At 46.0% G+C, this 144,179-nt stretch overlaps 2 protein-coding genes and 1 long non-coding RNA gene across 3 annotated transcripts; all 3 read left to right on the forward strand.

The window, feature by feature from the left end:
• The first annotated feature begins 26,241 nt into the window (after window positions 1-26,241).
• On the forward strand, window positions 26,242-41,046 carry SERPINE1 (serpin family E member 1). Its single transcript, XM_040346709.1, has 9 exons — window positions 26,242-26,369; window positions 30,899-31,143; window positions 32,110-32,355; window positions 33,294-33,488; window positions 33,589-33,787; window positions 35,871-35,971; window positions 36,094-36,180; window positions 38,733-38,816; window positions 40,727-41,046. The coding sequence occupies exons 1-9, from the start codon at window positions 26,353-26,355 to the stop codon at window positions 40,762-40,764; spliced, it is 1,212 nt and encodes a 403-aa protein (XP_040202643.1). The 5' UTR covers window positions 26,242-26,352; the 3' UTR covers window positions 40,765-41,046.
• An 11,531-nt stretch (window positions 41,047-52,577) lies between these two features.
• On the forward strand, window positions 52,578-113,243 carry AP1S1 (adaptor related protein complex 1 subunit sigma 1). Its single transcript, XM_040346710.1, has 5 exons — window positions 52,578-52,734; window positions 67,390-67,568; window positions 76,290-76,398; window positions 101,407-101,544; window positions 112,653-113,243. The coding sequence occupies exons 1-5, from the start codon at window positions 52,732-52,734 to the stop codon at window positions 112,698-112,700; spliced, it is 477 nt and encodes a 158-aa protein (XP_040202644.1). The 5' UTR covers window positions 52,578-52,731; the 3' UTR covers window positions 112,701-113,243.
• Window positions 113,244-113,260: 17 nt separating this feature from the next.
• LOC120933481 lies at window positions 113,261-114,349 on the forward strand. The gene is made up of 2 exons (XR_005748099.1): window positions 113,261-113,566; window positions 113,705-114,349. It is a non-coding gene; the product is annotated as an uncharacterized LOC120933481 (long non-coding RNA).
• Window positions 114,350-144,179: the final 29,830 nt, after the last annotated feature.

Consider the following 144,179-nt stretch of genomic DNA (forward strand, 5'->3'; position numbering starts at 1 on the left):
AAAAGCGTTGCTTTACCATCGTTTTAGGTGCGCTATTTGGCCGCTAGCGGGGCGCTTTTAACCCCCGCTAGTGTTTGAAGAAAGGGTTAAATGCGACTGTGTATCGCCGCTGCCAAAGCGCCCCCCCCCTGAAAAGATTTGAGCGGACGCCCATGAATCTAATATATAAATGTAGCGCCTGGTCACTTCAAAGTACCGGTGCTAGGGAGATCAGAGTGTTAATTGAACTCTGATCCAGTTAATGTGTTTAAATTTGGGTCTCTGTGTCAGCTTGGCTGTGCTGTGGGCTTACTCTGTTGTTGCTGGGGTGCTCTTCCCACCCCAGGACAGTAGGTGGCGGCAGTTGAGTCAAGGTTTGAATGCTCTTCCCTAGCAGCCAATCAGGAGGGAGTTGCCCTCGCTGTGCATGCTGGGGGAGGGTATTTATAGGACAGGGTCTGGGTCTTCTTCTTCGAGTGCGGCACCCACCTTTAGGGTGACTGCACCACGGCGTTATGGCCTACCCGGCTGGGGCGTGCGTGCCACGAGGTGTTCCTGGTTCCGAGACCATGTTGGTCCGGAACATTTGAGCTGTGGCAGGGTTCCCAATCCTGAAGATCCCAAGCGAGATAACTGTTCGGTGAGGAGTCCATCTGAGGAGAGCCAATAAGAGGCTGGCAATCCAATAGGGTCTCAAGAAACCACCGGGGATCGAGGTATCCGGACACCTGAGAGGCTGGTCACCTGTCAGTCGGTACCTGAAAGCAACTTGAAGGAGACCCAGGCTTAATTCTACCAAGGAGGTTCATCTCCGCAATCAGAATCAGGAGGGTCTGTGGCAGAGGTTTCTCTCTGAGTCCATTCCAGGAGAGTCTTTGCCAGAGACTTTTCCTTAAAAGTTTGAGCGATACTCTGGCTACCAGGTCAGTGAGAGAGGCCTGTCCGGGTACACCATACCCACTCAAGCAGAAGTGGCACAAGAAGTGTTACACGTGGGAGCAGGATTGTTTCCCTATTGCTACGCCTGAATCTGCTGTTCTCCCTTCTTCAACTCTACCTTCTTCACCACAAGTTTTATTGTTTTTACCTGGCTGTGTAATAAAGAGCACAGAAAAGACACCTGTCATGGACATTCCATTACTGCCATACACCCCACGAGGTAACATGCCACCCAAAACAAACCAGCAGCTCCTCCGGGGGTAATGCTACATATATATATATATATATATATATATATATATATATATATATATATACACACACACTATATCACCAAAAGTATTGGGACGCCTGCCTTTACATGCACATGAATTTTAATGGCCTCCCAGTCTTAGTCCGTTGTCATGGTCTTACCTCTCTCCTGTCTCCTTCGTTTGACATGTGCTGGCGGCCATCTTGGTTTCTAGGTCTCTTGTAGCCTCCCACCCTGCGGCTCCTCCTTCCCACTGGGAGGAGCTGGATACCTGGCTCACATATATAGGAGGTCTGTGACTTCAGTTCCTTGCTTGGTCCTCCTGTGTGCACATGCTTCAAGACTGCTGCTGCTTCTGGTTCTGATCCTGGCTTCGTCTGACTTCTCTGCTGGTTCCTGATCCTGGCCTCGTCTGACTTCCCTGCTGGTTCCTGATCCTGGCTTCGTCTGACTACCCTTCGGGTTCCTGACCTCTGGTTTCACCATCCGTTGGACTTTTGCTTTACAGCTTGATTTTCAATAAAGCCTTCTTATTTTCACTTATCTCTTGTTGTACGTCTGGTTCATGGTTCCGTAACATTAGGACCAAGCCATGAATTTTGACGGTACAGAGCCATCCTCGCTACCCACGCTGGTTGCCAGACTTGATCAGCTGGAGTCCCTGTTGGGTCAGTTCGCCGTGGCGTTGCAAACCCTGCTTGAACGCACGGCTCATTTCGCTCCCGTTGCCGATGGGTCGGTCGTCGCTCCTGGGCCCGCTCCTACGGCCGATCCGACTGTTGCGCCAGAGTCTACCTCGACACCTGTTGTTGCGCCTGCGGTGTTTCGGGGTATGTCCGGTTCTGCCCCCCTTCCACAGCGATTTGGGGGAGAGCCAACTCAGTGCCGAGGTTTCCTTAACCAAGTGGGCATTTATTTCGAGTTGCTGCCACATGCCTTTCCCACTGAGAGATCAAAGGTGGGGTTCTTGATCTCGCTGCTCTCGGACAAGGCCTTGGCCTGGGCCAGTCCTTTATGGGAGAACAACAATCCGGTGGTTGCCGAGTTTTCCCGGTTTTGTTGCTTCTCTTCGGAAGGTATTCGATGTGCCGGCTCGCGCCGCCTCTGCTGCGAAGCTCCTTATGTCCGTCAGACAGGGTTCACGATCCGTAGCCGAATACGCCATTGAGTTTCGTACCCTGGCAGCAGAGGTAGGTTGGAATAATGAGGCCCTGGTCGCTGCTTTCTCTCATGGTCTCTCGGATGCCTTGAAGGATGAGGTTGCAGCTAAGGACCTACCAGTGGAGCTCGAGGCTCTTATTTCTTTCCTGATTTTGATTGACACCAGACTCAGGGAGAGACCTTCCTTTAAGGTGAGCCTGCGGAGGCCTCCTAACAGTTTGGCGCCTACGTTTGCTGTCCCACCCGTGCCTCCCTCTCCTCCCACGCCTCCTGGTGTTGACTTGTCTGGGGGTGAACCCTCGCAGCTGGGGTTTGCTCGCTTGTCCGAGGGGGAGAGGGTACTCCGGAGACGCGAGGGCCGATGCATGTACTGTGGTCTCGATGGGCATTTTCGGTTGGCATGTCCGAACCGTCCGGGAAACGCTCGCACCTGAGATCCTGTCGGGGGCAGATCTTGGGTGGAGTCTCCTCGTCCCCGGTTTCCCGTGTTGATAAACCACTGATCACTGTTGTCCTCTCCTGGGTCGGGGGCTCGGTGACGACCCAGGCGTTGGTGGACTCTGGTGCTGGTGGTTTTTTCATTGATAGTGAGTTCGCTGCCGCCAATTCCATTCCTCTACAGGCTCGAGGTTCCCCGCTGGCTCTAGAGGCGATAGACGGCAGACCTCTCCAACCGTCACACGTGACTCATGAGACCCTTCCAGTGGGGGTAGCCATTGGTGCCGCTCACAGAGAGTCGGTCTGCTTCCAAGTTATTTCGTCTCCACACTACTCGGTGGTCTTGGGGTACCCCTGGCTCCAGAAGCATAATCCGACTTTTGACTGGAGATCGGCCGAGATCCTCTCATGGTCACCACAGTGTGGGGCTAAGTGCATCCATGGGCCTGTCAAGTTGCTGTGTACTTCCTCGGACTCTCTGTTGCCTCCTGAATACGAGGAGTACCGGGATGTATTCGATAAGGTACGCGCAGTTGCCCTACCTCCGCACCGCCCATATGATTGTGCCATTGTGTTACAACCTGGTGCCGTTCCTCCTCGCGGCAAGGTCTATCCACTGTCGGTTGCGGAGAATGAGGCCATGGAGGAGTACGTGATGGAGGCGCTGTCCCGTGGTCACATTCGCAAATCCTCGTCCCCGGCAGGGGCTGGATTTTTCTTTGTGAAAAAGAAGGGCGGTGAGTTGAGGCCTTGCATCGATTACAGGGGTCTCAATCGCATCACGATCAAGAACGCTTACCCGATACCCTTGATTTCCGAGCTGTTCGATCGCCTTAAAGGGGCCACGGTCTTTACCAAACTCGACCTGAGGGCGGCATATAACCTGGTAAGGATCAAGGCGGGCGATGAGTGGAAGACCGCCTTTAACACCAGGACCGGTCATTATGAATCCTTGGTTATGCCCTTTGGGTTGTGCAATGCGCCCGCAGTCTTTCAGGAATTCATCAACGATGTTTTCCGTGACCTGTTGCAGCAGTGTGTGGTGGTCTATTTGGATGACATCTTGGTATATTCTGAATCCAGGGAGGCCCACATTCTGGATGTCAAACGTGTGTTGCAACGGTTACGAGAGAACAAGCTGTTCGGTAAGCTTGAGAAATGCGAATTTCACCGATCCCAGGTAACCTTCCTAGGTTACATCATTTCCGCTGAGGGGTTCTCCATGGATCCTGAGAAGGTTTCGGCTGTCTTACAGTGGCCTCAGCCCAGTGGTCTTCGTTCCTTGCAGCGTTTTTTGGGCTTCGCCAATTATTATCGGAAGTTCATCAGGGACTTCTCCATGCTGGCCAAGCCTCTCACGGATCTGACCAGGAAGGGCAGTAATTCCCAGGTCTGGCCGCTCGAGGCCATCCGGGCTTTTGAGGCCCTAAAATCCGCCTTTGTGTCAGCTCCGATTCTGTCTCATCCCAACCCTGGGTTGCCCTTTGTCCTCGAGGTGGACGCGTCCGAGACGGGAGTAGGCGCCCTTCTGTCTCAGCGTAGGACACCAGAGGGTCCGCTGCTTCCTTGTGGGTTTTACTCCCGGAAACTGTCACCCGCGGAGTGCAACTATCAGATTGGTGACAGGGAGTTATTGGCCATAGTGCAGGCTCTCAAAGAGTGGAGGCACTTGCTCGAGGGCTCGGTGGTTCCGGTTCTCATCCTGACGGACCACAAGAATCTGACCTACCTTTCTGAGGCCAAGAGATTGACACCACGTCAGGCCAGATGGGCTCTGTTCTTGTCACGTTTTAATTACGTGGTCTCCTACCTACCTGGTTCCAAGAACATCAGGGCGGATGCCTTATCACGGCAGTACTCCGAGCTGTCCAGGGAGGAATCTATACCGACTTCGGTCATACCTCCGAATCAGATCCTGGCCGCCATTCGCACCAGCCTGACCTCTCCCCTTGGTGAGCAGATTTTGGCGGCTCAGTCTGGTGCTCCCTCTGGGACACCCAACGGCAGATGTTTTGTGCCTGAGGAGTTGCGCACTCGGTTGTTGCGAACCTACCATAACTCCAAGACCGCGGGGCATCCTGGTAAGAATCAGCTGTCCTGGGCTGTTTCACGTCTGTTCTGGTGGCCTTCCCTACGTTCCGACATCGCCGCATATGTAGCGGCATGCTCCGTTTGTGCCCAAAGTAAGTCCCCTCGGCACCTTCCGTTGGCCTGCTGCAACCCATAGCCACCGGGGAGCGCCCATGGTCACACCTGGGGATGGATTTCATTGTGGACCTCCCTGCATCCCGAGGCCATACGGTCATTCTCATGATTGTGGATCGGTTTTCCAAAATGTGCCACTGTGTTCCTCTCAAGAAGTTACCCTCTGCACAAGAGTTGGCCACGATTTTTGCCCGGGAGGTCTTCCGGTTGCACGGTTTGCCCAAAGAGATAGTGTCGGATCGGGGGAGTCAGTTTGTGTCCAGGTTCTGGCGCGCCTTTTGCTCCCAGTTGGGGATTCATCTCTCCTTCTCCTCGGCCTACCACCCTCAGTCCAATGGGGCCGCAGAACGATCCAATCAGGCCTTGGAGCAATTCCTTCGTTGCTATGTCTCCGATCACCAGGACAATTGGGTTGACCTCCTGCCTTGGGCTGAGTTTGCCAGGAACACGGCTGTGAACTCTTCCTCTGGGACGTCTCCCTTCATGGCCAATTATGGGTTCCAACCTGCCGTGTTACCGGAGGCATTCTCTCCCCAGGATATTCCGGCTGTGGAGGATCACCTTTCTGCTCTACGTGCTTCTTGGGTACAGATCCAGAGGTCCCTTGAGGTCTCTGCGCAGCGCCAGAAACTCCAGGCTGATCGCAGACGAGCGCCTGCTCCTTCCTACCAGGTCGGAGACCGCGTATGGTTGTCCACCCGCAACCTCAACCTTCGAGTGCCCACTCCCAAGCTGGCTCCTCGCTTTGTTGGTCCCTTCCGAGTGCTTCGCAGGGTAAACCCGGTAGCCTATGCCCTTGCGCTTCCACCTGGCATGCGGATCTCCAACGTGTTTCATGTCTCCCTGTTGAAGCCACTGGTGTGCAATCGCTTCACTTCCTCGGTTCCTCGGCCTCGTCCGGTCCAAGTGGGCAATCACGAGGAGTATGAGGTGAGCAATATCCTGGACTCACGCCTGGTCCGCGGTCGGGTGCAGTTTTTGGTCCACTGGCGTGGTTATGGTCCTGAGGAGCGTTCCTGGGTTCCCTCCGCAGATGTCCATGCTCCTGCCTTGCTCCGAGCCTTCCACGCACGCTTCCCTCAGAAACCGTTTTTTGCACCGCGGAGGAGGGGCCCTTGAGGGGGAGGTACTGTCATGGTCTTACCTCTCTCCTGTCTCCTTCGTTTGACATGTGCTGGCGGCCATCTTGGTTTCTAGGTCTCTTGTAGCCTCCCACCCTGCGGCTCCTCCTTCCCACTGGGAGGAGCTGGATACCTGGCTCACATATATAGGAGGTCTGTGACTTCAGTTCCTTGCTTGGTCCTCCTGTGTGCACATGCTTCAAGACTGCTGCTGCTTCTGGTTCTGATCCTGGCTTCGTCTGACTTCTCTGCTGGTTCCTGATCCTGGCCTCGTCTGACTTCCCGGCTGGTTCCTGATCCTGGCTTCGTCTGACTACCCTTCGGGTTCCTGACCTCTGGTTTCACCATCCGTTGGACTTTTGCTTTACAGCTTGATTTTCAATAAAGCCTTCTTATTTTCACTTATCTCTTGTTGTACGTCTGGTTCATGGTTCCGTAACATCCGTAGGGTTCAAAATTGAGTTGGCCCACCCTTTGCAGCTATAACAGCTTCAACTCTTCTGGGAAGGCTGTCCACAAGGTTTAGGAGTGTTTATGAGAAGATTTGACCATTCTTCCAGAAGCGCATATGTGCTTCCAGGCACTGATGTTGGACGAGAAGGCCTGGCTCACCGGCTCCCCTCTAATTCATCCCAAAGGTCAACTATAAAAGGGATTGTAAAGGTAATTTTTTTTCCTAAATAGCTTCCTTTACCTTAGTGCAGTCCTCCTTCACTTACCTCATCCTTTGATTTTGCTTTTAAATGTCCTTATTTCTTCTGAGAAATCCTCACTTCCTGTTCTTCTGTCTGTAACTCCACACAGTAATGCGAGGCTTTCTCCCTGGTGTGGAGTGTCGTGCTCACCCCCTCCCTTTTTTTATTTTTTTTATAAATGTTTATTTTTTTATTTTTGTTTATATATATATATATATATATATTATTAAAAGGCCCAGAGGTCCCCAGGGCCCCAGATGGAAATCCCCCTTTTTTTATGCATTTTTTTATAAATGTTTATTTTTTTATATATATATTTTTTTATTTTTTTATTAAAGGGCCCAGAGGTTTCTTTTTTTCATTTTTATTAAAGGGCCCAGAGGTCCCCAGGGCCCTGGATGGCTACCCCCCTTTTCCCTTTTCTTATAATTTATTTTATATATATTTTTTTCTTTATTTCTTCTTTATTTTTGTAAAGGCCCCCCCGCTCCGCTTCTCAATTTCAGGCGACAGCACCCCCCCGGTTCTCTGCTCCAGGGGGCCCATGCCTGAAGCTGTGTAAGGAGCCCCAAAATTCCTGATGGTGGTCCTGCTCGGCATCTACATATTTGAATCTTTTGGAATGGTTAAGTAGGTCAGAAGATAGTGAGTCATTTTATACCATCTAATTAATTCACAGAGGCGTGTTATGTAACAGATAGGTGACACGAAGCTTGTTTGATGTATCTAAGGAATCGTGTATTGTGTAACGGGACGAGCGATCAGATTTTCCGCTGGCTGCACGTATCTGGCGTGTTAGCGGCTCCTTCCAGTTGGCATCTTTCCTGATTTATACAATACATTATGCTGAGCAAGCAAACACTTGACAACGGCTTTCAATTGGTACGTAGGGTTGAAGGAGGTGATACCAAGACAAGGGGGTTATTTATAAAAGTCAAAATTGATAATGTAAGACTTTTTTTTTTTCCAGGGGAAACATCTTCTCTAACAATTGCGACTACTTATAAATCTGTTCTAGGCAATTTCTCTGCTCACTTTATGTCAACCAAGTGCTTGATCACACCAGAAAGCATGCATTAACATGCGTTGACGTGGAATGACGCACTTTGCGACTTTGAAAGGCTGACCTGAAGATAAGCTATAGGTCAATGCACCCAAAATGACGCAAACAGGATTCGTTCTTTCCCATTGGTGGAAATGGACTGTAATAAACTAAACAATGGATTTCGATCTACACTTTGCAAAATACCGAGCAAGCACGTCTCAACTCAACAACATCTTCTTCATGTTCCAGGCTTGGTGGTGAGCCATCTGGGAGGAGCTCATAAAGGGTGTTGTAGACACCTAGCCAGATTCAGTAAGACCTGCCTAATGTTAGGCAGGCATAGCGTATCTCATATACGCTACGCCGCCGTAAGTTAGAGAGGCAAGTGCTGTATTCACAAAGCACTTGCGTCCTAAGTTACGGCGGCGTATCGTAAATGGGCCGGCGTAAGCCCGCCTAATTCAAATTGTGTTGAGGTGGGCGTGTTTTATGTAAATAAACCATGACCCCACGTAAATGACGTTTTGAACGAACGGCGCATGCACCGTCCGTGGACGTATCCCAGTGCGGCCTGCTCCAAATTACGCCGCAAGGAATTATTGGTTTTCGACGTGAACGTAAATTAAGTCCAGCCCCATTCATGGACGACTTACACAAACGACGTAAAAATTTCAAAATTCGACGCGGGGAACGGACGTCCATACTTAACATTGTCTAGGCCAGCTTTTTGTCGGACTAACTTTACGCCTGAAAACACCTTACGTAAACGGCGTATCTTTACTGCGACGGATTCTAGGCGTAAATCAGCGTACACGCCCCTAACGGCCGGCGTAAATAGTCAGCTAAGATACGACGGCGCCCGCTGTCGTATCTTAGCTACATTTAAGTGTATCTCAATTTGAGAATACACTTAAATGTACGACGGCGCAGATTCAGAGTTACGATGGCGTATCTACTGATACGCCGGCGTAAAGCTCTCTGAATCTGGCCAACCATTAAGAATTTCCATTGACTGGTGCTTGTGGGTGATTCATGTATCTGTCACAGTGCTGCCAACCGTCCGTATTTTTACGGACAGTTCGTAAAAACGGGCACCTTTTTCCCCCGTTCGTAAATGTCCGTGGTTGCTGGAATACGCCAGGAAAAATAGCCGAGATTGGTTTGGCTCGGAACTGCGCATGGAGATTGGAGGCAGGGGGAGATTGGAGGCAGGGGGGTGTTAGTGGCTGCGGTGGCACAGCAGAGGGGGATGTAGGCAGGGAAGGATTGGAGGCAGGGGGTGTTAGTGGCTGGGGGTGATTGGAGGCAGGGGGTGTTGGTGGCACCGCAGAGGGTGGGGGATGGAGACAGGGGTTGTTGGTGGCACCGCAGTGGGGATGGAGGCAGGGGACGATGGAGGCAGGGGGGTGATTGGAGGCAGGGGGGCCTGGGGGAGATTGGAGGCAGGGAGCCTGGGGGTGATTGGAGGCAGAGGGTGATTGGAGGCAGAGGGAGATTGGAGGCAGAGGGAGATTGGAGGCAGGGGGAGATTGTGGCACCACAGAGGGGGGTGAAGGCAGGGGGTGTTGGTTGCAGAGGGGGATGGAGGCAGGGGGTGATGTGACTAAATAATTTGCCATTATTATATCGAAAATAACAAAAATATGTTTTTTTACCTTAACCACTTAACGAATGGCACGTACAGGCAGATGGGCGTATATATACGTCCCTGCCTTCTAGCGGGTCGGGGGTCCAATCGGGACCCCCTCCGCTGCGTGCGGCTTACCTCCAGGAGCGATCCGACTCGAGGGGACGGCTGTTCGTTTCTGTCCGCCCCCTCGTGATCACTTCCAGCCAATCCTGTGAGCCGCCGCTGTGTCACTTCCTCTGCCTGTAAAATGTAAACATAGGCAGAGGAAGTGATGCAGCTCTCATCTCGGCGGTATTTTCAAACCGCCGAGATGAGAGAAGAGTCACAGTAAGTCGCACCTAACACTACACCTAACACTACACCTAACACTACACTGACACCAGTACACATAGGCACATTTAACCCCTTCCGATCACCCCCCTGTCACACTGTCACTGAATGCAGTGATCATATATGTACTGATCACTGCATTTAGTGTCAGTGTGACAGTTAGTGTGACAGCCAGTTAGTTTTAGGTCCAGGGTAGCCCCGTACCCCCCCTAATAAAGTTTTAACCCCTTGATCACCGCCCTAGTTAACCCTTTCACTCCCTTTTGCCAGTGTCACTAAGCGATCATTTTTCTGATCGCTGTATTAGTGTCACTGTTGCCGCTAGGAAGCTAATTTTTTTTTTTCATTGCGATTTTTTTTTACTAAAGACATGTGGCTGAATACATTTTGGCCTAAATTTTTGACTAAAATTTAGTTTATTCAATTTTTCTTATAACAAAAATTAAAAAAGCCTGAATGGCAACTGAGAGGCTAGTTTCCCATCAGGCACACTGACTGTTGACTGACAGCATGTAGGCAGGTCCAGTTTATTTTCTCCACTGCAGGTGGCGCTTGTCCACAGGGGCAATGCAGATGGATGAAGAACTCAAGAGGAACCTAGAGCCTTGGCCAAAAGTTTTGAGAAAGTCTGCTGCCTCCGTTTTTATGATGGCATTTTGCATATACTCCAGATGTTATGAAGAGTGGTCAGATGAATTTCAATTAAACACATCAATTATAGTGATAAACTCAATAAAGTCCACAACGTGATGAATGTAGAAAATACAAAAAAACGCAAAGTCCACAGAGGAAGACTGGGGTATTTGTATTAATCCATGTGAGTGGATGACCTTCTTGGGACATCAATAGGAGGACAAGTGAGAAGAGCAGGTATGGGAGATCCACCACCAACATTGAGAAGGCTTACCAGAACTATCAGGCCCCGTACACACGTCCGTGGAACTCGACGTGCCAAACACATCAAGTTCCTCGTCGAGTTCTAGTGTGGAAGCCGCCGAGATCTCGGCGGGGCCGACTTTCCTCATTGAACAACGAGGAAATGGAGAACATGTTCTCTATTCGGCCCGACGAGTTCCTCGTCGGCTTCCTCGCTGAAAAGTGTACACACGACCGAGTTTCTCGGCAGAATCCAGCTCCGATCGAAGTTTCTGGCTGAATTCTGCCGAGAAACTCGGTCGTGTGTACGGGGCCTCAGACTAAAAGGACATGATGAGTCGTCAAGGCTTGTGGCGAAAACACACCAGCTGCAGGCATCACTCTTAGTACAAACCACTGGAAGTCAAATGACGTACAGGTACGTCATTTGGTTGCAAGTGTTTAAGTCCCTGGCTCCTGTGGGTTGGTATTTTGTGAGTTGCTAGAGTAGGGACAGGTCACCCGCCTGTCAGGGGACATATCTTAGCATCAGGGAAAGGTTCCAGAGGAATAGGGGAAATGCAGGGACACGCAAACCTTTCCGGAAACCTCCCTATTTGGGTACAGAACAGTCAGACCACATATCGCTCACTTGAGGACACATGTTGTCCGCACCTCTGAGTTTTCGCTCCACTGTCTCATCACTGCTGCAACTTGTGAGTGTTTCCGGTTGGGTTACCTTCCGTTTTGTATTACTGGACTTCTGTTGCAATATATTCTTGTCACTGCAATTCAAATGCAGGTATTTTCTGCCCGCCGCTCTCTGCTGCATCTATCCACAAGCACACCAAGCCCCGACAATTTCAGTGCCTCCCCAGAATTCTAAAGTCAGTTTATGACACCGTTTATGAATTCTTCCCAGATGGCTCACCAGAAAGAGGTGCCGGTACTCTATTAGGCGCCGGTGCTCCCCCCCCCCCCCCCAATACTGAACATGAAAATACCCTTGGCTGCGTGTGATGGGCACAGTTGCTGCATTTGATGGGCACAGTGGCTGCATTAGATGGGCACAGTGGCGACAATTGATGGTGGCACAGTGGCTGCGTGTGATGGCACAGTGGCTGCGTGTGATGGCACAGTGGCTGCGTGTGATGGCACAGTGGCTGCGTTTGATGGGCACAGTGGCGACAATTGATGGCACAGTGGCAGTGTGAGTTGGCACAGTGGCTGCATGTGATGGCACAGTGGCGACAATTGATGGCACTGTGGCTGCGTGTGTTCACACAGTGGCTGCATGTAATGGCACAGTGGCTGCGTTTGGTGGCACAGTGGCTGCGTGTGATGGGCAGAGTGGCGACAATTGATGGCACAGTGGCTGCGTTTGATGGGCACAGTGGCTGCGTTTGATGGGCACAGTGGCTGTGTTTGATGGCACAGTGAGGCTGCAATTAATGGGGGTTTTTTTAGTTAGAGAAGGCAAGCTCAAAATAACTCAAAAATATTTTTTTCTGCCATTTTTTTATTAAAAAACTGATGGTCACCTCAGTCCAATACAGTCAATTCTTTTCTTACTTTCTTCTGTTGCAGTCCTGAGTCCAGGATCCAGACAGTAGCAGCACTAGGAACTGTAGACGCAGGCTGAGCTGAGGCTCCTCGTGACTTGGGCTTCTTTCCTTGCCGCCGACACAGCTCCCTGCGCGAGTCCTCCTCTCACCTCTCACCTCGCCTCCGGCATGACGTCACGCGGCGTACGCCGGGGAATGAACCAACTCTCCTCCATGGGGGGGGGTCGAGGAAACGCACAGGACAGGAGTGACAGGACAGAGGAAAGGGAGCCAGGAGCGCACTCGGCAGCAGTGAGTCGGCTCCGGCGGGGCGGCATACAGTTTCTATTGTGACTGCGCTGCCTGTCTGACACACATTACCGGCCCGCAACTCGACAAGCCCACCGGCTGCTTTCCGGTACTGTAAACCCACATACTGGGCGCACGGAGAGGTGCTGGTACTCTCCAGGGCCATTTTTGGAAGTGGCGGTACTGAGTACCGCCGCGTTCCGGCCCAGTTAAAGCACCGGTGACAGGTTCACTTTAAAACAAGATTATGATGAGAGTGTTACAGGGGCTGCCATTGCTTACCTCCTTTGGAACTTCCTAGCTGTTATAATGACTCTATGGGCTCAATAGTCTTTAAGTTCCTGAGTCGGAACAGGAATAAACAATCTGGGAAAGTCATAGAAATATTTTTTTCGTTATTCTTATTCAGGATTTTTATAGGGCCAACAGTTTGCCCAGTAACAATACAATTCAATACAGAAGGGTTCAGAGGGCTGTCAGAGCTTACAATCTAAAGCAGGGTTTCATGGAGTCCTAGGGTTCCTCCAGGGGTTGTTAGGGGTTCCTTGAGCAATAAGCAATTTCTACCCTTCCGATAAGTTCCCACTGAAATCACTGATCATATTAGCTACAATATCTGTAAGGAGATAAATTCATCCCACTGACCACAAAAGTAAGGAGCATTCTTTCCACTGATCATCACAATAATGTATTATGAGTTGTAGATATAATTATTTTTAGCATGGGTTCCCCGAGACCAGAAAGTTATTTCAAGGGTTCCTCTGTGTTGAAAAGGTTGAGAAAGGCTGAGTTAAAGGGAGCAGCAAGTGGTATAAATGGTAATAACTGTGGGAGAATGAGTTGACCGAGAAAGTGAAAGTTGTTAGTTAGAGGTGAGATAAGCTTTCCTAAAAAGATGAGTTTTCAAGGAGCACCTAAAGGTGGACTGAGTAGGAGATAACTGTACAGCTTGGGGTAGGGAGTTCAGGGAGAAGGGAGAGGCTTTAAAGAAGTCTTGGAGGCAAGCATGGGAGGACGTGATGAGGGACCAAGAGGGCAGAAGGTTTAAGAGGATGGTTTGGGTGATGATTTGAGATGAGGCTAGTAACTTAACTGGAGGCAGAGTTGTTAGGGGCTTTGTATGTTGAATTTTATGTGTTAGGCAAGTGGAAGCCAGAAGAGGGATTGGCAGAAAGGGAAGGTAAATAATGAGCGGTTGGTTTGGTGGATGAGCCATGATATTCATGTACTAGATCAGTGTTTCTCAACCACATTTCCGAGGAACCCTAGGGTACATCCAGAGGTTGTGTGGGGTTCCTTGAGCAATGAACAATGCCTCTCAGATAGGTTCCCACTGACACCACTCATATTTTAGATATCTGTAAGGGGATAATTCATCCCAATGACCACAAGTGTAAGGACTATTCTTCCCACTGATCAAAACAATAAAGCATTATGAGTTCTAGATATAGATTTTTTTTTGCCCAGGGTCCAATCAATATTAAAGACAGCCCTGATGGGGGGGGGTCCTCTACGTGGTCCTCTACATGTTTCATGACAGATGTCGCTTCTTCAGGAGGCGTCGACCATACATATCTATAGAGAATACAATCTCATAATTACAAGGTCAAAAATATTGGAGCAGAATAATATAAAAGTACATACATTATTTTTGGAGTATTAGAATCCGGCATAACTCACCAATGGGATCAAACGGTGGAAATAGAGGCAACCTAAAAAGGGTAGTCCTCTGTTCCTCTGTGTTGAAAAGGTTGAGAAAGGCTGAAGGGAGCAGCAAATGGTACAAAAGGTAATAACTGTGGGGAGATGAGTTAATGGAGAAAGTAAAAGTTGTTAGTTGGCTGTGAGATAGGCTTCCCTGAAGAGATGAGTTCAGATTGGGGTAGGAAGTTCAGTGAGAAGGGAGAGGCTCTGGGGAAGTCTTGGAGGCAAACATGGTAGAATGTGACGAGGGAGCTAGTGAGTAGAAGGTTTTGAGAGGCGCTAAGAAGACGATTTGGATAATATATTGAGATGAGGTTGGTAACGTAGCTAGGGGTAGAGTTGGTGGCTTTTTATGTTAAATTTTAAGCATTGGATGAGTGGAGGGATTGGCAGGCAGGGAAGGTGGACACTGAACAATTTGTCTGGTGGATGAGTCATGACATTCATGTACTAGATCAACAACTTAAAGTATTGAATTAGAAGGGTGAACATGGCAAACAAGGCACTATGGCCCAGATTCTCAAAGGGCTTACGACGGCGCAACGCCATTTGCGCCGTCGTAAGTCCTAATCTGGCCCGGCGTATCTATGCGACTGATTCTTAGAATCAGTTACGCATAGATATCCATTAGATCTGACAGGCGTAAGGCTCTTACGCTGTCAGATCTTAAATGCAATTTTTTTTCCCGCCGCTAGGTGTCGCCTCGTCGTTTTCCCCGTCGTCTATGCAAATTAGCTATTTACGCGAGATTCCGGAACGTACGCGCGGACGACGCAGTGAATTTACGACGTTTCCGTAAGCGTAAACTTGCCCCTGCTATATGAGGGGCAAGTTTACGAAGGTCTGTCATATGCCATGTTAAGTATGGCGTCGGGTCAGCGTCGGGTCAGCGTCGTCTTTTTCCGTCGTTTACGTCATTTTCCTAAGTCGTTCGTGAATAGGACTTTACGTCAATGACGCTCACGTCGGCGTCATTGACGTTTTCCGCCGTGAGCTGGAGCATGCGCATGCACAGTTCGATCAGCGTGGGGGCGCGCTTAATTTAAATACAAGCCGCCCCCCTTTGAATTACGCGGCCTTACGCCAGGCCATTTACACTACGCTGCCGCAAATTACGGAGCAAGTGCTTGGAGAATACGGCACTTGCTTCAGTAATTTGCGGCGGCGTAGTGTAAATGGCTTACGCTACGCCGCCGCGGATTCTACCAGAATCTGGCCCTATGAGTTTAAGAGGGAGAGTTTAGCAATGGCAGTCTCCATGATGGGTTCCCTTTAAGTGATGAACAAGCTATTACAGGTCGACAACACGTGTAGTTCGAATACAGAGTTGAAAAGAATAGGAATTTACGACACAAAAGATGACAAATGATTGACAGACTGAGTAAACTGACCAGATGTAAGTCAGACACACAGAGAAAATATTCAGCAGACAAAAGTCTTAGCCTAGTGTAAATATTTTCACGGCTGATTCATAGCGATAGTAGAGTATTGGACCATGTCAGCCATGGATTGTTAGCCAATAAAAGGAATCGTTTAATCTTCAAACTTTCTGCATTGGCTGATTCAGAAATGAGATGTGGGAACGGGGTGAGTCGGCAAGAGATTCCCCCTGATAGGGTCCTGCCTCTTTACTTGGATATGACAGTTCTGTCGGCATGACAATAAGTGACTCAAACCCAACAACCCCTCTCCCACCATGAAAAGTTTCCATTCGGTTTTTAACCCAATCTCAGAGAATGTGCTAATGCATTCCCAGAACTCTCTCTGCCTTTCTCTGGGCCTGAGTCAGCTTCCTACAAACCACAAAACACTTCCATCTAACTCTCGTTATAACTGGAACACACATAGTAACGCCTAAATATAGAAGGCTTTCATTTATCAACGACACCACATTTCACGACGGAACTTCCTGAACCCTTTCAGACATCAGAATCTGCTCTCAGCTTCTCTCTATTGGCGGGTTCTCTCAGTTTCTCGGTGGACCCCGTCTATGTTTTTCTTAAAACATTTTTGGAGTTGTCTCATCATTCGAAAAGATTTGCCTTCATTCCAGGCGTCTTCCCCAAAATGGTCAACTGTTCCAAATCCTCAATTTTGTCTTTGACCTTCTTTTCCATCTGCTAGGACTTTTTTTTAAGCTGAAGTTTAGGTATGGCAATTTTTACGTAGTTACGTATATTGCTAGATTGGACCAATGTAAGTACTTATGAGCCATACTGGAGAGATCTCAATTGGAAGCTGGAAATCACTGTTAGGCCCTGTACACACGAGAGGATATCCGTTGGAAACGGTCCGCCGGACGGTTTCCAGCGGACATTTCTGCTCCCGATTTTGATCTGATGGCCGTACACACCATCAGATCTAAATCCCCGCGGAAAACATACGCGGTGGCGTGGCCGCGCCATCGCCGCGACGATGACGCGGCGACGTGCGCGACCCTGGAAGGTAAATACTTCCACGCATGCGTCGAATCACTTCGACGCATGCGAGGGATGGGATACGCTTGGACTTATCGGTGAGTCTGTACAGACGACGGATCAGTCCAACGGACAGGTTTCCAGCGGATAGATTTCTTAGCATGCTAAGAAATTTTTATCCGCTTGAAAACCGTCGGCTGGAGAAATCTCTGCCGAAAAATGTCCGCTAGGCCGTACACACGACCGGATTTGTCTGCTGGAACTGATCCGCGGATGAATCCCAGCGGACAGATCCGGTCGTCTGTACGGGGCCTAACAGGCAAACTCAACCATTGGTTCGGATCAATGAGGTTGCACCACGACCGCCAGCTAAATGTTTGGCTGAAAGTTGCAGTTTGGTTCTGTAAAATTCCTGAATGTCTATCAGTCATGGCTCTACTGCCCTCTGAAAGAAATCTAAAGACTGGTACACATGGGCTGAATGTAGGCCGGTTCAACAGAAACCAGCCAACATTCTGCCCATGTGTACAACAGCCTGTCTGACAGAAGCCGGTCTAACAACTGGCTTTTAACGAACTGGCATGCTGAAAAGTCCCCCTGTCAGAACACAATAGCTCAGCAGGGGAGGTCGATGTACTAACATTGCTGGGTTGAACAAAAAAAAAACTCCCTGTGTGTACCTAGAATTACTGTTGTATCTACTCTGTTTACTTTATCTGCAGACAGGGGCGGACTGACCATTTGGGAACTCGGGCACTGCCCGAGGGCCCCATGCCACTAGGGGGCCCCATCAGGGTTGTCATCCTCAGTAAAACCAGGGACAGTATGTAAAAATCTATATATGTTTATTTATTTTTTTACATCTGTCCCTGAAATGTCTCTTATTGGTCTAAAAAACCCAAGATTATAGCTGCCCCGCCTCTCCAGTACCTATTCTGTGTGTATGTATACTGTGTGTGTACTGTGTGGTCCCATAATCTCCTATTGCCTGGGGGCCCCATAATCTCCTATTGCTCGGAGGCCCCATAAGTTGTCAGTCTGCCCCTGTCGGCAGATCAGGGGGATGAGCTTCAATCTGCATACAATGGCAGTTAAAGCGGATCTCTAGCCTGTCAAGCATATATATATATACCGTATTTATCGGCGTATACCGCGCACTTTTTTGCCCTGAAAATCAGGGCAAAATCGTGGGTGCGCGATATACGCCGATACCTGCGCCGAGTTTGAATACTGCGCCGACATATACCGAGCGCAGTACACTTGTGTATAGTCGGGCAGTCTCGGTTCCTCTCGCGCTGACGTCCTGGACGTACAGGACGTCAGCGCGAGAGTAGCTGAGCCTGCCCGACTATACACGAGTGTACTGCGCTCTGTATATGTCGGCGCAGTATTCAAACTCGGCGCGGGGAAGACGCGAGGACGCCGCAGAAGGACGCCGGACCCGACGAAGAGGACACGCCGATGGACGCCGCGCAAGACACCAAAACTGTAAGTACAAAAAAAAAATTTCCACAGGAATTTCGGGCAACTTTAGGGGTGCGCGCTATACGCGGGAGCGCGCTATACCTCAATAAATACGGTATATATTTTTGCCCAGTGAAGACTTTGTTGTGGGTTGCACACTCTTAACATTCTCACCCACCCAGCGGATCCAGCAGGGTCCTGCAGAGTCCTCTTGTAATTCTTCCCCTACTCGGTCCCGCACCGCCATCTTCTTAAGTGACATCATCAAGAGACCCCCTGGCCTTTCCGGGTTAAGCCATTATGACGTGCATTGGGGGAGTTTTCTACAGAAAAAAAAAAAACAAGAAACAAGAAAGAAAAAAGTGTGCTCTGGACAGGAGGCAAGGTGCATTTGAGGCTGTAGATCCACTTTAACCACTTAAGCCCCAGAGGATTTGGCTGCCCAAAGACCAGACCATTTTTGGTGATTCGGCACTGCGTTGCTTCAACTCAACTCATGTCTCTCTCCCCACTGGGCAGATTGATAGCATCAAGAGCCATTGGGTCCTGCTGCTGTCAATCAAATGCTGAAGGGTTCAACATTGAGTTGGCCCATGCCTGCCTTTACACACACATGAACTTTTTTTTAAAGGGTACATTTATTGAATTTTTCAAAAGACAAAGATAATAAAAAAGAAAAAAGGTATTACATTACATGTCTATTAGAATTTACAGAAATTATGTACAAACCCAACAGTACAAAACTCAAACTGAAATACATGTTACGTCACCGCGTTCTGACACGATCGTTTTTTTAATCGATGGTGTGTAGGCACATCAGACCATCAGTCAGCTTCATCGGTTAACCTTCAGTCCATTTTCATCGGTTTTGACTGATCGCGTGTATGCGGCCTAACAGTGTAGGTCAGTTTATACAGTGGCACCACCTGATTCACTAGGTCCATCCAATACTGTAGTGAAGGAGGGGGCCGGGTCCCTCCATCTGAGAGCTATTGCCTTTTTGGCATAACAGAACAGTATTCTGAATAGTATCTTTCCTGATTCAGACAACCCTTCTTCCTCCAGATCCCCCAATAGGCAACTGTGAGGCATATCTGATTCTATGAATCAGGCGCCGAGTTGCGACGGCCCGCATTCGGAGTTACGACGGCGTATCTGGAGATACGCCGTCATAACTCCTTTGTGAATCCGGGCCATGAACTTTAATGGCATTCCAGTCTTAGGCCCCATACACACGATAGAATCCATCCGCAGATAAATCCCAGCAAATGGGTTTCTGCGGATAGATCCTATGGTGTGTACACGCCAGCGGATCTGTTTCCGCGGAGAAATCTCCTCTGGGATGGATTTCAGCAGATCGGATATTTGCTGTGCTGCACAACAAATCCATCTGCTGAAATCCATTCCAACGGATGGATCCGCTCGTCTGTACAGACTTACCGGATCCATCCGTCCAAAGGGATTCCCCACACGCGTCGTAATGATTTGACGCATGCGTGGAATTCCTTTTATGACAGCGTCGCGCCCGTCGCCGCGTCATAATAGCGGCGACGGCGCGACACGTCATCGCCAGAGGATTTCAGCGCGGATTTTCAATGCGATGGTGTGTACACGCCATCGCATAGAAATCTTCTGAAATCCTCGAGAGGATTTATCCGCGGATACGGTCCGCTGGACCGTATCTGCGGATAAATCCTCTCGTGTGTATGGGGCCTAAGTCTGTAGGGTTCAATATTGAGTTGGCCCCACCCTTTGCAGCTATAACAGCTTCAGCTCTTCTGGGAAGGCCGTCCACAAGGTTTAGGAGTGTGTCTATGGAAATGTTTGACCATTCTTCCAGAAGGGCCAGGCACTGATGTTGGAGAGAAGGCCTGGCTCACAGTCTCCACTCTAATGCATCTCAATGGGGTTGAGGTCAGGACTCCGTGCAGGTCAGTCAAGTTCCCCCACCCCAAACTCTCTCATCCATGTCTTTATGGACTTTTCTTGAACCCTACGGACTAAGATTGGGATGCCATTACAGTTCATGTGCGTGTAAAGGCAGGCGTCCCAATACTTGTGACAGTATAGTGTATATATATATATATATATATATATATATATATATATATATACACACAATATCTTTTTTTTATATTATGGTTATTGTTGAATAAACCGGGCCATAGCAGAAATGTAAAAATTTCTCTGGTCCATAGCGTATGTACTGGTGTGAGCGTTGAACTGGTTAATTGCGATATGACCAACTGAGTCTAGCACAGGAACTGTCAGAGAACTTCAACTTGAACTTTACTCCACTTCATCATCAGCCCTCCATTATTCTGCAGGGGAGCAGATAAGACTGGAATGCATGTTACATGTCTTCTTAAAGTGAACTTGTGTTTTCCCTATTCAGGTTACAATCTGAATATTCGATCTCCTTTAGGGCTCACCAAGACAGGTGTTGTTGTCAAGCGTTGCCTTCTACATTTGAGCTCAAAACTGCTCGAACGCATGAATCCCAATGCAAATTGCTGCGAGAGGCTGTGCTAAGCTGGCCACAGATTGATCCAAAATTGAGCCAGTTCAGCAGGTACCAGCCAAATTTTAATCCATGTATGGTCGTTCCCACTTCAGAGATATTCATATCACTTCCTGGCCACCTGCCAAATGCCCTCTGGGGTGCGATCCATGGCATGACTTATATAATAAATGATTCCTTACTAGGTAAAAATTATAAAATTAATTTTATTTTGGCTTTTTGACTTATTTATAATAACACTAATTGTGATTTTGCTATAAAGCATTGCAAAGTTATTTACAAATGATATACCGTATATAATATGACATTGGTCACATGTCTTGCACAGTTGAAATAAATGCTTTTTTTTTTTTTACTTTTTTATTGCAAACAAAATTAATAAAATTAAACAAAATATATATAAATGGCTAAAAACATAAAAATAAAATATCATCAGAAAAATTTAAGTTTAACCGGTTAACGTCCGCCCACTGTATATATACGTCCTGTATTTAAAGATGGATATCTCGGTAACGGCAGCAGCTGCTGCCACAACCGAGGTATCCATCTCTTCAGTGGGCGGGCCTGTAAACGATAACGGCGGTCTCCGCAGCGGATTCGCCGTTATCGGTGGCGGGAGAGGGCCCCCCCTCCCGCCGCTCTCCCGCGCCCTCCGCCGCTTACCGGAGCCGTCGGTAGCGGCGGAGGCGATTGGGTGCTGCTGCCTAGTGAGTGAGGATGCGAGTGAGGGCAAGATGGCCCCCACCCGTCCTCATAGCTTTGCTGGGCGGAAGTGACGTCAAAACGTCAGTCCCACCCAGCGTCTTAAAGAGACATTTTTTTGTTGTCATTTTTTTAAATGACAAAATTTCCATTTTTTTTTTTTGCATTTAAGTCTAAATATGAGATGTGAAGTCTTTTTGACCCCAGATCTCATATTTAAGAGGACCTGTCATGCTTTTTTCTATTACAAGGGATGTTTACATTCCTTGTAATAGGAATAAAAGTGATACATTTTTATTTTATTTTTTATTTCAGTGTAAAAAATTATAAAATCAATAAAAATAAATAAGAAAACAAAAAAATGTTTTTTTAAATCGCCCCGTCCCGACGAGCTTGCGCGCAGAAGCGAACGCATACGCGAGTAGCGAACGCATATGAAAACGGTGTTCAAACTACACAAGTGAGGTATCGCCGCGATCGTTAGAGCGAGAGCAATAATTCTAGCCCTAGACCTACTCTGTAGCTCAAAAAATGCAACCTATAGAATCTTTTAAACATCGCCTATCGAGATTTTTAAGGGTAAAAGTTTGACGCCATGCCACGAGCGGGCGCAATTTTTAAGCGTGACATGTTGGGTATCATTTTACTCAGTGTAACATTATCTTTCACAATATATAAACAAATTGGGCCAAATTTATTGTTGTCTTATTTTTTAATTCAAAAAAGTGAATTTTCTCAAAAAAAAGTGCAAATACGGTGTGACAAAAACTATTGCAATGACCGCCATTTTATTCTCTATGGTGTTAGAAAAAAATATATATAATGTTTGAGGGTTTTAAGTAATTTTCTAGCAAAAAAAACTGTTTTAGTCTTGTAAACGCCGAATCTGAAAAACAGGTTTGGGGCTTAAGTGCTTAAAATAAGTACAACTGCACCTGTTTGCATTATAGTATGGCATTTGTCACCTAGCTCACACAGTTACATAGTTAGTCTGGTTGAAAAAAGACACAAACCCATCTAGTTCAACCAAAAGAAGGAAGAAAAAATAAATGATACAATACTATATATACAATTTTATACCCACAGTTGATCGAGAGGAAGGCAAAAAACCCAAGCAAAGCATGATCCAATTTGCTCCAGCAGGGGAAAAAATTCCTTCCTGATCCCCCGAAAGGCAATCGGATATTCCCTGGATTAGCTTTACCTATAAATATTAGTATCCAGTTATATTATGGTATCTAGGAAATAATTCAGGCCTTTCTTTAAACAATCACATAGGTCAAATACATGTTGTGTTTTTGTTTTTTTCTAATTGCACTTTTTCAATACAAAAAAATTAATAAAATTAAAAAAAAATATTAAAAAAGGTTAAAAAAACAAATATAAACAATCTCCGGGAAAATAATTGTTTAAAAAGTTAACAAGTGCAGCTTTCTTCTTTACAGTATTTTTTTATTGTATTTTTTAATAAAAAACTAAATTAATAAAATGAAAAAAAACATATATATTAATGGCTAGAAAATTTGAAATAATAAAAAAAATCACCAGGAATAAATTAGTTGAAAAAGATTATGATTGCACTCTTTTGTGTTACAGTGTCACATACTGTAGGTGGAGTTACATGTGTCACTTTTTTATTCTACCTTTTTAATACAAACTAAATGAATAAAATGAAAAATAAATAAAAAAAATACTAATGTCTAGAAAATTTTAAATAATAAAAAATCGCCTGGAAAAAATGTGTTTAAAAAGTTTATGATTGCACTCTTTTGTGTTCATGTCACATACTGTGAGCGAGTTGCATGTGTCTAGAAAATTGGCTAGAAAATTTGAAATAATAAAAAATCACCAAGAAAAAATGAGTTTAAAAAGTATGATTGCACTTTTTTTGTGTTACAGTATGAAATGTGTCACATACTGTAAGCAGAGTTACATGTGTCACTTTTTGTTGAACTTTTTAATACAAACAAAATTAATAAAATGCTAAAACAAATACTAATGGCTAGAAAATTGCACTTTTTTGTGTTACGGTATGAAATGTGTCGCATACTGTAGGTGGAGTCACATGTTTCACTTTTTTATTGTACTTTTTAATACAAACAAAATGAATAAAAAAAAACACTAATGGCTAGAAAATGTTAAATCACCAAGAAAAAATTAGTTTAAAAAGTTTATGATTGCACTTTTTTGTGCTACAGTATGAAATGTGTCACATACTGTAGGCAGAGTACGCGTGACACTTTTTTTATTGTACTTTTTAATAAAAACAAAATGAAAAAAAAAAAAATACTAATGGCTAGAAAACGTGAAATAATAAAAAAATCACCAGAAAATAATATTTGTTTAAAAAGTTTATTATTGAACATTTTTGTGTTACAGTATGAAATGTGTCACATACTGTAAGCAGAGTTACATGTGTCACTTTTTTATTGAACTTTTTAATACAAACAAAATTAATAAAATGCTGAAAAAAAATACTAATGGCTAGAAAAATTGCACTTTTTTGTGTTACAGTATGAAATGTGTCGCATACTGTAGGTGGAGTCACATGTTTCACTTTTTTATTGTACTTTTTAATACAAACAAAATTAATAAAAAAAAAAAAAAACACTAATGGCTAGAAAATTTGAAATAAAAAAAATCACCAAGAAAAAATGAGTTTAAAAAGTTTATGATTGAACTTTTTTGTGCTACAGTATGAAATGTGTCATACTGTAAGCAGAGTACGCGTGACACTTTTTTTATTGTACTTTTTAATAAAAAATAAATAAAAAATAAATACTAATGGCTAGAAAATTTGAAATAATAAAAAATCACCAGAAAATAAAAAATAGTTTAAAAAGTTTATTATTGCACATTTTTGTGTTACAATATGAAACATGTCACATACTATATTGAGTTACATGTGTCTCTTTTTTATTGTACTTTTTAATACAAACAAAATTAATAAAATTATAAAAAAAATACTAATGGCTAGAAAATTGCATTTTTTTTTGTGTTACAGTATGAAAATTTGAAATAATAAAAAATCACTAAAAAAATGTGTTTAAAAACTTTGATAGCACTTTTTTGTGTTACAGTATGAAATGTGTCACATACTGTAAGTAGAGTTACATGTGTCACTGTTTGATTGTACTTTTTAATACAAACACAATGTATAAAATGATAAAAAAAATACTAATGGCTAGAAAATTTGAAATAAAAAAAAATCACCAGGAAAAAATTAGTTTAAAAAGTTTATGATTGCACTTTTTTGTGTTACAGTATGAAATTGGTCACATACTGTAGGTGGAGTTACACATGTCCCTTTTTTTATTATACTTTTTAATACAAACAAAATGAATAAAATGATAAAAATACTAATGGCTAGAAAATTTGAAATAATAAAAATATCATTAGAAAAAAATTGTGTGACAGTGCTGAAAGCTGAGAATTGGCCTGGGCAGGAAGTAAGGGCCAGATTCACAAAAGAGATACGACGGCGTATCTCCTGATACGCCGTCGTATCTCTGTGATCCGCCCGTCCTAACTATGCCGCTGATTCATAGAATCAGTTCCGCATAGATAGCCCTAAGATCCGACAGGTGTAATTGAATTACACTGTCGGATCTTAGGATGCAATTGTAGGCCGGCCGCAAGGTGGCGAGGCCATTGCGGTCGGCGTAGAATATGCAAATGACTACTTACGGCAATCCACGAACGTCCGCGCTACACGTCGCTCTAATTTTACGTCGTTTCCGTCGAGATACGCATCGTAAAATTAGGGCTGAGCCCTAGGTGTTCTAAGCAATGTTAAGTATGGCCGTCGTTCCCGCGTCGAAATTTAAAAAATCACGTCGTTTGCGTAAGTCGTCCGTGAATGGCGCTGGACGCCATTTACGTTAACGTCTAAACAAATGACGTCCATGCGACGTCATTTAGCACAATGCACGTCGGGTAATTTTCCCGACGGAGCATGCGCAGTACGTTCGGCGCGGGAACGCGCCTAATTTAAATGGTGCCTGCCCCATTTGAATTAGGTGGGCTTGCGCCGAGCGGATTTACGTTACACCGCCGCAAGTTTACAGGTAAGAGCTTTGTGAATCAGGCACTTACGCTGTAAACCTGCGGCGGTGTAACGTTAATCACATACGTTACGCTGCCCAGGAGCAACGTAATTATATGTGAATCTGGCCCTAAGTGCCTGGTATTAAAGTGGTTAAAAAGTTAATGAGTGCCCCTTTCTTTTATACGGTATGAAAGTTGTCACATATGTGGCGTTACATGTGTCACTTTTTTTTTGTACTTTTTAATACAAATAAAATTAATAAAATGGAAAAAAAAATTAATGGCTAGAAAATTCTAAATAAAAAAAAAATTACCAGGAATAAATTAGTTTAAAAAAAGATTATGATTGCACTCTTTTGTGTTACAGTATGAAATGTGTCCCATACTGTAGGTGGAGTTTTTTTTTATTGTACTTTTTATTACAAACAAAAAGAACAAAAAAATATTAATAGCTAAAAAATTGAAATAAAAAGTCCCTGGGAAAATGTTAGTTAAAAAACGTTATGATTTTACTCCCTTGTTTTCCAGTATGAAATCTGTCACCTAGGTGGAGTCGCACTTTAAAACAAGGGCCATTCATAAAATTCTCTTTTACGCGTTGCTGAGCTTTTTCCGCCTGGCGCACACACTGCTCTATTCTAGTCCAGGCAGGGAAATAATAATAACCGCAATAGACAAACTTCTCCCGATGAGGTCACTTTGGTTGACAGACGGCTAAATATGGAGAAGTGTACATTCACACACATGGTGTAGTGATTATTCACATCTGGCTGCAGACAGTGCAGGAGGCTTCCTCGTGTTGTTGGGTCACACCCCGATGATGGGAGGAGGGAGTGGTGGTGGGGGGGGGGGGATATTATGTATAAATACTTGGCCGGGACAATCCACACTGCACATCAGCCTACAGCTGGAGAAAGTACAAAGTACAACTCCGCTCATATCGCCCCGGGATCCTCCGTCTCTGGATATTACAAGTCTCTACGTTGCTACAAGATGATCATAAACATGCAGTGAGTATTCTGAAGAGGAACTTTGTTCTTTTTTTTTTATAATTTTACGCAATACTAATTTTTTAGTTATTATTATGGCTTTTACAAATTTTCATCAATTCTTTAAAACTATTGGTGGCCATACACTATACACAATCTGATTGTACAATGTCCTTTATATCTACTAAGACTAGGAGGACACATCTCAACAACCCATTTCATTTAAAATGTTTACATTTATTTTTATTTTTTTGCATTGGATGGAATATCGAAATTTAAAAGGTTCTAAATGTTCATGGAGACAGCAATACAAATAACTTTCCAAGGTTAGAATCTCTGCCCAATTTTTATTGCTGTCTCCATGAACATTTAGAACCTTTTAAATTTCGATACTATTAATGTAATACTTTGAGCATGTCAAGACTGGCTATTGTAGATAAATGGCTGTTCGGGGGGCCTGTTCTTCTAAGCAGAATGTTTTACAACGTCCCTATCTGAACATGCGTTATCCATGACACCTGGCCATTCAATTCATCCTCCAGGGAGCGCTAATAATGGAAGACTTGCACTAGGATTCTATGGTAGAACTCCAACAGGTAGGGTGGATGAATGCAAGGTCCACCTCCTCCATTCAGAGGGGTTTCCATTGATGAACACTGTATTACAACTTCTATGAATGAAGGATATGCTGATTAATGCAAGGTCCACCTCCTCCATTCATAGAAAGGTTTCCATTGATGGATGCTGTAGTACAACTTCTCTAAACGGAGGATAGGCTGATTAATGCAAGGTCCACCTCCTCCAACTATAGAAAGGTTTCCATTGATGGACACTGTATTACAACTTTTATGAATGAAGGAGAGGCTGATCAATGCAAGGTCCAGCTCCTCCATTCATAGAGAGGTTTCCATTGATGGACCCTGTAGTACAGCTTCTATGAACAGAGGACATGCTGATGTATACAAGGTCCACCTCCTTCACCCATAGAGAGGTTTCCATTGATGGACACTGTATTACATCTTCTATAAATGAAGGATAGGCTGAAAAATGCAAGGTCCAGCTCCTCCAATAATAGAGAGGTTTCCATTGATGGACACTGTATTACAACTTCTATGAATAAAGGATAGGCTGATTAATGCAAGGTCCAGCTCCTCCAATAATAGAGAGGTTTCCATTGATTGATGGACACTGTATTACAACTTCTATGAACCGAGCATAGGCTGATTAATGCAAGATCCAGCTCCTCCATTCATAAAGAGGTTTCCATTGATGGACGCTGTATTACAACTTCTATGAATGAAAAATAGGCTGATCAATGCAAGGTCCAGCTCCTCCATTAATAGAAAGGTTTCCATTGATGAACACTGTATTACAACTTCTATGCATGAAGGAGAGGCTGATCAATGCAAGGTCCAGCTCCTCCATTCATAGAGAGGTTTCCATTGATGGACCCTGTATTACAGATTCTATGAACAGAGGACACGCTGATGCATACAAGGTCCACCTCCTTCATCCATAGAGAGGTTTCCATTGATGGATGCTGTAGTACAACTTCTATGAACGGAGGATAGGCTGATCAATGCAAGGTCCACCTCCTCCATCCATAGAGAGGTTTCCATTGATGGACACTGTATTACATCTTCTATGAATGAAGAATAGGCTGATGAAATCAAGGTCCAGCTCCTCCATTAATAGAGAGGTTTCCATTGATGGACACTGTATTACATCTTCTATGAATGAAGAATAGGCTGATGAAATCAAGGTCCAGCTCCTCCATTAATAGAGAGGTTTCCATTGATGGACACTGTATTACAACTTCTATGAATGAAGGATAGGCTGATTAATGCAAGATCCAGCTCCTCCATTCATAGAAAGTTTTCCATTGATGGACACTATAGTAAAACTTCCTAACCAGCGCAGCACTGGAAGGCTACGGCTGCGGGGTGGGGGGGGGGGAGGACTTCCTATTTCAACTAAAAGAGCAGCCACTAACACAAGGGATGCTTCTCATTGAATGCAAGTACTGTAATTTATGCTGATTAACAAAAATAACCTTAGGCTTTTAAATTTAAGGCAACGTACTAAGATAAGTATTTGAGCTTCCCTTGCTTAACTCTTGGCCTTGGAACAAGCATTTGAAAGTCAAAGTGAAGTCCAAGTTCAGTCCAAGTTCCTGGGCTTCATATTTTCTTCCTGGTCAGACTCAGGAAATACTGAAGCCATTGGATCAGCATGACAGTCAGGCAACAAACATTTTCAGAAGGAGAAGTCAGCATTGCCATCCTCCATATCCTTTAACTACAAGTTTCCTTTTTTATTATTAATGCATGTATTACCTGGAATAACCCTGCGTGATTCTTCCTCAATTTCCTCCTCACCAATCTCTCCCACTCTGTTCACAAAATGTACTTTCATAAGATAGAATTAAGTTGTGGGAGGAACAAACTGTACCTGTTAGGAGCGATCTTTTGTAAACCACGCACAGGTCTAAAGCTTTTTTATCTTATTTTATTAGGTTGTTGTTGACATTTTTGTTATTATTATTTTTATTACTATTGTTATTTTAATTTTAATACTATAATGTCATTATTATTTTTTTTATAATATAATAATATTTAATTATAAAAATGTAATAATGATATTACATTGAACAAAAATATTTAATTATAAAAATGTAATAATGATATTACATTGAAATAATAAAAAAAAGTATTACTATTAATAATATTAATAGTAGTATTAGTATTAGCTATGTACAGGCTCCAGGAATGCCAGGAATTAGTATTTTCTTTTGAATATGATTACTATAATCTCATTTATCATATTTTATAATTAAAATATTTTTATATTTAATTATAATACTTTACCAATGGTAATAATAATTATATTGAAATAATAAAAACAATAACAATTATTATTATAATTATTATTATTATCTATAAACAGGTTCCACCGAAAATGGGCAGTGGCTGGGTCTGCCTATTGGGCATTTTAAGGGGTTGTAAAGGAATTTTTTTTTCCCTAAATAGCTTCCTTTACTTTAGTGCAGTCCTCCTTCACTTGCCTCATCCTTCCATTTTGCATTTAAATGTCCTTATTTCTTCTGAGAAATCCTCACTTCCTGTTCTTCGGTCTGTAACTCACCACCGTAATGCAAGGCTTTCTTCCTGGTGTGGAGAAAGCCTCTTGAGGGGGGAGGGGGCGAGCAGGCAAGTCAGGACACTCTCTACTTTGCAGATAGAGAAAGGAGCTGTGTGTTAGTGGGCGTCCTGACACTCCTGCTCGCCCCCTCCCCCCTCAAAATGCTTTCTCCACACCAGGGAGAAAGCCTTGCATTACTGTGTGTAGTTACAGACAGAAGAACAGGAAGTGAGGATTTCTCAGAAGAAATAAGGACATTTAAATGCAAAATGGAAGGATGAGGTAAGTGAAGGAGGACTGCACTAAGGTAAAGGAAGCTATTCAGGGGAATTTTTTTTTTTCTTTACAACCCCTTGAATACTTGGCCTCAATTAAGTACTATCAAGTACTGTCAGTGTTGCCCTAATGCAACCATATCAATACAAATCTGCCCTGAAAAAACTGAAAGAACTGCATTCCCTTATAAAATGTTGATGTACTGTAAGTAACGCGGATAACGAGCATTTTGAAAGACAAGCAACTTTTTTTTTTTTAATTCTGATTCAGTTTGCGAGTGTTGTCTCGCAAAACAAGCAGAATTCAAGCTAATGGGGCCTGCAGTATCGCATTTGGCCTGAGGTGCAGGGGCGCTGGAGCCGAGCAGAGCCGTTTGGAAATTCTCAGAAATACTCTGAATAACTCAGTTCCCGGGTGTTTCCAAAGGTTTACGAGGTCAGCCAAGCTGTGTTTCCGAGACTCCCTGGCACCCCCCCCCCCCATCTCTGGCCACATGCGGTATTGCACGACATTGAAGTCAATGCGGAACAAATTATTTTCGTTTCCATTGACTTCTATGGGGAAACTCGCTTTGATATGCAAGTACTGTGGATTACGAGAATTCTCCTGGAACGGATTATGCTCGTAATCCGAGGTTCCACTGTATAAGTAATAGATGTAAATATTTCTAATACTTTTTTTAATTGTTTCAAATCTGAGGACCAATTACAGGTCCAGCGCTTGTTAGTTGTGTTTGCATGCAATGTTAAAATGACCTTCACTTACACTTAGATCACATCAAGTGAACCTGAGATTTGTCCATGCAGGGCAAGGTAACAGGTAACAGGGTCACTTTAATAGCAGTTCCCATCAGACAACTTTCTTGTGGACTCACTCCCATTCCTCCCATTTGACAGTGCTGATGCTTGACGAATGGCTGCTCATGCCCACAGCACTGTCACCTGGTGAGAAGAAAATCCTCAAACGTGTCTAAGCTCAAAGTCAAAACTCTCACAGGACTTTTTCCCTTTGCTCCTAGACGCCCAAGAAAAGCAATGGGGGAGCAAAGGGAAGGCGAATATAAACTGATGGTGGGGTCGGCTTTGAAATTGATAAATTTAAGCATGTTAATGCTTATTTTTGTATTTTTACAGGCTATTGGCACTTACCTTTCTGTCATGGACAGCGGCAGCTCTACGCCCAAACACCCTGAATAAAGTGGCCCAGAGGGATGCTGGTTTTGGCCTTCGTTTGTTCCAGGAGGTTCTGCGGGAGCACAAACATAAAAATTTGGGGTTCTCACCTTATGGCGCTACCTCTGCATTGAACATCCTTCAGTCCGGGGCAGATGGGGAGACACTGGAAGAATTTCGGACAGCTCTTAATTATGGATACTCTGGTAAGCCAATGGGCATTTTTTTAGGTGAATCTCACTGTTTATAACAGACTTTCTCAACCTTTTTAATCATAGAGGAACCCTTGAAATCAATTTCAGATATTTAGAGTATCCCTGCTAAAAATTATTATCTCTTAAATAGATCATCATATTATAGATACACCACATTGGTGGTCAGTGGAAACCATACCATGTGGTCAGTGTGGTTTCCTCAAAGTTTGGTAGACAATGGAAGGAATGACCCTTACATTGGTGGTCATTGGGAAAAATTAGCCTTACACTGGTGATCAGTGGAAAGAATGACCATTACATTGGTGGTCAGGGTGGAAATAACGCTTACATTGGTAGTGAGTGGGAAGAATGACCATTACATCGGTGATCAGTGGGAAGAATGTTCCTTACATTGGTGATCAGTGGGAAGAATGACCCTTACATTGGTTATCAGTGGGAAGAATTACCCTTACACTGGCGATCAATTGGAAGAATGATCCTTACATTGGTGATCAGTGGAAAGAATCACCCTAAAATTGGTGGTCAGTGGGAAGAATGACAATTACATTGGTAATCAGTGGGAAGGATGTCCCTTACATTGGTGATGAGTGGGAAGAATGCTCCTTACATTGGTGATCACTAGAAAGAATGACCCTTACATTGATTATTAGTGGGTTGAATGTGCCTTACATTGGTGGTCAGTAGGAAGAATGACCCTTACATTGGTGGTCAGTGGGAAGAATGACCCTTACATTAGAAATTCTGTAATTCGGTGGGAAGATTGTTTCCCTTACAGACTGTTAACACGATCATTGGTGCCAGTGGTTTCTTACCTAAAAAACAAGCTGAGAAGTTCTACTGGCCCCATGCCGCTGGCTCTGTGAAGTATGATTGATGCTGGACACCTGACATTGATTTCAGTGTTGAGTTTAACTGTAAGTATGAATTCCACTTACTCTCGTATTCTTGCTCCTTTAGAAAGAACGGTGTCTACTGCTCTTCGCAAAATCCGCCATCAAATTAGCGGCTCCAATGTCTCCGGTGAACACTCCACAAGGGTGAATTTAGCTGATGGACTTTTCGTACAACGGGACCTTGACTTGACTCCAGGCTTCCTGAAAAGATTCCAGGCGATCTTCCAGCGCCATGTAGCCCAGATCAACTTTACAGACCCATTGCAAGCTAAGGATATCTTGAACAAATGGGTGGAGAACCAAACCGATGGTGAGAAGGCCGTTGAAAGCTGAGTTTAGGGTTCTGAATATTTAGGACATTGGATAATTTGACTTATTTAGAGAGTTTTTTCAGCCTATAAGATTTTGCTTTCACCATAATGACACCCAAGTCAAACTGACTATGTTGTTTTGTACCTGCAAGGAAATGTTTGATGGATGTCAAACCATGGACCCATTTGTGGTCTTTGTCTGCAATCTTAAGAGCAAACCTGTGTTTTACCTATTCAAGGCTAAGTAACAGGTTTGCTTTCATTCCCTCCCCAACATAAACACATTCTTCCTTTGCCCCCCCACTACTCTGTATGTATAGTGCAGGGAGTCAAAGTAAATACCTGGTACAGCCATGTATGGAGGAGCATGCTCCATGTGACACTGGGCCAAACAGTGCTTTCACGTAGTCGTAGGGAGTCCTTAGCCCTGTATGAGATATGACTCCAGCAACTCATAGCTTACCTAGGACCTTTCTTTCGCTCACATAGCCTGAGCAGTGGTGCAGAGGACAGAGGGTTTGCATAAGCTGCATAGACAAAGTAGAGAGTCCCTTTATTGACTTATTTTAAAGGTACAAGCTTCAGGCTGTCATCCTTATCCTTCACTAATGGTGGTGTCACTGACCTGACACAAATGTGCATACCAGGTGACTCTCAAAGAACAGTAATTAATCAAAGTGTTGGCATAGAGTGACATATATAGCATCAGGTTGGTTCACACTGCAAATGTTGGAGAACAAGTAGGGCAAAGCCAATCAGACTTCCGCAGAATCTTTCCAAGGCAATTGCAAACAGGTCCGTGGGTGTGATCTCCTTATACCTTCACTGAAAGGTACACAAGGGACATTTCAATACCTTTGAAAGTAACAGAGGATTTAATGATAACCTTTATGCTTTAGGTTTGCTTCACACTGACCAATGTCTGCTTATGTTGTAGGAATGATAAAGGACTTATTGGAAAGCAATTCCATTTCACCACTGACCCGACTGGTCTTACTCAGCGCTGTTAGTTTCAATGGAAAATGGGCCATCCCATTCCCAGAAAAGGCCACTCACAGTAGGCCATTCTACCGTTCCGATGGATCTGAGGTCCAAACCCAAATGATGGCCAATACCGCCAAGTACAACTGTAGTAAGTATTGACCAACAGGATATTTCCATTAAATTCATTACAGTAGATATTACCAGGCAGGGACTAATTTAACAGTATAATAAATTCTCTTGTCCCTTAGGTGAATTCGAAACTCCAGATGGAGAGTATTATGATGTCATTGAGCTTCCATATGAAGGGGGGGACCTCAGCATGTTGATAGCTGCGCCTTATGAGAAACGTGTACCACTGTCCGCCATCACGAACATCCTGACTCCAGAGCTCATCAACCAATGGAAAGCCAGTATGCAGAAATTAACCCGTCTCCTGGTTTTGCCTAAGTAAGGATTATCCCATGTCTTTTCATAGTCTGATCCCAATAAATTTTTACTTAAAACTGATATTTGGTGCAGCAGAGCTGAAACACAAAGTCTACATTTTAAAAGGGTCCCAGAAGGGTCACAATAGGGGGCTGTCCCAAATCTCAAATGTTTTAGCCATTCTAATTGTGTCACCATGCTAAGCTTTGCTTGGGACAGCATTCAGGACAAACTGGGAAAAACAACAATGTTCTGTTCCACCTACAGCTTGAGAATCTATTTTGTTTGGAGATGTTCTTTAAAAATAGAACTCTACTAATTTTAATTTCCATGAAAACTGAACCCAGTGCAGTTTTAGGGGTAAATGACCCAACACTTTTTGGGGCCTCAAACAGTCACATACAGGAAGAACTGAAGGAAGGTCACTTTACCCAAAAATTTAATTTTAGTCCAACTGGGAGAGCAGGAGCCCCTTAAATGTCCAAAGCAGGTGTTTAGACTTGGTCCTCAAGAGATAGAAGAAACTGCATGGAAGTTCAACACTCTAGCATCTAATAAACAATGAAACACCAATGTCCCTTTAGTTAATTATGACCAACATCTACATGTAATTACTTTCATTGTAGGGGTTGGGCACAGATGTACACCCACCATGTCCACTGATGTCCTATACACCATCTGGTGCACCTGTGCATGGTAGCCAATCAGCTTCTGACTTCAGCGTGTTCAATTAAACTTTGACAAAAAAGAAAACTGGAAGCTGATTGGTTACTATGCAGAGCTGCACCAAATTTTGCACTATCAAGTTTTAGTAAATGAACCTCAACGGGTGTCTGGACTGGGAGACCAACTAAGCTCCATATTAACAAACAAAAAATAAAAAAATAAAACAAGATTGTTAGTAGGCTGTATATGGGGATCAATACAACTCTGATGTTTTAAAATGAGTTTAGACTATAGATCTTGAAAGTCATGCCGTGTACACACGATCAGAAATTCCGACAAGAAAAGTCCAATGTGAGCTTTTTGGCGGAAATTCCGACCGTATGTATGCTCCATCTGACTTTTTCTGTCAGAATTTCAGCCAACAAAAGATAGAGAGCAGGTTCTCTATTTTTCAGACGGAAAAAGTTTCTATCGGAAAAACTGCTCTTCTGTATGAAATTCCGACGTGCAAAAAAACATGCATGCTCAGAATCAAGCCAAACTGCCTATTGAACTTCATTGATCTCGGCTCGTCGCACGTGTTGTACGTCACCGCGTTCCTGACAGTCGGAATTTCTGATAAGATTTGTGTGACCGTGTGTATGCAACACAAGTTTGAGCCAACATTCCGTCAGAAAAAAATCCACGGTTTTCTTGTCGAAATTTCCGATTGTGTGTACACGGCAGGCCCGGACTGGGACAAAAAATAGGCCCGGGCATCTTAGACTAAGTAGCCCCGGGGGGGCGTGGCGGTTAATGATGGGATGTGGGGTTCCAGCACCTTGTACCTCTGGACCCCTTTACTTTACACAGCACCCTGCACCTCTGGGACCCCTTTACATTACACAGAACCTTGCACCTCTGGACCCCTTTACATTACACAGCACTCTGCATCTCTGGCCCCCTTTACATTACACAGAACCTTGCACCTCTGGACCCCTTTACATTACACAGCACTCTGCATCTCTGGCCCCCTTTACATTACACAGAACCTTGCACCTCTGGACCCCTTTACATTACACAGCCCCCCACAGTTTGGTACACAGACACCCCCCTGCATGTTAAACTGGGGGAGACGTGACATGCGGCCCACCGGGCAAATGCCTGGTATGCCCTATGGCCAGTCTGGGCCTGGTACGCGGCATAACCCTATAGTGAGAGACAACGGAGGGTTCACTGCAGATGTTTCCTTTGGTAAATTCTAATTACCTGGTTATAGGTAGATCAGTTTTTAAACTGACCCTAACATTTTAATCTGCATGCTTGATCTGGGTCCATAAGTGCTAAAGCCAGCGCCAGCCTGCAATTAGCATTTAAGTATGGTAGATCTGCGATGGTAGCCTCGTATTTTTCTTCAAATCCTTCTGAATACGATATTAATAATCTCTCTTGTCCTCAGATTTTCTCTGGTCAGTGAGGTCAATCTGAAGACTCCTCTTGAGCGCCTCGGCATTGAAGACATGTTCTCAGAGGAAAAAGCCGACTTCAGCCGCTTGTCAAGTAAGTAACCGGAAAAATTAATTAATGGGGAAGAGCATAGCAGAGCTTGCTTCTTAGCAGTGTTGGGTTAGGAATTTGCTTCATTTTCTAATAGAACAATCTATTTTTTTTTCCCACTAAAGATGAAAGGCCACTGTATGTGTCAGAAGCATTCCAGAAAATCAAAGTTGAAGTGACGGAAAGTGGAACAAGAGCTTCAGCTGCTACAGGTAAGAGGTCAAGTCTTTACTGGTATCAAATGAGGCCATGGTCTTCATTAGAGTTACCAGCTAGTATGAGGGCTTATCTGAATATAAAGTGAATGGAATGTTTAGGCAGGCCCTCGTAGGAAGGAAATTGTACATTCCATCTGAGGGTTGTGTGGCCACCTACATCTCACCAGCATTTATAAAATGGTCCTGAATTTCAGGATATGAGAATGCAGTCTTACTGTTCACATAGCTCCCAACTGTCAGGCCCCGTACACGCGACCGAGTTTCTCGGCAGAATTCAGCCAGAAACTCGATCGAAGCTGGATTCTACCGAGAAACTCGTCGGGCCAAATAGAGAACATGTTCTCTATTTCCTCGTTGTTCAATGAGGAAAGTCGGCCCGCCGGGATCCTCGGCGGCTTCAACACTGAACTCGACGAGGAACTCGATGTGTTTGGCACGTCGAGTTCCTCGGATGTGTGAACGGGGCCTCACTGACTTGGAGGGACTGTCCCTGATTTAGAGCAATGTCATTATTTCCCCCTCATTTTGTTCTAATCTATAAAGTTGTATAAAAAATTCACTTTTTATCTTTCAAAAGGTGCTTCCCAGTGCTAAACCTTTCATCCAAATTATAAATTGCTCTATTTATACAATTTAAAAGCCAATATAAAGGAATAGTAGTGGTAAAAACAGTCCCTTGTAGATTCAATTAGCCTTTTTTTTTTAGTTCTCCTTTAAGGGGGTGTGGCGGGGGGTGTGTCCTATGCCTATATACACTTGCCAGTAGGTGTCCCTTATTCCCATCTCAAAATATTGGGAGGTATGCTGTTCCCAGCGCTGCCTCTGTATGCCAAGAGGGGAAAATTGCAGAGATCCATGTAAAATACTTTAAATACATAAAACATACTGAAATCTAACAAGATATATGGTGGTGGAGTGCTGCACCCTTTGATAGGTAGATATCAAAGTTAGTATCCAACTTTTAAAGGCAACTCTCAACTATGGTGCCCTACATAAGTGTTTCTGAACCTTGTTGAGGTCAGTGTCCAGTAAATACTTCCAAAATCTTTAATGCCCGAACAGTAAAAAATAAAGTATAGGAATACAAAATATGTATTGAAATTCTGTAAGACCCTAAAAGGGGCTGGGTGTCACGATAAGGGGATAGAAGGTCTACAGGGCGTTAGGAGATTCTGAAGACTTGGTGGTCCTGCAGGCAATGAGGTTTCTGGAGAAAGCTAGGGGCAACTGTGAGGCATGGAGGGGCTTGGGGTCTCTCCCAGGAAGCTGGGGGTTTTGTGGGAGATTGGAAGGCACTGCTGGGGGACTCGGGCACACTGTGGGACACTTTTGGGGGTACTATGGGGGACTCTGTGGGAGGGTGGCTGGGGGCACTATGGGAAGTTGGTAGGAAGTGTGGGGACTTTCTGGGGTCTGGAGGCACTGTGGGACACTGTTGGGGGTACTATGAGGGGCCAGAGGCTCTGTTTGCACTATGGGAAGTTGGCAGGAAGTGTGGGGACTCTTTGGGGCCTGGAGGCACTGTGGGACACTGTTGGGGGCACTATGAGGGGCTGGAAGCTCTGTGAGAGGGGGGCTGGGGTCACTATGGGAAGTTGTCAGGAAGTGTGGGGACTCTTTGGGGCCTGGGGGCACTGTGGGACACTGTTGTAGGCACTGTGAGGGGCTGGATTCTCTGTGGGAAGGGGGTCTGGGGGCACTATGGGAAGTTGGCAGGAAGTGTGGGGACTCTTTGGGGCCTGAGGGCACTGTGGGACACTGTTGGGGGCACTGTGAGGGGCTGGATTCTCTGTGGGAAGGGGGTCTGGGGGCACTATGGGAAGTTGGCAGGAAGTGTGGGGACTCTTTGGGGCCTGAGGGCACTGTGGGATACTGTTGGGGGCACTGTGAGGGGCTGGATTCTCTGTGGGAAGGGGGTCTGGGGGCACTATGGGAAGTTGGCAGGAAGTGTGGGGACTCTTTGGGGCCTGAGGGCACTGTGTGACACTGTTGGGGACACTATGAGGGGCTGGAGGCTCTGTAGGGGCACTATGAGAAGTTGGCAGGCAATGTGGGGACTCTTAAGGGCCTGAGGGCACTGTGAGCTATTGAAGGGCACTGTAGGCCATTATGGTTGAATGGCACTTTGGGAGTTGTGAGACACTTTGGGAGGTTAGGGGATCTGCAGCTAACTGGAGGCAGCCACGGCCCTGTTCTAGAGGGTCCTGAAGTATTCCAGAGTACAATAAAAGAATGAGAGCATCACAAAAACTTGAATGAGTCCAATGAAATATTATTTTTTCACTACAAAAGGTAAAAAAGCCGACACATTTTGTGATCTCACAACACCTTTCATCAGGGCCTGAATGCTGACTGTAAATTTTAGATGATACTGAACAATAGCTGCAAAGTCAACAGATCAATGTGACTAAGTAAATATAGCTCCTCAGTGCAGAGTGAAAAGCATCGGGTTTTAGAAGAATTAGCATATAAAACAAAAGTCATCAATATATTTGCCCTAGTAGGGCTGCACAGATATGGTTACTAATATGTCAATCTTTCCACAGCTGCGATTCTGCTGGCTCGTATGGCTCCTCTTGAAGTGATCATGGACCATCCTTTCTTGTTCCTCATCCGACACAACCCAACAGGTGAGGCATGCTCTAATTCCCATAGTAGTGTAAGTTGTATGCCCTATGAATACAGCAGTCCTCTCATTTAAAGTGGTTGTAAAGACTGAAGGTTTTTTTTACCTTACTGCATTCAGCTCTTCCCTAATACTTACCTGAGCCTTATCTCAATCCAGTGATGTGCATGAGAGCCGAGGCTCTCCCGGGTCTCTACCTCCCCATTGGCTGAGTGCCAATCACAGGCAGTGATGAGGAAGTGGGGGGGCAGGACTGAACCACACTCTGTGTGTCCCATAGACATACAGAAGCGGCCTGGGAGTAAGCAAGCTGCTTGGTCTGGGGGAAAGAGGGAGGGGCCAGAAACACTGGCGGGGGGACCCGAGAAGAGGAGGCTCAGGGCTGCTCTGTGCAAATCACTACACAAAGCAGGTAAGGAAGATGTGCTTATTATTTTAAAGAAAAAAATTGAACCTTAAAGCCCTGTACACACGATCGGATATCTGATGGAATCTAATCCGATAGATTTTTTCGTCGGATATCCGATGAAGCTGACTTTCATCAGTCTTGCCTACACACCATCAGTCAAAAATCCGTTTGTGCCAAAACGTGGTGACGTAAAACACGAGCCGAAAAAAATGAAGTTCAATGCTTTCGAGCATGTGTCGACTTGATTCTGAGCATGCGTGGATTTTTATCCGATGGAGTTCCACACAGACGATCGGATTTTTTTAGCGTTTTTTTATCCATAGGAGAAATTTAAAACATGTTCTATTTATTTATTTATTTTTAACTGATTTTAACTTGTAAACACCAAGGGCCAGATCCACATACATTTCGATCGGCGCAGCCTATCAGAGATACACTACGCCGCCATACCTTACCTGGCGTATATTCGAATCCTCAGCAAGTTCGCGCCGTAAGTTACGGCGGCATAGTGTATTTCTGGCGGCGGATTTCAAATTGGGCGGGTTGGGGGCGGGTTTCATTTAAATGAAGCGCGTCCCCGCGCCAAATGAACTGCGCATGCGTCGTCCCGAAATTTCCCGCCGTGCATTGTGCTAAATGACGTTGCTAGGACGTCATTTTTTTAACTTTTCACGGACGACTTACGCAAAAAATAAAAAAAATTCTAATTTCAACGCGGGGACGACGGCCATACTTAACATGGAAAGTCTATCTATACGCCATAAAATACCAGCTTTAACTATACGCCGGAAAAAGCCGACGTTAGAAACAGCGACGGCCGCGTGTACGTTCGTGGATCGTCGTAAATCGCTAATTTGCAAACCCGACGCGGAAAACGATGCGAACTCCACCCAGCGGGCGCCGAAGTATTGCATCTAAGATCCGAAGGCGTATGCCTGTCGGATCTTACCCAGATGCCGTCGTACCTTGGTTTGAGGATTCAAACTAAAGATACTACGCGGGAAATTTGAAAGTACGCTGGCGTATGAGTAGATACGCCGGCGTACTTCGTCTGTGGCTCTGGCCCCAAATTTCAAAACGGGGGTCAGTCTTTAAGTGGTCATTTCTCTCAAGTTGACTGTAGTAGGTGAAGTTGATTAGAGGTTTTGACAACTTCGGTGGTGAGAACTTCAAGTGTTTCAAGTTAGCTTTGGGGTTTTTACAGTCATTGTCCATAACACTAAATAAATGAAAAGTCCCCCCAAGGAGTGTTTAGGACCCTCTTGCAATGGCCCTAGCCTAGCAGAAGCTGGAACTGACATTCATAGCTCACTACAAGAGAAAAAAATATATATTCATTTATTTTTAATTTATTTTTTGTATTTTTTTATTATTATTATTATTATTATTATTATTATTATTATTATTATTTTTATTATAAAATCATTTTAGTAATAGAGTGGATGTAAAAATATGCATTGTACTTTACGACATTGAGATACAACGTCTCTTATTCTTTCTTTTAGGTACACTGCTGTTCATAGGACAAGTCATGGAGCCATGAGTCTAGTGCCATCTAGTGATGATATTCAGTACCTCACCTCCATCACCTTTTGACCAGCGATAGTGAAAAGTCGCTACGGCTGAGAGAAGCTTTGATTCTAAAGGAGCTTGAAGGACTACTAAGGGGGGAAATGTGGAGCCACGGGTAGTGTGAATGTGTGAGCTGTATGAAGTGTGTGAGCTATAAAATAAATGATTATATTTGTTAATTGAGATTTATATTGCTGAGTATGACATTTTTATACTGTTTGTATATTTAATAAATCTATTTATTTATATTTTACCTCGGCCTTGTATGTGACGTGTATTATCATCAATGGAAGGGGGAAAAAAATTGATAAACATTTTCACAACGACTGTGAAACTCAACATTGTGACCTTATAGGGGGTTTACACTTGGGGGCGCTGCTGTAACCTATGGGAATAGGCCTTTGAACCTTTCATTGCCAGGGCAGTTGTTCTGCATTTTTTGCACACATGTTTGGAAAATAACTATACTAGAAGTATAGATAAACACCGCGCTACTATAAAAAACTTATAAAATGCAGCCAACACCACGGAATGGATCAATTCCGAAAAACAAACAAAATAAAACATAAAGTGTAGCGCTAATTATAAGTGGGATAAAGGATTGGGTATATTAATAATTAACCAATCATTGAAAAGTGTCCGTATGAAACACATTAAAGTAGTCCATAAAAAACTGTGAAAAAATTAATAATAAATGAATCCTCAAAATTCAGTTCACAGTGGATAAATGTGCAAAATAAACTTCAATAAAGAAATGGTAATAAATCTTCATAGGTAAAAAAGATGTATAAATCCAGCACCGAAATGAATGGAGGCTTACCAGAAGCTGTGGACCCAGAATAGGCATATACCTAGTGGGTCATTTGCGCTTTAAAGTTGATGATACCAGCGAGGAGGTGAAGTCCAACACAGGATCAGGTGAAAGTCGGTTCAGAAGCACCTTGTATTAGGTTGTAGACTTGGGTCCATATGGAGGTTCAGACACCCAATACAACGGAAGTTAGAAAAAAGAAGGCAAAAATGCACATAGTGTAAATCCGTTTAAAAGTTTACTTGATAGCAAAATCAAAAAATGGGTTACACTCACATTTTCAGCATTGGTAACAGGCATGTAACAAAGAGCAGTATTGTCAGCAAATTCCCGACATGTTTCAATCTAAACGATCATCAAGGGGCACTTATACACCTTCCTGCCCAATTTTCAGCTTTCAGCGCTCTCACATTTTGAATGACAATTGCGCGGTCATGCAACGCTGTACCCAAACAACATTTTTATCATTTTTTTCCCCACAAATAGAGCTCTCTTTTGGTGGTATTTGATCACCTCTGGGGGTTTTTCTTCGTTTCTGTTACAAAACTTTGTAAATAAGTACGTTTTCTCCTGATGAGGCTGCACTGACTGGCACTGATGAGGCAGTACTGATTAGCACTGATGAGGTGGCACTGATAAGCAGCATGGATAGGTGACACTGATGGGCACTCATAGGCAGCACTGATAGGTGGAGCTGATGGGCACACATAGGTGGCACTGATGAGCACTTATAGGTGGCACTGGAGAACACATATAGGCGGCAATGATGGGCAGCAATGATAGATGGCACTGTTAGGCAGCACTGATCAGAGGCTCTGGCATTCAACACAGATAGGCACAGAGTGCCATCCCTAATGGGCAATGATTGCCATCCCTGGTGGGCTCTAGTGGGCTTACCTGATTGTCATGGAGGGGCATCCCTGGTGGCCATGGGTGGGCTTCCCTGGTAGTCCTGGGTGGGCATCCTTGGGGGCTGCACTGGTAATAAATCAGTGCAGACCCTTCCTGTCAGGAGAGCAGCCGGTCGCCTCTCCTCTACCGGCGTCTATCAGTGCGAGCAGTTAAAGAGTAAAGGCCGATACATGGCTTTTCTGGTTTACACTGTGATCAGCTGTGATCGGACACAGCTGATCACATGGTAAAGAGCCTCTGTCAGGCTGACACACCACACCACCGGTCGCCGCTCTGCATGACCCCATGGGCATGTGCTGGCTTGTTATCCTGCTGGATGTCATATGATGCCCAGTCAGGATGACTGAACCACCGCCCGGCCCTCATTCTGCTATAGGCTGGGCGGAAAGTGGTTAAAAAAAAAAGATGCAGAGCTCACCTGTCACCAGAGATGCAGTTTTCTACTTGCCACCAGAGATGCAGAGCTCACTTGTCACCAGAGATGCAGAGCTCACCTGTCACCAGAGATGCAGTTTCTACTTGCCACCAGAGATGCAGAGCTCACTTGTCACCAGAGATGCAGAGCTCACTTGTCATCAGAGATGCAGAGCTCACTTGTCACCAGAGATGTAGAGCTCACTTGTCACCAGAGATGCAGAGCTCACTTGTCACCAGGGATGCAGAGCTCACTTGTCACCAGAGATGTAGAGCTCACTTGTCACCAGAGATGCAGAGCTCACTTGTCATCAGGGATGAAGTTTGCTACTTGCCACCAGAGATGCAGAGCTCACTTGTCCCCACAGATGCAGAGCTCACTTGCCACCAGAGATGCAGAGCTCACTTGTCACCAAAGATGCAGAGCTCACTTGTCACCAGAGATGTAGAGCTCACTTGTCACCAGAGATGCAGAGCTCACTTGTCACCAGAGATGAAGTTTGCTACTTGCCACCAGAGATGCAGAGCTCACTTGTCACCACAGATGCAGAGCTCACTTGTCACCACAGATGCAGAGCTCACTTGCCACCAGAGATGCAGAGCTTACTTGTCACCACAGATGCAGAGCTCACTTGTCACCAGAGATGAAGTTTGCTACTTGCCACCAGAGATGCAGAGCTTATTTTGTAACCAGATGCAGCATGTTACTTGTCACCAAGATGCAGCTTGCCATCAGATTCTGAGACCTCCATGCTGCTTTACCGCCACTAGAGGTCCAGGGACGGCATTTAGATGTTGTCTCCGCCGCCATTTTTGCAAAGAGCATCTCTCATGGAGGGCCAAGGGGGAACAAACAAGAGGCGGAGTCCGGGTAGCAATGAAAGCGGCTGCCAATAGAAATGGAGCTGTCCCCCGCACCGCAGCCTGGCCCACAACCCGGGCTCCACCTCTTGTTTCTTCCCCACCTCGGCCTCAAGGAGAGCTGCTCTTCACAAAAATAGCGGCAACCCCGGATCTCTAGCGGCGGCAAGGGTCGATTTATCACAGAGCACCGGGAAAAAGCCCATTTCCCATGAATTTTCCTGGGACATGGTAAGACCAGGATTTAGATTTAGATTTACCGTGAATGTCCTGAGAAAATCTGGACTGTTGGTAAGTATGCATGCCTGAGCGGACTGGGTGAGAGCAGTCTGGGATGGATGCAGAGTGAGCCTGGGAGGACTGTGGAGTCTTAGCCAGAGGTGCTAGAGAAAGGGGCAGCTGCAGCTAGGTGGACTGGCAGTGCCTGAAGAGGTGGTGCTGGGATCAGTAGCCAGGGGAACAGCTGGGCACTAGGAATTTGCTACACAAACAAGGGGCCTGTGGTCCCTGCCTGTAAAGGGCATTTGCTATTTGTCTGATCATCAGAACAGTGCCAGCTGGTCCTGGGAGTTGTCATTCTACAATCAAGCTGTGTGCAAAAGGCAAAGGAGAAATGTATATATGGACCGTATATATAGTTGTGTCTCTGAAGAGTTCTACTGCTTTGATCCAGTGGGCATCCCATAATATCCCTATCCCTATCCAAGTTTATTCCCCTCAATAAAAAATAAAAATAAAGCACTGGACTGTTCTTCTGACTCAAGTGTGCTGTGAACATGTGGTGTGCCTGACTGTGCAGGGTGGGGGGTCCCTTTACACTTTCGGCTCCCTAGAGGTGCGGTACACAGACAAACGGTCAGCATGTGTCAGAGAGGCCATAGGAAAGAAAAAGTATTGAGACAATGGCAGTTGGCAAATGTCAAAGGAAAAAGAAAGGATTGTTAAATGACAGTTGACAAATGTAATAAAAAAGAGAAAGGATTGAGAAAATGACACTTGGAGGAAGTAATAAAAAGAGAAAGGATTGAGAAAATGACAGCTGGCAAATGTCATATGAAAAAGTAAGGATTGAGAAAATGACAGTTGACAAATGTAATAATAGAAAGAGAGAAAGTATTGAGAAAATGACAGTTGGAGAAAGTAATAAAAAGAAAAAGGATTGAGAAAATGACAGCTGGCAAATGTCATATGAAAAAGAAAGGATTGATAAAATGACAGCTGTAAAAAATCATAAGAAGAGAAAGTATTGAGAAAATGACAGTTGGCAAATGTCAAAGGAAAAAAATAGGATTGTTAAATGACAGTTGACAAATGTAATGAAAAAGAGAAAGGATTGAGAAAATGACATTTGGAAAATGTAATAAAAAAAAGACAGAAAGTATTGAGAAAATGACAGTTGGAGAAAGTAATAAAAAGAAAAAGGATTGAGAAAATGACAGCTGGCAAATGTCATATGAAAAAGAAAGGATTGAGAAAATGACAGCTGTAAAAAATCATAAAAAGAGAAAGTATTGAGAAAATGACAGTTGAGGAAGGGTGGATTCTAAATACTGAATGGTTAACAGCAGGAAAAAAAGTGACAGTTGAGGAAGGGTGGATTCTAAATACTGAATGGTTAAAGGGGTTGTAAAGGTAAAACATTTTTCCCTAAATAGCTTCCTTTACCTTAGTGCAGTCCTCCTTCACTTACCTCATCCTTCCATTTTGCTTTTAAATGTCCTTATTTCTTCTGAGAAATCCTCACTTCCTGTTCTTCTGTCTGTAACTCCACACAGTAATGCGAGGCTTTCTCCCTGGTGTGGAGTGTCGTGCTCGCCCCCTTCCTTGGACTACAGGAGAGTCAGGACTCCCACTAACACACAGCTCCTTTCTCTATCTGCAACTTGGAGAGTGTCCTGACTCTCCTGCTCGCCCCCTCAAGTCCAAGGGAGGGGGCGAGCACGACACTCCAAAATAACCTTTACAACCCATTTAACAGCAGGAAAAAAAAGTGACAGTTGAGGAAGGGTGGGTTCTAGGTACTGAATGGATAACGACAGGAAAAAAAAAGTGCATAGCAAATACCTGCAGAACATTTTTTCCAGGCTAGTTTCACTGGGAAATTCTTAATACAAATTATTGTAACTAGTGTTTTGGACAGTATTAGAATTTTGGTGAACTTTGGCTTTAGTAAACAAGTCCCATTGATTGTTGTGGGTGAGAACACACCTATACAGCTATCAGCTCTTCCTCTTTTTCAGGCACAGCTTCTGCTTAACCCTTAGGCCTCATGCCCACGGGCGTTTTTACAGCCATTTTTAGGAGCGTTTTTTTACAGCATAAAAACGCCTCTCCATGTTATTCTATGGCCTCATTCCCACAAGGAGCTGTAACTAGCATATGGGTTTTTAAGCTCCAAAAATAAACCAGGACCAGCGCGTTCTGAGGCTAAAAATGCCAGATGCCGGTAAAATAATTTTAAACATGGTTTAACGCTGTATACGGAGAATTAGGCTTCGTCAGGCGTTTCTCTGCCCCTATTCAAAATCAATGGTTCCCTATGGGAGTCCATTGATTTCAATAGAAGTCGGATTATGACGATTCCGACATGCGGTAGGACTTGTGTGCTGAGGATCTTGAAGGGGACCCCCGCCAAAATGGAAAAAAAATGGCGTGGGGTTCCCCCCAGGATGATACTAGACCCCCTGGTGGTAAGGATTTTAAGGAGAACCCCCACACCAAAAAAATGGCGTGAGGGTCCTCCCCCAAGATCCATACCAAGCCCTTATCAGAGCATGCAGCCCGGCAGGTCAGGAAAGGGGGTTGACAAGCGAGCACCCCCTCCCCCTCCTGGACCATACCAGGCCATATGCGCCCCCCTGCGCCCCCCCACCCCAAAGCACCTTGTCTCCATGTTGATGGGGAAAGGGGCCTCTCCCCGACAACCCTGGCTGGTGGTTGTTGGGCTCTGCGGGCGGGGGCTTATCGGAATCTGGAAGCCCCCTTTAACAAGAGGGCCCCCAGATCCCGACCCCCACCCTATGTGAATAAGTATGGTGTACATTGTACCCCTACCCATTCACCCATAAAAGTGTCAAAGATGAACACAGTACACAGGTTTTTAAAGGGTTTTATTAAGGCACCTCTGATGTCTCTTTTGATTTCTTCTCCCCTCTCTGGCTCTTCACCCTCCTCCGGCAATGTCTTCTCAGTGTCCATCAGTGCTGCCCATCAGTGTCCCTCAGTGCCACCTCATCAGTGCTGCCCATCAGTGTCCCTCAGTGCCACCTCATCAGTGTCCACCAGCAGAGCACTCCCGACTCTGTCCCGCACCCTCCCCTGGCCACAGACAGAAGATATAGCAGCCCCAGCGGCCGCCACGGCCATACTCCATTTGGCCGCTCAGGCTGCTCTGTCTTCTGTCTGTGGCTGAGTGACAGGCCCAGCTAGGAGATCACCTGGGGCTCGCGGGTGTCCGTGAGCCCGCAGTCAAATGCGGGAGACTGCCGCAACTCGAGGGAGACTTGAGGTGTCTGAGGTTGGGGGCACATCCAGGATAACATGACTCAGAGGAAGTGGGCTGAAAGATGCCAGCCCTCAGACACGACTGAGGACATCTAGAGACAGAAAAAAGTACTGTGGGGGAAATCTCTAATATTGCAGCAAAATCAGTTTTTTGACCACTTTCCGACGTATATACAGTATACATTGTGGTTTTCAAGTGGTTTACCGGGATTATGGCTGAAAATATCAGCCAAAACCCCGGTATCGTTTCTTGCCCCTGGCGGTTGAACTGCTGGAGCGCTTTCTGAAGCAGAGGGAGGAGACGCCCCCTCCAGCCCCTCGCTGGTGTTTCTCGGGCTTACCGTTTCCGGCCTGAGAAGCTATGATTAAAGAGTAGATCCTCTTTGATCACCTGTATGGCCTTGGAGGACCGGAGTGATGTCATGATATCACTTGTGATCCAAGCTGGAAGTAAATCTTTTTATTTTATTGAAAGCAAAAAAATTTACTTTTTGTAAAAGTAATACAAAAAAAATGGGACAGTGTAAAAATAAAAAATTTGGAAATTCGAAAATTAAAAAATTCGAAAATTAAAAAATTCGAAAATTAAAAAATTCGAAATTTCGAAAAGAGATTCGAAATTGCAAAATTCGAAAATCAAAAATTCAAGAATGGGAATTTTCAAATTTCTGAATTTTCGAATTTCCCAAATTTCCGAAAAAAGAAAAAAGACGAATATAACGAAAAAAACTAATTTTTCAAATTTCCGAAAGAAGCAAAAAAAACTAATTAAACAAAACGAAAAAAAAAAGAATTTTTCGAATTTCCCAAATTTCCAAAAAAAAGCAAAGAAACAAATAAAACGAAAACGTAAAAAAAACAAATCTTTCGGCAGTGTACATGTCTACCGCAAACATCTGAGTGAGAGCGATAATTCTAGAGCAAGACCTCCTCTGTAACTCTAAACAGGTAACCTGTAAAGGCGTTTAACCACTTCCAGGCCGCCCGCCGTCGTTATACATTGTCTGTTCGACGTTGAATACCTTTGTTATGGCAACGGATAGCTGCCATAACCCTGGTATTTTTAAGAACTGTGGGTGGTCAGCTTTCAGATAAAGATGGTTTTCGCAGTGGATTTGCCACGCGATCATTTTTATCGAAGGAGGGAGAGGTGCCCACCCCCCTCCCGCCGCTTACCAGAGCCATTGTAGCGGCGGAGACGATCAGGTCCTTCCCCCTTAGACGCATGGAGTCGAGTGAGGGAAAGATGGCCCCCACTTGACTCAATTTCATTGGATGACGGAAGCGACGTCACACGTCACTTCCACCCAATGGTCTTAAAGGGGATTTTTTTTTTATTGCATTTAAGTGTAAATGTGAGATCTGAGGTCTTTTTGAGCCCAGATCTCACATTAAAGAGGTCCTGTCATGGTTTTTTTTCTATTACAAGGGATGTTTACATTCCTTGTAATAGGGATAAAAGTGATCCAAATTTATTTTTTTAAAGGGACAGCGTAAAAAAAAAAAGTTAAATAAATAAAAAAATAAAAAATGTATAGCGCCCCATCCCGCCATGCTCGCGCACAGAAGCAAACGCATTCGAAGGTCACGCTCGATACCTCACACATGTGAGGTATCACTGCAATCTTTATGCCGCATACAGACGATCTGACATTCCGACAACAAAACCGTGGATTTTTTTCCGACGGATGTTGTCTCAAACTTGTCTTACATACACACGGTCACACAAATGTTGTCGGAAATTCCGAACGTCAAGAACGCTGTAACGTACAAGATGTACGACGGCACTATTAAAGGGTAGTTCAATACCAGTCGTGTTAGTAGAAGTTTGGTGAGAGACGATTTGCGCTTTTCAGCCTCGTGCTTTTCAGTCCGTTACAGCGTGACGAATGTGCTATCTCCATTACGAACATTCCAGACCGAGCGTTTCCGTCTCGTACTTGATTCAGAGCATGCGTGGAATTTTGGGGTCGGAATTGTCCACACACAATTGGAACCAGCTCATCAAATTTTTGTTGTCGAAAAATCTGACAGAAAATGTCCGATGGAGCCTACACACGGTCGGAATTTCCGACAACAAGTTCCCATCGAACATTTGTTATCGGGATGTCCGATCGTCTGTACACGGCATTAGAGTGAAAGCAAAAATTCTAGCACTAGACCTCCTCTGTACCTCTAAACAGGTATTTTTAAACTTCACCTATGAAGATTTTTAAGTGTCAAAGTTTGTCACCATTCCACGAGCGTGCGCAATTTTGAAGCGTGACATGTTGGGTATCAATTTACTCGGCATAACATTATCTTTCACAATATAAAAAAAATTGGGCTAACCTTACTGTTTTCTTATTTTGTTTATTAAAAAAGTGATTTTTTCCCCCAAAAACTGTGTTTATAAGACTGCTGCACAAATACGGTGTGACAGAAAGTATTGCAACGATCACTTTTTTATTTCATTTTACTAGTTATTTTCTAGCAAAAAAAAAAAAAAAAGATTTTAACTTGTAAACATCAAGTGCAAAGTATAGGCCCGGTCCTTAATTGGTTAAAACGTTACCTATGGGGATTTCTAAATACCGTAGTACAGTGGGTGACCGCGATATAGTTGTTTTTTTGTTTTTTTATTTAAAATTTGGCGTGGAGTTCCCCCTCATGAATCATACTAAACGCTGCGGCCTAAATTGGCGGGAATCCAAGTCGGATCCCGTCGCTTCTATGACAGCTTTTTCCCCATCGCGGCAAGCCGGCTCGGCGCTGGCTCCTGCGATGGGGCTCGTAGGTGGTCAATCTCGCCGAGAAAGGGAGCGAGATTGACCACCTACGAGCCCCATCGCAGGAGCCAGCGCCGAGCTGGCTTGCCGCGATGGAGACAGAGCCGTCATAGAAGCGACGGGGATCCGACTTGGATTCCCGCCAATTTAGGCCGCAGCGTTTAGTATGATTCATGAGGGGGAACTCCACGCCAAATTTTAAATAAAAAAACGGCATGGGTTCCCCCCCACGGGGCATACCAGGCCCTTAGGTCTGGCATGGGTTGTAAGGAGAACCCCCCTACGCCGAAAAAACGGCGTGGGGGTCCCCCCACAATCCATACCAGACTTGTATCCAAATCATGCCGCCTGGCCGATCAGAAAAGGAGTGGGGACGAGCGAGCGCCCCCCTCCTGAGCCGTACCAGGCCGCATGCCCTCAACATGGGGGGGTTGGGTGCTCTGGGGCAGGGGGGCACACTGTGGCCCCCCACCCCAGAGCACCCTGTCCCCATTTTGATAAGGACAGGGCCTCTTCCCGACAACCCTGGCCGTTGGTTGTCGGCGTCTGCGGGCGGGGGGCTTATCGGAACCTGGGAGCCCCCTTTAATAAGGGGGCCCCCAGATACCGGCCCCCCACCCTAGGTGAATGAATATGGGGCCCCCCCATCTCTTCTTTAGCTTTTTTACGAGGGGGGGGGCCTTCTTCTTCAATGTCTTCGGCAGGGGGGGGTGTCGGTCTTCACCGCCGTCTGGTTCTCTTCCGCTCTCCGGGGGTCTTCTCCACTCTCCGGGGGGGTCTTCTTCCATCTTCTCTGCTCTCCGCTGTCGTCTCTGCGCTCCCCGGTTCTTCTCCCGCTCGCTCTCCGGTGCCTTCTCCTTCAGGGCTGGCCGCCGCTATCTTCGTGTTAGCTCAAATACTAGCGGCGGATCAGCCCGCTCTTCTTTGCCTTCTTTGCCGTCTTCTGCCTTCTTCTCTTCTTCCGATGTTGACGCAATGCTTCTTCCCGCTGTAATGCCGATTTATATAGGCCTCTTATGATGTCACAGTCCCATCATGCTCCGGTACCTACCCACCGGAGCATGGGTAGAGGTGTCGGGAAGAGATCCTGTCCTTATCAACATGGGGACAGGGTGCTCTGGGGTGGGGGGGCCGCAGTGCGCCCCCCTGCCCCAGAACTCCCAACCCCCTCATGTTGAGGGCATGCGGCCTGGTACGGCTCAGGAGGGGGGGACGCTCGCTTGTCCCCACTCCTTTCGTGACCGGCCGGGTAGCGTGCTTTGGATACGGGTCTGGTATGGATTGTGGGGGAACCCCCATGCCGGTGTTTCTGCGCAGGGGGGTTCTCCTTACAACCCATGCCAGACCTAAGGGCCTGGTATGCCCCATGGGGGGGAACCCATGCCGTTTTTTTATTTAAAATTTCCCCCTCATGAATCATACCAAACGTCGTGGCTAGAATTGGTGGGAATCCAAGTCGGATCCCCGCCGCTTCTATGACGTGCTCGCTGGAATGTGCTTTTTCTATTCCAGCGAGTGCGAGATGTCGGCACCCTGTCGCCGAGAATCAGCGCGATGCTGTTGTGCTGGAAACACATTCTCGGCAACAGGTACAGTATGTCGCCATTCCACGAGTGTGCGCAAATTTAAAGCGTGACATGTTAGGTATTTATTTACTCTGCGTAACATAGAGTTGCCACCTCCTCCCTTTAAAAAGGAACACATATGAATTACACAGGTTCTGAGGTTAATTTAATGCAGGAAAGGCACCAAATGAGTCTAATTACCTCCTTAATTAGCCACAGAACCTGTGTAATTAATATGTGTTCCTTTTTAAAGGGATGAGGTGGCAACCCTAGCGTAACATCATCTTTCACATTATACAAAAAAAAAAAAAAAAGGCGTATATATATTGTGTTTTCCTTTTTTTTTTTAAATGTATTAAAATTTATTTTTTCCAAAAAAATGCACTTGAAAAACTGCTGTGCAAATACCATGTGACTCGCCATTTTATTACCTAGGGTCTCTACTAAAAAGAATGTATATCGTTTGAGGGTTATAAGTAATTTTCTAACAAATAAATACTATTTTTGGCTGCAGTTCTACTTCATAACGTTGGACCACATATAGACAGTCAGACCCAAAAGAAATAGCCCGTCTCATAAATGTGTCTGCCTCAGTAATGCTTTCCAAGAGCTGTTTACCCACCAACAAGATGGCGCCCTCCTTCTTCACATGGAGGGGCGTGGCGCTAGTGCAGTGACGTGTCCATTCAGCTAAAACCCCCTCCTACACTCCACCAGGTAAGAAGTGCCAATCGTTGTCATAGTTACAAACACGCCTCTTGCTCAACCCCTTGACTGCAGATAATTTGCACTGTAGGAAGTTTGGACCTCCCAGGCTCCTGTAGAACACTTGGCACATGCGCACTTTAGCGAGCCGAGGTCGATTCGCGTATCCGGCGCCTGCGCAGTGCAAAAATGGGGGCTGCGCGCGTGCGTGGTAAGCGGAGTAGAGGACCGGCGCATGCGCAGCTCTTCCTTCCAGCCCTCCTCTCTCCTCCTTGCGGGGTGAGGCTGGGGGAGGAGGAGGTACCGGGTCCGGACACTGCAACCACGAGAGTCCGGGGACCGAGGCCTGAGAGCAGGCCTTCAGACGGGGAGAGGCGGCTCAGGGACCGGGCAGCAAGATGGTGAGAATGAGGGAGAGGAGACTTGTGTGTGTGGGGAGAAGGGGGGCAGGTGAGGGGGGTTACCTGTATACCTGGAGAGGTGACGTCATGTCTGCCTGTCACATGTCGGGGGGGGAGGAATCTGATCATACAGGAGTATGGACCCTCTGTGGGGGAGGGGAGGGTGGTCAGAAATGTCTGCTTACAGCACTGGGGACCCGGATACATTAGGGGGGCCTCACCTGACCTTCTATTTATTTATATATATATATATATATATATATATATATATATATATATATATATACATTATAGATCATTTTTTTTTATTATGCATTTATTTTTTTTCAGTTATATAGTATTCCACTAATAATAATAATAATAATAATAATAATAATAATATTATATATATATATATATATATATATATATATTTGTTTTATTATTTTACACTCCCAAACCAACCCAAGTTATATCGTCCACTATACAAGATGAGAGTATGTTGGGTGTTTATGCTCCTCTTTTTTTTAGTTTTTATTATTATTGTTGCTATAAATGTTTAATGATATATTTATTCTGTTATTAAAGCGGGAGTTCACCCGAATTTTTTTTTTTTTTTTTTAACATTAGATTGATGCTCATTGTGGGAAGCAGAATCGGGTGTTTTTTTTTAAAAATCGAAGCAGTACTTACCGTTTTAGAGAGCGATCTCCGCCGCTTCCGGGTATGGTCTTCGGGACTGGGCGTTCCTATTTGATTGACAGGCTTCCGACGGTCGCATCTATTGCGTCACGAGTAGCCGAAAGAAGCCGAACGTTGGTGCGACTCTATACGGCGCCTGCGCACCGGCGTTTGGCTACTTTCGGGAACTCGTGACGCAATGTATGCGACGGTCGGAAGCCTGTCGATCAAATAGGAACGCCCAGTCCCGAAGATCATACCCGGAAGCAGCGGAGATCGCTCTCTAAAACGGTAAGTACGGCTTCGATTTTAAAAAAAAAACACCCGATTCTGCTGCCCAAAATGAGCCTCAATCTAATGTTAAAAATTGAGTTTTTGGGTGAACCTCCACTTTAAGTGTGTGTGTGTGTGTGTTGTTTTTTTTTCTGGGGGGGGGGGGGAGCCATGACAGCCGCCGTGGGACCCCAGAAGAGAAGGATCGGGGACACTGTGTGCAAAAGTATAACATGTTTGTTATTTAAAAAAAAAAAAAAAGTATTACCGTATTTATCGCGGTATAACACGCTCCCGCGTATACCGCGCATCCCTAATGTTGCCCCCGAAATTCCTGTAAAAAAAAAAAGTTATATGATTTTATTACTTAGTTTTGGTGTCTTCCCAGCGTCCATCGTCCGGTCCGGCGTCCGTCTGCGGCCTCGATGGTGTCCTCCCGGCTTCTCCAGCGCGCGCCTCATGTCGCTTCCCGCGCTCAGTTCGAACGCCTCCGCCGACATATACCGAGTGCAGTACATTCGGGTACATTCGGCAAGGCTCGGCTTCGCTCGCGCTCACGCTCCGTGACGTTTATGCGTGAGCACGAGCGAAGCCGAGCCTAGCCGAATGTACCCGAGTGTACTGCACTCGGTATATGTCGGCGCAGGATTTCAAACTGAGCGCGGGAAGCGGCTATCGGCGTATATCGCGCACCCACGATTTCCCCCTTATTTTAAGGGGAAAATAGTGCGCGATATACGCCGATAAATACGGTAACTTTAGTGTCCTATTAAGTGCTGGTACACCACAATAGATTCAGTTCTGTGTGCTTTTTTTTTTTTTTTCTGCACTGAAAATGCATGCGCAGTGTTTTCCATGTATTCCAATGGCTCTAGTTCACACCACGCAGTCAGTTTCCGGTGCAGAAAATGACCGGAACTTACTTCATTGGTGCAAAAGAAAACGGAACTGCATCTGGTGTGAACTGGCCCTTAGGCTGCATTCACGCCTGAGCGTAGCGTTTTTGGTCGTATTTTTTCCGGCGTTTTGTCGCTTGTTTGCATACAGCGTTGTCCGACGTTTTTGAACTTCGTCGTTTATCATTTTTCCTATTGACTAAAATAAAAATCTTTCATCATTTGTTGGTATGTTTGTAGATTTTTTTTTTTTTTTTTTATCTCCTTCCCGGGTGAATTTTCTATTTCACAGAACAGATTACAGCGACAAAACGCCCGTAGAAACGCTTGTTGTCGCGCTAGACGCTTGAATCTAGCGTTTCCATTAGTTTTTATGGGAATACAAACGTTCAAAAACGCCCAAATCCGCCCGATTCGAGCGACAAAAAAGGGTCCAGTACTTGTTTGTGCTTCAGGCGTTCGGCGTCAGGCGTTTTGGAGTAGAGATGTGAACCATCTCCATTGAGAATAATGGATTTTTTTCCCTCTAGCGTTTTATAGCTTCAGGCGGCAAAATGCTCAGGTGTGAATGCAGCCTTGGGCTGCATTCACACCTCGGCGTACAAAATCGCGGCGTTTTGTCCCGCGAAATGCGGCGACTTGTACCGCGATTTGCGGCGACAAAACGCTGCGATTGTGAATGCAGCCTTCACCTCCTCTATGGAGATGGTTCACATCTCCTATGCCGAACGCCGAAAGCCGCCTGAAAAAAAGGTCCGGGACTTTTTTTCTGGCAGCAGGCGTTCGGCGTGGAAATGTGAACCATCTCCATAGAGGTGCATGTTAAATCATCCCTCTGGCGTCTCGGGGCTGCAGCGGCGTCGCACTACAGGCGTATATACGCCTAGGTGTGAACGGGGGCTGAGGGTGTAATGTGTTACGGATGCAGAATCCCCTGCACTCCCCCTCCCCCATTGTGACAGTGAGCCGAGGATCTTCTCTCTCTCCCCCACCCCCCCCCTCGCTGTTGAAATAAATGTCCTGGCAGGACTTCACTCACCTCGCCCACGTCATTCATTCACAGAGTCCTGTGAATGGGAGAACTACAAGTACTGATGACCTTTGCAGCTGTCGGCTTGTTGTTCTCGGTGATGTAGAGTGCTCTGGTAGTTCATTATTTCTCCCTGTCATTCAGTAACCGCTCATCTCATACGAGGTACAGACAGACAGGAGTGCTGCACGACACCTGGGATTTGCTGCTTGTGGGTGCGATTCTTTCCAGCCTCCTAATTAACCACTTCCCGACGGCCGTACGACTATATACGGCCGCCGGGTGGCTCTACTTCTCTGGGAGGCCGTGTTTTTACGGCCGCCCCTTTTCGCGTTCCCCGCGCGCGCTCCCGAGCGCGCAGCGGGGAACTGCTGTGCTGGCCGTGTCCCTTGGACACAGCCAGTCACAGATCGCCGTGAACGGCCAATCGGAGCGGCCGTTTCCTAGGCAATCTGTGCGGCCAATGAGAGATGATCTCATATGTTTACATATGAGATCATCTCTCATTCCCGGCTCTCGCAGACAGCGGTGCTGTCAGGGGAGAGAGGAGACGGATCTGTGTCTCTTGTACATAGGGACACAGATCGGTCACCCCCCCAGTCACCCCCCCTCCCCCACAGTTAGAACACTAATTAGGATACACATTTAACCCCTTCCTCACCCCCTAGTGTTAACCCCTTCCCTGCCAGTCACATTTATACAGTAATTAGTGCATTTTTATAGCACTGATCGCAGTATAAATGTGAATGGCGCCAAAAATGTGTCAAAAGTGTCCGATGTGTCCGCCATAACGTCGCAGTCCCAATAAAAATCGCAGATCGCCGCCATTTCTAGTAAAAAAAAAAATTTATACAGTAATTAGTGCATATTTATAGCACTGATTGCAGTATAAATGTGAATGGCGCCAAAAATGTGTCAAAAGTGTCCGATGTGTCCGCCATAACGTTGCAGTCCCAATAAAAATCGCAGATCGCCGCCATTTCTAGTAAAAAAAAAATTTATACAGTAATTAGTGCATATTTATAGCACTGATTGCAGTATAAATGTGAATGGCGCCAAAAACGTGTCAAAAGTGTCCGATGTGTCCGCCATAACGTCGCAGTCCCAATAAAAATCGCAGATCGCCGCCATTTCTAGTAAAAAAAAAAAAATAATAATAATAATTCTGTCCCTTATTTTGTAGGCGCTATAACTTTTGCGCAAACCAGTCGCTTATTGCGATTTTTTTTTTTTTTTTTTTTTTTTTTTCACTAAAAATATGTAGAATACGTATCGGCCTAGACTGAGGATAAAAAAAAAACGTAAAAAAAAAAAATTGAGCTATTTATTACAGCAACAAGTAAAAATATTTTTTTTTTTTCAAAATTGTCGCTCTATTTTTGTTTATAGCGCAAAAAATAAAAACCGCAGAGGTGATCAAATACCACCAAAAGAAAGCTCTATTTGTGGGGAAAAAAGGACGTTAATTTTGTTTTCGAGCCACATCGCACGACCGCGCAATTGTCAGTTAAAGCGACGCAGTGCCGAATCGCAAAAAGTCCTCTGGTCAGGAAGGGGTTTAAGTGCCCAGTAAGGAAGTGGTTAAAAAAATAATAATAAATTCACATTATGAGTAACTTGTATAGCGCTGCAAATGTTTACTAAATCGCCTCAAGGCGCTTTTTCCAGCCAGTCTCCGCCTTGTGTCTTCAGAAGAGGTGGGTCTTAAGTTGTTTTTTTTTTTTTTCCTGAAGGCCCGATGGGTTTTCTTCCGTGTGGATGTCTGTGGGTAGCGCGTTCCACAGCCGTGGTCCCTGGACTGCGAATCTTCGTTCTCCTTTTGATTTGTAGCGGGTCTTGGGGATGTGGAGGAGGTTTTGGTTGGTAGATCGGAGGGGACGGCTTGGGGTGTAGTGTTTTATTTTCTCACATGGTTATTGCGGAGTAATGCCTTGTGTCCATTTGTGAGTGAGGCAGAGGGCCTTGAAAGTAACCCGATCCTTCACCCCGTCCCTGAGGAGCCTCCATTGGCTGGCAGTGAACGTCTCCTTTAATCACTCTTCTTAAAGGAGAAGTACAGCCTTAAGGCTCCATTCACATCTATGCGACATAACGCCCGACGCTTCTGCCGCTAGAGGGGAGAATTCCCATTGCTGTCTATGGAGATGGTTCACATCTCATAGACGCCGAACGCCTGTCAGCTGAAAAAAAGGCCCGGACCCTTTTTTTCAGGCGCCCATTGACAGCAATGGGAAGAATCTGAAAAAAATAAAAAAAAAGATACACACTCGCGGCAAAATACGCCGCTGTCGCATAGATGTGAATGCAGCCTAAAGATGTTATACTTGCCTCCGCTGTGCAGTTCGTTTTGCACAGAGTGTCCCCGATCCTCATCTTCTGGGGTCCCTCGGCGGCTGTCTCTGCCCCCTCCTCGCAAAAGTTTTTCACGTTCATGCGAGCTCCCACGCATGGTGGAAAGCTTTTGCGAGCCCGCTCCCGTGATACAGCGGCGGCCATAGCCATGGAGCTGTTCGGAAATACTCAGAAGAACTGAAATACTCCGTTCCTGAGCCTTTCCGAGTTCAGCTGAGCCGTCCCCGAGGTTCTCTGGCGCCCCCCCTCCACCTCTGGCCACATGCGATATTGCATGCCATATAAGTCAATGCGGAACAAATTATTTTCATTTCTATTGACTTCTATGCGGAAACTCGCTTTGGATTACAAGCATTCTCCTGGAACGTATTATGCTTGTAATCCAAGGTTCCACAGTATATAAATGTGAAGACATCAGATAGAGATGTAAAACCTATGTAGGGAGATTTGGTTCATCTCTGTGTAAAATGCTTCGATGTGACCGCAGCCTTAGAAAGCACGGGATACACTTCCACTAAATCTGTCTGCGCCGGTATTTATCAACTCCAGGATCTATGGAGGGTTTACACACAACACCAAAGTGTCATTTATTGTTTACACAAAGCATCGTGTGTGTGTGTGTGTGTGTGTGTGTGTGTGTATAGATAAATATCTTTACTAGTGTGCCCATTGGAAAATGTCCTCTCTGTTACTTGTCTAGTAATAAACAAAAAATAATATTTTTTTGCCCATAGTTATGCTTTGAAGAGTAACTACCGGCAATTTTATCTTTTTTTTGTTTAAGTTTTGCGTGGAGCGCGATCATCTGTCAGTTTTTATTGCTGTCTGTGTCGTCCTGTTTACTGTTATCTTTGAAAGTGAAAGAAAATCCAAAATGTTGGGTTGTCACCAGAACAGGAATAGAGGGGAAATCTTTCAATGGGGGCACTAGTTCTGGGGGGGGGGGGGATTCCCTTAATTTTAGGGCTGTTACTGATTACAATTTTCGTGTTTGATTCATCGTGTTTTTTTTCTTTTTTTTATCGACTAATTTCGATTATTATAACGCACATACATTTTTCGGATCGCCACCATATATAGTCCCCACTGTAATGTCCACGGACACGTCGCGGCTGTAATGTCCACGGACACGTCGCGGCTGTAATGTCCACGGACACGTCGCGGCTGTAATGTCCACGGACACGTCGCGGCTGTAATGTCCACGGACACGTCGCGGCTGTAATGTCCACGGACACGTCGCGGCTGTAATGTCCACGGACACGTCGCGGCTGTAATGTCCACGGACACGTCGCGGCTGTAATGTCCACGGACACGTCGCGGCTGTAATGTCCACGGACACGTCGCGGCTGTAATGTCCACGGACACGTCGCGGCTGCCGCTGTAATGGAAGATTAGTGCTTGCTTGGTCTTACCAGAGAAGCCGGCCAAACACGAGCAGTTGAGGCTGGGTGATGTCAGCGCGCCGCTCTAGGCTCACCTAGGCCACCGCCAGGTGGACCAAGATGGCGCCGCTCCGGGAGCTAGTCCGAAGCCGCAGCCTTTCCTATGGCCGAGGCAGCAGCGGAGCTCCGCAGATCACGTGATGTGCCGATCCACATATGGTGACTTGTTCAGATCACGGATCATTTACGATCCATTGCACCACTTGTACCGATCAAAAGAATAAACGATTAATCAAGGAATTAATCGTTAATTTTTGCAGCCCTACTTTATTTGCAGTGATTTCCTTCCACTTCCTCTTTGACTATGGGTTGGGAAGTGAAGGGAAATCTCCCTTGTGGGACACAGATGGCAAAAAAATAATAAAAAAAAAATAAAAAAAAAAAACCTGTGATCTGCTGTTGGTGTCAGTGTAATGTCAATTGCGTCCCAAACACAGATCGCAAAAGCAGTGCGTTTTGTGGCTATCGAGTCGCATGGAGCTGTGGTACTCCATTCGGTGTGGCATGGTATGCAATACTCTTTTCTGCATTCCAGTTAAATTTGCAGCCCATTCAAATGAACATAAACATAATATAATATAATTTTTGGGAGTTCTAAGTTATTTTCTAGCAAAAAATACAGATTTTTAACTTGCAAGCAACAATGGTCAGAAATAGGCATGAAAGGGTTAATATGCGCGTGCAAGCAATAAAACAAGGCTTTTGGATCAACAAAATTCTGCTTTTAGACCATTCAGTGCCTGTTAGTTTCCTTTTGAAATCAATGAAAATGCATCAAAACGTTTTGTCAATGGATGTATTACGACTCCAGTCAACGTGCGTCACGGCGAACATCAGCACATTGACTGAGAGAAGACAATACAAGTTGGTGTGCGCTGACTGACGTATTTTGATGCTTTTCCATTTTATTTCAATAGAAATCCTAGGAGTGGGAAAAATTCCTAAGTGTGACCAGAGGTCCTCGGTGATTTGGTTTGTCAAAGATAACGTCCATGTTCTCCAACCACCAAAGAATTGTCTGATAAACACGACTCCAATAGACCGTGAGATTTACTGCCAATCTCCATCCATCCTCTTCAATCTTTGCTTGTAAGGAATTCAAACCAACAGATGAAGGGGATTCATTTGCAAGCAATTCATAAAGCGATCGGATCTCTCCGCCTCTTCAAAACTGCCCAATATATATAATTTCATTACTGTGACGTTCTATACCGTTGATATGACCCCGATATTTTTTTTATACAACGGGCGAGTCGACATCCGATTTTAACCGCTTAAGCCCCGGACCATTTTGCAGCTAAATGCCCAGGCCAGGTTTTGCGATTCGGGACTGCGTCGCTTTAACAGACAATTGCGCGGTCGTGCGACGTGGCTCCCAAACAAAATTGGCGTCCTTTTTTTCCCACAAATAGAGCTTTCTTTTGGTGGTATTTGATCACCTCTGCGGTTTTTATTTTTTGCGCTATAAACAAAAATAGAGCGACAATTTTGAAAAAAATTCAATATTTTTTACTTTTTGCTATAATAAAAATCCCCCAAAAACATATATAATTTTTTTTTTTTTCCTCAGTTTAGGCCGATACGTATTCTTCTACCTATTTTTGGTAAAAAAAATCGCAATAAGCGTTTATCGATTGGTTTGCGCAAGATTTATAGTGTTTACAAAATAGGGGATAGTTTTATTGCATTTTTATTAATTTTTTTTTTTTTTACTACTATTGGCGGCGATCAGTGATTTTTATTCGTGACTGCGACATTATGGCGGACACTTCGGACAATTTTGACACATTTCTGGGACCATTGTCATTTTCACAGCAAAAAATGCATTTAAATTGCATTGTTTGTTGTGAAAATGACAGTTGCAGTTTGGGAGTTAAACACAGGGGGCGCTGTAGGAGTTAAGGATCACTGTGTGTGTGTTTACAACTGTAGGGGGGTGTGGCTGTAGGATGGACATCATCGATCGAGTCTCCCTATAAAAGGGATCACTCGATCGATGCGCCGCCACAGTGAAGTACGGGGAAGCCGTGTTTACATACGGCTCTCCCCGTTCTTCAGCTCCGGGGAGCGATCGCGACGGAGCGGCTATAAACGAATAGCCGCGCCGTCGTCCCGGATCGCTCCCCGAGGAATCCCGCACGCAGCGGAGGGGGTCCCGATCGGACCCCCCACCCGCTAGAAGGCAAGGGCGTATATATACGCCCTTCTGCCTGTCCGTGCCATTGTGCGGACGTATATAGGCGTGCGGCGGGCGTTAAGTGGTTAAAGTGCTCCCGGCGGTGGAATCCCTTTTATAGGCAGTGGGAGAGGTGCTCCACCCTGCTTACCGGAGCTTTCAGTAAAGGGGGGGATCCAATCCCTTGGAGCGATGGGCAGGAAGTCGAGTGAGGGCAACATGGGCTCCACTCAACTCTATGCCTTTGGAGGACCAGAGCGACGTCCTATGTCACTTCTGCCTAATGGCTTTAAATCGAATAGATAGATATATATATATATATATATATATATCTATCTATCGTCTGCCCTTGTTGTTTTAACTTTGGATAGTAGAGCTGCGTGATTCTGGCCAAAATGAGAATCGCAATTTATTTTTTGCTTAGAATAAAGATCACGATTCTTGCGGCGTAAAATCTTTTACATTTATACAAACAAAATTGGGCTAAGTTTAGAGCCGGTTCACACGCAGGCGGCACGACTTTGGGGGCGACTCGGCAAGGCAATCTCAAGACGACTTGAGAGGCGACTTGCAAAATGACCTAGGGCTAGAATCGCGGGACTTCGAGACTGGAAGTGACGTGATTTTTTGAAGATTTCGGCGCCATTTTCATTATTGGAAGAGCCCTTTGTTTGGATCGATAAGCCCGGTGGGGAGATCCTCTAATAGGGATTTATATGGAAGAAGTAGCAGACACAAGGTAAGAGAGGAGGAGGTTTATGGGACCAGTAGGAGGAAATGGCTTAGACTTCTGGGGAAGGAAGCCTGCCAGGAGGAAGAGGAAAAACAAGTCTAACCGGTGCTACCGGCAGGACCAGAAATGACTCCATTGTGAGCCTTGTCAGAGGAGAGGACGGCCTGGAACAAGTCAGTGCAAGCTGCTTCACTGGCCGCTGTAATGTCACAAAACCGGTCTCTGAGCTCTGGTGACATGAATATGTTGAATGGGGGTCATGGCCAGCAAACCGGCCTATCGCGGTCTGTTTTTGACATTCGTGTGCGTAAGGCCTAAAGCTGGAGTTTAATCTGCTTGCATTTTGTCCTGGTTCTGATTCTGCAACCCCGCCGTCACTGGTTAACCCTTTCGCTGTCAGAATTTTTATTTTTTTTAAGTGGTTGTAAAGATCCCCGTTTAAAAAATAAATAGCAAACGCGTCATACTTGCCTCCACTGTGCAGTTCGTTGTGCACACCTGTTCTGGGGTCCCACGGCGGCTCTCTCAGCTCTTCCCCGCATTAGATAACCCCCTCTGGGAAGCGCTCTCCCGAGGGGGGGTTACCTTGCGGGCACACGCCGGAGTCATACACTGTGTCCATAGCCGCCGAGTGTATGACTCGTCCCCACCCCCCGGATCATTGGATTTGATTGACAGCAGCGGGAACCAATGGCTGCGCTGCCATCAATCTATCCAATGAAGAGCCAAGAAGCCATGGAGAGAGCGACGGCAGGATTACGCCGACGAAAATTTGGAGCTCGGGTAAGTAAAACTGGGGGGCTGGACAGTGCAAGGTTGTGTTGTTTTTTTTTTTGTGTGTGTTTTTTCTTTTACCTTAGTGCATAGGATGCATTAAAGTGGGGGTTCACCGCAAAAAATTTTTTTTAACATTACATTCAGGCGAGTTGTGATAATGACATTAGGCTGTTTTTTTTTTTTTTTTTTTAATCCTTGCCGTACATAATGTTTTATGTACATTTTCACCGCGGCTTCCGGGTATGTAATCTGCGGGACTGGGCGTTCCTAATTGATTGACATGCTGCCGACCGGCTCATACAGCAGCGCGTCACGAGTTGCCGAAAGAAGCCGGACTGCGAGTCGGCTCTATACGGCGCCTGCGCACCGAAGTTCGGCAACTCGTGACGCGCTGCTGTATGCACCGGTCGGAAGCATGTCAATCAATTAGGAACGCCCAGTCCCGCAGATTACATACCCGGAAGCCGCAGTGAAAATGTAGATATAACGGTATGTACAGCAAGGATTTAAGAAAAAAAAAGCCTAATGTCATTATCACAACTCGCCTGAATGTAATGTTGAAAAACATTTTTTTGGGTGAACCCCCGCTTTAAGGTGAAAAAACACGTAGGTTTACTACAACTTTAAGCATTTATTGAACATGTTTATGCCTGAAGATTTAGTTAAAACTCTTAAACAGTATATCTTTTCTGAAAGCAGAGACCCTAGAGAAGACAAAGGTGGCTGTTGCAATTTTTTTCTTCTTATGACGCCTAGTATTAGCAGAGTTGTGTATATAAAGTGCAAATTTTTAATTAAAGCGGAGTTCCACCCAAAAATGGAACTTCCGCTTTTTGGAACAACCCCCCCCCCCCCTCCAGTTTCACATTTGGCACCTTTTCAGGGGGGTCCAGATACCTGTCTAAGATAGACAGACAGGTATTTGTACCCACTTCTGGGTATAGACTCGCCCCACTTCACCCCCCCCCCCACTGTCTCGAGCGGGGCCCCGTGAGGGCGCTCCGCGCTACTCGCGCATACGCAGTAGGTAACCGGGCAGTGAAGCCACAACGCTTCACTTCTGGATTCCCTCACAGAGGATGGCGGCGGGGGCAGCTGAGGGACAAGCGATTGCTCGGCCTCGGCTGCCAACATCGCGGGCACGCTGGACAGGTAAGTGTCCATTTTTTTAAAAGTCAGCAGCTTCAGTATTTGTAGCCGCCGGCTTTAAAAAAAAAAAAAAAAAAAAAATTCAAGTAAAAAAACACTAAAGTAAATAATGGGGGCGCAAACACAATAAAATTACCCAATATTTTTTTGTAAAATATTTAAAGATGAGGTTGCTTCCAGTAATTTGAAACCAAACGTGTCAAACCTTAAAGGTTAAACCCTCATGGGTTTTCATTAGGGCTGTGCAAATTAACTTTTAATTAATCGATTAATCTTTAATTTTTTTGATCGATTAAAATTCTTTTGATTGGTACTCGCCTCTCCGCCGCCTTCCGGGCCTTCAGGGAGTTCCGTCGGAGATCCGGAGATGTCACGGACACTGGCGGGGCTTGCCGTGTCCATCTGAAGGGCTCCTTTGCTGTGCCTTCATATCTGCATGCCGGCGGGACCTTCCTATCTGCCACACGCAAGGGCTGTTACACTTCCCTCTATCAACCTGGGATTCTACAAACATCTACTGGGAGTTGTGATAGTTCCCTTCACGGGACATCTACATGCTGACGAACTGATGTTAACCTCTCCTCATCTGTATTCAGCAGTGGTATCGTTGTACACATTTTTATACCAGTATTATACTTAGCTACATGTTTTTATGACTGCTTTTCGCACCATTTTTACAGTTTATGTAGCTACATCGATTTTATCTCCAGTGCAATATTTATTTGGTTACCTACTTGAAGACTATAAAAGTTTTAATGCTATTCCCATCGAGTGCTGCCTTTGTGTGTTTTTTGTATCCTGCTATCCATTTTCCAGTGGTTGGTAGCTGCACTGGGAATCGGCCTGCAAGGAGATCAGCTAAAAGTAATTGGATCTGTATGTGTGTTATAATTAATCAAAATTAGTCGATTAATCGATTAAAAAAAAAACGATTAATCGAACCGAAACATTTTGATCAGTAACAGCCCTACTTTTCATCTTTATGCATGAAGGTGAAAAACTTCCTGTGATGCAGAGCCCCCCCCCCCCCCTTACTTACCTGAACCTGGTCTTTCCAGCAATGGGGACGAGCACAGCAGCTCCAGCCGGTGTCTCGATTGATTGCAGCGCAGCCATTGGCTCCTGCTGCTGTCAATCAAATCCAATGGCGCGGGGTGCGGAGCAGAGTCCCTCTGTCTGTGTCAGTAGACGCAGCAGCAGGACTCGGGAGCATGCCCGCATGGGTGTCATGAAGGAGAGCGCTTCTCCGATGGGACACTCGAGTAGAGCAGGAGCCACGAGCGCAGCTGGGAACCCCAGAAGAGGAGGATCAGGGCCACTCTGTGCAAAACCAACTGCACAGAGGAGGTAAGTGTGACATGTTTGTTATTTAGGACAAAAAAAAGAGGGTTTATTGAACATGTTATGGCCTAAGGATTAGTAAACTCTCAAACGGTATATATTTTCTGAGACCCTAGAGAAGAAAATTGTGATGGTTGCATATTTTTTTTTTTTTGTCATCAAGTATTCGCATAATTGTATGTAAAGTGCAAATTTTCAAATGGGGGGGGGTGTGATGTAAAAATACAATCCAAATGAATATTGGGGACACGAACACAAGAAAATGACCCAAACGTGCCAAACCTTAAACACCTGCCAGCCGCTCGCAGTAAATATACTGTAAGTGGGTGGCAGATACAGGCACAATCATGTTCCTGTACAGCGTCCTTTTCTTCTGGGTTCAGGGGATGCATGTATGCAAGACTTGCTTACCCGTGCCATGACTGGACACGGCACGAGTTTGGCAGCAGATTTCAGTGCTCTGGACTGAGACAAATACACACTATAGAGGGATAGGCTTTGTTCATATTTTATGTCTGAGGTTTACAGCTTTACACTTTATTATTAAAGTAGTACCTTTTTGGATTACGAGCATAAATCGTTCTAGAAGCATGCTTGTAATCCCAAAGCAAGTGAGTTTCCCCATAGGACTCCATGGAAGCTCAGATAATTTGTCCCAGTGTCACTGCTGGTGCGGGGGTGCCTGGAGTGTCTTCGGCGCCCCCGCACCTCTGGCCACATGCCGTACTGCACACCCTAGAGCTGGGATCCTAAAACTACGGCCCTCCAGCTGTTGCGGAACTACACATCCCATGAGGCTTTGTAAAACTTTGACATTCACAGACATAACTAGGCATGATGGGAATTGTAGTTCCTGAACAACTGGAGGGCCATAGTTTGAAGACCCATGCCCTAGAGCAGGTATATGCAATTAGCGCACCTCCAGCTGTTGCAAAACTACAAGTTCCATCATGCCTCTGCCTCTGGGTGTCATGCTTGTGGCTGTCAGTCTTGCTATGCCTCATGGGACTTGTAGTTCAGCAACAGCTGGAGGTCCGCTAATTGCATATCCCTGCCCTAGAGGCTTGAATTCTGCTCGTCTTGTGAGACAACGCGTTTTTATTTATTATTCTTTAGGATTTATATAGCATCAACAGTTTGCGCAGTGATTTACAATATAAAGGGGGGCAGTACAGTTGCAATACAAGAGGGTTGCTTCCAAGAGCTTACAGTCTAATTATTTTGGCACTGGATCTTTGTGCTTTTCTATGCAATGCAAGAAGATCCTGGCCTAGTGAATTGACAGGCTGCGTTTCATGCGCTCAAGTCACTGATATGCCTGTAATATTAGGCAAAATACCAGGTTTTATAAAGCCATTTATTTCAAACTGCAATAAATCATGGGTGCTCAACCTGTGGCTCTCCAGCTGTTGCAGAACTTCAAGTCCCATCATGCCTCTGCCTTTGGGAGTCATGCTTGTAACAGTCAGTAGCTTGCAATGCCTCATGGGAATTGTAGTTCTGAAACAGCTGGAGAGCCACAGGTTGAGCACCCATGATAGATGATTCACGCTTGTTGTCCATCAGTGCAGTATAGAAAAGCCTGTCTTCTATGGAGTAGGGATTGGGTAATGTACACCATGGTTTTGTAGAGATACATTTGGCTGATGGGATGTACCAACCAGTGTCCTGAAATGAGAAATAATCCTTTTTGGAGGTGTGAAGGAATGAGAGGTGACAAAGTCCAATCCAGTTTTCCACTGCCAATAATCAGGTTGGCCAGTAGAGGGAGCTCATCGCTCGTCCATCATGGTTGTAACGTGACATTTCTGGTGCTTGTCTCGTAGATGCGATTTATGCTGCTGTTCAGCCGGCAGGGGAAGCTGCGCCTGCAGAAATGGTACGTCGCCACTTCAGAGCGGGAGAAGAAGAAGCTTGTGCGAGATTTAATGCAAACGGTGCTCAGCCGCAAACCTAAAATGTGCAGCTTCCTGGAGTGGAAGGACTTGAAGGTCGTCTATAAAAGGTGAGGACCCTCCACAATCGGCTCTCTATTACTGTGTGTCTCCAGGAAAAATCGTTGGCGTCCCTGGAGGATAGAATGATAGACTTCCAAATATGTTTAAAAAAAACTTTATTTTAAGTGATACTAAAGTCTTGTGGTTTTCTTTCTTTTTCTTTTATTTTCTTTCTTTCCTTTCCCTTCTTTCTTTCCTTTCCCTTCTTTCTTTCTTTCCTTTCCCTTCTTTCTTTCTTTCCTTTCCCTTCTTTCTTTCTTTCCTTTCCCTTCTTTCTTTCTTTCTTTCTTTCCTTTCCCTTCTTTCTTTTTCTTTTCTTTTCTTTTCTTTTCTTTTCTTTTCTTTCCTTTCTTTCTTTCTTTCTTTCTTTCTTTCTTTCTTTTCCCCTCTTTCTTTTTCTTTCTTTTTCTCTCTTTTTTTTTCTCTCTTTTTTTTTTTTTTTTCTTTCTTTTCCCCTCTTTCTTTTCCTTTCTTTCTTTTTCTTTCTTTTTCTTTTTCTTTTCCCCTTTTTTCTTTTTCTTTTTCTTTTCCCCTTTTTTCTTTTTCTTTTTCTTTTTCTTTCTTTTCTTTTCTTACCTGCTCTGTGCAGTGGCTTTGCACACAGCAGCTGTGAGAATCGTGATCTTTATTCTAAGCAAAAAAAAATTGTGGTTCTCATTTTGGCCAGAATCGTGCGGCTCTATCTATCGCATAAAATTCCATTAACATACATTTAAATTTTTTGTTATAACCTGACAAAATGTGGAAAATTTCAAGGGGTATGAATACTTTTTCAAGGCACTGTATGTATCGTGCTCGCAATGTGCAATTGTGTCTAACGATATAGCAAGTATCCCTCAGATGTGCCCCACCACTTCATATCGACCAGTGGGAAAGGGGGAGCGCAGAAGAGAGGGAGGGGTGAGAAGGGAAAGGGGCAGTATAGTGACACCTATGCCAAAATCAGGAGATAGGGTCTCCTCCAGCCCCTCTCACTTCACATTCCTCACCAGTCAGCTGACCGTCTTTCCCCACCAGCCATGCCGTGAACTGAATGGGCGCCTGCGAAGAGGCTGAGTGGGTGGCTGCAGGCTCAGGGAACAGCCCAGCTGGCCAGCCACAGGGGCTTAGGTAAGTAAAACGGGGACTGGGGGTGCCGGACACTGCAAGGTGTTCGTTTCACCTTAATGCATAGAATGCATTAAGGTGAAAAAATACATGGGTTTACAACCCCTTTAATGTATTCTATGCATTAAGATCAAAAGCCTTCTGTGTGCAGAAGCCGCCCCAGCACCCCCTAAAACTTGGCTGTTCAGCGATGTCCACGAGTGTCTTGGCTGTCTGAGGCTCTCCCTCCTGATTGACTGAGACACAGCAGTGGCGCCATTGGCTCCCGGTGCTGTCGGTCAACTAATCAGTAGAGAGAGGGGGCGGGGCCGGGTCACTGCGCCATGTCTGAATGGACACGGGAGCTGTGACTCGGGCTGTGTGCCCCCATAGGAAGCTGCTTGCTGTGGGGGCACTTGACAGGAGGGAGGGGCCAGGAGCACAGAAGAAGGACCCGAGAAGAGGAGGATCTGGGCTGCTCTGTGCAAATCCACTGCAACAGAGCAGGTAAGTATAACAAGACTTTACAATCACTTTAAAGAAAGGCCCCAATCAGTTGAACCATCCCTGAGGAGTCAAGGCATGAATCCATCCTACTGGAAAACTGCTTAAGGGAGTGTGAGATTGTATGCTTGAACATTACTGAAGCCCCTGACATCATACCATAATACGCCCCTGAGATCATACCATAATACGCCCCTGAGATCATACCATAATACGCCCCTGAGATCATACCATAATACGCCCCTGAGATCATACCATAATACGCCCCTGAGATCATACCATAATACGCCCCTGAGATCATACCATAACACACTCGCATAAAAACCGAAGGGGACTCGTTGTGACATTCCCACATTTGCTGCTGACTCACTTAGGAAGTCCATCTGTGTATCACATATTGAACAGAAGTAGACATAGACAATGTTGATTAAATGTTACACTCCATAGCTTGACTAGTGCCAAAAAATCAGCTTTTCATATGGCTTTGTGGAATATGACACTGTTAACTTGAGAAGTGTTGTATAATCACGTTTTCCTCCTGTTATGATGAGACTCTTGTCTCAAAAAAAAAAAAACCTGAGAAATGGTGCAAAATCAGCATGGAGTAGTAAATGGTTAAAACGTGTTTATTAAGAGCAGTAAAATTGCGCTCACAAAAAGAGATGAGCTCAGGCGGGGAAATGTAGCTGTAATTTAAACCTAGAGAAGGGAGCCAGCAACTTTTAGTAGATCATAAGCTCAATAATGGCATGCAATGCCAAGCTGCGGTTTCCAAAGCGAGCAAAGTCCCTTCTTGTATTCAGAGAGGTATGGACTCCAGAGACAGAGATATAATTTTGCCCCTGTACATTAGTAAGACCTCATCTAGAATATGCAGTTCAGTTTTGGGCTCCAGTTCTCAAAAAGGATATCGGGGAACTGGAGAAAGTGCAGAGAAGGGCAACCAAACTGATAAGAGGCATGGAGGAGCTCAGCTATGAGGAAAGATTAGAAGAACTGAATTTATTCACTCTGAGAAGAGGAGAATAAGGGGGGATATGATCAACATGTACAAATATATAAGGGGTCCATATAGTGAACTTCGGTTGCGTTATTCACTTTAGGCTCATCGGAGGACAAGGGGGCACTCTTTTAGCCAGATTCACAAAGAGTTACGCCGGCGTATCAGTAGATACGCCGACGTAACTCTGAATCTAAACCGTCGTAAGTTTAAGTGTATTCTCAAACTGAGATACACTTAAACCTAGCTAAGATACGACGGCCTGCGCCGTCGTAGCTTGGCTGTCTAGTTCCGCCGGCCGCTAGGTGCGTGAACACTGATTTACGCCTAGAATGCGTAAATCAGCGAGATACGCCGATTCACGAACGTACGTGCGCCCGTCGCAGTAAAGATACGCCGTTTACGTAAGGCGTTTTCAGGCGTAAAGTTAGTCGAACAAATAGCTGGCCTGGTCAATGTTAAGTATGGCCGTCGTTCCCGCGTTGAATTTTGAAAAATTTACATCGTTTGCGGAAGTCGTCCGTGAATGGGGCTGGACGTAATTTACGTTCACGTCGAAACAAATACGTCCTTGCGGCGTACTTTGGAGCAATGCACACTGGGATGTGCCGTTCGTAAAAAAAACGTCAATCACGTCGGGTCACGAGTAATTTACATAAAACACGCCCCCCTCATCCTCATTTGAATTAGGCACGCTTACGCCGCCCCATTTAGGCTACGCCGCCGTAACTTAGGAGGCAAGTGCTTTGTGAATACAGCACTTGCCTCTCTGACTTACGGTGGCGTAGCGTAAATACGATGCGCTACACCGCCTCAAAGATGCGCCCGGCTACCTGAATCCAGCTATCTATGTCTAGAGGAAAAAAGATTTAATTTCCAGATACGGAAAGGTTTCTTCACAGTAAGAGCTGTGGAAATGTTGTCTAGACTCCCTCTAGAGGTGGTTCTGGCCAGCTTAGTAGAGAAGGGAGGGGGCGAGGCCGAGCCGTGGCTCCGTGTCAGAATGCACTCACCAGGAGGAAGGGGCCAGGAGCGCAAGCAGAAGACCTGAGAAGAGGAGGATCTGCACTGCTCTGTGCAACTCTACACAGAGAGGGGAAGTATAACATGTTTGTTATTTTTAAATTAAAAAAAACGAGACTTTAGTATCACTTTAAGAATAAGTAGACACCTAACATTACATTTTTGTTTTCCACCTTTCCTGCAGGTATCCTTTAATTGCTTTAATTGGGCTTTAAGTGCACCTGTGATATCCTGTTATGGTTGACTGCTGACAATAACAAGTCTCACATGTTCTGCACTATACTATAATGACCATCTCTGTGGCACTGCTAGGTAATGAGCAGCAATACAGGCATTCCAACATTGGCAGGTCAAAAGAGAATTTTCTGTACTTGCAGGGTCTATGAAGGAGAAGACATTCGCATATATACAGCATGTATGTCGTCCTCCCTCCCCCCAATGATGTGCCCTTAAGCAGCGGTCATCAACCCTGTCCTCAAAACCTGGCCTGTTAGTGGGCCCTATGTATAACCTTGGGGAAATACAGACTAGAATACTGCAATCCCTGAGCAGCAAATGATATCACATGTGATGTATTTCAGTTATCTTGCAAACCTGGCCTGTTAGTGGGTCCTGAGGACGGGGTTGATGACCACTGTCCTAAACAACCCTTTACTGAAGATTAGGGAGGCGCTCAGGCATGTTCATATCCTAGTTCCAACCCGCCTGACGCTATTCCTCTCACTGATGGGGGGGGGGGGGGCGTGCTATTCCTCCCACTGATGGGGGGTGGGCGTGCTATTCCTCCCACTGATGGGGGGCACTATTCCTCCCAGCTGATTGGGGGGGGGGCACTATTCCTCCCAGCTGATTGGGGGGGGGGGGGCGCTATGCCTCCCAGCTGATTGGGGGGGGGGGGGCGCTATGCCTCCCAGCTGATTGGGGGGGGGCGCTATGCCTCCCAGCTGATTGGGGGGGGGGGCGCTATGCCTCCCAGCTGATTGGGGGGGGGGGCGCTATGCCTCCCAGCTGATTGGGGGGGGGGCGCTATGCCTCCCAGCTGATTGGGGGGGGGCGCTATGCCTCCCAGCTAATTGGGGGGGGCGCTATGCCTCCCAGCTGATTGGGGGGGGGGGGCGCTATGCCTCCCAGCTGATTGGGGGGGGGGGGCGCTATGCCTACCTGCTGAGGCCAAACAGAGAGGGCACTATTGCTGCTGTCCGCAATGTAAGAAAAAAAAGCAAGGAGGGGGAGGCGCCGACCTGAGTGTAGTATTAAAATTATGACTTTAATAGGATGGGATTAAAAACACTTACAAGATGATAGAAGATGCATGCTCGTCAAAGTAAAGTGCAGTCTTGGCATTCCACATGGCAAGGCTTTCTCCTGGAGAACCAGTGTGATCCATTCCAGCCAGCTGCCCATTCCTTTCCAGCTATTCGGGACAGCGGTGGAACCCGGAGAGCCATGTGGAATGCCAGGACTGCACTTTACTTTGACTTGCATCTTCTATCATCTTGTAAGTGTTTTTAATCCTATCCTATTAAAGTCGTCATTTTAATACTACACTCAGGTCGGCGCCTCCCCCTCCCTGTTTTTTCCTTGCATGTATTGCATCTCCTGGACACACTCTGGAGGATGGCTGCCTTCCCTTTAACTCTTAATACCCCTTTCTTCTCCAACCACCCAACTTATGGATACCATGCAGCTATTACAGCCACAGACTATACTCCTAAGGGATTACTCTCTTTGGAGCGCCAGATAAACACTAACTATATTGCCACCAACGATTGGGGGCACTATTGCTCCCCCTGGCACCAACGATTGGGGGCACTATTGCTCCCCCTGGCACCAACGATTGGGGGCAGGTTCTAATTTGTCTGGCCACAGTCTCTAACCCCCCCCCCCCCCCCCCCCCAAAGTCTCTAAAGCACATTAACTGGACCTTTTTGTTTCGGAAAGTTTGGAGACCCCTAATCTACACCAACCATTCTCAACCTTTTGTTAACGCAGGGAAAAACTTGAAATAACTTTCCAGTCTCTGGGAACTACTGCAAAAAATGACTATATCTACAACTCATGATACATTAGTGTAATGGTCAATGGGAAGAATGCTCCTTACACTTGTGATCAGTGGGAAGAATGTCCTTTTCATTGGGGTTCAGTGGGAAGAATGCTCCTTACATTGGTGATCAGTGGGAAGAATGCTCCTTACATTGGTGATCAGTGGGAAGAATGTTCCTTACATTGGTGATCAGTGGGAAGAATGTTCCTTACATTGGTGATCAGTGAGAAGAATGTCCTTTACATTAGTGATCAGTGGGAAGAATGTTCCTTACATTGGTGGTCAGTGGGAAGAATGTCCCTTACATTGGTGATCAGTGGGAAGAATGTCCCTTACATTGGTGATCAGTGAGAAGAATGTCCCTTACATTGGTGATCAGTGAGAAGAATGTTCCTTACATTGGTGGTCAGTGGGAAGAATGTTCCTTACATTGGTGATCAGTGGGAAGAATGTCCCTTACATTTTGTGATCAGTGGGAAGAATTCTCCTTACATTGGTGATCAGTGGGAAGAATGTCCCTTACATTGGTGATCAGTGGGAAGAATGTCCCTTACATTGGTGGTCAGTGGGAAGAATGTCCCTTACATTGGTGATCAGTGGGAAGAATGCTCCTTACATTGGTGATCAGTGGGAAGAATGTCCCTTACATTGGTGATCGGTGGGAAGAATGCTCCTTACATTGGTGGTCAGTGGGAAGAATGCTCCTTACATTGGTGATCAGTGGGAAGAATGTTCCTTACATTGTTGATCAGTGGGAAGAATGTCCTTACATTGGTGGTCAGTGGGAAGAATGTTCCTTACATTGGTGATCAGTGGGAAGAATGCTCCTTACATTGGTGATCAGTGGGAAGAATGTTCCTTACATTGGTGATCAGTGGGAAGAATGTTCCTTACATTGGTGATCAGTGAGAAGAATGTCCTTTACATTAGTGATCAGTGGGAAGAATGTTCCTTACATTGGTGGTCAGTGGGAAGAATGTCCCTTACATTGGTGATCAGTGGGAAGAATGTCCCTTACATTGGTGATCAGTGAGAAGAATGTCCCTTACATTGGTGATCAGTGGGAAGAATGTCCCTTACATTGGTGATCAGTGGGAAGAATGCTCCTTACATTGGTGATCAGTGAGAAGAATGTTCCTTACATTGGTGATCAGTGGGAAGAATGCTCCTTACATTGGTGATCAGTGGGAAGAATGTTCCTTACATTGGTGATCAGTGGGAAGAATGTTCCTTACATTGGTGATCAGTGGGAAGAATGCTCCTTACATTGGTGATCAGTGGGAAGAATGCTCCTTACATTGGTGATCAGTGAGAAGAATGTTCCTTACATTGGTGATCAGTGGGAAGAATGTTCCTTACATTGGTGGTCAGTGAGAAGAATGTTCCTTACATTGGTGGTCAGTGGGAAGAATGTCCCTTACATTGGTGATCAGTGGGAAGAATGCTCCTTACATTGGTGATCAGTGGGAAGAATGTCCCTTACATTGGTGATCAGTGGGAAGAATGTCCCTTACATTGGTGGTCAGTGGGAAGAATGCTCCTTACATTGGTGATCAGTGGGAAGAATGTCCCTTACATTGGTGATCAGTGGGAAGAATGCTCCTTACATTGGTGATCAGTGGGAAGAATGTCCCTTACATTGGTGATCAGTGGGAAGAATGTTCCTTACATTGGTGGTCAGTGGGAAGAATGCTCCTTACATTGGTGATCAGTGGGAAGAATGTCCCTTACATTGGTGATCGGTGGGAAGAATGTTCCTTACATTGGTGATCAGTGGGAAGAATGTTCCTTACATTGGTGATCAGTGAGAAGAATGTCCTTTACATTAGTGATCAGTGGGAAGAATGTTCCTTACATTGGTGGTCAGTGGGAAGAATGTCCCTTACATTGGTGATCAGTGGGAAGAATGTCCCTTACATTGGTGATCAGTGAGAAGAATGTTCCTTACATTGGTGATCAGTGGGAAGAATGTCCCTTACATTGGTGATCAGTGGGAAGAATGCTCCTTACATTGGTGATCAGTGGGAAGAATGTTCCTTGCATTGGTGATCAGTGGGAAGAATGTCCCTTACATTGGTGATCAGTGAGAAGAATGTTCCTTACATTGGTGATCAGTGGGAAGAATGTCCCTTACATTGGTGATCAGTGGGAAGAATGTTCCTTACATTGGTGATCAGTGAGAAGAATGTTCCTTACATTGGTGATCAGTGGGAAGAATGTCCCTTAAATTGGTGATCAGTGGGAAGAATGTTCCTTACATTGGTGATCAGTGGGAAGAATGTTCCTTACATTGGTGATCAGTGGGAAGAATGTTCCTTACATTGGTGATCAGTGGGAAGAATGTTCCTTACATTGGTGATCAGTGAGAAGAATGTCCTTTACATTGGTGATCAGTGGGAAGAATGTTCCTTACATTGGTGATCAGTGGGAAGAATTGCACCGTTGCAAATCGCTAAAAAGGTTAATGGTATTAGTGGGAACTCGTCTGAGAGGCAGAAATTGCTTAAGGAACCCCCAGCAACCTCTGGAGGAACCTTAGTTGAGAAACAGTCTATCAGTCACCTTCCATTTGCTGGAGGGGGATGGGCTGTCTCCTGAGGTTCTGTGGTGTCACAGGTGACTCATGCAGAGGAACGAGGCAGCAGACAGAAATCGCACTTGGTGCTTTGGTTTGAGGCAAGTACACATAGAGGGATATCCTTTGTTCGTTTTTCATATCTGGAGTTTACAATCATTTTAAGGGTTGTTCTATATTACGTGTTTTTTTTTTTTTTTTTTTTTCTGCTTTGCCTACTGTTAATGCGACTTTTATAACTATTGTAAGGTTTTGTTTTTTCCTCCTTAATAAAATACTGGAAGCCGGTGTAACACATTATCATGCCCCAGAAAACAGATTTTCTTCTCATTTGATGTTTCACTTTTTATAAACCATTTTGAGAATGTTCTATGTGACCATTATTAAGATTTGGTCTAGATGTACTGACCTCCGGCACACTTCTCTCCCCCCCCCCCCCCACACACACACCACCTCCTGTTTATCTCCTTCTTTTAAATCCATGCTTTCTCTCCTAGATACGCCAGCCTGTATTTCTGTTGTGCGGTTGAAGATCAGGATAATGAGCTGCTGACCCTGGAGCTAATCCACCGATACGTGGAACTGCTGGACAAATATTTTGGCAGCGTAAGTGTTATCTGTGAGACGCACTATGCCAAAGGGTGGGGGTGGGTGGGGGGGATAAGAGCCAGACGTGGGTGTAGAAAGAAAAGGATGAAGGATATCAGTTCTGATGTATTCCACAAGCTGCAGTCCTTCTACTGTTCCCCAACTTCAACATAACCATTTACTTTAAAAGGGAACTCTACCTTCGTGGCGCAAAAACATGGCAAAAAAAAATATATATAATTGCAACACAAGTCATATATTGTAATTTTAATGTTAAGGCCCCTTTCATACTTGTCTGACTTTTCCTGCGACTTTGGACATCGGCGTGGCATGGCAAGTCGTAACCCCATGATTCCCAATGATGACCATTCATATTTGTGTGACTTCGAGTTGTACCTGTACTACTTCGGTCCAACTTTGATGTGAGTTTAGTTCCATAGACCTGAAGTTTACATGGGCATTCCCTGAAATCGTGGCAAAATGGCGGCTGTAAAATGGTATGACTTTCAAGTCGCTGCAGTGTGAAAGGGCCCTAAAAAATTCCCCCCCCCCCCCCCCTTTTTCTTTTCCTTTACTTTTTTTTTTTTTTTTCCTTTTTTCTTTTCTTTTTCTATCTTTCCCTTTTCCTTTTTTTTTTTTTTTACTTTTTCCCTTCCTTTCCTTTCCTTTCCTTTTTTACTTTTTTCCTTGCCTTTCCTTTCCTTTTTCCTTTCTTTTCCTTTCCTTTCCTTTCCTTTCCTTTCCTTTCCTTTTTTTTCTTTTCCTTTTTCCTTTTTCCTTTTTCCTTTTTCCTTCTTCCTTTTTCCTTTTTCCTTTTTCCTTCTTCCTTTTTCCTTCTTCCTTTTTCCTTCTTCCTTTTTCCTTTCCTTTTTCCTTTTTCCTTTTTCCTTTTTCCTTTTTCCTTTTTCCTTTTTCCTTTTTTTTTTTTTTTTCCTTTTTCCTTTCCTTTTTTCCTTTTTCCTTTCCTTTTTCCTTTTTCCTTTCCTTTCCTTTCCTTTTTTTTTTTTTTCTTTTCCTTTTTTCCTTTCCTTTGGGTTGAGGTGAGGACTTTGTGTAGGCCAGTCAAGTTCCTCCACCCCAAACTCGCTCATCCATGTCTTTATGGACCTTTTTTTTTTTTTTCCTTTTCCTTTTCCTTTTTCTTTTCCTTTCCTTTTTCCTTTCTTTTCCTTTCTTTTCCTTTCCTTTTTCCTTTCCTTTTTTCCTTTCCTTTCCTTTTTTTTTTTTTTTCTTTCCTTTTTTCCTTTCCTTTTTTCCTTTCCTTTGGGTTGAGGTGAGGACTTTGTGTAGGCCAAGTCAAGTTCCTCCACCCCAAACTCGCTCATCCATGTCTTTATGGACCTTGCTTTGTGCACTGGTCTAAATCATTTGGTGGAAGGGGGATTATGGTGCGGAGTTGTTTTTCAGGGGTTGGGTTGGCCCCTTAGTTCCAGTGAAGGGAACTCTTAAGGCGTCGGCATACCAAGACATTTTGGACAATTTCATGCTCCCAACTTTGTGGGAACGGTTTAGGGATGGCCCGTCCAACACACCAGTGCACAAAGCAAGGTCCATAAAGACATGGATGAGCGAGTTTGGGGTGGAGGAACTTGTCTGGCCTGCACAGGGTCGTGACCTCAACCCGTTAGAACACCTTTGGGATGCATTGAAGCGGAGACTGCGGGCCAGGCCTTCTTTGTGAGGTCAGGCACTGACGTTGGGTCAGTGCCTGACCTCACAAATGCGCTTCTGGAAGAATGGTCAAACATTCCCATAGACACACTCCTAAACCTTGTGGACAGCCTTCCCAGAAGAGTTGAAGCTGTTATAGCTGCAAAGGGTGGGCCAACTCAATATTGAACCCTACGGACTAAGACTGGGATGCCATTACAGTTCATGTGCGTATAAAGGCAGGTGTCCCAATACTTTTCACAATATAGTGTATCAATCTGTGGTGCTTCAGAAAGTGCTATGTGCTGGTAACTTCAAATACTTCAAACATCAAGTGCTCTGTGTGCAGGTCACCGATCTGTGCTCGCCTCCTTTGCCTTCACTCACCAGACCCAAGATGTTCTCCTCGCATTGTATATATCCACAGCTGTTTTTCTCTGGCAATCTCCACTGTGCTTCACCGGATCAGAACTTTTATGCTTTCTTTTCATATGCCCATAACGTTCTTTCAAGTTGTCTCCACTAGTAATATACCTCTCCTCTGCTGCCACTTCCATAAATGTCTCCTCTCTACTTGGTACAGTCATCCTGCCCATTCACAATTTGAATCTTGGCTGGTATCTGCTGAACCGGAAGAGATTCAAACTTTGTATTGCCGGCTTAAAGGGGTTGTAACGTCAAAAGTTTCTTTTTGTCTTGATGCATTCTATGCATTAAGATAAAATGCCTTGTGTGTGCAGCAGCCCCACCTGGCCCCCTTTAATACTTACCTGAGCCCCATCTTGATCCAGCGATGTTGCATTAGAGACTCGGCTGTTCGGGACTTTCTCTCCTGATTGTCAGGCTTTGACAACAGCGGGAGCCAATAGCGCCGCTGCTGTGTCTTAGCCAATCAAAGCCAGCCAATCAGGAGAGAGAGGGGACGGGGCTGAACCACAGATTCGTGTCTGAATGGACACACGGAGCTGCAGCTCAGCTTCGGTGCCTCCATAGCAATCTGCTTGCTATTGGGGCACTCAACAGGAGGCAGGTGCCAGGATCACAGAAGAGGTACCCAAGAAAAGGAGAACCTGGGCTGCTCTGTGCAAATCCATTGCACAGGACAGGTAAGTATAACATGTTTGATGTTTGTTTTTTTTAAAGACTTTACAAGTTTGGCCATATAGGAAAATTGAAAGATGTGACAAGATCATCAACAATCCATTTCACAACCCACTATGATAGATGAAATTCTAGTTAAACCAAAGGACTCCAAGAGGAGAGAAACCTATTTCTGATATAAAGTCTATAGAAGTGAATGTTGATTGTCTGTAATACACCGAGCAGCTATTGTCACTTATAAGCTGCAACCTTGTCATCCTAAAAGGTGAAATCCTCCACCGCAAGAGAGCCACCCAGTCTCTGAACATCGCCAAATTAAAGCCCCACCCAACTGTAAAAGGAAGTGGGTTTTTTTTTTTTTTATCAGAATTTTTTTTTTTATTGTGTCAGTTGCACAAAAGAAAATTCAATCAGTATATACAGCAAGACCCCTTTCACACTGGGGGCGTTTTGTAGGTGCTATAGCGTTAAAAATAGCGCCTGCAATCTGCCCTAAAAGAGCAGAGGGCTTTCACACTGGAGCGGTGCACTGACAGGGCCTCAGGAAAAGTCCTGACAGCAGCTTCTTTGGAGCACATTAGCAGCGGTGAACTCACCGCTGCTAATGCGCTTCTGCCCATTGAAATCGATGGGCAGCGCTGCAGTACCGCCGGCAATACGCCGCTGTAGCGGTGCATTGCGGGTGGTTTGAACCCTTTCTCGGCCACTAGCGGGGGTTAAAAGTGCCCCGCTAGTGATACCGTAACGTTGACTGTTGGGTCTTCAACAATTTTATCTTGGTTAGTCGTCCAGTGAAAAAAAGACATGGAACCATTCTTGAATTCTTCGGCCAGAAGCCCGTAAATTGTAGGCCATAAAGATATCGTATAGGTTCTAGTTTTAGAAACACTATGAAGTTATATCTGTAGAAGCCAATACAGGACTAATTGGGGAAGGTGCAAAGCCTGGAGTGTCCCACCATGGCTGCCATATTTAAATAAAAATGGTAGTACCGTTTGTTTTGTTACATTGATTTTTCTTTGATAAGAATGGCATTTACCCGTTCAATCCACTCTTTGGTCGTTTGGAATCTGCGGCGATGGCCATAAACGAGATTTGCTTGCGAGCAATATACAGTAATCAAAGTACTGCCACATTATTTGGAGGGGTAAAACGTTCCTCATCAACTGCGCCTAGTAAACAAGTCGCTGGATGTAACGGAACAGAGGGTTTGGTAAACTGTACAGGGTGGGCCATTTATATGGATACACCTTAATAAAATGGGAATGGTTGGTGATTTTAACTTCCTGTTTGTGGCACATTGGTATATGTGAGGGGGGGAAACTTTTCAAGATGGGTGGTGACCATGGCGGCCATTTTGAATCCAACTTTTTTGTTTTTTTCAATAGGAAGAGGGTCATGTGACACATCAAACTTATTCGGAATTTCACAAGAAAAACGATGGTGTGCTTGGTTTTAACCACTTAACCCCCGGACCATATTGCTGCCCAAAGACCAGAGGACTTTTTGCGATTCGTGACTGCGCCGCTTTAACTGACAATTGCGCGGTCGTGCGACGTGGCTCCCAAACAAAATTGGCGTCCTTTTTTTCCCACAAATAGAGCTTTCTTTTGGTGGTATTTGATCACCTCTGCGGTTTTTATTTTTTGCGCTATAAACAAAAATAGAGCGACAATTTTGAAAAAAAATAATATTTTTTACTTTTTGCCATAATAAATATCCCCCAAAAATATATAAAAAAAACGTTTTTTATCCTCAGTTTAGGACGATACGTTTTCTTCTACATATTTTTCGCGTTTATCGAAAATAAGCGTTTATCGATTGGTTTGCGCAAAAGTTATAGCGTTTACAAAATAGGGGGTATTTTTATGGCATTTTTATTAATATATTTTTTTTTACTAGTAATGGCGGCGATCAGCGATTTTTTTTTCGGTACTGCGACATTATGGCGGACACTTCGGACACTTTTGACACATTTTTGGGACCATTGGCATTTTTATAGCGATCAGTGCTATAAAAATGCATTGGATTACTATAAAAATGCCACTGGCAGTGAAGGGGTTAACACTAGGGGGCGGGGAAGGGGTTAAGTATGTTCCCTGGGTGTGTTCTTACTGTGGGCGGGGGGGGGTGGCCTCACTAGGGGAAACACTGATCCTCTGTTCATACATTGTATGAACAGAAGATCAGCATTCCCCCCCCCCCGACAGGACCGGGAGCTGTGTGTTTACACACACAGCTCTCGGTCCCCGCTCTGTAACGAGCAATCGCGGGTGCCCCTAGTGGCAGCTCAAAGAGCAGACGTTATACTACGTGCTCTCGCCCAGGAGAGCCGACCTGCCGCCGTAGAATGACGGTGCGCGGTCGGCTAGTAGTTAACGTAACTTTATTCTTTCATGAGTTATTTACAAGTTTCTGACCACTTATAAAATGTGTTCAATGTGCTCTCCAGTGACATGCGGCGAGTGCTACGCTGTGGGCTCTTGCTGAATGAAGCTAGGACAGCCACTGATGTTTCTTCATTAGTGACAGATTTCATGCGTCCACATTTTGGCAAATCCAACACTGAACCAGTTTGACGAAACTTAGCAAGCAGTTTGCTAACTGTAGCATGGGAGATGGGTGGTCTTGTAGGCTGTCTTGCATTGATATCTGCTGCAATGACCCGGTTACTGCGTTCACCAGACATCAACACAATTTCTATCCGCTCCGCACGTGTTAACCTCAGCGACATGTCAATGGCTGTAAACAAAGAGAAACTTGTAAATAACTCATGAAAGAATAAAGTTACGTTAAAACACCGTTGTTTTTCTTGTGAAATCTCGAATAAGTTTGATGTGTCACATGACCCTCTTCCTATTGAAAAAAACAAAAGTTGGATTCAAAATGGCCGACTTCAAAATGGCCGCCATGGTCACCACCCATCTTGAAAAGTTTCCCCCCCTCACATATACTAATGTGCCACAAACAGGAAGTTAATAATCACCAACCATTCCCATTTTATTAAGGTGTATCCATATAAATGGCCCACCCTGTAGATCTAATATTTTGGTCAAATCTTTCCAGTATCTGAAACGTGTTGGGCAGCGCCACAACAGGTGTACGTGGTTTCTCTTTAGCTCCCACACATTTGAGGCACAAAGGAGATTCCATTCTACCCCACCTGTGGAGCGGCACTGATGTGCGGTGTGTTCTGTGCAATTAGCTGGGAGAGTCCTGCATGAAGGAGAGACTGAGGTGATCGGCATGGACTGCAGAGTTCCCAATCCTCGCCTCCAATCTCGCCCAAGTCTTGTTCCCATCTATGTCTACATGATAATCTAGCTGCATCCTGTATCCGTGAGGAGAGAGTAGTGCATATCTGCGAAATCATTCCCTTTTTGTTCTGTGTAGCAGAAGCCCTGGAAGGATTTGCCCCCTTAATGACCAGGCCATTTTTTGTGATACAGCACTGCGTCGCTTCAACTGACAATTGCGCGGTCGTCCGATATACCCAAAATGTATGTCCTTCCCCCCCCCCCCCTAACAAATGGAGCATTCTTTTGGTGGTATTTGATCCCCTCTGCGGTTTTTAGCCACTTAAGACCCGGACCATTATGGAGGTTAAGGACCATGCCCCTTTTTGCGATTCGGCACTGCGTCGCTTTAACTGACAATTGTGCGGTCGTGCAATGTGGCTCCCAAACAAAATTGGCGTCCTTTTTTTCCCACAAATACAGATTTCTTTTGATGGTATTTGATCACCTCTACGGTTTTTATTTTTTGCGCTATAAACAAAAATAGAGCGACAATTTTGAAAAAAAAATCAATACTTTTTGCTATAATAAATATCCCCCAAAAATATATAAAATAAAAAAAAAATTTCCTCAGTTTAGGCCGATACCTATTCTTCGACATTTTTTTTTGGTAAAAAAAAATCGCAATAAGCGTTTATCGATTGGTTTGCGTCTACAAAATAGGGGATAGTTTTAGGACATATTTTTTATTAATATTTTTTTTTCTTTTACTAGTAATGACGGCTGTAACGGTCAGGGGTTAACGCGTTACGGTATTCCATTCCACCAACCCACGACAGCTTATCGACACTTCACAATCCAGCAGACAGGACCCATTGGATTTCCCCCAGAAAACGAGACACACCGCTCTGTTCTCTGGTTCCAAACAAATGACACTTTAATGGGGAACCTCGGGCTTCTTATATACAGTCAGTAATAAATGAACAATGGCTTAACTCCACCCACAACATAACACAAGGAACTCAATACACATTTTTAGTCAGACTTTCTGGCGCCGATATGAGCTAATTACTAACCATTTACCCAGACGAGGTGACTCCGAGATAAGCTCTTTTCACCTCAATACAATACACATTCCTTTAGTAAACATAAGTCAGACATCTGACCTTTTAGGTTGTGCTAACTCACAACACACATTATCATCAATAGAACTTTCACACAATACAGTGTTAATTAGCATCACACAATGAACAGGTTATTAGAAGCCAAACTAAGGTTAATGTACATGACAGTAGCAGACTTAGTTCCACATTGAATGAATCACTGTCCTATTGACCTGTTGGGTTCAGAATTAACCACCTGTAATATTTCAAGATATCCTGTAATACATTGTGAATTATTACTGTCCCATCATGTAATTCAAGATATAATTTCTCAGTCATCCTATGCCCCTAGTTGACATGGGATGACCCTAGACACAAGCTGAAACAGGAGTACCTTCAAGAGCCTCTGGGTCCCACGGGCCATACCGTTACAGCGTTACAGTTTTTGTTTGTTTTTTCGTGAATGCGACATTATGGCGGACACTTTTGACACATTTTTGGGACCATTGTCATTTTCACAGCGCTATAAAAATGCACCGATTACTGTGAAAGTGACAATGGCAGTGAAGGGGTTAACCACTAGGTGACGCTAAGGGGTTAAGTGTGCCCTAAGGGAGTGATTCTTACTGTAGGGGGCGTGGCTGTAGGCGTGACGTCGCTGATCGTCGTTTCCTATATCGGGGAACAGACGGATCAGTGTCACTGCCACAAACCTCTCCTCGTTCTTCAGCTCCTGTGACCGATCGCGGGTCCCGCGGGCGCGGAGCTTCGGACCGGGTGGCGCACGACCCACGCTGGGCTCTTGAAGGCGACGTACAGGTACGTGCCTGTGCCCAGCCGTGCCATTCTGCCGACGTATATGTGCAGGAGGCGGTCCTTAAGTGGTTAAGGCTGAGCACAGAGGGAGTTGCAGGAAAACGCACAAATCGCAAACTCTCAAGTGGGCTGCAGTGCACCCCTTGGTTACATTGTGAACTCCAAAAAATAATTCAGCAGTAAAGAAAACATGTTCCCTCTCCTGCTGAACCAACTGTGACAGCAGACTGTAGCAATGCCCACCCAACAAACCAAACCTTTGGCAGCTGACCATTAACGCCCACAGGCTATGCCGCCTAGAACGTGGAAATTCAACCCAATGCTAGATGACGTTTCAGGCAACAAGCGTTTCCTTCGCTGCTTTTTTTGTTTGTTGTATAATCCAATAGAAATTCTTCCCATCATGTCGTCTTCATTCTTCTTTCGCAAGTCCTTTTTACCGATTCTAGCCAATCGTTTTGTAATTGCGCTTCCACGCAGTTTCCATTGTATCGCAGAGTTATTCTTGCTCCGTAATGGACAGTTTCATGTCTCTGCAACGTATAATTAAAATATGAGTCAGATCTGAGCATTACGCACATATTTAATCTTGGAGGACATAGACATCCTGTCCAATCTTGTCAAATGTGGTGTTTTTTTTTATATTTCTTTTAGAATGACTCCTCCGCTCTGACCAATGCGATATGGTTTGGTGGGGTGGTGAAAGAACAAGCGTTATCTGCGCAGGGTTGGTTTATGAAAACTGGACTGACCATGACTAAATGCGTTCTCAGTCGCATTGGGCCAGATTCAAGAAGCAATTGCGCCTGTGTAACCATAGGTTACACAGCGCAATTGCTTACTTGCTCCGGCGTAGCGAATGCTCCTGATTCAGGAACATCGTAACGCCGACTGCAGCCTAAAATCTGCGTGGCATAAGGCTCTTATGCCACGCAGATTTTAGGCTGCATTCTTGCGTTGGCCGCTAGGGGGCGCTCCCATTGTGATCTGTGTATAGCATACTAACACCGATTCACAACGTTGCGCGAGCCCTGCGTACGCAAATTACGTAGTTTGCGTACGTCGGGTTTCGCGTAAGGTTACACATCCTAATAGCAGGCGCAGCCAATGCTATAGGATACTCACGTTCCCGCGTCGCGATATTTAAAATCTACGTAGTTTGCGTAAGTGAATCGTGAATGGCGCTGGATGCCATTCACGTTCACTTTGAAGCAAATGACGTCCTTGCGACGTCATTTTCCGCAATGCACGTCGGGAAAGTTTCCTAATTTAAATGATTCCCGCCCCCGGCAGGATCATTTACATTGCACGCGCTTACGCCGGGCAATTTTGCCGGCGCGCCCTCGCAATTTACGGAGCTACTGCTCCGTGAATCGAGGGCAGCGCAAAATATTTGCGGGGGCGCAGGGCAAAATCTTTGCCCTGTGCCTCCGCAAATAAAGCGCAAATGTACTTGAATCTGGGCCATTGTTTGCAGAATTGTTTCTACATCATTGTCAAATCTGACCAAGATAGGTCGTCTTCTTACTGTTCTATTGATCCTTTTCACCCAAACTCGCATCTTTCAATCAAAAATTAAACCAGTTGAATGGGCTGGAAAATTTTGATTCTTTTGGCGAAAGCTGCTCAGGCATAAGTTGTCCGGCATAATTTTGATCTATTTTAGCAACAAGAAGGTGCTATTTGTGTCCTTTTCTCAAATTGAACGAAGCGGGGCTGGAAACGCAATGCAGTTAGTCACTGAAGCACTTGAAATAAAGCTGAACTTAAGGAATTATCTTTATTTCCAAATCGCATTGGTCCAGCTTGGCACGATGTAATTATCCATATGTGATATCCAAAGGGATGCTGAAAATCACTTCGTTCAGTGATGGCCAAATATAGGGGATAGTGGCGCTGCTACGTGGTATGTATGATGATCAGTCCATCAATACGATCCTTATTATGAGTTTTTCCGTATAGAGCAGTGGTCTCCAAACTACGGCCCAGGGACCAGATGTGGCCCTTTGCTTGCTTTTACCCGGCCCTTGGGGCCATAACCCCCCCAATGACACCAATGAAAGGGCACAATTCCTCCCAATGACACTCAATAATGGGGGCCCAGTTCCTCCCAATGAGACCAACAATGAGGCCCCAATGACACTCAATGGGGGCCAAATGTCTCCCAATGGGGCCCAATGACACCCAATAATGGAGCACAATTCCTCCCAATGGGGCCCAATGACACCCAATAATGGGGAACAATTCCTCCCAATGGGGCCCAATGACACCCAATAATGGGGTACCATTCCTCCCAATGAGACCCACAATGGGGCCCAATGACACCCAATAATGCAGCACAATTCCTCCCAATGCAGCTCATTGTCACCCAAAAATGGGGCACAATTCCTCCCAATGGGGACCAATGACACCCAATAATAGAGCACAATTCCTCCCAATGACACCCAATAATGGGGTACCATTCCTCCCAATGAGACCCACAATGGGGCCCAATGATACCGAATAATGGGGCACAATTCCTCCCAAGGGGGCCCAATGACCCCCAATAATAGGGTACCATTCCTCCCAATGAGACCCACAATGGGGCCCAATGACACCCAATAATGCAGCACAATTACTCCCAATGCGGCTCATTGTCACCCAATAATAGGGCACAATTCCTCCCAATGACACCCAATAATTTGGCACAATTCCTCACAATGAGACCCACAATGGGGCCCAATAATAGGGCACTATTACTCCCAATTAAACCAATGATGGGGCACAATTTCTCCCGATGACACACAAACCCACTGTCATTTTGACACCGATGGACAAGGTGACAGCCTCACTTAATGACCACACTATCTGAGAGAGCAAGGTAGTGTAGTGATAATAGAGAGACCGCTAAGATACTTCATAGGAATTCTCTGAGCGCTCCTCTTGTCTGTGACATGAAAACACAGACGCGGTGACACGTTGCTGTGCCTCTTGTGTTTGTGTAAAAGCGGTGACATGTTGCTGTGCCTCTTGTGTTTGTGTAAAAGCGGTGACATGTTGCTGTGCCTCTTGTGTTTGGGTAAAAGCGGTGACATGTTGCTGTGCCTCTTGTGTTTGGGTAAAAGCGGAGACATGTTGCTGTGCCTCTTGTGTTTGTGTAAAAGCGGAGACATGTTGCTGTGCCTCTTGTGTTTGTGTAAAAGCGGTGACATGTTGCTGTGCCTCTTGTGTTTGTGTAAAAGCGGTGACATGTTGCTGTGCCTCTTGTGTTTGGGTAAAAGCGGAGACATGTTGCTGTGCCTCTTGTGTTTGTGTAAAAGCGGAGACATGTTGCTGTGCCTCTTGTGTTTGTGTGAAAGCGGTGACATGTTGCTGTGCCTCTCGTGTTTGTGTGAAAGCGGTGACATGTTGCTGTGCCTCTTGTGTTTGTGTAAAAGCGGTGACATGTTGCTGTGCCTCTCGTGTTTGGGTAAAAGCGGTGACATGTTGCTGTGCCTCTTGTGTTTGGGTAAAAGCGGTGACATGTTGCTGTGCCTCTTGTGTTTGGGTAAAAGCGGTGACATGTTGCTGTGCCTCTCGTGTTTGGGTAAAAGCGGTGACATGTTGCTGTGCCTCTCGTGTTTGGGTAAAAGCGGTGACATGTTGCTGTGCCTCTTGTGTTTGGGTAAAAGCGGTGACATGTTGCTGTGCCTCTTGTGTTTGGGTAAAAGCGGTGACATGTTGCTGTGCCTCTTGTGTTTGGGTAAAAGCGGTGACATGTTGCTGTGCCTCTTGTGTTTGTGTAAAAGCGGAGACATGTTGCTGTGCCTCTTGTGTTTGTGTGAAAGCGGTGACATGTTGCTGTGCCTCTCGTGTTTGTGTAAAAGCGGTGACATGTTGCTGTGCCTCTTGTGTTTGTGTGAAAGCGGTGACATGTTGCTGTGCCTCTTGTGTTTGTGTAAAAGCGGTGACATGTTGCTGTGCCTCTTGTTTTTAATGTACCTTTCAGCAAACCTGTTTGTCCCCTTGGCATCCTTTCTCCATGCGTTCCCCTCGCTGTGCTTCTCGGTGATCGGCGCCTGCAGCGATCCTGCTTGTTTTGTGGAAAGAGCCGTCTAGGTGACTAAATGCAGCATACTCGGCTTTGTTTTACCATTGCCACCGGAGCTCTCATCAGGTGGAGGATTTACTGGATAAAGTCATCCTGTCACCTGCTGAATAAACCTATTCGAGTAATGAGGGAAGAGAAAAACCATAAAGGATCACTACTGCCAAAGCTACACTATATTGATCAAAAGTATTGGGACACCTGCCTTTACACACACATGAATTTAATGGCGTCTTAGTCCATATGGTTCAATATTGAGTTGCCATCCCTTTGCAGCTATAACAGCTTCAACTCTTCTGGGAAGGCTGTCCACAAGGTTTAGGAGTGTGTCTATGGGAATGTTTGACCGTTCTTCCAGAAGTACATTTGTGAGGTCAGGCACTGATGTGGATGTGAAGGCCTGGCTCAGTCTCTGCTCCTAATTCATCCCAAAGGTGTTCTATCGGCTTGAGGTTAGAGGTAGACCGATATGGGTTTTTCTCTGGCCGATGCCGATATTTAGAAATTGGGGCAGCCGATATGCCGATTTTTGTGGCCGATATCTTAGGCCGATTTAAAAAAAAAAAAAACCTCACCCACTCCACTCCTGTCACTCTCTAGCACACACTTGATGTCCCCAGTACAGATGGCACTGGTTTGGAACTGGCAGGTGGCACTGGTTTGGAACTGACAGATGGCACTGGTTGGTAGGTGGCACTGATTGGCACTAGCAGGTGGCACTGGTTCGGAACTGACGGCACTAGTTTGGGACAGATGGCACTGGCAGGTGGCACTGGCAATTGGAACTGGTTAGCAATGGCAGGTGGCACTGGCGAGTGACACTGATTGGCAGTGGCACTGGCAGGTTTCACCCTAAGCCGTGTGTAACTGTGAAACTAACAGAGGAGAGAGAGAGAGGAGCTGTCAGCTCAATGTCGGGGGTGGGCGGGACCCAGCAGCTAAATCACACCAGCCAATGATTGGGCTGCTTTAGAAAGGGGGCGGGGCCACATACACATAGCGGCCCACCCATATACCATCCCATTGGCTGGTGTAATATAGCTGCTGGGTCCGGCCCACCCCCCAACATCGAGCTGACCGCTCCTCTCTTTCTCCTCTTACTTGTCAGTTTGACACTAAGTGCCGCGCTTGATTCTGCCAGAGCCGCTGAGTGTGGAGAAGGGAGGAGGAACAGTGGTCAGTGTAAAATATCGGCCTAATTTTGATAATAATCGGCCGATGCCGATTTATCAAAAATGGCCAAATATCGGCCGATATATCGGTCTACCTCTAGTTGAGGTCAGGACTCTGTGCAGGCCAGTCAAGTTTCTCCACCCCAAACTCGCCCATCCGTGAATTAGAGCAGAGACTGTGAGCCAGGCCTTCTCTTCAATATCAGTGTCTGACCTCACAAATGGTCTTCTGGAAGAATGGTCAAACATTCCCATAGACACACTCCTAAACCTTGTGGACAGCCTTCCCAGAAGAGTTGAAGCTGCAAAGGGTGTGCCAACTTAATATTGAACCCTAAGGACTAAGACTGGGATGCCATTGAAGTTCATGTGCGTGTAAAGGCAGGCGTCCCAATACTTTTGGTATTGTAGTGTGTTTTGGCCTTGCTTCTCCTACAGATCACAGCTTGTTCTGTTCTCCTGTGATTTGTTTTCAGCCCGTCGGCGGGTGTCACAGAGCCCGTCCAGGCCGCACGTTTTAATACAATCCTTATTGTCATTCTCAGTGCTGCTGATCTTCCTCAACCTCTTGCAGGCACTTCCTGTCTACATGCATGCCAGGGAAGCGATGGCAGCGATGGCATTGGGGTCAGGGCAGGGAAGGGGTGATCAGGGATCAGTGCACTTCTCTTATCATACACGGGGGTTTGGGAAGAGGTCTTTGCAGTGAAGGTGAAGATTAAAACGCCTCGTCTTTTATTCATCCGCCAGCAGATTTCTGCAGCTTGTCCTTGAATCTCTCCATCGTTCTTCCCGTGCCACCCATTGTGCCGTCCTCTTTATTACGGTGCCACCTTTGTCCTGGGGCCTTGTAATGTTCCTTTTGTATTCTCATGTTCAGCCTGTGAGCTAAACGAGATACTCAATGGATTCCTCCATCCAGGCTCAACATGGAGGCATTTCCTCTGCCATCTAGTGCATTCAGACTCACTACATTGTCAAAAGTTTTGGGACACCTGCTTTTACACGCTGTTTTGAACTTTTAAAGGGGTTGTAAAACTTCCTTCCCCCCCCTCACATTTTAAAGGGGTTGTAAAGGTACAATTATTTTCCCTAAATAGCTTCCTTTACCTTGGTGCCGTCCTCCTTCACTTACCTCATCCTTCCATTTCATATTTCTTCTGAGAAATCCTCACTTCCTGTTCTTCTGTCTGTAACTCCACACAGTAATGCGAGGCTTTCTCCCTGGTGTGGAGTGTCGTGCTCGCCCCCTCCCTTGCACTACAGGAGAGTCAGGATGCCCACTAACACACAGCTCCTTTCTCTATCTGCAACGTAGAGAGCGTCCTGACTCTCCTGTAGTCCAAGGGAGGGGGCGAGCACGACACTCCACACCAGGGAGAAAGCCTTGCATTACTGTGTGGAGTTACAGACAGAAGAACAGGAAGTGAGGATTTCTCAGAAGAAATGAGGACATTTTAAAAGCAAAATGGAAGGATGAGGTAAGTGAAGGAGGACTGAACTAAGGTAAAGGAAGCTATTTAGGGGGAAAAATTACCTTTACAATCCCTTTAATGCATTAAAGAGAAAAAACATCCAATGCTTACCGGAATGTTTTTTTCAGCGCCCAAAAGCTGCTCCAAAGATGCTGCTTGCAGGACTCAGTGTGAAAGGGTCCATTGAGATGCACGGAGAGCGTTTTATGAGCGTTTTAATATCGCTATTTTTAACGCTAAAACGCTGTAAAAACGCTTCAGTGTGAAAGGGGTCTTAAGGTATCGGCATATGAAGACATTTTGGACAATTTCATGCTCCCAACTTTTGTAAGAACAGTTTGGGGACGGCCCCCTTCCTATTCCAACATGACAGTGCACAAAGCAAGGCCCATAAAGAGATGGATGAGCCAGTTTGGGGTGGAGGAACTTGACTGGCCTGCACATAGTCCTGACCTTAACCCGATAGAACACCTTTGGGATGAATTGGAGCGGAGACTGTGAGCCAGACCTTCTCATCCAACATCAGTACCTGACCTCACAAATGTGTTTCTAGAAGAATGGTCAAACATTCCCATAGACACTCCTAAACCTTGTGGACGGCCTTCCCAGAAGAGTTGAAGCTGTTATAGCTGCATTTGGTGGGCCAACTCAATACTGAACCCCACAGACTAAGACCCCCATTAAAGTTCATGTGCGTGTAAAGGCAGGTGTCCCAATACTTTTGACAATCTAGTGCAGCTGTAAAAACACATGGCTGCCTAAACCCCTTAGAGGGTTCATTCGCACTTGCAGCCAAGGGTCGGTAAAAATAGGCGGTTGAGCTGCGGTTTTACCCAACACGGCGGGTTGTAAACATGCAGCGGTTCTGTTTTGGTGGGCAGTACCCCCACCGACTGCAACCAATTCAAGTGAATGGGGCTGCACCACGGCCTGCTGCAGTTTACTTTTTTGAATACTTGAATGTAACATTTTATTACCCATCACAGTACCAGGGGCGGACTGACCATTGGGACTCTTGGGCACTGCCCGAGGGCCCCATGCCACTAGGGGGCCCCATCAGGGTTGCCAGACAGTATGTAAACATTTTTTTTTTTTTTTTTTTTACATCTGTCCCTGATATGTCTGAAACCGACATGCTTTTGATGTGAAAATCCTGAGATTTTAGCTGCCCCGTCTCTGCACTGCCTCCTGACGTGGTGGCTATCTGTAAGCCCGGGGGGCCCATAATCTTCTATTGCCCGGGGGGCCCCATAATCTTCTATTGCCCGGGGGGCCCCATAATCTTCTATTGCCCGGGGGGCCCCATAATCTTCTATTGCCCGGGGGGGCCCCATAATCTTCTATTGCCCGGGGGGCCCCATAATCTTCTATTGCCCGGGGGGCCCCATAATCTTCTATTGCCCGGGGGGCCCCATAATCTTCTATTGCCCGGGGGGCCCCATAATCTTCTATTGCCCGGGGGGCCCCATAATCTTCTATTGCCCGGGGGGCCCCATAATCTTCTATTGCCCGGGGGGCCCCATAATCTTCTATTGCCCGGGGGGCCCCATAATCTTCCATTGCCCGGGGGGCCCCATAATCTTCCATTGCCCGGGGGCCCCATAATCTTCCATTGCCCGGGGGGCCCCATAATCTTCTATTGCCCGGGGGCCCCATAATCTCCTATTGCCCGGGGGCCCCATAATCTCCTATTGCCCGGGGGCCCCATAATCTTCTATTGCCCGGGGGCCCCATAATCTTCTATTGCCCGGGGGCCCCATAATCTTCTATTGCCCGGGGGGCCCCATAATCTTCTATTGCCCGGGGGGCCCCATAATCTTCTATTGCCCGGGGGGCCCCATAATCTTCTATTGCCCGGGGGGCCCCATAATCTTCTATTGCCCGGGGGGCCCCATAATCTTCTATTGCCCGGGGGGCCCCATAATCTTCTATTGCCCGGGGGGCCCCATAATCTTCTATTGCCCGGGGGGCCCCCATAATCTTCTATTGCCCGGGGGGCCCCCATAATCTTCTATTGCCCGGGGGGCCCCATAATCTTCTATTGCCCGGGGGGCCCCATAATCTTCTATTGCCCGGGGGGCCCCATAATCTTCTATTGCCCGGGGGGCCCCATAATCTTCTATTGCCCGGGGGGCCCCATAATCTTCTATTGCCCGGGGGGCCCCATAATCTTCTATTGCCCGGGGGCCCCATAATCTCCTATTGCCCGGGGGCCCCATAATCTCCTATTGCCCGGGGGCCCCATAATCTTCTATTGCCCGGGGGCCCCATAATCTTCTATTGCCCGGGGGGCCCCATGAGTTGTCAGTCCGCCCCTGCACAGTACATTCTCCAATAAGGCCATTCTATGCTTTCCTGTCCAGAAGGACCAAGCCATCTTTGTTGGGGAATCATTCCGGGTCAACCTGTGCTTCTGGACTGAGATATTGACTCAGACATGTAGCTGGTATCTGTGCAATTCCTGGCTGTGTTTACACGTCTCACACCGATCAGCCCCTGATTGCAGCCTGTCACCTTGTGACTTTCTACAAAGTTACCCTGTAGTGTCTAAAGAGCGGGGGAGGGGGAATGAGGACGTGTTTCCTCCTGCCTGTGGCAGACTCATGACATCATCTCAGCCTAGGCAAAGTCACCGGCTGGAGCTCAAGGACACATTTTCATTTATAAAAGGTGGAACTTCTGTTGCTGTCCCTTGTGATGGGTTAGGACTATTTTTTCATGCGGATGTACACATCACAGAAAGGTCCAGTGATGCCGTGTTTTCATGGTTCTAAATTATTATTATTACCGCTTGTACTTTTGTATTTATTTCTCTTGTTCCTTAACCACTTAAGCCCCGGATCAAAATGCAGCTAAAGGACCCGGCCAGGTTTTGCGATTCAGCACTGCGTCGCTTTAACAGACAATTGCGCGGTCGTGCGACGTGGCTCCCAAACCAATTTGGCGTCCTTTTTTCCCCACACAATGGGCCAGATTCTCGTAGATTGGAGTAAAACTGTGCGGGCGTAACGTATCTCGTTTACGCTACGCGGCCGCAAGTTTTACAGGCAAGTGCTTGATTCACAAAGCACTTGCCTTTAAAGTTGCGGCGGTGTAGCGTAAATTCTCCGGCGCAAACCCGCCTAATTCAAATGATCCAGGATCCATGATCCGTGGATCATTTAAATTAGGCGCGCTCCCGCGCCGATCGTACTGCGCATGCGCCGTCCCTAAAATTTCCCGACGTGCATTGGGCTAAATGACGTCGCAAGGGCGTCATTGGTTTCGATGTTAACGTAAATGGCGTCCAGCGCCATTCACGGACGACTTACGCAAACGACGTACATTTTTTAAATTTCGACGCGGGAACGACGGCCATACTTAACATTGGTTGCCCCTCATATAGCAGGGGCAACTTTACGCGTCGCAAATGCTACGGAAACGTCGTAAATTCACTGCGTCGACCGCGCGTATGTTCGGGAATCTCGCGTAAATAGCTAATTTACGACGGGGAAAACGGCGACACCTAGCGGCGGGAAAAAAAAATTGCATTTAAGATCTGACAGCACAAGAGCCTTGCGCCTGTCAGATCTAATGGATATCTATGCGTAACTGATTCTAAGAATCGGTCGCATAGATACCGGGGGCCAGACTAGGACTTACGACGGCGCAAATGGCGTTGCGCCGTCGTAAGCCCTTTGAGAACCTGGCCCATAGAGCATTCTTTTGGTGGTATTTGATCACCTCTGTGGTTTTTTATTTTTTGCGCTATAAACAAATATAGAGCGACAATTTTGAAAAAAATTCAATATTTTTTACTTTTTGCTATAATTATCCCCCAAAAATATATAATATTTTTTTTTTCCTCTGTTTAGGCCGATACGTATTCTTCTACCTATTTTTGGTTAAAAAAAATCGCAATAAGCGTTTATCGGTTTGTTTGCGCACAATTTATAGCGTTTACAAAATAGGGGATAGTTTTATGGCATTTTTATTAATTATGTTTTTTTTTTTACTACTAATGGCGGCGATCAGCGTTTTTTTTTTTTTTTTTTATTCGTGACTGCGACATTATGGCGGACACTTCGGACATTTTTGACACATTTTTGGGACCATTGTCATTTTCACAGCAAAAAATGCAATTAAAGTGGAGGTTGCATCAAAAAAACAATTTTGCTTTAAACTGTAGCTTACGACTAAAAAAGAAAAAAAAAATTATATATATTTTTTTTTTACTCATCTGGAAATGCCTGTTGCTATGCGGTCCCACGAAATCTGCCTTTGAAATCACCTAGGATTCTGACATCATCTCGCTCTAATGCTCCTGGGAAATGTGTGTCATCATTTCCCAGGATGCAGTGCGCTGTCCAATTATCACTCCCCATCCAAGACTTCCAGGAAGTAAGTGCTTGTAGGCTTCACAATGCCCACAAGCAAAATGACAACGGTGTAGATATAGTTTTATAAACTATCTTTTTTGAATATCTATGCGGATCGGCGGAGGATTGTAAAATAGTAAGTGACCAGATTTATATTATAAAAACGCAGGATGAAAGGACATACATTTAAAAAATGCTAATTGTGGTTGGAACTCCGCTTTAAATTACATTGTTTATTGTGAAAATGACAGTTGCAGTTTGGGAGTTAACCACAGGGGGCGCTGAAGGGGTTATGTTTCACCTAGTGTGTGTTTACAACTGTAGGGGGGTGTGGCTGTAGGTCTGACGTCATCGATCGTGTCTCCCTATAAAAGGGATCACTCGATCGATGCAGCCGCCACAGTGAAGCACCGGGGAGCGATCGCGAGGGGGTGGCTAGAAACGAATAGCCGCCCCCTCATCCTGGATCGCTCCCAGGCGATTTCCGACCGCCGCTTGTACAGGGGGAGGGGGGGGGTATCCCGATCGGACCCGCGGAAAGGCTGGGACGTACGGGTACGCCCATCTGCCTGTACGTGCCATTCTGTGGACGTATATGTACATGCGGCGGTCGTTAAGTGGTTAAAGTAGTTCACCTAAACTCCACCCCCCCCCCAGGAAGCTGTCGCTGCTCACCACCAATCATAAGTGGCCAAGGCCAGCTGCAAGTTAAATGGACCCACCCACCTTATACCTGCCTTTCTGGCACTTCTATGCCTGTCATTACTTATGGAGAAAAAAAAAACACATTGCTGCTACCTCCCCTTCACTAATCCTCTTTATAAGAAAAGGCTGACAGCCGCTGCAGGCTCTAGTAAGACCGTGTCGCAATGAATATCCGGCACTTTGGTAATATCTGCAAAAAAAAATAAAAATTTATCCCTAAGGAACAATGCACAAAATTTACTGAAAATTCCAACATGTTTCGCCCATTTAGGCTTTAATCATGGCCTAACGGCTACCTCCCCTTCACTGATCCTCTTCATAAGAAAAAAACAGGCTGACAGCCGCTGCAGGCTCTAGTAAGACTGTGTCACGATGAAAAGCCGGCACTTTGGTAATATCCGCAAAAACAAAATCTTCTGTATCCATAAGGAACAATGCACAAAATGTACTGACAATTCCAACATGTTTCGCCCATTAGGCTTTAATCATGGCCTAACAGCCGAAAAAAACGTTGGCCTTTTCTGTGGATTTTGTGCATTGTTCCTTTGGGAATATTCCCAAACATATCTTTATTTCTAAGGAACGATGCATAACTCATAATCTTCATAATCCACTGAAAAGGTCAACGCGTTTCGGCAGTTAGGCCATGATTAATCTCTAATGAGTGAAACTCGTTGGCCTTTTTAGTGGATTTTATGCATTCTTCCTTAGAAATAAAGATTTGTTTGGGGATATTACCAAAGTAATAATGCATAAAAATTCACGGAAAAGGTCAACATGTTTCGGATGTTAGGGCCATGATGCCTAATGGGCAAAACTTGTTGGTCTTTTCAGTGGATTTTATGCATGGTTACTTACTTTGGTAAACTCCCCAAACAAATCTTCTTTTTCTAAGTATCCATGCATAAAATCCCCTTGAAAAGACCATCAAGTTTTGCCCACTAGGCATCATAGCCCTACCGGCTGAAACATGTTGACCTTTTTAGTGAATTTTTATGCATTGTTCCTTTGGTAATATCCCCAAAAAAAAAATATTTATCTTTAACCACTTCCCGACCGCCGCATGTATATGTACGTCCACAGAATGGCACGTACAGGCATATGGGCGTACATGTACGTCCTTGCCTTCTAGCGGGTGGGGGGTCTGATCGAGACCCCCCCCCCCCGCTACATGCGGCGGTCGGGTTCCCCTCGGGGAGCGATCCGGGACGACGGCGTGGCTATTTGTTTATAGCCGCTCCGTCGCGATTGCTCCCCGGAGCTGAAGAATGGGGAGAGCCGTATGTAAACACGGCTTCCCCGTGCTTCACTGTGGCGGCTGCATCGATCGAGTGATCCCTTTTATAGGGAGACACGATCGATGACGTCAGTCCTACAGCCACACCCCCCTCGCACTAGGTGAACCCTAACTCCTACAGCGCCCCCTAGTGGTTAACTCTCAAACTGCAACTGTCATTTTCACAATAAATAATGCAATTTAAATGCATTTTTTGCTGTGAAAATGACAATGGTCCCAAAAATGTGTCAAAATTGTCCGAAGTGTCCGCCATAATGTCGCAGTCACGAAAAAAATTGCTGATCGTCGCCATTAGTAGTAAAAAAAAAAATAATAAAAATGCAATAAAACTATCCCCTATTTTGTAAACGCTATAAATTTTGCGCAAACCAATCGATAAACGCTTATTGCAATTTTTTTTTTTTTACCAAAAATAGGTAGAAGAATACGTATCGGCCTAAACTGAGGGAAAAAAATATTTATATATGTTTTTGGGGGATATTTATTATAACAAAAAGTAAAAAATATTGCATTTTTTTCAAAATTGTCGCTCTATTTTTGTTTATAGCGCAAAAAATAAAAACTGCAGAGGTGATCAAATACCACCCAAAGAAAGCTCTATTTGTGGGGAAAAAAGGACGCCAAATTTGTTTGGGAGCCACGTCGCAAGACCGCACAATTGTCTGTTAAAGCGACGCAGTGCCGAATCGCAAAACCTGGCCTGGGCATTTAGCTGCCTAAAGGTCCGGGGCTTAAGTGGTTAAGGAACGATGCATAAAAATCTACTGAAAATGTCAACGCGTTTCGGCAGTTAGGCCATGATTAATCCCTAATGAGTGAAACTCGTTGGCCTTTTCAGTGGATTTTATGCATTTGTTTTGGGATTTTACCAAAGGAACAATGCATAAAAATTCACTGGAAAGGTCAACCTGTTTCGGTCGTTAGGGCAATAATGCCTAATGGGCAAAACTTGTTGGTCTTTTCAGTGGGTTTTATGCATGGTTACTGTGGTAAAATCCCCAAACAAATCTTTTTTATTTCTAAGTATCCATGCATAAAATCCACTGAAAAGACCAACGAGTTTCGCCCATTAGGCAATATTTATGGTCCTAACGGCCAAAACATGTTGACCCTTTCAGTGGATTTTATGCATTGTTCCTTTGGCAATATCCCCAAATATTTCTAAGGAACAATGCATAAAATCCACTGAAAAAGTCAACGCGTTTCGGCAGCAACACGTTTTGCCCATTAGGCATCATGGCCCTACCGGCTGAAACATGTTGACATTTTTAGTGAATTTTTATGCATTGTTCCTTTGGTAATATCCCCAAATCTATTTTTTATTTTTTTTTTTATTTTTTTAAGGAACAATGCATAAAATCCACTCAAAAGGGTCAACGCGTTTCGCTCATTAGGGATTAATCCTGGCCTAACTGCCGAAATGCGTTGGCTTTTTCAGTGGATTTTATGCATTGTTCCTTAGAAATATTTGGGGATATTGCCAAAGGATCAATGCATAAAATCCACTGAAGGTCAAAATGTTTTGGCTGTTGGGACCATAAATATTGCCTAATGGGCGAAACTTGTTGGCCTTTTCAGTGGATTTTATGCATGGTTACTTAGAAATAAAGATTTGTTTGGGGATTTTACCAAGGTACCCACTTTTCTTCATGACAGTCATTGTAAAGTACCCGGCGCCGTCTTCTACACCACAATTCCCATGCCTAGTGATTTGTCAGGGAGGGGATGGTGTGGACGCCCCAACACTGAGTATTTTGCTCACAGTTGTGTTAGAGGAAGGGATGGCTGGGGAGGGTTCGAGAGGTGAATATATGTTGCCGGAACGAGCAAGGCGATGGTCTGCAAAAAGATGCCCCCCCCCCCCTCCATCATCCTTATACTTTCCTTTCTGGTGGTCCACCGGATCTTCCATGACTGCCACTGCAAAATACCCAGTACTGTGCATTGTGGGAGCATGCGACCCCCTCCCCTCATGCGAAGCTCAGACCTAGTGGCCAATCCGCCAAGTGGCCACTGTCACATGACAGAATGAGTGAGTGAATAACTTGTATAGCGCTACAAATGTGAACTGAATCGCCTCAAAGTGGTGACATGACGGGGTATTGTGATGTAGGAAGGGGGGGCATTGGAGAAGTGGTTGGCTTTACCAAGACCTTGTATGAGCAAGGTGACAGGGTCTCTTTTTAGCCCCCATTCACACCTAGGCGTTTTGTCGCCTGTAGTGTGACGCTGCTGCCGCCAGAGGGCTGGAAACACATTTCCCTCTATGGAGATGGTTCACATCTCCACGCCGGGCGCCTGCCGCCTGAAAAAAAGTCCCGGACCTTTTTTTCAGGTGGCTTTCGGCGTTCGGCTAGGAGATGGGAACCATCTCCATAGAGGGTGTAATCTTGGGGCACATCTAGGCGGACAATACCGGCGTTTTGTAGCCGCAAATCGCGGGACAAAACGCCGCAAATTTGTCTGCCTAGGTGTGAATGGGCTCTTGGAGAAGTAGGACCAAAGCTCTTTTGGCCCTTCTGTAGGTCACAGGAGTGCACTTTGTTCTGCACTCTCCTGACCCGTATTCAGCTGACAGCGGGCTGAAGTCAAATGTTGGCCGACTTCATTCAGCCAGTCCAGGCTCTGGAGGGAACCCAACTTTAGTGTCGGGAATCCACCTAGAGGCCTGAACAGAAGTTGGCTCTACCACTTACACCCCATTCACACCTCCGCGACAAAACGCCCGACGCCGGACGCTCGTGCCGCTGGAGGGGAGAATTCCCATTGCTGTCTATGAGATGGTTCACATCTCATAGACGGCGTACGCCTGCCGCCTGGAAAAAAAAGTCCCGGACCCTTTTTTTCAGGCGGCATTGGCGTTCGGCCATACAAAGCAATGGGAAGAATTTGTAAAAAAAAAAAGTTACACTATTCGCGGCAAAATACGCCGCGTACGCGGCTTACTTGTCGCGGAGGTGTGAATGCAGCCTCAGGCTGCATTCACACCTGAGCGTTTTGTCGCCTGAAGCGAGACGCTCAAATACGCTAGAGGGGGAAAAAAATACATTATTCCCTATGGAGATGGTTCACATCTGCACGCTGATACGCCTGACGCCGAATGCCTGAAGCTCAAACAAGTTTCGAAAACCTTTTTTTATTGGGCATATTTGAGCGTTTCCATTTCCCATAGAAAGTAATGGAAACGCTCGATTCAAGCGACTAGCGCGACAACGAGCGTTTGCTACGGGCGTTTCGTCACTTTAATCAATAGAACTTTTCACCCAGGCAGAAGATTAAAAAAATCTACCAACATAGCAACAAGTGATGAAAAGATGATAATTTTTCCTATTGGCTAAAATAAAAAACGTCGAAGTACAAAAACGTCGGACGACGCTGTATGCAAACGCACAAATAAGCGCGACAAAACGCCCGAAAAAAATGCCCGAAAATACGACCGACTGACCGACGCTCAGGTGTGAATGCAGCCTTAGTGTGCCGCTGGGAGACTAGGCTAACCGATCCCGCCACCTGCTCAGCCTCTCAATCCAGTGAGCACTGGAGGGGCAGAGTAGCGAGCCGGTGTTCTGTCAAGTTCTCCAACCAGCAGTAATTGGAGTTTTTGATGAAATGGTGGTTGAACACAACACTGGCAACCGAATGGAGTCCGGCGCAGGATATTATGAGCGGAGATTCTTACTCCGCTTCGATACTAGCCAGCAAAATGGCGGCAAAAACGTTGTCCTCGTTAGCCGCTGTGCTGTCAAAACGGCTCGGTCTTCCTGTACTGGACACTATTCGGGTGTCGCTGTCGTGTCCAGTATCTGATGGGTTGGAGATATTGACAGAATGCCGGGGACTGACAGTCGCCACTCTCTGATCACTGAAGACCAAGCACTGAGCGATCAGTGGTCTTTGATCGTTCAGTACTCAGTCTTGGAGGCAACATTAGACCGATACTAGAGTATGGATGTTTTTTTGTTAATCTTTTTTAATAGTGCTCTGCTACATTTTGAAACGTTCCTTTTTATCAACTTCTTAACTTTTTGTACCCCATCCTTCCTACAGGTGTGCGAGTTGGACATCATCTTTAACTTCGAGAAGGCCTACTTTATCCTGGACGAGTTCCTGATGGGGGGCGAGATCCAAGACACGTCGAAAAAGAGCGTGCTGAAAGCGATCGAGCAGTCAGACATGTTACAAGAGGTGACAAGTTTCCTGAGTTCTATCTCTGCGCTCACGTCCCCGGCCTCCATTAGTCTCTCTGCTCAGCTGTTCAGCTGGCTGTTTTTTCTTTTCCATTCTCTTTGTGTCTCCCTGCTCCCTCCTCCTTTTTCTCTGCAGTGGATGAATCACACATCTCTTGTCCTGTCACAGCTCAGTGACTCCCACCCACTCACTTTCATCACAAGAAATTTCCACACTGGAGCAGGGGGGCGGTGAGGCGGGGGGGAGCGTGCGCGTGTGTGGCGGGGAGATTATGGCTGTCTGAGCGGAGGGGGGCACAGATTTGGGGGAAGGTGGAGGAGGGGGGGATCAGGTGCACGCTGTGGAGTTCAATGAGACGGAGAAAGTGGTTGAATGAAATGATGAATGGGTGGTAGGCGCCGAAGTAACAAGGGAGAGTAATGAGAAGGCAGAATGGAGGGAAGGAGGGGGCTGAATTATATACGGGGGGGGGGGGAGATTATAGCTGTTCGGAGAATTTGGGGTAATAAAAGCACCTGGCGATAGCAAAGAAATGTTAACATGAAAAATTTACCTAAACAAAGAGGAAAAAAAGAAAAGCTTTGTATTAAGTTGATGATTTTTTATTGCTGTGATGTTAAAGAAAAATATCGGAATGCAGGGACTGTTGTCATTTAAAGGGGTGGTTCACCCTAAAAACTACTTTTTCTAATTCCACTGCCCCCCCACATTACAATCCGATTAAGGCTCTTATTATTTTTTTTGATGCTGTACATACCTTTATACAGCATATTCACCCGTGCATCCGGGTTGCGAGTCCCGCGGGAGTGGGCGTTCCTCACATGTGTGTGATTGACGTTTTGCCCAAAAACAAGCTCCCCCCCCCCCCCCGTCGCGTAAGCCGCGTCACGATTGGCGAAAGGAGGCGAACGGCGTTGCGCAGTATAGCGCCGACTCGCCGTTCGGCTCCTTTCGCCAACTGTGACGCGGCTTGCGCGACGGGGGGGGGAGCTTGTTTTTGGGCAAAACGTCAATCACCAGCATGTGAGGAACGCCCACTCCCGCGGGACTCGCAACCCGGGTGAATATGCTGTACTAAGGTATGTACAGCGTGGAAAAAATAATAAGAGCCTTAATCGGATTGTAATGTGGGGGGGCAGTGGAATAAGAAAAAGTAGTTTTTAGGGTGAACCACCCCTTTAACCACTTGAGCCCCGGACCATTTTGTTGCTAAATGCCCAGGCCAGGTTTTGCGATTCGGGCACTGCGTCGCTTTAACAGACAATTGCGCGGTCGTGCGACGTGGCTCCCAAACAAAATTGGCGTCCTTTTTTCCCCACAAATAGAGCTTTCTTTTGGTGGTATTTGATCACCTCTGTGGTTTTTATTTTTTGCGCTATAAACAAAAATAGAGCGCCAATTTTGAAAAAAAATCAATATTTTTTACTTTTTGCTATAATAAATATCCCCCATATATAAAAAAAAATGTATTCCTCAGTTTAGGCCGATACGTATTCTTCTACCTATTTTTGGTAAAAAAAAAATCGCAATAAGCGTTTATCGATTGGTTTGCGCAAAATTTATAGCATTTACAAAATAGGGGATAGTTTTATTGCATTTTTATTCATTTTTTTTTTTTTTACTACTAATGGCGGCGATCAGCGATTTTTTTTGTGACTGCGACATTATGGCGGACACTTCGGACAATTTTGACACATTTTTGGGACCATTGTCATTTTCACAGCAAAAAATGCATTTAAATTGCATTCTTTATTGTGAAAATGACAGTTGCAGTTTGGGAGTTAAACACAGGGGGCGCTGTAACATTTAGGTTTCACCTAGTGTGTGTTTACAACTGTAGGGGGTGTGGCTGTAGGACTGATGTCATTGATCGAGTCTCCCTATAAAAGGGATCACTCGATTGGGTGCAGCCGCCACAGTGAAGCACGGGGAAGCCGTGTTTACATACGCCTCTCCCCATTCTTCAGCTCCGGGGAGCGATCGCCACGGGGCGGCTATAAACGAATAGCGCCGTCGTCCCGGATCGCTCCCCGCGGTAAGTCCCGATCGGACCCCCGACCCGCTAGAAGGCAGGGACGCATATATATGCCCATCTGCCTGTACGTGCCATTCTGTGGACGTAAATAGGCGTGCGGCGGGCGTTAAGTGGTTAAAGGTGAAGGCTCTGGGGCTGTGGTCCTGATCTGCCATCGCCAGCTGGCATAGTAAAGGCACAAGAGGGCAGACAATCCAGGAATTGCTAATAGCAATGCTGCATTTTTATCCTCACAGGCTTCTTGTAAAGTGGACCTAGGCTCTAAATCAGGGGTCTCCAAACTTTAATTGTCCTTCAGACTTTAGGAGGGCCGGATTGTGGCCAGCAGAGGCAGAAAATGTCACGGGCCCCCAGCATCAGTGAGAATAAATATGGCCTCAGGGTTGGTGGTCAATAGGAGGAGGAGTAGTATTCCCCCTATTAGGCTGGGTTCACACTACGGTTTTCCCGTCCGTCAGCCGCATACGATTTCAGTATTGAAAACGTACGGGCACGGACGGGAAAACGCATACATAGACAATGCATTGCAAATTGTATGCACTCAGATGCATCCGGGTGCGTACGATTTGCTGGCAAAACGTTTTTTAAACGTACGCAAAACCGTGTTCAACCACGGTTTTGCGGTAGTTTTTAAAACAGTATGGCAAACGCATACGTTTTCCTTTAACATTAATGTTAATGGAAAACGCACATATGTGCGGTGCCATACGTTCCCGTCCGTTTCAGCCGCATACGGTTTTTCATATAAATCGTATGCGGCTGACGGACGGGAAAACCGTAGTGTGAACCCAGCCTTAGTAGGAGGAATAGTATTCCATCATTGGTATCGGTGGAAGATATAGTGCCCCATTGTTGGTGTCAGTGGGATGTATAGTGCCTCGTATCAGTGGGAGGAATTGTGCCCCAAGGGCCAGATAAAGGCTAGAAAAGGGCCACAGTTCGGAGACCCCTGCTCTAAACTTAAAGGATCAGTTCACCTGTCACGTCTAGTTTACATGTTGACACCCATATCTAGATTGTAAGCTCTAAGGGAAAAAAGTATTTGATCCCCCTGCCAATCTTGTATGTTTGGCCACTGACAAAGAAATGATCAGTCTATAATTTTAACAATCGGTTTATTTTAACAGTGAGAGACAGAATAACAAAAAATCAAGAAAAACGCATTTCTAAAAAGTTTATAAATTGATTTCCGTTTTAATGAGTGAAATAAGTATTTGACCCCTTCGCAAACTCTTCTTGACAATCGAAGATCAGATGTTTCTTGTAGTTGGCCACCAGGTTTCCACACATCTCAGGAAGGATTTTGTCCCACTCCTCATTGCAGATCCTCTCTAAGTCATTAATGTTTTCGAGGCTGACATATTTTCTATGGGATTAAGGTCTGGAGACTGGCTAGGCCACTCCCAGGACCTTAAAGTGGATGTCACGATGTAGAGAATAAGATTTCCTTTCATCTGTGCCCAGTCTTGCCACACAGAGTTAATCCAAAGCTGAGCAATCCTCTTTTTATTGTTCAGTGAAATAAAACAGACTTCCAGATAAAGACCAAAGTCCTTGCTTGAGTGACAGATTATTTACATATCTCGTGCACTAGCTTGCAGACATGCACAGCATCTGTAAAGTGCACAATTCACATCCCCCTTCCCTCCCCTCCCGCCCAGCTCTCCCAGGATTGGCTGTCTTTCCTGTGTTTTGATTAAATGTTTTCAAAATATGGGGTGATCCACAGTTCAGTGTAAACAGCCATCAGAATATACTTATAGGTAGATTCAGGTACAAGAGCCTACAGTTACGGCGGTGTGGCTTAGCGTGTTTAGGCTACGACGCCGTAAGTTAGCGAGGCAAGTACATGATTCACAATGTACTTGCCTGCTAAGTTACGACGGCGTAGCCTAAATCGGCGGGCGCCTAATTCAAATGTGTTGGAGGGGGGCGTGTTTTATGCTAATGAGGCTTGACCTCACGTTTTTGTTTTCAATACTGCGCATGCGCCGGGCGCCTACATTTCCCAGTGTGCATTGCGGCTAAGTACGCCGCACGGGCCAATTGATTTCAACGTGGACGTAAATTACGTAAATCCCGATTCGCGGATGACTTGCGCAAACGATGTAAAAAATTCTAATCTCGCGGCGGGAACGGCGGCCATACTTTAACATTGTTATTCCACTAGGGCCTAGCTCTAACTTTACTCGGCCTATCTCTTACGTAAACGGCGCGTAAAAGTACTGCGTCGGCCGGGCGTACGTTCGTGAATCGGCGTATCTACTCATTTACATATTCTACGCCGACCGCAATGGAAGCGCCACCTAGCGGCCATCCGAAATATTGCAATCTAAGATAGGACGGCGCAAGCCGTTCTATCTTGGATATGTTTAAGCGGATTTCTGTTTGAGCATACACTTAAACATAAGTCGGCGTAGATTCTGAGTTAGGTCAGCTTATCTACTGATAAGTCGGCCTAACTCTTTCTGAATCTACCTAATAGACAAGAAGCTGTGCATGTCTGCAAGCTAGTGCACGAGATATGTAAATAACCTGTCACTCAAGCAAGGACTTTGGTCTTTATCTGGAAGTCTGTTTTATTTCACTGAACAATAAAAGAGGATTGCTCAGCGCTGGATTAACTCTGTGTGGCAAGACTGGGCACAGATGATGGGAAATCTTATTCTCTACATTGTGACATCAAAAAAAATTGTGGGTTTACATCCACTTTAATGTGCTTCTTCTTGTGCTACTCATTTGTTGCCTTTGCTGTGTGTTTTGGGTCATTGTCATGCTGGAATATCCATTCACGACCCATTTTCAATGCCCTGGCTAAGGAAGGGAGGTTCCCGCCCAACATTTGACAGTACATGGGCCCGTCCAGCTGTGAAAGGACATTGGGGACAAGAGTGTAGACCTGCACAAGGCTAAAATTGGCAACAAGACCCTCTGCAAGCAGCTAGGTGAGAAGGAGACAACTGTTGGAGCTATTATTCGCAAATGAAAGAAATGCAAAATAACCACCAATCACCTTTGGTCTAGAGCTCTATGCAAGATTTCGCCCCATGGCCTAAGGATGATCAAAGTGATGAGGGATCAGCCCAGAACTACATGGGAGGGGCTTGTGAATGATCTCAAGGCAGTTGGGACCACAGTCACCATTGGTAACACAATACGATGCCTTGGTTTGAAATTCTGCAGCGCCTGCAAGGTCCCTCTCCTCAAGAAGACACATGTCTGAAGTTTGCCAATGAACATCTAAATCGGTGTTTCTCAACCGGTGTTCCGCGGAACCCTAGGGTTCCGCAAATTAGTCCCCAGGGGTTCCACCGCAATCTGCGTATCAATCAGACAGCTGAAGGGTAGATCGAGTCTCGGCCACCATGCATAGTAGCACTGCATTAAGAGCTCTCTCATAGCTCGATTCTTCCGGCCTGACCCTCCTTTCTTCCCGTCCAACCCCGGGTGATGTCACACGTTTCACATCAAATGGGTAACTTCTAATATTTATATTATCGAATGCTAGTTCTTAAAATAATTGTTCTATCACAGCTCGCTATTCACACCAATGTTCCGTGAGCTGTAGATCTGAACGCTATTTTAGGGGTTCCCTGAAATCTCAAACCTTTGGTTCCTCGATGGTAAAAAGGTTGAGAAACGCTGATCTAAATGATTCAGAGGAGGATTGTGAGAAGGTGCTGTGGTCACGTGAGACCAAAATTAAGCTCTTTGGCATTAACTTGACTCGCCGTGTTTTGGAGGAAGAAAAATGCTGACTATGACCCTAAGAACACCATCCCTACAGTCACGCACGGAGGTGGAAACATGTTTTGGGGATGTTTCTTTGCTAAAGGTACAGGCCGACTCTGCCACATTGAAGGGCCAATGGACGGGGCCATGTATTGTAAAATCTTGGATTTAATTCTCCCCCCCCCCCAGAACACTGAAGATGGGTCATGGATGGGTCACACTGAAGATGGGTCATGGATGGGTCACACTGAAGATGGGTCATGGATGGGTCACACTGAAGATGGGTCATGGATGGGTCACACTGAAGATGATGGGTCATGGATGGGTCACACTGAAGATGATGGGTCACACTGAAGATGATGGGTCACACTGAAGATGATGGGTCACACTGAAGATGATGGGTCATGGATGGGTCACACTGAAGATGGGTCATGGATGGGTCACACTGAAGATGGGTCATGGATGGGTCACACTGAAGATGGGTCATGGATGGGTCACACTGAAGATGGGTCATGGATGGGTCACACTGAAGATGGGTCATGGATGGGTCACACTGAAGATGGGTCATGGATGGGTCACACTGAAGATGGTGGGTCACACTGAAGATGATGGGTCATGGATGGTCACACTGAAGATGATGGGTCATGGATGGGTCACACTGAAGATGATGGGTCATGGATGGGTCACACTGAAGAAGATGGGTCATGGATGGGTCACACTGAAGATGATGGGTCATGGATGGGTCACACTGAAGATGATGGGTCATGGATGGGTCACACTGAAGATGATGGGTCATGGATGGGTCACACTGAAGATGATGGGTCATGGATGGGTCACACTGAAGATGATGGGTCATGGATGGGTCACACTGAAGATGATGGGTCATGGATGGGTCACACTGAAGATGATGGGTCATGGATGGGTCACACTGAAGATGATGGGTCATGGATGGGTCACACTGAAGAAGATGGGTCATAGATGGGTCACACTGAAGAAGATGGGTCATGGATGGGTCACACTGAAGATGGGTCATGGATGGGTCACACTGAAGATGGGTCATGGATGGGTCACACTGAAGATGGGTCATGGATGGGTCACACTGAAGATGATGGGTCATGGATGGGTCACACTGAAGATGATGGGTCATGGATGGGTCACACTGAAGATGGGTCACACCGAAGATGGGTCATGGATGGGTCTTCCAGCATGACCATGAATGACCCAAAACATACCGCCATGGAAATAAAGCAGTGGCTCAAGAAGAAGCCGATTAAGGTCATGGGGTGGTCTAGCCAGTCTCCAGACCTTAATCTGTATGGAGGGAGCGGAGTTGCTAAGCAACCATTAAAGTGTCTGTAAACCCTCCATACACCCAGTGATGTGAACAGCCTCAGATAATACACAGAGATGAACCAAATCTCCCTACATAGGTTTTATATGTATATCTGCTGTCTTCATATTTATATACTGTTTAGAACGTTCAGATTGTGTTGGTAGATTTTCTCTTCCTGTTTAACACTGTGGGGGTTATTTACGAAAGGCAAATCCACTTTGCACTACAAGTGCATTTGGAAGTACAGTTGCTGTAGATCTGGGGGGTAGATCTGAAATGAGGGGAAGCTCTGCTGGTTTTATCACCCAGTCAGGTGGAAGCTAAAATGCTGTTTTTTATTTTCCTTGCATGTCCCCCTCGAATCTACAGCGACTGCACTTCCAAGTACACTTTCTAGTGCAAAGTGGATTTGCCTTTCGTAAATAACCCCCAGAGTGTGATGTCTGGGCATACAGCCAAAATTGCTGATTGGAGGAAAGGCGCGCACACACGCCCTCTCATCCTAGGCAGAGACTCTCAGAGATGTTTTGTAACAGGGCCAGCTCTCTGCTAATCTATTTTAGCAACCTCCCCAGACAGAAATTTCTAGCAGATAGCTGCCATAACCCCGTTATTTTCAATGATGGCGAGCGGCTGACCTTTAGATAAAAATGGTCTCTGTGGCGGAATAAATTTATCGCTGGTAGAGGCGGAGACTATTGCATCCTTCCCCCTGACAGGCATGGAGCCAGGTGGGTGGGGGGAAAGATGGCCCCCGCTCGGCTCAATAACATTGAATGGCGGAAGTGATGTCAAACGTCCCTTCCACTCAATGGTCTCAAAGGGGGGAATTTTATTTCATCTGTTCTGCAGTGGTTACTGGGCTGCTTTAATACTGATCCGCAGAGCAGTGCACCTGTGGTGGGTTACCTGCACTGAGCCATAGACTTCCATTATTACCTGCCAGTTTGGTGCGGGTAAACTGCAGTGTATCTGTGTGAAAGCAGCCTTGGGCCCCTTTTACATGGTCAGTCTGACCCAATTGGACCCTTCATTCACCTCTAAGGAGTGGCAGATGTAAACCGACTTGTGTCGTACCTCCAATCCAATCTGCTAAAATAAAGTATAGTGGGCTGTGTCCGCTCTGCATATACAGAGCAGACACGGACCTGCCATCCGCCCGCTTCGCTGATTGTGGCCCGCGACCAGTAACCAAGTCGCTTAAGACCCCTTTCACACTGGGGCATTTTACAGGTGCTTTAGCGCTAAAAAAAAAAAGCGCATTAAAGAAGGCTCATCTGCAATCCCAGTGTGAAAACTCGAGTGCTTTCAGAGCCCTTTCACACTGCCAGCGCCCGAAAAACGATGGTAAAGCGCCGCTAAGTCTCCTTTCACACTGCCAGCGCCCGTGAAAATTATGGCAAAGCGCCGCTAAGTCCCCTTTCACGCTGCCAGCACCTGAAAAATGATGGTAAAGCGCCGCTAAGTCCCCTTTCACACTGTGGTGTTTTTCAGGCACTGTGGCGTTAAAAAAAAAAAAAACGCCTCAATGGGAAGGGGCGCTTTAGGAGCGGTGTATTCAATGCTCCTAAAGTGCTGCAAAGAAGCTGCTTGCAGTTTTTTTTGTTGGCGCCCTGCTAGCGCAGCACCTCGGTGTGAAAGCACTCGGGGCTTTCACATTGGGATTGCAGATGAGGCTTCTTTCAGGCGCTTTTTTAAACGCTAAAGCGCCTGTAAAACGCTCCAGTGTGAAAGGGGTCTAAGTGGCCCTCTCTCTTCAAACGGTTGCGCACCCCTGCCGTGGGGTGTGTGGTATGCTCTGTGCAAGATTTTATATTGGACCATCTTATCCCTGGCTGAGACCAGGGGGGAGAGGGAAAATCCCAAATCTCTCCGCCCCCCCCCCCCCCCACAGCCCAGTTTTCTATTTTTAGTGGGCTTGTTATGGTTTTGTTTGATGTTGCCCACCCCTCATTTAGCAGGTTTTGGACATGTCAACAGTCAATGACTTCCTTTTGGAGTCCATTAACCACTTAACCCCCGGACCATATTGCTGGTCAAAGACCAGGCCACTTTTTGCGATTCGGCACTGCGCCGCTTTAACTGACAATTGCGCGGTCGTGCGACGTGGCTCCCAAACAAAATTGGTGTCTTTTTTTCCCCACAAATAGAGCTTTCTTTTGGTGGTATTTGATCACCTCTGCGGTTTTTAGTTTTTGCGCTATAAACAAAAATAAAGCAACAATTTTGAAAAAAGAAATATTTTTTACTTTTTGCTATAATAAATATCCCCCAAAAATATATAAAAAAAATATATATTTTCCTCAGTTTAGGCCGATACGTATTCTTCTACCTATTTTTTGTAAAAAAAAAAAAATCGCAATAAGCGTTTATCGATTGGTTTGCGCAAAAGTTATAGCGTCTACAAAATAGGGGGTAGTTTTATGGCATTTTTCTTAATTGTTTTTTTTTTTTGGTGGCGATCAGCGATTTTTATAGGTACTGCGACATTATGGCGGACACTTCGGACACTTTTGACACATTTTTGGGACCATTGGCATTTTTATAGCGATCAGTGCTATAAAAATTTATTGGATTACTATAAAAATGCCACTGGCAGTGAAGGGGTTAACACTAGGGGGCGTGGAAGGGTTTAAGTATGTTCCCTGGGTGTGTTCTAACTGTAGGGGGGGTGGACTCGCTAGGGGAAATGACTGATCGCTGTTCATACATTGTATGAACATACGATCGGTCATTTCCCCCCCTGACAGGACCGGGAGCTGTGTGTTTGCACACACAGCTCCCGATTCTCGCTCTGTAACGAGCGATCGCGGGTGCCCGGCGGTGATTGCGAACGATGGGCACGCATCAGGGGTGAGCGGGGGGCGTGCCCCTATTGGCTGCTGGGAGAGGTGACGTATAACTACGTGATCTCGCCCAGCAGAGCCGACCTGCCGCCGTATAACTGCGGCAGCTGGTCGGCAAGCAGTTAAAGTACACATGGCGCTCCCATTTGGGGTGGCTCTGGGGGCGAGGAAACCGTACATGCTGAACTGTTCATGCCTGTATACCTCGTATCACTCTGTTGGATTACAGCACTCTTGTTCTCTTCTGTTATTATTTTGACTACGTTGCACGACAAACATTGTATACAATGTTATTGTATTTACCTGCTAATCTCAATATAAACTGATTGAAGTACACATGGCTATGCCTATGATCATGCTCTTGGCGTAGCTTTGCTACGAAGTGGGGCATGCCGGTGATCTGACTATATGGTTCTGGCTATCGAGATGGTTCTTGTAAGGACTGCGCAGGCGCAATCCTTGCCGACGGAAATCACCGAACCTCCAGGGCGACGTGGAATTTGAGGTAAGTGGCCAGTCGGTCCGCTCGCTCGGCCTCCTGGCTCTTTTTTTTTTTTTTTAACATCCTCCAATCCACTGGGATGTTAGGGATTGAGCCTGGATGCCAGCAGAGGTTCAGAGATTTCCGTCGGCAAGGATTGCGTCTGCGCAGTCCTTACAGGAACCATCTCGATATGGGAACCATACCGACAAGTCACCGGTAGGAGGGAGGGGGGGGTGTTATCCGAGACTGGTCTACAGTTGTTTTGTTGCCCCAATTATCATGTAGGTGACGGTATACCCGTGACAGTTTTTGTGTCCCTCTAGTTTATCCCAAGAAAAGGATTTTACGGTGAGTAGAAAATCGTATTCTTTTCAGACTTCCCCTGGAGAGGAGCCAAGGTATTTGTGAAAGGGTTCTCATTCATACATTAAATGGCTTTCATTTTACTGTACTAAAGAAGGAGAAATGATTTGGAGTCATCAGCGGTGAGCTATTGGAAATCGAATTTCAGCAGTTTAGTAGCGTTTGGCTAGAAAAAGCGAGCATCTGGTTGCTATGGGTTACTGCACATGGCTGCTCTTTGTGTCAAGCTATTAAAGCTGGCTGCGTTCTGTAATGTGCTGCAATGTATTTTTCTCTCTCGTCTGACCCCTGCTCTCTCTCTTTTCTCTGCAGGAGGATGAGTCACCGCGCAGCGTGCTAGAGGAAATGGGACTAGCTTGATAGACAGAGACCACCGACACCCCCCCCCCCCCTTCCTTCCTTATATTTTCTTTCAACCTGAATACTTTTAAAACCCAAATCCAGCAACCCCCCCCCCCCCCCCCCACACCAATCCCCATGCCCCCTTCTTCCCAGTCACTGCAGAGACTCGTCTACATAACCAGCACACACACCAGTGGCAGCTAGGATTTTTGTCTAGGTATCCGTGTATGTCGCAGTGTGTAGTCGCTTCTGTTCTGCTTGACCTTCCACCTACCTACAGGCGGGCAATCATTCTGTGAATGGGATTCTAAAAGTTAACCTGTAAAGACAGAAATACGAAACGCCGACGCTTGCCGATCTTCACCTCTGAAAATGCAAGTTTCTTGGCTGTTGCATTGATTGATTCGGGTGCTTTTTGAAGCAAGGATGCTGAGCGGCGATTCTGATTTCGATGGTTGTATTCTTCTAAGGCAGGGATATCCAATTAGCTGACCTCCAGCTGTTGCAAAACTACAAGTCCCAACATGCCTCTGCCTCGGGGTTTAATGCTTGTGGCTGTCAGAGACTTGCTATGCCTCATGGGAAGTGTAGTTCTGCAACAGCTGGAGGTCCGCTAATTACGTATCTCTGTTCTAAGGCAACTAGCATTTTCAGGAGATCAACAATGGCAGCTTGCACGCTTTTTCTAAAGTTCTCCACCCACAATTTCAGTTCCGATCTTTGCATGGATAGCTTCTCATAATGGCAGCCTGGACCACAAAAGATTGCCACAGGGTGCTTTCCAAAGTCAGACTCGTTTTTGGGGTCTGTGTTGCCTTTCCAGGATATGGAGGCTTCTTACCTATTGCCACAGGGTGCTTTCCAGAGTCGGACTCGTTTTTGGGGTCTGTGTTAGTCTTTCCAGGATATGGAGGCTTCTTACCTATTGCCACAGGGTGCTTTCCAGAGTCAGACTTTCCAGGATATGGAGGCTTCTTACCTATTGCCACAGGGTGCTTTCCAGAGTCGGACTCGTTTTTGAGGTCTGTGTTGTCTTTCCAGAATATGGAGGCTTCTTACCTATTGCGCTGGAAGGCCCCAACGCGGTCCTCAAAAACTGAGTCGCATCTGTCGTGTGCCCCTGGCTTTCCCACTGGCATAGTAAAACTAAAATTGTCCCTGGAGAATCTTTAAGAAATAGTTTTATTTGAGCTTGTCAAAGGAGCGACCTTTCTGCTAAATACTAGCGAGCTGGATAAGGCATTAGATGTCCGATAGGTAAAATGTCTGCTTCACTTTTTCTAAAAAGGGACCAATAGCACCCAGCCACGTTCATTGTCTGTTTTTTTTTTTTTATCTTTATTTTTTTATTATAAATTTATTTTATAATTTTTTTTTCTTTTTATGAATTAATGCTATGGAGGCACTTTTACGTAATCCTATTTTGTACGCTGTCTGTCGCCAGGGCTCACCTCTTTCCCTCCCCTTTTCAAGTCTGGTTTTCACACATGGTTGGGGGGGCATTCGTCTGTATAATTTCTGCACTTGCTCGTCTCTCCTGAACGCTCCCACCAGACGGTCCTGTCTGGTTCAAGGATCACCACTACTCCTATCAGTCTCTGCTACAAGGGCCTCCCTCCCTCCGCTCAAACTTCTGGAATAAAACATGAGTGCTGCTAAGTTACTAACTGCCATTGTATGTTTCCTTTGTGTGCATTGTGGGGTGTTTTTTGGAAGGTATGATCCAGAGTTTCTGCTGCTATCAGAAAGGTTGGGTCACTCGAATCTGCAAATATATAAACGCATTCTTTAAAGCAGGCATTGCACTAAAATGCAGGGTACACTTAATAAATCAGGTAAACCTCTGTCACAAAAATAAGCAAAGCATATCCTTCTATAGTGTGTAAAACTTGCCTCAATCCAAAGCACTGAGTGTGATTTCTGTCTGCTGCTACGTAGAGCTGCACGGTTCTGGTAAAAAAAAAAAATTATTTTAGAATAAAGATCGTGATTCTCACGGCGTAACATTTTTCACATACAAAAAAATTGGGCTAACTTTACTGTTTTTTTTTTATTATTTATTTATTTATTTATTTTGAATTAATGAAAGTGTATCCCCCCCCCCCCCCCCCCAAAAAAAAATTGTGATTGAAAGACCGCTGCGCAATTACAGTGTTACATAAAATATTGCAACAACCACCATTTTATTCTCTAGGGCGGGGATATGCAATTAGCGGACCTCCAGCTGTTGCAGAACTACAAGTCCCATGAGGCATAGCAAGACTCTGACAGCCACAAGCATGACACCCAGAGGCATGATGGGAATTGTAGTTCTGCAACATCTGGAGGTCCGCTAATTGCATATCCCTGCTCTAGGGTCTCTACTAAAAAAAATATATATCTACTGTGTTTCCCCGAAAGAAAGCCTGGGTCTTAGTTTAATTTTGGCAACAAGAGACACAGTAGGGCTTATTTTCAGGGTAGGTCTTACCATGTAATGTGCTGTCTTTCCTCCCCCTCTCTCCCTCTCTGCCTGACAGGAATCCCCAGTGTGAATGGAGTTAAAAATGCTTGTAAAATCCTATAATCCACTCTATTACAGTAGTATTATAATGTGTGTTTCTGTAATATAATTGTGCAAAAAATACCTTCGTTCAGCGCTTCTGTGACCCGCCGGAGCTCTCTTCCCCGCAATTACAGAAACACACACATTGTACGTTGTATACTACTGTAATAGAGTGGATTATAGGATGTTACAAACATTTTAAACTAGGGCTTATTTTCGGGGGTAGGGCTTATATTGCAGCCCTCCTGGAAAATAATGCTAGGTCTTATTTTCGGGGAAACACGGTATATAGAAATGAAATTATATATATATATATATATATATATATATATATATATATAAATTGGAATATTGTGTTCCCACCTTGACAGCCCTCCACTCTCCTGAAGAAAAGAGAGGGAAGTAACCCACCCTAAGTCATGATAGAGATATATATATATATATATATATATCCTATAAAATATATGTATAAATTTTATTTTCTAGCAAAAAAAAGTCTTTAAGTGGTTAAACTGACCTCATTTACAGACCGAAAGTTCATTCCTTTGATCTAAAGAACTACTTTACAATGTTTCTCTTTATCTCCAATGTTGTGGTAAACTTGGCAGGCTGCCTGGATTTTTTTTATTAAAATTTTTGTCAGCTGTCAGAAATGAGCAGAGAACTCTGCACTTGTTACATAGAATCTGAAAAGCTGTTTTAAGATCGTGAGGAGAGTTGAATCGCGATCTTGATTCTTTAATGATTAATTGTCCAGCTCTACTGCTACGTTCCACTGCTATCTGTATTGCCACGTACACAAGATCGGAAAATCTGCAGATTTTTTTTTTATCGACGTAATGTTGGCTGAAACTTGTGTTGCATATACACACGGTCACACAATTGCGATCATCAAGAATGCGGTGATGTACAACACTACAACGAGCCGAGAAAAATGAAGTTCAATGATTCTGAGCATGCATGGTTTTCGGTGCGTCAGAATTCCATAAAGACGATCGGAATTTCCGACTCTAACTTTTCTTGTCGGAAAATTTGAGGACCAGCTCTCCAATTTTTGTTGGTGGAAATTCCGACAGAAAAAGTCAGATGGAGCCTACGCATGGTCGGCATTTCCGACCATAAGCTCACATCGAACCTTTCTTGTCGGAGATTCTGATGGTGTGTTCATGACGTGAGAAATTACATTTTTTTTAAATGGTCATTAAAAGCGATCGTGTGTGGGCTCCAGAACATTTTTCTTGAAGTGAAAAATGGGCATTAAAAATTTAGAAAATGCTCTAATTTTTTCGTGTCGTGAAAAAACAGTCGTGTGTGGGCTTTAACGACGTGAAAAAAAACACGCATGCTCAGAAGCAAGTTATGAGAAGGGAGCGCTCGTTCTGGTAAAACTAGCGCTTGTAATGGAGACAGCACATTCGTCACGCTGTAACGGACTGAAAAGCACGAAGACTGAAAAGCGCGAATCGTCTCTCACCAAACTTTTACCAACACAAAATCAGCAAAAGCAGCCCCAAGGGTGGAGCCATCTGAATAGAATTTCCCCTTTATAGTGCCGTCGTACGTGTTGTACGTCACCACGCTTTGCTCGAGCATTTTTTTTCACGATCGTGTGTAGGCAAGGCAGGCTTGACAAGAATTGCATAGAAAAAAAACGTTCTTTTTTCTAGAACATTAAAAATAGTTGTGTGTATGCGGCATAAGAGTCATTTCCGAGACGTTGTGCCAACTCCAGGGGGTCGAAGGAGACAGGAGTGGAGCTCCACCACACAAACTGATATCGTTTCCCTTTGAAATTGTGTAAGGGGGGGTGGTCCATTCCCTACACTCAGTTTATAGTTGTGCAATGTGGGACTCCGGATCCCAACCCCCCCGCCCCTGAAAGCACGAAGTGCAACTTTCTGTAGGTGGATTTGTTCAATCTCTGGGGGTTACTGTATTTATCGCGGTATAACGCGCTCCCGCGTATACTGCGCACCCCTAAAGTTGCCCTCAAACCTGTGGAAAAAAAGTATTTTTTGTACTTACAGTTTTGGTGTCTTGCGTGGCGTCCATCGTCGGGTCCGGCGTCCTTCTGCGGCTTCGGGTGTCCTCTTCGTCGGGTCCGGCGTCCTTCTGCGGCGTCCTCCCCGCTCGTTTCCCGTGCCGAGTTTGAATACTGCGCCGACATATACAGAGCGCAGTACACTCGTGTATTGTCGGCAATGCTCGGCAACTCTCGCGCTGACGTCCTGTACGTTCAGGACGTGAGCGCGGAAGGAGCTGAGACTGCCCGACTATACCCGAGTGTACTGCGCTCGGTATATGTCGGCGCAGTATTCAAAACTTGGCCCGGGTATCGGCGAATGCCGCGCACCCACGATTTTGCCCTGGTTTTCAGGGCAAAAAAGTGCGCGTTATACGCCGATAAATACGGTATTTACCAAAACTGGAGAGTGCAAAATCTGGTGCAGCTCTGCATAGAAACCAATCAGCTTCCAGGTTTTAGTGTCATGGCTTCATTGAACAATCTGAAGGTCGAAGCTGATTGGCCGCTATGCACAGCTACACCAGATTCTGAATGCTTCGGTTTTAGTAAATCACCCCCTGTGTATCAAAAACAAATATGTACATATTTCTGCACCTAAAAAACAGATGCTAGTGCAGATGAAGCTTGTGATACTAAACCTCAAGATACATATATAAAACAAACATCCAGTGCTGTATTGCAATTGATGACAATAAATTATATCATATAAATATAAGTACAAAAACTGTCTCTTATACCATTAATGGTTATTGACTGCAATACAGCACTGCACGTTTGCTTGTATATGTAATCTGTGTATCACCCGAGGCCAGTCACTTCCCTGTGTGTAATTGCTCAGCAACACAAATTGCTAAGCAGCCAATCATATGGCAGCAACTCAATGCATTTAGGCATCTAGATGTGGTCAAGACAACTTGCTGAATTTCAAAGCGAGCATCAGAAAGGGGATTTTGAACGTGGCATGGTTGTTGGTGCCAGATGTGCTGCTCTGAGTGTTTCAAAAACTGCTGATCTGCTGGGATTTTCATGCACAACCATCTCTAGGATTTACAGACAATTGTCCACAAAAAAAAAAACAGAAAATATCCAGTGAGCGGCAGTTGTGTGGATGAAAATGCCTTGTTGAGTTCAGAGGGGAATGGGCAGACTGGTTGGAGATGATAGAAAGGCAATAGAAACTCCAATAACCACTTGTTACATCCAAGGTATGCAGAATACCATTACTGAATGCACAACACATTGTATCTTGAAGCAAATGGGCTGCAGAAGATCACACCGGGTGCCACTCCTGTCGGCTAAGAACAGGAAACTGAGGCAAAAATTCGCACAGTTTTACTAAAATTGGACAATAGAACAGCCCTCAAAATTTACACTCGCCTGCTCGCATTTTGCGAGTAAATTTCGAGGGCTGGCGAGTGTGGGCTGCCTGGGAGCAGGGGGGGCGAGCAAGGAGAGGACCCGCCGCCGCCTGGTTGTTCAAAGCGCGGGGAACATAACAGCTTTCAATTCAATAGCTGTGTTCCCCGCCACGAGCCGCCATTTACAGCCCCTCCCCCTTGTCCGAGCACTTTGATAGACAGATCACCCATCCCAGGATTGGACGGGTGATCTGTCTATCAAAGTTTCCCGGACAAGGGAGGAGGGGCTGTATTTGGTGGCTCGCGGCGGGGAACACAGCTATTGAATTAAAAGCGGTTGTATTCCCCACGCTTTGAACAACCAGGCGGCGGCTCCTCTCCTCTCAGCACAGGTAGGTTGCTATGGGGACACTGGCTGCATTGGGGACACTGGCTGCATTGAGGACATTTTGCTGCACTGGGGACCCGTGGCTGCATTGAGGACATTTTGCTGCACTTGGGGATACAAGGCTGCATTGGGGGCACTGGCTGCATTGGGGACACTGGCTGCACTGAGGACATTTTGCTGCACTGGTGGGGATACAAGGCTGCATTGGGGACACTGGCTGCATTGAGGACATTTTGCTGCACTGGGGATACAAGGCTGCATTGGGGACATTTTGCTGCACTGGTGGGGATGCAAGGCTGCATTGGGGACACTGGCTGCATTGAGGACATTTTGCTGCACTGGGGATACAAGGCTGCATTGGGGACACTGGCTGCATTGAGGACATTTTGCTGCACTGGGGATACAAGGCTGCATTGAGGACATTTTGCTGCACTGGGGACCCGTGGGTGCATTGAGGACATTTTGCTGCACTGGCTGGGATACAAGGCTGCATTGGGGGCACTGGCTGCATTGAGGACATTTTGCTGCACTGGGGATACAAGGCTGCATTGGGGACACTGGCTGCATTGAGGACATTTTGCTGCACTGGTGGGGATACAAGGCTGCATTGGGGACACTGGCTGCATTGAGGACATTTTGCTGCACTGGTGGGGATACAAGGCTGCATTGGGGACACTGGCTGCATTGAGGACATTTTGCTGCACTGGTGGGGATACAAGGCTGCATTGGGGACACTGGCTGCATTGAGGACATTTTGCTGCACTGGGGATACAAGGCTGCATTGGGGACACTGGCTGCATTGAGGACATTTTGCTGCACTGGTGGGGATGCAAGGCTGCATTGGGGACACTGGCTGCATTGAGGACATTTTGCTGCACTGGGGATACAAGGCTGCATTGGGGACACTGGCTGCATTGAGGACATTTTGCTGCACTGGGGATACAAGGCTGCATTGAGGACATTTTGCTGCACTGGGGACCCGTGGGTGCATTGAGGACATTTTGCTGCACTGGCTGGGATACAAGGCTGCATTGGGGGCACTGGCTGCATTGAGGACATTTTGCTGCACTGGGGATACAAGGCTGCATTGGGGACACTGGCTGCATTGAGGACATTTTGCTGCACTGGTGGGGATACAAGGCTGCATTGGGGACACTGGCTGCATTGAGGACATTTTGCTGCACTGGTGGGGATACAAGGCTGCATTGAGGACATTTTGCTGCACTGGTGGGGATACAAGGCTGCATTGGGGACACTGGCTGCATTGAGGACATTTTGCTGCACTGGGGATACAAGGCTGCATTGGGGACACTGGCTGCATTGAGGACATTTTGCTGCACTGGGGATACAAGGCTGCATTGGGGACACGTGGCTGCATTGGTAGACATGGGCAGGCTGCATTTTTGGGCATGGATAAAGTTGTTAATATTTATTTTTATAACTTAATTCTGCATAAAACATTTAAGTGCCTTTTCATGAGATAATTTATGAGGGGCGTTACATGGTAGGGGTTGGGGCGGGGTAACTGGTGGCGAGTACGCATTGAGGCCTGGCTAGTAGCTCGGGACTTGAAATTTTGAGCCCTGCAATAGAAGATTGGAAATACGTTGCCTGGTCTGAGTCTTGCTTTCAGCTGCAACATTCAAATGGTAGGGTCAGAATTTGATGTAAACAACATGAAAGCATGGATCCATCCTGCCTTCTATCCACGGTTCAAGCTGGTTGCTGGTGGTGTAATATTGTGGAGGGATATTTTCTTGGCACATTTTGGGCCCCTTGGTACCAATTGAGCATCGTTTAATCGCCACGGCCTACCTGAGTATTGTTGCCGACCATGTCCATCCCTTTATGACTACAGTGTCCAGCAGGATAATGCCCCATGTCACAAAGCTTCAATCATCTCACCACTGGACAATGAGGTCACTGTACTCCAATGGCCTCCACACTCACCACATCTCAATCCAATAGAGCACCTTTGGCATGTGGTGGAATGGGAGATTCGCATCATGGATGTGCAGCCAACAAATCTGCAGCAACTGCGTGATGCTATCATGTCGCTATGGACCAAAATCTCTGAGGAATGTTTCCAACACCTTTTTGAATATATGCAACGAAGAATGAAGGCAAAATGAGGTCCAACCTGTTACTAGCAAAGTGTATCTAATTGAGTGGACATGCAGTGGAACCTCAGATTGCGAGTAATGCGGAAATGCGGTTAACAAGCATTTCACAATGCGAGCTCTGTATTTTGAAAAATCCTAACTTGGTTTGCGAGTGTTGTCTCACAAAACGAGCAGGATTCAGGCCAAAGCGGTGTGCAGTACCCAGGGGTGGACTGATAACTCACGGGTCCACGGGCAATAGGAGATTATGGGGCCCCCGGACAATAGTTAATGGGGCCACACAATATACACACACAGTATACATACACAGTATACACACAGACACACAATATGCACACACAGGGGCAGAGCCACGTAGCGCGGCGCATTCTTCCGTCCGGCGTAGCGTATCTCTGATACGCTACGCCGCCGTAATTTACAGTTTTTTTTATTTTGTAACCTGAAAGAATTTCCGCCGTAAGTTACAGCGGCGTAGTGTAACTTAGGCGGCGTCAGGGCACGCAATTCAAATGTATGTGATGAGGGCGTGTTTTATGTTAATACGTCTTGACCCGACGTAAACGACGTATTTTTTTAACTGCGCATGCGTCCGTGGGGGTATCCCAGTGCGCATGCTCGAAATTAACCCGCATCAAGCCAATGCTTACGACGGTGACGTCATTCTACGCAAAGCCCTATTCGCGAACGACTTGCGCAAATGAGGTAACATTTTCAAAATTTGACGTGGGAACGACGGCCATACTTAACGCCTCATATAGCAGGGGTAACTATACTCAGAAAAAAGCCTTATGGAAACAACGTAAAAAAAGTCGCCGGCCGGACGTACATTCGTGGATCGCCGTATCTAGCTAATTTGCATACTCGACGCAGGATTCGACGGAAACATCACCTAGCAGCCAGCGTAAATATGCACCTACAATCCGACGGCGTACTAAGACGTACGCCTGTCGGATCGAGCCCAGATTCGGTTGTATCTTGTTTTGTGGATACAAAACAAATATACGATGGGGCATTTTAAAAATTACGCGGCGTATCCATAGATACACCGGCGTAGTTCGTTTGTGGATCTGGCCCTCAGTATACATACACACAGTATACATACACACAGAGTACACATACACACACTGAAAAGGTACTGGAGATTCTTGGGATTTCTAAAGAAACACAGATTTTTACATACTGTCCCTGGTTTTACTGAGGCTGGCAAAGCTGATGGGGCCCGAATGGTCAGTCCGCCCCTGGCAGTACCGCGTTTTGGCCTGAGGTGGGGGGGGGGGGCACTGGAGCTGATCGGTGCCATTCGGAAAGACTCGGAAATACTACGTTCCCGAACCTTTCTGATGTTTGTCCTTGGGCCTTTTCGTCTGTTTCCGAGGCTCTACGGCGCCCCTGCCTCTGGCCGCATGCAGTATTGCATGCCATTGAAGTCACTGCGGAACAAATTATTTTCGTTTGCATTGACTTCAATGGGGAAACTCGCTTTGATATGTGAGTACTTTGGATTACGAGCATTGTCCTGGAACAGATTATGCTCGTAATTCGAGGTTCCACGGTACTTGCACTGGTCCAAGTTCGGCCAATGTAAGTATGTAAAAAAAAATGCAATTCCTAAACTTAAAGCGGAGGTTCACCAACTTCCTAACATTCATAAAAAGTACAGTCCACATTTTAATTTTTTTTATGCTTTACGTACCTTGTAATACATCTTTTCAATCTACTTCTCCCCACGGGAGTAGGCGTTTCTATGCCTAGGGGGATTGTCATCTGGGAGGTCGCCCAGATGACTGACGTCTGTTCCCCCCGTGCGGTTAAAGGGGTTGTAAAGGTAAAAGTTTTTCACCTTAATGCATCCTATGTATTAAGGTGAAAAAACATCCGATGGTACCGCCCCCGAGCCCCCGTTTTACTTACCTGACCGTTCGAAATTCCCAGGCGTTTTCACGTGATGTTCTTGGTTTCCCAGCCTGGCCGTTGATTGGCTAGGCTGGGCGGATTGATAGCAGCGCAGCCATTGGCTGGCGCTGCTGTCAATCGCGGGAGCGCGCTCGCAAAAGCTTTCCACCATGCGAGGGAGCTCGCATGAACGTGGAAAGCTTTTGCGAGGAGGAGCCGAGACAGCCGCCGAGGGACCCCAGAAGAGACGGATTCGGGTCACTGTGCAAAACGAACTGCACAGCGAAGGGAAATATAACATAACAAGAAGCCAAACATGCAGAGATGCAAGTCGGCTTTATACAGCGCCTGCGCTCTGCATGTTCGGCTTCTTTCGAAAGCCCCCGTAACTTGTGCGCGCCTACGCAATACGGGGGCGGGGCCTTAACTGCCGGGGGGAACAGACGTCAGTCATCTGGGTGACCTCCCAGATGACAATCCCCCTAGGCATAGAAACGCCTACTCCCGCGGGGAGAAGTAGATTGAAAAGATGGATTACAAGGTACGTACAGCATAAAAAACAAAAAAAAATGCGGACTGTACTTTTTACGAATGTAAGGAAGTTGGTCAGATATATACCGTATTTATCGCCATATACCGCACACATTTTTGCCCTGAAAATCAGGGCAAAATCGTGGGTGCGCGATATACGCCGATTCCCGCGCCGAGTTTGAATACTGCGCCGGCATATACCGAGCGCAGTACACTCGTATATCGTCGGGCAGTCTCGGCTCCTCTCGTGCTGACGTCCTGGACGTACAGGACGTCAGCGCGAGAGTAGCCGAGCCTGCCCGACGATACACGAGTGTACTGCGCTCGGTATATGTCGGCGCAGTATTCAAACTCGGCGCGGGAAACGAGCGGGAAGGACGCCGGACCCGACGAAGAGGACACCCGAAGACGCAGACGGACGCTGCGCAAGACACCAAAACTGTAAGTACAAAAAATCTTTCTTTCTCGTACATCACGGGACACAGAGCAGCATATTCATTACTATGTGGGTTATATGGAGTACCTTCAGGTGATGGACACTGGCAATCTCAAACAGGAAATGCCCCTCCCTATATAACCCCCTCCCATAGGAGGAGTACCTCAGTTTTTACGCCAGTGTCTTAGGTGTTGGTCATGGTTTAGCTTGCCTCCGCATCCTTGGGATTAGGTGAGCTAACCGGTTCTGTCCAAAGGCCTCAGCGCTAAAGTGGTCAGTAACCGGACCCCAAACCCTTGGGGTATAGCCCATAATGCTTCTCTTTTTAGAGAGCTGGACCCTGGGCCCAGAACTTAGAAACCTTTGGGGGCCTAATGTTTCTGTTGCCAGAGTGCTATATGGGCCCAGGACAGTGGATCCTTCATAGGAACCCAGGGCCTGAAGGTCTAGACAGCCCCACGGAGATGGGGGAAGATTGGGCCTCTTGCTTGGCAAAGTCCTGCGGCATGGAGCAGGTAAGTGAGGGGAAACTTGCGGAACTTGGTTCTTAGCATTTTTTTCTGGGGGGGTCACAGGGGACATGCCTAAAGTTATGCGCTGCATCTGGCAAAGTAAGTCACATATCTTAATGATAGGATGGCTTTATGTGTTATTTCCCCATAAGAGGTGACCTCCCTAGTAGTATTGAAGCATTGAGTGGCTGTGTGTGTGTGTTAAGAGAGCTGTGCTTACCTGCAAGCCTCCAGGCGATGCTGCATTGGTTTCCTTCTTCCAACCATGGATGACAGGCAAACGCTGGCCTCCTCGTGGGCTCCCTTCCCCCCCCCCCCCCCCCCCCCGTCGGCGCGCGCGCGCGCGTCCCCGTTTTATGAGCGCAAATTCGCGCCGTTAGCTGAGGGGGGAAGGGCGGGTCAGTTGGTTTAAGGAAGGGGCGGCCCTTCCTTTCGTTCCATCAGCTCAGTTTATGCTGGAACTGAGGAGGAAGAGACCAGAGCGGCAGCACGGGGCGCCGAGGACACACAGTGGCCAAAAAAGATATTACAGTCTTCATAAGACTGTCTAGCCTAGAAATAAGCTGTTCTTTTCTATCTCAGCAGTTTTTTGGCAATACTACTAAGGGGGACAGAATGTTTTTTCTTTCTTGGGTTTAAAAAAAAAAAAAGAAAAAGAGAAAATCCATCAAAGGGAGAGAAGGCATTTTTTCCCCCAAACGGGTTTTTGGACAATAATTGTTATAGTTCCAAACACCGACAAGTTAGCGGGCGTACCTCGGTATTGTACCATGGCATCCGGGTCAGAGGGTACAAGAGGTGGGGATTCCCCCAGAGAATCTGAGGTCTCGGAAAAAATTATGCCGCTGCTTTCCCGAGAGGGAGCCTTGGGGCCATCGGGATCTGGGGCTGGAGCTGGCTCGGGTCAGTCCAACCCTAGGATGGTCACGGACAAGGTATTGTCCACCTCATTAAAGGAGATGGAAAAGATGATAACCATGGCTCTGCGGGGCAAGAAACGGAATAGATCTCCATCGCCCGAGCATGGACCCTCTGAGGAGGAGGTCCTTTCCGCAGGAGAATTGGAAAACCTCTTGGACAAGGACCAAGCAGGTTCGGGGATCGAGGATTCAGATACAGAGGAGTCTGGGGCAGTCTCCCAAAAGGAGAGCTGTTGGGTTCAAGCCTTAACGGACTTGGTCCATAGTGCTTTCAACTTGCCAACACCAGATCTCCAGGTATCGACTGTTTCAGCTTTGGGCTCACTAAGGGCGCCTCAAAACAACGCAGTTTTTCCGATCCATCCTCTGCTAGAGGAAGTTTTGTTCCAAGATTGGATCAAACCAGACAGAGTCTTTTTACCACCTAAAAGATTCTCTGCCTTGTATCCTATGGAAGATACATTTTCCAAGAGATGGGCAACCCCTTCGGTGGACGCAGCCATCTCATGTGTTAACAAGTCTTTAACATGCCCTGTAGAAAACATACAGGTGTTCAAGGATCCGATTGATAAACGCTTGGAAGCACTACTTAAAAACTCCTTCACTACTGCAGGGGCAGTAGTGCAGCCAGCTGTGGCTGCGATTGGGGTTGCACAAGCATTATCGGATCAAGCTAAGCAGATGCTTAAACTTATTCCTGCCCAGCAGGCAGAAGAATTTTCGGATGTCCCTAGGGCCATACGCTTTACGGTAGATGCGATTAAGGATTCTATCCAGCAAGCGTCACGTTTATCGTTATCCCTTATCCATATGAGAAGACTCTTATGGTTAAAGAGCTGGGAGGCAGAGCCCCCATGCAAGAAGCTCCTGGTAGGGTTTCCCTTCCATGGAGGACGACTCTTCGGAGAAGACCTGGATAAATACATTCAGACTATTTCAAGCGGCAAAAGTACTCTTTTGCCAACCAAGAAAAAGTTTCAGGGGCCTGCGTTTAAACGACAGCACTCCCCTGGGCAGGGGCCCTCTAATGCCAAACAGTATCGACGGCCTCCTGCAAGATCAAACTTTAACTTCAATAGCAGATCGCAGGGCCAGGCTGCTAGAGGCAAGAGGCAGTGGTTTCGCAAACCAGCAAGGCCAGTCCCCAAGCCGACCTTATGAAGGGGCGCCCCCACCCACGAAGGTGGGGGGAAGGCTGCGTCTCTTTTCAGAGATTTGGGAAGCCAGCATTCCCGACAAGTGGGTACGGTCTTCCGTGGCCACGGGCTACAAATTAGACTTCCTAAGGTTTCCTCCTCCTCATTTCCAGGAGTCAAGGATTCCAAACGATCCGGAGAAGGGAGCCGCATTAATGACGGCATTAAATCACCTACTCTCCCAGGAAGTAATAATAGAGGTACCAGTCCTAGAACAAGGGCTGGGTTTCTATTCCAACCTATTCATCGTCCCAAAGTCCAATGGAGATGTCAGGCCAAGTTTGGACCTAAAGATGGTAAATGCATACCTAAAGGTCCGCTCATTTCGGATGGAATCCGTGCGGTCAGCAGCTGCCACACTCCAAAAGGACGACTTCATGGCTTCCATAGACATAAAAGATGCCTACCTTCATGTCCCAATTTATCAGCCACATCAAAGATATCTACGCTTTATGGTGGCTTCGCGTCATTTCCAGTTCGTGGCGCTTCCCTTCGGGTTGGCTATGGCCCCCCGGGTGTTCACGAAGGTCCTAGCCCCAATCCTAGCCAAGCTAAGGATCCAAGGGGTCACGATCCTAGCGTACCTGGACGACCTTCTAGTCATAGATCACTCGTCTCCTGGCTTGGAACGAGCAGTGGCCCTCACGGTCCAATACCTCGAGAGGTTCGGCTGGGTCCTAAATCAAGACAAGTCAGCATTCCAGCCCACAAGGCAGTTGAAATATCTCGGCATGAGGTTAGACACAGAACAACAAAGAGTGTTTCTACCTCTGATGAAGGTCAAAGCCATCAAGGAATTAATCCTACTGGTTCTAAGCAAAAGGGAACCAACTATTCGCCTATGTATGCGGTTACTAGGCAAGATGGTGGCCACATTCGAGGCGGTACCGTACCCCCAGAGCCACACTCGCATCCTGCAGGCAGCCATCCTGTCAGCATGGAGCAGGAGGCCACAGGCCTTGGATATCCCTTTGCCGCTCTCATCAAGAGTCCGACAAAGTCTGTGTTGGTGGTTAGACCCTCAGAATCTAGTGAAGGGGAAGTCCTTCAGCCCAGTGGCTTGGAAGATAGTAACCACAGACGCCAGCCTGACGGGCTGGGGAGCAATTTTGGATGGTTGCACTCGCCAAGGTACTTGGGCAAAGCCAGAGAGGCAGTTGCCCATCAACATCTTGGAGCTCAGAGCTGCTCGACTAGCCCTCAGGGCTTGGACGTCCAAATTGCAGGGGTTCCCGGTGAGAATTCAATCAGACAATGCCACGGCCGTGGCATACATAAATCACCAAGGGGGAACCAAGAGTCAAGCCGCTCAGAGAGAGGTGAGCTTGATTCTCCTATGGGCAGAGGCTCATGTGCCCTGCATATCGGCAATATTCATTCCAGGAGTGGACAATCTTCAGGTGGACTTCTTAAGTCGCCAGACTCTGTTGCCGGGGGAATGGTCTCTACATCCACAAATCTTTCAAGCACTCTGCCAAAGATGGGGAGTGCCGGACGTGGATGTCATGGCATCGAGACTCAACAAGAAGCTAGACAGGTTCATATCCCGCTCAAGGGATCCGATGGCCTGCGGAACCGATGCGCTGGTTTAACCTTGGCATCAGTTCAAACTTCTTTATGCTTTTCCCCCGATCCAGTTACTACCCCGCCTGCTGCGCAGGATCAGGGTGGAGCACATACCAGTCATCCTGGTAGCTCCAGCATGGCCCAGAAGGGCATGGTATTCACTAATCCTAAAGATGGTAGTGGGAGACCCTTGGACTCTTCCTCTACGGCCAGACCTGCTATCGCAAGGTCCGATCCTCCACCCTGCCTTACGGCATCTAAATTTGACGGCCTGGAAGCTGAATCCCTGATTCTCAGGGGTAGAGGTCTGTCTCAGAAAGTAATCTCTACCCTAATCAGAGCCAGGAAACCGGTCTCTAGGGTGATTTATTACAGGGTCTGGAAGGCCTATGTAGTCTGGTGTGAGTCCAAGCGATGGCTTTCTCGCAAATTTACCATCGATAGAGTATTAAGTTTTCTCCAGCTAGGAGTGGATAAAGGACTGGCATTAAGCACAATCAAAGGACAGATTTCGGCTTTGTCAGTGTGGTTTCAGCGGCCGCTGGCCACCCACTCGCTAGTTAAGACCTTCATTCAAGGGGTCTTACGTATTAATCCTCCAGTTAAATCCCCGCTTTGTCCGTGGGATTTAAATCTTGTTCTGTCAAGTTTACAGAAACAACCTTTTGAGCCGTTGGCTGAAATTCCTTTGGTTCTACTGACAAGGAAGTTAGTATTTTTGGTCGCCATGGTTTCCGCCAGAAGAGTGTCGGAACTGGCCGCCTTATCCTGTAAGGAACCATATCTTATTTTGCATAAGGACAAGGTCGTTCTCCGCCCTCATCCTTCCTTCCTACCAAAGGTTATATCCAGTTTTCATCTAAACCAGGATTTGGTATTACCATCCTTCTTTCCTAAACCTACTTCCAGAAAGGAAGGGTTGCTGCATACCTTGGATATTGTCAGGGCCATGAAATGAAGGCCTATCTTAAAGCTACAGAGAAGATCCGGAAAACAGATGTGTTGTTCATTTTACCGGATGGGCCCAAGAAGGGGCAGGCAGCTGCAAAGTCCACCATCTCAAGATGGATTAAGCAGTTAATCACTCAGGCTTACGGCTTGAAAGGGTTGCCTCCTCCGTTATCATTAAAGGCTCATTCTACTAGGGCCATGGGCGCTTCCTGGGCAGCACACCACCAGATCTCTATGGCTCAAGTTTGCAAGGCGGCAACCTGGTCTTCTGTCCACACGTTTACAAAGTTCTACCAGTTGGACGTAAGAAGGAATACTGATACAGCCTTTGGGCAGGCAGTACTGCAGGCTGCAGTTTGAGACCCTCGGATTCCGGGGGCTCCCTTTTGAGTTAAATTTAATATTTAAAATTATTTTTCTCAACTAAGTTGGATTTATTATGATTTGAGTATATCTCTAAATTAAATCCTTTTGTCTTGGAGATGTTCTCCATCCCCTCATTGTAAGCATTGCTTTGGGACATCCCACATAGTAATGAATATGCTGCTCTGTGTCCCGTGATGTACGAGAAAGAAAAAGGGATTTTTAATACAGCTTACCTGTAAAATCCTTTTCTTGGAGTACATCACGGGACACAGAGCTCCCACCCCTCTTTTGGGGACCATTTTGGGAGGCATACTGCTTGCTACAAAACTGAGGTACTCCTCCTATGGGAGGGGGTTATATAGGGAGGGGCATTTCCTGTTTGAGATTGCCAGTGTCCATCACCTGAAGGTACTCCATATAACCCACATAGTAATGAATATGCTGCTCTGTGTCCCGTGATGTACTCCAAGAAAAGGATTTTACAGGTAAGCTGTATTAAAAATCCCTTTTTTTTCCACAGGAATTCGGGGCAACTTTAGGGGTGCGCGCTATACCCCGATAAATACGGTATGTTATTACGGTGAACCTCCGCTTTAAGCTTTTATATAAAAGACCACTCACAATTCAACTCTACACGTCTGGGTTTGTTTGCAATGGCGTCTCTTTATTTTATTTTGTACAAACGTCAGTAACTTTGTGTTTCTCTAGCTATACATGATTTCAGAGCTGTACAGGCATCCTAATACACATTCATCACCTTCCTTGGGAACAGCTTTGTCACATCTGAATTGCATAGCACTCTTGTGTGCAGAGACCTAATCTACTGGAGAGAAATCAAACTATTGGAGCCGGCGAGTGACTCAATCCGGCACTATCCAACCAAAACTGGGAGATTTAAAGCTGACGTTCAGGCAAAGCGGTAAATACTGAGATAAAATACATAGACGGGAGATGTTTTCTGTCAATCAAGTCCTGAGGTTTACACAGTTTTGACGCACAGCCCTGTCTGAGAAGGTAGGAGACCTCATTTTTCTTACAGGTCTTGTTCCTCTCCCGGCCTGTGGAAGAAGCAGCGGTAGTAGACCGAGAAGGACAACTTGCCACTCTGCGGTTTTCCGCGATCAGCTTGTGCCTTGTTAGCATATGCGCACTGCAGCACAACTAAATGGCTCATTGGGCTACAAGAGGCTGACGCCGCATCGAATTCACCTAAAACACTGCTTTCATTTCGACACCTGTAGGTAGATTCAGAAAGAGTTAGGCCGGCTTATCAGTAGATAAGCCGACCTAACACCGAATCTACGCCGCCGTATGTTTAAGCGTATGCTCAAACAGAGATACGCTTAAACATATCTAAGATACGACGGCTTGCGCCGTCCTATCTTAGATTGCAATTTTTCGGATGGCCGCTAGGTGGCGCTTCCATTGCGGCCGGCGTAGATTATGTAAATGAGCTTGTACGCCGATTCCCGAACATACACAGTCGAATTACGTCGTTTCCGTAAGGCCTTAGGCGGCCTAAAGTTATTCCACCTATGAGGTTGAATAACAATGTTAAAGTATGGCCGCCGTTCCCGCCGCGAGGTTCGAATTTTTTACGTCGTTTGCGTAAGTCGTCCGCGAATCGGGAGTTACGTCGTTTACGTCCACGTCGAAATCAATAGGCCCGTACGGCGTACTTAGCCTCAATGCGCACTGGGAAATGTAGGCGCCCGGCGCATGCGCAGTAGCACGAAAAGTCAAAAAACGTGAGGTCAAGCCTCATTTCCATACAACACGCCCCCCTCCAACCAATTTGAATTAGGCGCCCTTACGCCCCGCTCGTTTCAGGCTACGCCGCCGTAAATTAGCAGGTAAGTTGATTTAGAATCATTACTAGCCTAGCTAATTTACGGCGGCGTAGCCTAAACAGGCTAAGCTACGCCGCCGCATCTTTAGGCTCACGTACCTGAATCTACCTACTGGAGCGCGGGCTTTCATTTTTTTGGTGGTACAGTGGAAACTCTGTTTTCGGGTAACAAGGTTAATGAGCATTTTGAAAGACGAGCAACTTTTTTAAAAAAATATTCTGACTCGGTTTGCAAGTGTTGTCTCGCAAAATGAGCAGAATTCAAGCTAATTGGGGGGGTGCAGTACCGCATTTGGCCTGAGGTGCGGGGGCACCGGAGCCGTTCGGACATACTCCGTTCCCAGGTGTTTCCGAGTTCCTTGGGCCTTTTCTGAGTGTTCTTGAGGCTCTCCGGCGCCCCCCACCTCTGGCCACATGTGGTATTGCATGCCATTGTAGTCGATGCGGAACAAATTATCTTAGTTTCCATTGACTTCTATGAGGAAACTCGATTTGATATGCGAGTGCTTTGGATTACGAGCATTCTCCTGGAACGGATCATGCTCGTAATCCAAGGTTCCACTGCATTAGACTGTCACACCGTTTCATGGGTTCTTGTATGAACTGGGTGCATTAGAGTTGGTAAAAGACAAGTAAGGATACAAACATCAATTTGGGTGATGAAAAGTTACACTCCTTGGGCCGGATTCAGAAAGATGAGTGCATCTTTCTTCCGGCGTAACGTATCTCTGATACCTTACGCCGCTGTAACTTTGGGCGCAAGTTCTGTATTCAGAAAGAACTTAGTTACGGTGGCGTAACGTATGTGTTGCGGCGTAAGGCCGCCTAATTCAAATGGGGATGTTGGGGGCGTTTTAAATTTAGATTTCACTTGACCCCGCGTTTTTCACGTTTTTTTTGAACGGCGCATGCGCTGTCCGTAAAATATCCCAGTGTGCATTGCTCCAAATTACGCTGCAAGGACGTATTGGATTCGACGTGAACGTAAATGACGTACAGCCGTATTCGCGAACGACTTACGCAAACGACGTAAAAATTTCAAAACTCGGCGCGGGAACGACGGCCATACTTAACATTAGCTACGCCTCATATAGCAGGGGTAACTATACGCCGAAAAAAGCCTAACGTAAATGACGTAAAAAAATGCGCCGGCGGGACGTACGTTTCTGAATCGGCGTGAATACCAAATTAGCATATTCCTTGCGGAACTATACGGAAGCGCCACCCAGCGGCCAGCGTGATTATGCAGCCTAAGATACGACGTGTAAGACACTTACACCAGTCGGATCTTAGGGATATCTATGCGTAACTGATTCTCTGAATCAGATCAGGCGCAGAGATACGACGGCCCGCACTCAGAGATACGCCGTCGTATCCCTTTTCTGAATCCGGCCCTTGTTGACAGTTTATTAAAGCGGAGGTTCCGCTGTATATCGTTTTTTTTTTCGATCAGTGCATTGTTTGTTTTTAAGTTAACCACTTAAGACCCGGACCAAAATGCAGCTAAAGGACCAGGCCCCTTTTTGCGATTCGGCACTGCGTCGCTTTAACAGACAATTGCGCGGTCGTGCGACGTGGCTCCCAAACAAAATTGGCGTCCTTTTTTTTCCACAATAGAGCTTTCTTTTGGTGGTATTTGATCACCTCTGTGGTTTTTATTTCTTGCGCTATAAACAAAAATAGAGCGACAATTTTGAAAATTTAATATTTTTTACTTTTTTCTATAATAAATATCCCCCAAAAATATATAAAAAAAAACATTTTTTTCCTCAGTTTAGGCCGATACGTATTCTTCTACATATTTTTGGTAAAAAAAATATCGCAATAAGCGTTTATCGGTTGGTTTGCGCAAAATTTATAGCGTTTACAAAATAGGGGATAGTTTTATTGCATTTTTATAATTTTTTTTTTTTTTACTACTAATGGCGGCGATCAGCGATTTTTTTTTTTGTGACTGCGACATTATGGCGGACACTTCGGACAATTTTGACACATTTTTGGGACCATTGTCATTTTCACAGCAAAAAATGCATTTAAATTGCATTGTTCATTGTGAAAATGACAGTTGCAGTTTTGGAGTTAACCACAGGGGGCGCTGAAGGAGTTTCGTTTCACCTAGTGTGTGTTTACAACTGTAGGGGGGTGTGGCTGTAGGTCTGACATCATCGATCGAGTCCCCCTATAAAAGGAATCACTCGATCGATGCAGCCGCCACAGTGAAGAACGGGGAAGCCGTGTTTACACACGGCTCTCCCCGCTCTTCAGCTCCGGGCACCGATCTCCGGACCCGCGGTCCCGGAGCTTCGGACCGGGTCGCGGGAGCGCGCCCGCGACCGGGTACTAGTACAGGACGTATCTGTACGTGCCCAGCCGTGCCATTCTGCCGACGTATATGTGCAGGAGGCGGTCCTTAAGTGGTTAAGCAACTTGGTACTCACGTGTTTGAGTTTTACAATCATCCCCAGTCTGAATTGGCCGAAAATCTAAACTTTTAAAAATCGATGCTGGACTTTTCCATTTTGCTTGTGGGCATTGTGAAGCCCACAAGCAAATAGTTCCGGAAAGCGTGAATACTTCCTCGTCACGTGACCTGCTTGTTGACTCACGTGACGAGTGAAATCCCGTCACGTGCCAATGGTACAGCAGAAAATATGTAGCACAGTGAGGAAGGTTTGTGGTCCAGGATGATAGGACAGTCAAAATTAGAAGCTCCGCCCCCCCCTACAGTTGCGGGGTTGCTGGCCTCTCTGCCCAGTCCGCCCCATAAGACTGGTGCTACACTAAGGCTTCATTTCCACTGGCGTTTTTACAGCCACTGTTAGCCTTTTTTACAGCTTAAAAACGCCTGTCCATGTTTATTTTGTAAAAAAAAAAATATATATTTTTTTTGTGAGCTGGAGCTTTAAAAATGCCGCGGTAGCGTTTTTGAGCGTTTTCGCGCGTTTTTGAGCGTTTTTTAACGTCTGGCGTTTTTACAGCTCTACTCTGGAGCTTCAGAACGCCCTGGTCCTGCGTTTTTTTTACAGCTCAAAAACGCCTATGCCATTTGCAGCTCAAAAACGCCTATGTGGGCATGATGCCATAGAATAACAGGTTTTAAGCTGTAAAAAACGCTCAGAAAAGTGGCTGTAAAAACGTCAGTGGAAATGAAGCCTAATAGCGCAAGCCGGCGGGGGCTCTTTCGGTGCGGCCCCCCTGCATTGTGCTGCCCTAGGCCAGGATACAGCCCTGCCCGCGGGCGCGGTCACGAAGCTTTGGACCGGGTCGCGTGCACCCGCCGGCGACCCCACGGCTGGGCTTAAAGAGCCACGTACAGGTACGTGGATGTGCCCAGCCGTGCCATTCTGCTGACGTATATCGGCGTGAAGGGGTCCTTAAGTGGTTAAAAAATGGCGTGCTAGTAAACAGTCCTGATTACCCAGAGGAATTTTGTGTCTGTGCCCACCCCCCTCCAGCACATCACGCTGATGGATGGCACAGCAGACAAGGGTAGAACGGCAGCAGACCATCCAAGCAGAACCCGTCTTCGTCTGCCAGCAGACGGCTACGTGGCCAGTTTAGATGCAAATAGTGCCTGGCGGAGTTTTGCTTTAATCTAACGGCCATTTGATGTTTGCGGAGCGTACGTTCCTCTTTAATACCCAGGCAGGCAAGAAATGATGTGTATGTCACGGTTAATAAAAACATCACACACATTAGTCAGATGAGTGAGAATTCCGATACAGATCATTAATACGGAATGAGTCACAGCCCGCTCTGCTGTGGGCAAGATGAGTGATTCAAGCGCCGAGGAAGACGGCAAAAGGTATTAAGCCATAACAAACAGAGAGGAGCGGAGAAGTCCGCGTCCTCGCCGCAGCCTGGGGGGAGGGGACGGAAAATCCGTCTGTATCATCTACGATTCCTGGATTTGTTGTCTCTCTGACACAGCCATTTAACTTTCTGATCTGGGCTTTGTTGGAACAAGCACTTAGAATACTGTACACGGGGGGATTCGCTTTAAGTAAAGGGGGCGTTCGCGTCGTTTATGGTACGATTAGGAGAAGATCCCGTGTCTGTAAAGATCCCCATAGACAGTTCCCCTTTCAGTTGATTCAGCAGAAATGTGATCCTTCTAATGCCGCGTACACACGATGAAAAAAGTCAGACGGAATTTTTTTCCGACCGTGAGTGTGCCCCATCGGTCTTTTTCAGACGGAATCTCCCGACAGACTTAGAAAGAGAACGCTATCTCTTTTTTTTTCCCCGACGGAAAAAACATTTGATCGGAAATTTTGTTCGTCTGTATGGAATTTCCGACGGAGAAAAAAACATGCATGCTCGGAAAAACAATGCGACGCATGCTCGGAAGCGTTGAACTTAATTTTTCTAGGCTCGTCGTAGTGTTGTACGTCACCACGTTTTTTGACGGTCGGAATTTGGTGCGTCCGTGTGTATGCAAGACAGCTTGCATACAACGTACGGAAACAACGTAAAATTTTCAAATTGTGGCGCGGGAACGACGTCCATACTTAACATTGGCTGCGCCTCCTAGTAGCAGGAGCAGCCTTACGCCGAAAAAGCCTTAACGCAAACGATGTAAAAAACGAACGCCGGGTGCACGTACGTTTGTGAATCGGCGTATCTAGGAAATTAGCATATTCTACGCCGACAACAACGGAAGCGCCCCTAGCGGCCAAAGTTATATTGCACACAATTCTTCGCCGCCGCAATCAAGTTACGTCGGTGGAGGAAGTCTATTTTTTCAGCGTAACTGCCTTTGTGAATCGGCGTAACGCTACGCGGGCGCGGAATTCAAATTACGGCGGCGTATCTGGAGATACGCCGCGGCAAAAGGTACCTGAATCTACCCCATTGATTTTACAGTTACAAAAAACAGTTGCATTTCCGGGGTTTGTAACTGTCATATTGGTTGTGCTCTCAACCAAACTGTCAAAACCATCCAATAACTGATCACATGTGCAGCACCATGGCAATTTGAAGATTAACCACTTCAATACCGGGCACTTTCTCCCCCTTCCTGCCCAGGCCAATTTTCAGTTTTCAGCGCTGTTGCACTTTGAATGACAATTGCACGGTCATGCAACACTGTACCCAAAATAAATGTTTATCTTTTTTTTTTTTTTTGTGGTATTCAATCACCACAGTTTTTTTTTTCTTTTTTTTTCTTGGTTTCTGTTACAAATATTTATAAATAAGTAATTTTTCTCCTTCATTGATGGGCACTGATAGGCTACACTGATGGGCATTGACGAGGCGCACTGATGTGGTGACACTGATGAGCACTGATAGGCAGCACTGATGGGCACTGGGCACGGATAAGCGACACTGATGGGCACTGTCATGGACCTTGCCTTGCAGTGCTGGAATGTTTCTACTTGAAATCCTAATTCATGTATATCAGAAGATGGGACATTACTGACAGTTCATTGCAGGAGATACTGGACACATTACAAGTGGTTTAGTTGTCCTGACTAGGTCAATAGACAATGACCCTTCAATGCTTAGCTCAGACTATTGAAATGCTAAGTGGACCCAGCTTGTGAAATACCTTTTATTGTGTTCTGCAGGTTAAGAGCGGGTGTCAGAGACGACCCGTCTGACTTTTAGAATGTGTGTTTAAAGATGTATGTGTTTACGCTAAGGGACTTTGTATTGTTCTAAAGGTCAGAAGCCTCCTGTCAGCTGTATTGAATTAGCATTCTATTGTCTAAAGGAATGTAACCTCTCAGAGGTAGTAATTAAGTAGACCGGGTTATTGTGTACATTGATTACCCCCTGGGGCTTCTGTCTCAATACACAAGTCTTTCTATCCAAGCTATTGGACCAATCCCTGTTGACTATTTCAAGTCCTCATTTGCATGGTCAAGGAGGACTTGAGTGAAGACTGCATACTTTACAATTGACCAATAGGAAAGTGGTTGTTGGGAGTGGGATATTCCAAATTCTGTATAAAAGTGAGCTGTGTTTTTGAAAATAAATAGTCCAGTTGGAACTTACATACAGCCTGCCTGGTGTTTGTTCTTAATGGGTCTGAACAGCACATAGCTGTAGTTTGGATCCCGGAACCTTGGATGACTGGACCATCAGATGTTGCAATCTGCAAGCTGACTCACTAGTAGCAGAGGAGTGTCGGGAGAGCAGGACCTGGCGAGAAAGGATCTCGTCACAGGCACCAATATGCAGCACTGCTGGACACTGATAGGCAGCACTGCTGGGCACTGATGGACAGTACTAATGGGCACTGATAGGCAGCACTAATGGGCACGGATAGGCGACACTGATGGGCTTGGATAGGCGAGTGAGTGAGTGAGAAACTTATATAGCGCAACAAATGCGAACTGAATCGCCTCTGGGCGTTTAGTATCCATTCCCTAAGTAAACTTTTTGCCCTCAGAAGAGATGGGTTTTGATTTTTCTTCTGAAGGCCAAGTAGTTCACCTCCAGTCGGATGCTGGTTGGTAGAGCGTTCCATAGTCTGGGTCTGGCTCAGTGGGCCGGCTTCAGTGACAGTGGACCGCCGCCTCCCTCCGCTCCTCTGTCTCTCCCTTCCCGCAGCACTCGCCTCCTCTCCCTCCCCACAGCACTCACCTGGGGGGAACAAAGAAGCAGGGGGGGGCCAGAGGAGCAGGGGGGAGGGGACAGACAGCTGACTCAACAGCTATGGCCTAGCAGTTTCTCACTTCTGCCTAATCTTGTCCCATAAGGGGGGGCATCAAACTGATTCTTTGTCTAGCTTCCCCACTGGTACTGCCTATAAGAGTACCAGTACCAGCCATTCTACTCTAATAAAGTAGTGGCTAGTGAAGGGGGAGAGGTGGCTGGGGGATGTGGGAGTTGTCCGGCCGCCGTGGGAGAGAACTGTCAAAGTGGGCCAGTCTGGATGAAGTCCAGGGCCAAATTTCTGTCCCAGTCCAGCCCTGCTCTACCCTATTAAATTTTTTACCCTTTTAATACATCAACAAAACCAAAGCCAAGGACCTGACTTCTCGTGGGGGTACAAGTGGAAAATGCATGTTGCCTGTGCAATAGGGGAGCCAGTTACCAGCAGCCCCTGCGGGGGTAGTGCTACACAAGTTACAGACTTTATGTCAATCTTTTTGCAAGCTGTTTCCAGCGGCATGGATGGCAGTAGAGCAGTGTTGCCAACCGTCCGTATTTTTATGGACAGTTCGTAAAAATGGGCACTTTTTTCCTCCGTCCTTAAATGTCCGTGGTTGCGGGAATGTGGCAGTAAAAATAGCCGAGATCGGTTCGGCTTGGAACTGCGCATGGAGATTGGAGGCAGGGGGTAATGGTGGCTGCGGTGGCACCGCAGAGGGGGATGGAGGCAAGAGGAGATTGGAGGCAGGGGGTGTTGGTGACACCGCAGACAGGGATGGTGGCACCGAAGAGGGTGGGGGGTGGAGACAGGGGTTGTTGGTGGCATCGCAGAGGGGGATGGAGGCAGGGGGCCTAGGGGAGATTGGAGGCAGGGGGAGATTGTGGCACCGCAGAGGGTGAAAGCAGGGGGTGTTGGTGGCAGAGGAGGATGGAGGCGGGGGTGATGTGAATAATTTGCCCTTATTATATCGAAAAAAACAAAAATATTTTTTTTTTACCTTAATATCTACCTTAAATCACATTGCTATTTGCCTAGCGTACTTTTTTGTAGACATCGGGCCAGATTCTCAGTCAGCTGCGTATCTTTGCCCGGGCGTAACGTATCTGATTTACGTTACGCCTCCGCAACTTAGACGGGCAAGTGCTGTATTCTCAAAGCACTTGCTCCGTAAGTTGCGGCGGCGTAGCGTAAATCGGCCGGCGTAAGCCTGCCTAATTCAAATTTGGATCAGGGGGGCGTGTTTTATGTAAAACTACTGTGACCCGACGTGATTGACGTTTTTGCGGAACGGCTCATGCGCCGTCCGTGGACATATGCCAGTGTGCATTGCGCCAAAGTACGCCGCAAGGACGTATTGGTTTCAACGTGAACGTAAATTACATCCAGCCCTATTCACGGACGACTTATGCAAACGACGTAAAATTTTCAAATTTCGACGCGGGAACGACGTCCATACTTAACATTGACTAGGCCAACTAGGGGCAGCTTTATCTTTATGCGGCATATCTCTTACGGAAACGGCGTATCTTTACTGCGACGGGCGCAAGTACGTTCGTGAATCGGCATATCTAGTCATTTACATATTCTACGCCGAACTCAACGGAAGCGCCACCTAGCGGCCAGCTGAAAAATTGCACCCTAAGATACGATGGCGTAGGAGACTTACGCCGCTCGTATCTTAGCCTAATTTAATCGTATCTGGTTTCCAGAATTTACGACGGCGCAGATTCAAAGTTACGACGGCGTATCTACTGATACGCCGGCGTAACTCGCTCTGAATCTGCCTATCAATCCTGAAATTTGCACCTAAAAATGTAATTTAGTAACTTTTGTGAAATGCCAGTAAAAACGTGGCTGCGCCAGTAAATTTCAGGTGTCGTGCCAGTAAATTTCAATCTGGTAGGTTGGCAACACTGCAGTAGGGGTAAGTAGTTTCTCTTCTTTACAGGGTCACTTTAAAGCTTCTCTTCTGGCCATCATGTGTGGTGACCGGTATCCTTTGAGAGACTATTTATAATTCTAGCTGTTTTCTCAGCGAAGACCTCTCGATCTTTTTATAGCATCTCCAGCCATAATGGAGTCATAAATTATGGAATAACTGTCTCTGCTGATAGGATGCTGTAAGAAGGATCGGCAAACAATCACCCTGTACTGGAGATTTAAAGTCCTCTTTGAAAGTTCTGCCAACAAGAATAGAAATAGGCCTTCAAACGGGACTCTTTCCAAAAGCTTTTTCTTCTAGTTCTGCATAGAATGGGATATGGATAGATCCTCTGTTGGGTTTTTATTGCATGTACCCGTTGGGAGTTCCCCCAAAAAAGTACGGAATAGAAGCTGGAAATTCGAACCTTTCCCCACTCACCCTCCATTGAGATTTCCTTCATTTCTAATAATAATCAACCAGCAATAGGTCACTATAGAAGTAGTCTATTGCTGTAGGGAAAGGCTGAACCATGCTGCCACAGTTCTTCCTGAGCCATTGGCTCCCGCTGCTGTCAATCAAATCCAATGATGCAAGCGCTGAGGGGGCGGGGCCGAGTAGGGTGACCACATTTCCAAACTACCATTCAGGGACACCCTCCCTTCCCAAAAATCAGCTTGTGCTGTAACGAATCACAGCACAGTGATTGGACACAAGAGGCGGGATTTATGATTTCTCCAATCACAAGCAGGGGGCGGGGATTGTGCTCCTCCAGGCATTCCCGGCCAGGGCAAGTACTGCCAGTGAGTGAAGTGGCAGCCTTTTTTGGGGGCATCAGATTGCCCCTGGGGGCGGCTGTGTCAGTTTCATTCCGGGACACTGTATTGTCCTGGAATGAATGTGCCCGGGACAGACCTGCAAAATGCGGGACTGTCCCGGGCTATCCGGGACACGTGGTCACCCTAGGGCCGAGTCCTGCATTCGGTGGCTATGGACACTGAATGCTGGACTCGGGAGCACACCTGCAAGGTAACCCCCCCCCCGGAGAGTGCCTTTCCTAGGGGGTTATCTTATGTGGGGAGGAGCCACGAGAGCCGATGAGTGACCCCAGAAGATAGCGTTCGGGGCCACTCTGTGCAAAACAAACTGCACAGTGGAGGTAAGACATGTTTGTTATTTTTCTTTTTTAAATAAAAACTTTAGTATCACTTTAACTGTGAGTAACGTCCTTAGAATTATTGCTTTAGCGATATGTAACATGTTTAGCGCAATTAACATTTCTGTACGTAGGCACCGAAAACGTGTCCATTTAAAAAAAAATGAAGGTACACCCAAGAACCCAATGGGTGTACCTTCATTTTTTTTTTTTTTTCACCTAACTTTATTACTATTATTTAAGGGGCAGATTCACAGAAGAAATACGCCAGAGTATCTACGTATTTTCAAATTTGAATCCTCAAACCAAGATACAACGGCTTCTGGCTTCGATCCGACAGGCGTACGGCTTCGGATCCTAGGTGTAATACTTCGGCGCCCGCTGGGTGGAGTTTGCGTCGTTTTCCGCGTCGGGTATGCTAATTAGCTGTTTACGGCGATCCACGAAGGTACGCGCGTTCGTCGCATTCTCTTACGTCGTCGCTAGTCGGCTTTTCCCGGTGTAAAGTTAAAGCTACTATTTGTTGGCCTATCTTTAGAAGTCCCATGTTAAAGTATGGCCGTCGTTCCCGCATTGAATTTTAAATTTTTTTTTTTTGCGTAAGACGTCCGGGAATAGGAAAGGACGCAACGCACGTCGCCGTTCAAAAAATTACGTTGGTGCGACGTCATTTCGCGCAAAGCACAGCGGGAAAGTTCAAAACGGAGCATGCGCAGTACGTTCGGCGCGGGAACGCGCCTAATTTAAATGATACACGCCCCATTTGAATTAGGCGGGCTTGCGCCGGACGGCTTTACGCTACGCCGCCGCAAGTTTACAGGCAAGTGCTTTGTGAATCAAGCACTTGCGCTGAAAACTTGCGGCGGTGTAACGTAAATGACATACGATACGCCGCCGCAAATGTATGTGAATCTGGCCCTAAGTGTTTCCTAAAGTTTCCCAAAGTATAGTTACAGTGACAGGCTCTCTTTAACCACTTAAGCCCCAGACCATTTTGCTGGTCAAAGACCAGGCCACTTTTTGCGATTCGGCACTGCGTCGCTTTAACTGACAATTGCGCGGTCGTGCGACGTGGCTCCCAAACAAAATTGACGTCCTTTTTTCCCCACAAATAGATCTTTCTTTTGGGGATATTTGATCACCTCTGCGTTTTTTATTTTTTGCTAAACAAATAAAAGAAGACCGAAATTTTGATAGTAAAAAAAGTTTTGCTTTTGTTTCTGTTATAAACTTTTGTAAATAAGTACGGTTTCTCCTTCACTGATGAGCACTAATAAAGCGGAACTGACGGGCACTGATAAGGCAGCACCGATGAGCGGCACTGATGATGGGAACTGGTGGGCGGCACTGATGGGTGGCACTGATGGGCATTGATAGGCAGCACTGATAGGTGGCACTGTTGGGCACTGAAAGGCTGCAAAGATGGGTACTTATGGGTGGCACTGATGGGCACAGATATGCGGCACTGATATTGGGCACGGATAGGTATCCTATGTCACTGGCAGTGGTAGGAATTGTGGGTGGGCACTGATTGGCAGCTGCCTGGGCATTGATTGGCAGCTGCCTGGGCACAGATTTGCATTTCCCTGGTGGTCTAGGGGGTAAGGTGTCCAGATTTTTAAAATGAAATCCGGGGACATCTTTTTTTTTATTTACTAGTAATGGCGGCAATCAGCAACTCTCTGCCCGCTGCCGCCCGCCTCACAACCTGTCAAGTCTCACTCTCCGGGCCCCGGCTACTACTGGGTGGGGTGCGGAGAAAGATCCCACCAGGGAAGGCAAGGAGATAAACAGGCAGGCGGCTGGCCTGCCAAGGCAGAAGAACATGTGAGCGGAGCTGGATGGGCATGCGCCCGACCAGCACATGATCATCAGAAAGGGGCACAGATAATGGAAAAAAATACACCCCCCATAGCTGGTAGGAGTGGTGGAGCGGGGCTGTGTATATAAGATTTTTTTTTTTTTATTCTGCATTGAATGTCTGTCCTTAAACTTGCCCCAGCCCCTGTTCAAATCCAATCTGGGGACAAAACCGGGGACAGACTTGGTCTGGGGACAGTGTCCTTAATCCGGGGTCTGTGCCCTGAAACCAGGAATGTCTGGTCACCCTACTAGGGGGGGCATACTTGGTCGGTCCAGTGTGGTGGCCATCCTGGTGGGTCCTGGGTGGCATCCTGGTGGTCCGAGGGGGGGGGGGGGCTGTGCTGATAAACAACCAGCAGAGTCCCCCCCCTGTCAGGAGAGCAGCTGATCGGCTCTCCTCTACTAGCGTCTCTCAGATGAGAGTGAGGAAAAGCCGATCAACAGCTCTTCCTGTTTACATTGTGATCATCTGTGATTGGACACGGCTGATCACGTGGTAAAGAGACCCCATCGCACCACCGATCGCAGCGATGCGTGCTCCCACGGGCGCCGGGCGGCTGTTATCCTGTTGGACCCCATATGATGTCCAGTCAGGATAACGCAACCACCGGCCGGCCGTCCTTTTGCTATAGTCCGGGTGGGAAGTGGTTAAAATTCTACCATAGATACTAAGACAGAAGAGTGTGACCTGGTGGCACTGGTGGTCCAGCTAAGGGGCTCAGACAATAGCAGAAACAGCCTTTGGTTCCTTTTTCTCAGAAGTAATTTGGAAATCCAAATCATCAAAAACAACTTTAAAATTTGGATAATAAAAGTTACAATTCAACTCAATTTAAACTTTTTTTTTTTTAATAGCTCCACACCCTATACCCCCACCATTTCCGGCAGCAGTATGATTCGAACCAAATGCTGTCGCTGCCACTTTAGCTGGACAGTTCGCACTGCATACAAATGTGGATAAAATGGAAATGAAGACATGTGAAATGGAATTGGATGCCAACCTCAGAATCGAATCAAAAAACGGGCAAGAAAAGGCATGCTTTCAGCTGCCTTCAGGAGAAAAATTCATTCCTTTTGATATTTATTTATGATGCTTTTTAACAAGTCTTTGCATTGCATTGCCATAGATCTGTATAGAGGAATAAAAGCAGTTCAACTGCAGCGGAAAAAGACCTATAGGGCCGGATTCACAGACAACTTACGCCGAAGGTATCTGTTGATACGCCGCGTAAGTTGTAGGATGCGCCGCCGTATCTCTGTGCCGTATTCTTGAAACTAGATACGCCTGAATTG

The sequence above is a fragment of the Rana temporaria genome, chromosome 3 (assembly GCF_905171775.1).
Source record: "Rana temporaria chromosome 3, aRanTem1.1, whole genome shotgun sequence".
NCBI classification, from domain to species: Eukaryota; Metazoa; Chordata; class Amphibia; order Anura; family Ranidae; genus Rana; species Rana temporaria.

Coding starts and splice junctions, on each gene's coding strand:
- SERPINE1 (XM_040346709.1), top strand. Junction 31,144..32,109: donor TCTTAATTATGGATACTCTG/GTAAGCCAATGG, acceptor TTGCTCCTTTAG/AAAGAACGGTGTCTACTGCT. Junction 33,489..33,588: donor TACCGCCAAGTACAACTGTA/GTAAGTATTGAC, acceptor CTTGTCCCTTAG/GTGAATTCGAAACTCCAGAT.
- AP1S1 (XM_040346710.1), top strand. Junction 76,399..101,406: donor TGGACAAATATTTTGGCAGC/GTAAGTGTTATC, acceptor TCCTTCCTACAG/GTGTGCGAGTTGGACATCAT. Junction 101,545..112,652: donor AGTCAGACATGTTACAAGAG/GTGACAAGTTTC, acceptor TTTTCTCTGCAG/GAGGATGAGTCACCGCGCAG.